General features: G+C 45.7%; 1 protein-coding gene across 7 annotated transcripts; it reads left to right on the forward strand.

The window, feature by feature from the left end:
- Positions 1–23,712: 23,712 nt before the first annotated feature.
- Positions 23,713–94,604, forward strand: CDH17 (cadherin 17). 7 transcript variants are annotated; one of them, XM_041769511.1, is made up of 20 exons: positions 23,713–24,021; positions 32,682–32,745; positions 36,336–36,444; positions 42,983–43,053; positions 47,582–47,680; positions 54,477–54,611; positions 55,508–55,646; positions 57,792–57,950; positions 58,059–58,258; positions 60,665–60,796; positions 61,102–61,252; positions 64,617–64,832; positions 68,174–68,250; positions 70,478–70,669; positions 78,653–78,897; positions 81,693–81,823; positions 85,929–86,168; positions 90,905–91,021; positions 91,158–91,271; positions 93,698–94,604. In XM_041769511.1, exons 4-20 carry the CDS (start codon positions 43,006–43,008, stop codon positions 93,796–93,798), a joined length of 2,496 nt encoding a protein of 831 aa, XP_041625445.1. In that variant the 5' UTR covers positions 23,713–24,021; positions 32,682–32,745; positions 36,336–36,444; positions 42,983–43,005; the 3' UTR covers positions 93,799–94,604. The 7 variants fall into 7 exon arrangements, with proteins under 7 accessions (XP_041625445.1, XP_041625446.1, XP_041625443.1 ...); XM_041769512.1 differs by having other exon boundaries at positions 32,685–32,745; XM_041769508.1 differs by lacking the exon at positions 23,713–24,021 and adding an exon at positions 32,300–32,438.
- The last annotated feature ends 49,575 nt before the right edge of the window (positions 94,605–144,179 follow it).

Consider the following 144,179-nt stretch of genomic DNA (forward strand, 5'->3'; position numbering starts at 1 on the left):
GCTCCTGCCGCTGAGATCGGTGTTTTCTAGAATGTGAACGGGGGATGGGGGCGGGAAACAGGAGACACAGGACCTGCCTCGGTTCTTCCACAAATGTCTGGTCACCTCTGTGCTTCAGGATCTTTCCTTTGGTGGAGCGAGGAGGTTGGGCTACATCCATTCATTCAAAAAGAGACGTTTCCTGAGCTTCAATTGGGCGCCGGGCTCCACGCTGGAGGGATGGACGTGAAGTAACGCAGGCATCACGCCTCGTGAAGGCGGTTTCCAAGGGCTCTCGTCTGATCCATAAAATAATGCCTCGCCCACGGCGGCCCCCACGCGCTGCTTCCACACGTGCGGGCGCGGCTGCCCTGGGACGTGTGTTGCCCTCCGCCCTCCCGTGGGGGTCAAGTGACCTGTCTGAGGTCACACCGCTGTTAAGCAGCCGAAGTGGATCTGAATCCAGATCTTCTGACTCTCAGTCCCGTGCTCTCGGCTCTGCAGCCTGCTGTCTATGACTTTCCCCACTGTCTGCGTCGCTCCCACCTCCCAGATTTTTCCACCCAGTGGAAACACAGCTCTCACCTGCCAAGCGCTTCCTTTAGGTCCTGCTATGCGCCTTCCCGCGGACATCTCACAGCAACCTCATTAGGTTCTATTATTATTATTGTCATCTTACAGAGGACGAAGCGGGGCTCAGACAGGCTGAGGGCCTTACGCAGTCATGCAGCTTGTCAGTGGCGTTTGAGCCCAGGTCTGTTCTGGGGCTGCTATGCTACCCCGCCTTCTGGAACCATTGAGAGAGATGACAGGGAGCCCAGTGGGCTGACAGGTGATGGGGTCCTTCCTGGGCTCCCCCCCCCCCGAGGATGGGGAGAGAGCCAGGAGACTCCAGAGAGCTGGCTGTGATGAGGCCTTGGCCAGGGCCTGCTCTTGGGGGCTTCATGGGGGAGACCTCAAAGACCTCAGACACATCCCGGGCCCCACAGACCCAGATGTCCTAATAGGACTCAGGACAGGCAGGAGCACCCTGGCCTTTTGCAGAAGAGATGCTATGCCCTGGCTGGGGAAGCCGCTCATCGGGGCGGAGACCATCCCTCGCCCGGGTTCCCTGCTTCCCCAGTCAGGCCAAGCACAAGGCCTTCCCTCCTCCTGAAGCCTGCCTGTGCACCCCCTGACCCAGTGCTTGGAAGTCTGAAAACAAGTTAACCTGTGGCTGGACGGTGCCATCCCCTCGGGGCCTCTGCTCAGCCTCTCGCCTCTGTGGAAAGGCCCAAACCGAGCAGGGTGCACCCCTAATGTGCACAGGGGAGCATAGGTTTAAAGGGGAAAGAGCCCGGACCCCTGACCCACCGCTGACGGAGGGAGCTGGGCCCGAGGCCCTGACCTTGCTGCTCCCCAGGGCAGCGCGGAGCTGGCCCAGCCACACGGGGAAGCACTGCTCGCACCCGCGGTTTGCTTTTCGCCCCTTTTTGTCTTCCCCACGGCAGCCCCGTGAGGCAGTAGTCGTGTCTCCACTGTACAAAGCAGAAGCCTCAAGCTTGGCGCGACTGAATAACTTGCCCAAGGCCCGTGGGTCAGAGGGCCACAGGGCAGGACTCGAACTCAAGCCCTCTTGCTCCCCCACCTGCATCTCGCTCCGCCTTCTCCCCCTCTTCCCACCTGTGCTCCTCTCGGCTTGTAGGGTTCAGAGTTCGGTTGAGTTCACTGGATGTGAGTGAGGCTCAGACAGATGGTCCTTTATGGTAGGTGGCTGGTCACCGGGGTCGCCGTTGCCCACCATAGCTGACCCTCCAGCCCTGGGTCTGAATTCTCTTGCAGGCTGCTCCGATCCGCTTACACTCAGTTGTTAGCAACAGGAGGTGCGGGGACGTGCAGAGGCCCCCGAGGACCTTTCGTAAGGTGGCCGGTTGCTTGGGAACAGCCTCGGGCAGCGGAAGCCCAGGTGAATCCACAGGCCGCAGGGCCCCGGGGGGGCTCCGAAGGCTGATGAGGTCACCCCCAGGTGACAGATGCTAACGGACCAAAGTCACGGGCTCTTAGAGAGGAGTGTGCGGCCTGCGAGTGACTGCAGGGGAGCCCCAGGCACGTCCTGAACCCCAAGGACCCCGAGCGGGCCCGCTCCATTGCTGCCCTCCCGTGACACACTCGGGTGATGATGGTGAAAGCTTCTTACCATCCATGTGGTGTGCAAACCGGGAAGATGGGGGTCCCGCAGGCTTAACGGCCCCCGTTCCCACCCCCTGGGCACCGGGGAGGTAAGAGCAAACCAATCCTTTCGGATTCTGAAAGAGAAATCAGGGGGCCCAGGTTTTTTTTTTCTTTTTCTCAAAAAGGCATAATTCTTAAAGGGGGGCAGCTTCAAGTGTATGCCGTGGGGTTGACCCTGCGCTGTGGGGGTTTCGAGCTGTGGGGGGGCTCTGTCTGGGAGCCGGGCCTGTGAGTGGGTGGTGCCACCTGCCTCGGTTTCTCCTCCTAGTAGCGCAGGCCCTGGGGCAGCAGACCACACCTCGGGATGGATCACTGGGGGGAGTGGAGCCTTCCAGCCCCGCCGGGTGGGGGTGGGCAGGGTGGTCACAGGGACCCTGAGCACTGGCCTTTGCTTTCTTATTATTATTTTTTAAAAGATTTTATTTATTTATTCATGAGAGACACACACACACAGAGAGAGAGAGAGAGACAGACAGACAGACAGACAGACAGACAGAGGCAGAGGGAGAAGCAGGCTCCATGTAGGGAGCCCGACGTGGGACTCAATCCCAGGACCCTGGGGTCATGACCTGAGCCAAAGGCAGATGCTCCACCACTGAGCCACCCGGGTGTCCCTGGCCCTTGCTTTACAAGGGGTGGGGGTGGGGGGAAGCCAATGGGGAACAATTCACTGGAGTAAAAAGTCCCAGGTGAGTGGCCGGGGTGGCATCTGGGTGGGTTGGGAGGATTGAATCTGGAGTTCAGAGTCGCTTTACCCCATCCTCAAATAAGGCCAGTGGGCCACGTCCCCGGTGGGCTGAGGCTTGGAGTTTCCGGAATGAGCGTTCAGGGTTCTTACCGCCTGATTACCCGGAGAGCTCTCCAGGCAGGCAGACCCGGTTCCCCCTCCCCTGAGTCATGTGGGGAGGTTATGTAACCTTGTAATCCTTGCCCTTAGGATACGAAGCTCAGAACCGTCCCCAGTTAGGGCTGATGGGACGGAATGGCACCTGCCACAGGTGTGCGCCGGAGCCCACCAGCTCAACAGACTCACCTTTCCTCCTCTATCCCTGAAGGCTCACCTGAGCCCGTTCCACACTGTCCCATCTTCCTCCTGCACGGCTCTGAGCTCTTAGTGGTGGCGGCCGGGGGTGTGTGTTCCTCCTAGGGTCCACCACTCAGATTTCCTGCTTCTGCAGGATTCTCAAGCCCCTCCGCCCCTCTCCTGCTGTCACTGTCCTCCTGTTACTCACCACCTGCCCCCCGGCCCTTTAACTGAGGAGGTCGTGTCTCCTTCAGATTTGGGCCTTGCTGGGGGTGGTGCAAGAGGGTTTACAGCACAGATCAGACAACAACGTGAAACTGGGGATGAGGCATCAACCGTCTCGTGGCCCTCCGCCCTTCCTAGTCCTCTGTGTTAGTTAGCTATTGCCACGTAACAAATCATCCCAAAGCATAGCGGTCACGACGCTGTCCACTAGCAGGCGAGGATTGACGATGTGGTTCTCCTGGTTCCAGCTGGATTCTCACGTGGAGCTTGAGTTAGCTGTGGGTCACGTGGCCAATCTCAGCTGAGCTCTCACGTGTCTGGGGGCTGGGCTGGGGACACGCAGGCCCCCTTTCATGTGGGCTAGTGCACATGGCGGCGAGCGGAAGGATGCAAGGTCTCTGAGATCTAGGCTCTCAACTGGCGTCACTCCTGCTGCAGGTCAGTGCAAACCACTGGACTAGCTCAGAATCAGGAGCACAGGAAAAAGACTCTACTTTGGGATAAAGGATGTTGCCAAGTCATATTGCAAAGGGGGAAGAGTGCATCCGGGGGAGAGTGAAATGTTGCATCCATGTTTTGTAACCCAGCCTGCCACCTCCCCCTCGGGGTCTTGCCTGTTGTCTTGTCGGTACTTTAGTCTTTCCTGTGGCCTGTCTAGGTCTCTTTCCAAATATTCTCTTCTTCTTGTTCAAGGGTTCCCAACTCTTCCCCCCACCTGAAGTAGACTCCAAAGTCTCCTAAGAATGTGTTTCTTCTCTGTTGACACCTTTTTCCTTCCCAGTCATGTTCACACCAAAAATGGTCCTAAGTGTATTGATGAAAGTAAACCAGTGGATGAAATAAGAGAGGGAGACAAACCGAAAGAGACTCTTCATCGTGGGGCACAAACCGAGGGTTGCCGTAGGGGAGGGGGGCTGGGGGCGGGGGTATAACTGAGTGATGGACTTGAAGGAGGGCACGTGATGGGATGAGCACTGGGTGTTATGTGAGACCGATGAATCACTGACCTCTACCTCTGAAGCCAACAAGACATCATATGTTAAAAATTGAACTTAAAAAAATAAAAATAAAAATAAATTAGTGGTTCTCAACCTGCCTGGGCATCAGACTCACTGGCAAAGCTCTTAAAAATTACTGATGCCTGGATGTGAGGGTGATCTGGCTATGACATCTGTCGCCCCATTGCCCGCCATCGTGGCTTTGGCTGATCTGGCTGGTGAGGTGAGTGTCCCCTTCCTCCCTCACAGCTCCTCGTGAAGCTGCACGCTTGGTCCGAAAGGATGACCTTTCCCAATAGAGGAGGATCATTATTTGGTCAGGTCAGTGGTATACCAGTAGCTCCACTCCCCTCCCACAAACTGGAAACAAGATCTCAGGGTCCATTTGTAGGAGAATGTAGGGTCGTCAAGCTTCCGAGACTCCAGAAATAAGGTGTTTCATGTGGCAGTCTACCTCTCTTAAAAAAAAAAAAAAAGAGTAATGCCTGAGTCCCATCCCCAGGACTGGGGATAGGTTTTGGATATTGTGAGGTTTCTTCCTTTTTAAATTTTAAGTAGGCTCCATGCCCATCGTGGTACTTGAACTCACAACCCTGAGGTCGATCGTCACGTGCTTTACCGACTGAGCCAGCCGGGTACCCTTGGATATTGGTATTTAAAAAAAACTTCCAGGTGGTTCTAACACATAACTAGGGTAGAAAAACCACTGGAATAAACAACAATACCATGTATCTCTGAGATGAATTTTGTTCCTTCCTTAAAATGTGGACATTTTAGAAGCTGTTTTTTTTTTTTCAAATAAGCGAATTCCCTCTTTGTGTTATATTTGTAAAGTGTCCAGTGCATTACACAGGTTCCATCCCGGGCAACGCAGTGTGGTGGTGAGGAATGTGGGCTCTAAGTCAGAGCCCTCCACCTATCTGCCTCAGTTTTCCTGTCTGTAAAATGAAGATAATTAAAATTCCTCTTCATAAATATCACCTACCTCGCAGTATGGTCGTGGGTATTATTTAATATGTCTTAATGATCGTACTTAGACACAAAGTAAGTGTTCAGTAAGTGGCAGATAGTATGTAGTCATCATTGGATTCATTCAGCGCCCCCGGAGTTTGCTAAGCTCACCCTCAATCTGCTTTCTCTTTGGCCCAGTTTCCAAATCAAACGTGATGACAATGGACCATGAGGACCGGTGACTGGGGGAGCTCAGACCTGGGGGATCCATGGGGATTTTAACTGTCACTGTGTCCCACCTTGTACGAGGCTGTGTTGGGTCTTTATCTTTCCTACTTAGTTGTATCTCATAACTCCAAGAAGGAGGGCTTTGGGCTCCTTTCTGCAGTTGAGAGAACAGAGTCTTCAAGGAGTTATGATGTCACAGCAACTAAGAAGTTAGGTCACAGCATGACCTGTGACATTGCAAGAATGGTTTAAGGCATTGGAATGACATAAAAAAAAAACCAAACCTCCTATAAAAGTCTTATTCACTTTGAAACAGATAACTCACCTGTCACCAGACACCAAATGAGATTATCCCCATGGTATGGTTTTAGGACGACCCTAAGTAACATAAATTAAAAAAAAAAATCTTTCCAGAAAATGAAAATCAGAAAACCCAAATTTCACTTCGGTTTCCTGTCATCTTACTCATGGATATGTGGAAAAGAAATTAGGGCTCAATGTAAGGTTTTAATTTCATAAAATGGAATCATTCTTGAAAGAACCTAAAATTTAATGTGACCTGAATGAAACAAGGTAGTATGGTGGCATGATCTCATATTTTAAATAACCATTTTGGCCTAAAACTTGGCCCACCCCCATATATGGAAAATGCTGGAGGAATGACACGGACAAGATATTATTTGGTGGGGGAGGTAAAAAAGTCCAATTTGTAAAATGCTTAGAAAATGCACAATTTCATTATGGTCTCTATTATAAACCAATGTATTTGATATTATTAGGCAAAAATGTGAGACTTAAAAAATGATAAATCTCAACAATCCTGATAACTGTCTCATAAGCACAAAACAATTACAAAGGTAGCCTGTGGCGTAATCGAACGGTCGGTTATGATTTTCAACTCGGGAGAGGCAAGCTTCCTGGTTCGAACCCTGGTGGGACCACTTCACTAGTTGTGTTACTTTGTGTGAGTTTACTCTGCGGCTCTGGGCCCATTTCCTTACCTAGAAAAATAGTTGGAACGACTATGGATGTACCTCCTAGTGTCATTTTGAGATCTGAATGTGTTAATGGATTGTTTTCATCTCTTTATAGGAATCCTCTCCATGTGTTACCTTATCGCTAGTAATATGTTTTTTGAATTAAGGCAAACACTTTCCTGGTTTCTGGTCGTTGTCTTTGCACAGGGCAGTCTCGCCTACTCTTATTTACTATTTGCACGTGGCTGCCCTGGCTTAGACTGACTGCTCTTGCATTGCTTTTTCAAACTAGCCATGATTTTCAGAGCTTTGGCTAACATGCACTCAGTGGCTCACCGTTTGCTGCAGGAGGCCCCGTGGAAGGAAAGGCAGGTTCTCCTGGTCACTCTCTCCAGAAGTCGGCCGTGGCAGATGTGGCTTGTCCCGGACGTGCCCGTTGGGTGATACCCTATGGACGGGTGTGTTGTTTTTCATCTCTGCACCTGGTGGGCATGTCTGCGGCTCTGCCAAGCACTCAGCCTCTTGCCCACTCCCCAGGCTCCTGGTCCTACTTGAGATCAGACAGTTAACTAAATAAGAGTAGGGTTATCTGGCGGGGGACTTGGGGGGAAGAAATAGATTTTTTTCCCCTAACCCAAGTACTAACATAAACTTTAAAAGCAAATGGCACAGGGATCCTATTAAAGTCTTCTTAGGTTCTTGTGTTTCTCTGGCCCAGCGTTTCCACTCCTGAGACACCCAGCCATAAACAAGGGTGGATCTGAGCATGAGCCAAAGACCTGGTTCCCTAAGGGGAGCCCTGGAGTAGGTCACTCAGGGTGCTAGAAGGGACCTGTTAGAGATCAAAGTGGAGCCTCCGTACTGGCTGCCTGCATCTCAGTGGCTCTCTCCCACAAACTGTGAGTTGCCACTAGTCTAAGTTTGGGGTTAGAAGAGATACCAAGTGATGACCATCAAGAGGGTGTGATGGATGGGGAAATATGGGTTTGTCTTGCTACCAAAAGCATCCCCATGCCTCTTTAGAAGAGGAGGTATGGTTTGCAGCATATCGGCTTGGATGTATATCTGCACGGGTAGTCCTCTCCGCAATTCCCCTGATAACAGATGAAACCACAGAAGAGCACGCAGTATTACAGACTTACTGTCAGAGGTTTCTTCTGTCATAGGCATGTTGTCTGGACTTTGTGTGTTCCCTCTTTCCGGCACAGCATAAAGAGAAGTTACGAGTAATATGGAATTTGAAGACCTGTGTCTCGTATTAGCTGATAGAGGTTAAGGCAAATCACTTAACTGAAAAGAAGGCCTCCATCTGTAGGTGGGAATATAACAGTAGTTTCAATATAACAATATTTAGCTCACAGATTTGACAAATAGCATCTTAGATAAATAATGCCTATTTTCTCAATCAATGGATTATTTTTCTCATTAGAGAAGAAGGGATAAAACTCATACCTTGGAATCAATGCAGCGATGCTCTCACCAGGCATGTGGCTTCTTTGAAGGGTTCTACAGTAACCCTGGTGCTTGGCATCACAACCTAGATGCGTCCTTCCTCACCTCATGATGGATCTTACTCAAGATGTAAGAGAAATGTATGTGTGTGTGTATGTGTGTGTGTGTGTGTGTGTGTGTGAGAGAGAGAGAGAGAGAGGTTGTGAGGGTTAATTTTATGAGTCACCTTGGCTGAGCATGATGCCCAGATATGTGGTCAAACAATTTTCTGGATATTTCTGTAACGGTGTTTTTGGGTGAAATGAACATTTAGATAGGTATATTTGAATAAAGCAGATTGCTCTCCCTAATGTGGGTGGGCCTCACTCAATCAGTTGAAGGCCTGGATAGAACAAAAGACTGATTCCCCCCACCCTCTACCCCCCAACAAGCAAGAGTAAATTGTGTCAACAGATGGTCTTTGGACTTGAACTGCAACATTGGCTCTTTCTGGCTCTCAGCCCTTTGGCTCACCCTGCAGATCTTGGACATGCTAACCACTATGACTGCATGAGCCAATTGTTTAAAAACAAATCTCTTTCTGTATAGATGCACATCCTGTTGGTTCTTCTTCTCTGGAGAACCCTGACTAATACAGGGGTAGAGAGACAGCAAAAACATCGGTGTTCTCTCCAACTTTCCGTCAGCCGAGGGACTTCACTTGACAACCCTGCTCACAGCATATTTCCAGGAAGAGTTTGCATTTTAGGGATAGTCTTTTTGTCTCGTGCTGGAGTTTTATGTATTTGCTTACCTGGGATACATTAAAAGCACTGAACAAGGAATAGCACAATGGTTACTAGATTGTGCTGTGTTCAAGTGAACCCGAGCTGAATCTGAGACCAAAGGCACACCCCCAACTCTTCTTCGGGGGACACAACCCAGTTTGCATCAACGTAGTTCTATTTTAAGGACCAACAAGGTGTGGGGTATGGGGATATGATGTTCATCATTATAACACGACAATAATGACAACAGGGGCCACCTAGGCGCCCTTACTGATTCCTGGCATACGTCGGACTTGGCGTTTATTAATGAGTTCCTTGCACATGATAGCAGCATGTCTCCCCCAATATACGGGGCAATCTTTTTCTACCATATTCTTTCCAATTCAGTTTTAAGCCTATTTGCTCCAGAGTCTTCATGTGATGGAGTAAATATTTTGGCAGAGTCCCATCCATCCGGATCCGGTGGTAGGAAAGCCAGCGTGCTCGGAGAGCTGTTATCCCGGGGTAAGCAAGCATTCTGGTGACAGCGATCTCGCGTGGCTCTCAGCCGCTGAACATTTATCAGGTACATTTAATTCAATAAGAGATATTTGAAGCTCTGCCTCTCTGGAATATAATTGCATTTTGATGAGTCACAAACCTCTTCAGGATATTTCGCTGCCTCTGGGTCCTTCTTTCAGGCCATCAATACTCATTGGGTTGCATCGCTTTCTAATCAATAGGATGCTAAATAAACGAGCTCTGATTGCATTAGTTGTCACAGGGGAAAAGGGACTGCGTTTGTCCATAAAAATATCATTCGTGATCTATTTTTTTTTTTTTTCGTGATCTATTTAAAAGTGATATGAGGTGATGGGATCCAGGAGCTGGAAATCCGCTTCCTTTGTACTCATTGACCACCAGCACCAGCACTGGATGACGTGCTGCCCAGAGAAATGAGGGAGGCCTGAGGCTTCCTGGGACCTCTCTCACCTCTCTAACGAGGCCTTCACCCAGTCCCAGAGCGGGCCGTTACCTTCAGCTCAAGGATCAGGATTTTTCCCTGGGAGATGCTCTGTGAAGGGCCCCAGACCCGGACAGCAGGGCAAGGCTTTTGCAGGCCGACTCCCCGGGTTGGAGGACAGCTGTGTGACCCTGGGAGAGTGACTCCAGCTCTCTGCACCCCCGGCCACCGGCTCCCGGGTCCCTGACCGCTGGGGACACAGAGCCCCAAATCACAGAGCCGCGGGAGGCCTACGACACACCCGCAGTGGTCTCCGGGGACAGGCTACCCCACCGCACAGCCCGAGCCCCAGGTCACCGGCCTGCCCGCGACAGCCTTTGAACTTTAGGTGCTAACAGGGGAGAAGGGTGGTTACTGTCAATATTAATATGTAGGACCTTGACCTCCTCCTCTACCTTCTGGCTCAGGAGGCTTCATTTAAATTTCCTGGAAGGCCAGGACCCGGGTTGAATAGTCCCTGCTCCGGCAGCTTTCCCGGCACAATGTACTCACAAGGGTCTTTAAGGAACTAAAGGTCTTGATTATTTAAACAAGCAAACCCGCCCACCCCATTATTGACGCAGATCCTCTGATCCAGAACCAGAAGTTGGGGAAGGTCAGGGTGTTCGGGTGTGACTTGAATTTTCTCATCGTAACATGTTCTTTCTTTCTTTTTTAAAATAAGATTTTATTTATTTATTGGAGAGAGAGAGAGTGCCCAAGAGAGAATGAGAGGGAGAGAGAGGGAAAGAGTGAGAAGGGGCAGGGGGAGAGGGAGAAGCAGAGCCCCTGCTGAGCAAGGAGCCTGTGGGGCTCAACCCCAGGACTGCGAGATCGTGACCTGAGCTGCAGGCAGATGCTTCACCGACTGAGCCACCCAGGCACTCCTCACCTTAATATTTTCTTTTCTTTCTTTTTTTTTTAAAATTTAATTTAAATTCAATTTGCCAACATATCGTATAACCCCCAGTGCCCATCCCATCACGTGCCCTCCTCAGTGTCCATCACCCAGTTACCCCATTCCCCCCCCACCTCCCCTTCCACAACCCCGTGTTTGTTTCCCAGAGTTAGGAGTCTCTCATAGTTTGTCTCCATCTCTAACTTTTCCCACTCAGTTCCCCTCCTTTCCCCTATAATCCCTTTCACTATTTCTTATATTGCCCGTATGAGTGAGACCATATGCTGATTGTCTCTCTCCGACTGACTCCTTCACTCAGCATCATACCCTCCAGTTCCATCCACGTTGAAGCAAATGGTGGGTATTTGTCGTTTCTAATGGCTGAGGAATATTCCATTGTATACATAGACCACATCTTCTTTATCCATTCATCTTTCGATGGACACCGAGGCTCCTTCCACAGTTTGGCTATTGTGGCCATTGCTGATAGAAACATCGGGGTGCAGGTGTCCCGGCATTTCACTGCATCTGTACCTTTGGGGTGAATCCCCAGAAGGGCAATTGCTGGGTCGTAGGGCAGGTCTATTTTTAACTCTTTGAGGAACCTCCACACAGTTTTCCAGAGTGGCTGCACCAGTTCACATTCCCACCAACAGTGTAAGACGGTTCCCTTTTCTCCGCATCCTCTCCAACATTTGTGGTTTCCTGCCTTGTTAATTTTCCCCATTCTCACTGGTGTGAGGTGGTATCTCATTGTGGTTTTGATTTGTATTTCCCTGATGGCAAGTGATGCAGAGCATTTTCTCATGTGCATGTTGGCCATGTCCATGTCTTCCTCTGTGAGATTTCTCTTCATGTCTTTTGCCCATTTCATGATTGGATTGTTTGTTTCTTTGCTGTTGAGTTTAATAAGCTCTTTATAGATCTTGGAAACTAGCCCTTTATCTGATAGGTCATTTGCAAATATCTTCTCCCATTCTGTAGGTTGTCTTTTGATTTTGTTGATTGTTTCCTTTGCTGTGCAGAAGCTTTTATCTTGGTGAAGTCCCAATAGTTCATTTTTGCTTTTGTTTCTCTTGCCTTCATAGATCTATCTTGTAAGAAGTTGCTATGGCCAAATTCAAAAAGGGTGTCACTATGTTCTCCTCTAGGATTTTGATGGATTTTTGTCTCACATCTATATCTTTCAACCCTTTTGAGTTTTTCTTTGTGTCTGGTGTAAGAGAATGGTCTAGTTTCATTCTTCTGCATGTGGATGTCCAATGTTCCCAGCACCATTGATTGAAGAGACTCTCCTTTTTCCAGTGGATACTCTTTCCTGCTTTGTTGAAGATTAGTTGACTATAGAGTTGAGGGCCCATTTCTGGTTTCTCTATTTTGTTCCATTGATCTAAGCGTCTGTTTTTGTGCCAGGACCCCACTGTCTTGATGATCACAGCTTTGTAACACAGCTTGAAGTCAGGCGTTGTGATGCCCTCAGCTTTGGTTTTCTTTTCCAACATTCCTCTGGCCATTGAGGGTCTTTTTTGGTTCCATATGAATCTTAGATTATTTGTTCCAACTCTGTGAAGAAAGTCCATGGTATTTTGATAGGTATTGCATTGAATGTGTAAATTGCCCTGGGTAGCATTGACATTTTCACAATATTTATTCTTCCAATCCACGAGCATGGAATGCTTTTCCAACTCTTTATGTCTTCCTCGATTTCTTTCATGAGTGTTACTGTAGTTTTCTGAGTACAGATCCTTTATCTCTTTGGCTAGGTTTATTCCTAGGTATCTTACAGTTTTGGGTGCAATTGTAAATGGGATTGACTCCTTAATTTCTCTTTCTTCAGTCTCATTGTTAGTGTATAGAAATGCCACGGATTTCTGGGCATTGATTTTGTATCCTGCCACATTGCTGAATTGCTATACGAGTTCTAGCAATCTTGGGGTGGAGTCTTTTGGGTTTTCCATGTGCAGTATCATGTCATCTGCGAAGAGGGAGAGTTTGACTACTTCTTTGCCAATTTGAATGAATTTTATTTCTTTCTGTTGTTTGATTGCTGGGGCTAGGACTTCTACTATTATGTTGAATAGCTGCGGTGAGAGTGGACATCCCTGTTGTGTTCCTGATCTTAGGGGAAAGGCTCTCAGTTTCCCACCCCTTGAGAATTATATTTGCTGTGGGCTTTTCATAAATGGCTTTTATGATATTGAGGAATGTTCCCTCTATTCCTACACTGTAAAGAGTTTTAATCAGGAATGGATTTTGTATTTTGTCAAATGCTTTCTCTGCATCTATTGAGAGGATCTTATGGTTCATGCTTTTTCTCTTGTTGATGTGATCTATCACATTGATTGTTTTATGAATGTTGAACCACCCTTGCATCTGGGGATAAATCCCACTTGGTCATGGTGAGTAATCTTCTTCTTTTTTTAAAATTTTTTTAATTTATTTATGATAGTCACAGAGAGAGAGAGAGAGAGGCAGAGACACAGGCAGAGGGAGAAGCAGGCTCCATGCACCGGGAGCCCGACGTGGGATTCGATCCCGGGTCTCCAGGATCACGCCCTGGGCCAAAGGCAGGCGCCAAACCGCTGCGCCACCCAGGGATCCCGTGAATAATCTTCTCAATGTATTGTTGGATCCTTTTGGCTAGTAACTTGGTGAGAATTTTTGCATCCACGTTCATCAAGAATATTGGTCTAGAATTCTCCTTTTTGGTGGGGTCTTTGGTTTTGGAATCAAGGTAATGTTGGCCTCATAGAACGAGTTTGGAAGTTTTCCTTCCATTTCTATTCTTTGAAACAGCTTTAGTAGAATAGGTTATTTCTTCCTTAAATGTTTGATAGAATTCCCCTGGGAAGCCATCTGGCCCTGGACTTATGTGTCTTGAGAGGTTTTTGATGACTGCTTCAATTTCCTCCCTGGTTATTGGCCTGTTCAGGTTTTCTATTTCTATCTGTTCCAGTTTTGGTAATTTGTGTGTTTCCAAAAATGCATCCACTTCTTCCAGATTGCCTAATTTGCTGGCATATAGCTGCTCATAATACTTTTTATTTTTTTTTATTTTTATTTTTTTAATTATTTTATTTTATTTTATTTTATTTATTTATGATAGGCACATAGTGAGAGAGAGAGAGAGAGAGAGAGAGAGAGAGAGGCAGAGACACAGGCAGAGGGAGAAGCAGGCTCCATGCACCGGGAGCCCGACGTGGGATTCGATCCCGGGTCTCCAGGATCGCGCCCTGGGCCAAAGGCAGGCGCTAAACTGCTGCGCCACCCAGGGATCCCCATCATAATACTTTTTAAAAATCGTTTGTATTCCCTTGGTTTTGGTTGTGGTCTCTCCCCTTTTATTCATGATTTTATTAATTTGAGTCTTTTTTCTTTTTAATAAGGCTGGCTAGGGGTTTATCTAGCTTATTGGTTCTTTCAAAGAACCAGCTCCTGGTTTCGTTGATCTGTTCTACAGTTCTTCTAGTCTCTATTTCATTGAGTTCTGCTCTAATTTTTATTATTCCTCTTCTTCTGTTTGGTTTAGGCTTTATTTGCTATTCTTTCTCCAGTTCCTTTAGGTGTGAGGTTAGTTTGTGAGTTTTTTCCAATTTTTTGAGGGATGCTTGTATTGCAATGTATTTCCCTCTTAGGACCACTTTTGCTGTATCCCAAAGATTTTGAGCAGTTGGAGTTTCATTTTCATCAATCTTTTTAGTTCTTCTGTAATTTCCTGGTTGACCCATTCATCTTTTAGCAGGATGCTCTTTAACCTCCATGTGTTTAATTTTCTTCCACATTCCTTTTTAATTTTCTTCCACATTCCTTCTTGTGAGTGAGTTCTAGTTTCAAAGCATTGGGTCTGAAAATATGCAGGGGACAATCTCAATCTTTTGGTATCTGTTGAGACCTGATTTGTAACCCAGTATGTGGTCTATTCTGGAGAAAGTTCTATATGCACTTGAGAATAATGTGTATTCAGTAGCATTAGGAGGGAAAGTTCTGTATAGATCTGTGAAATTCATTTGATCCAGTGTATCATTCAAGGCCCTTGTTTCTTTGGTGATGTTCTGCTTAGAAGATCTGTTTTTTGCTGAGAGTGCCATGTTGGAGTCTCCTATCATTAATGTATTATTATCTCTGTGTCTCTTTACTTCGATTATTAATTGATTGCTATACCTGGCTGCTCCAACATTAAGGGTATAAATATTCATAATTGTTAGGTATTTTTTAAAAAGATTTTATTTATTTATTCATGAGAGACACATACACACAGAGAGGCAGAGACACAGGCAGAGGGAGAAGCAGGCTCTGTGCAGGGAGCCCGATGTGGGACTCAATCCTGGGGCTCCAGGATCAGGCCCTCAGCCAAAGGCAGATGTTCAGCTGCTGAGCCACCCAGGCATCCCAATTGTTAGGTCTTCTTGTTGCATAGACCCTTTAAGTATGATATAGTGTCTCGCTTCATCTCTAACTACAGTCTTTGGTATAAAATCTAACTTATCTGATTTAAGAATTGCTACTCCACCTTTCTTTTGAGGACCATTTGGATGGTAAATGGTTCTCCACCCCTTCATTTTCAGGCTGGAGGTGTCCTTAGGTCTAAAATGAGTCTCTTGTAGACAACATATAGATGGGTCCTGCTTTTTTACCCAGTCACATACTCTGCATCTTTTGATGGGATCATTTAGCCCATTCACGTTCAGAGTAGCTATTAAAAGATATGAATTTAGTGTCACCATATTACCTCTACAGTCCCTTTTTCTGTGGATCAGTTCTTTGGGTTTCCTCCTCTTACAGGGTCCCCTATAGTATTTCTTGCAGAGCTGGTTTGGTGGTCACAGATTCTTTCAGTCTCTGTCTATCCTGGAAGCTCTTTATTTCTCCTTTTATTCTGAATGGGAGCCTTGCTGGATAAAGTATTCTTGGCTGCATATTCTTCTCATTTAGTATTTTGTATATATCCTGCCAGCCCTTTCTGCCTTCCAGGTCTCTGTAGATAGGTCTGTTAATCTGATATTTCTCCCCATATAGGTTAAGAATCTCTCGTCTCAAGCTGCTTTTAGAATTTTCTCTTTATCTTTGAAATTTGCAAGTTTCACTATTATATGTTGGGGTGTCAATTGGTTTTTGTTGATTTGGGTGGAGGCATCTTCTCTATCTCTTGGATATGAATGTCTATTTCCTTCCCCAGATTAAGGAAGTTCTCAGCTATGATTCTTTCAATTATACTTTGTGTTCCTCTCTCTCTACCTCTTCTGGAATTCGAATAAGACAAATATTCCTTCTCAAGCTATCATTTATTTCCTGAAGCCTTTCCTCATGGTTCTTAAATGTTTTTCTCTTTTCCTCAGCTTCCTTGCTTTCCATCGACTTGTCTTCTATGTCACTCACTCTCTCTTCCAACTCATTAACCCTAGCAGTTAGAGCATCCAGTTTAGATTGCATCTCAGTTAAAGTATTTTTAATATCTGCCTGATTAGGTCTCAAGTCTGCAGTGAGAGAGTCTCTCGAGTCTTTTATGCTTTTTCCAGAGCCACCAGTAATTTTATAATTGTACTTCTGAATTGTATCTCTGACATAGTACTTAAACCCATATCTAGCAGATCTGTGGCAGAGAGTATTACTTCCGGTTCTTTCTTTGTGGAATTCTTCCATCTAGTCATTTTATCCAGTTCAGAGTGGCTGTATGAGCAAGCAGAGTCAAAAATATCAACCACAACATAAGTAAAATATACCCTAGATGATCCCTAAGAGGTTGGAGACCAGAAAGTAAAAGAAAAAGAATAGAACAAAATAAAACAAAAGGACCATGAAAGTGAAAAACAAATTTAAAAAAAGTAAGAGTAAAAAAAAAGGGTAGGGAGGAAGTGGTGGTGGAGAGAGATAGGTTCACCAAGTGGACCTAGAGAGTGATCCTCTTGGTCCTGGGTGTTTTTTGTTCTGTGTGTTAGAAGATGCTAAATTTCAAATTTATATAAATCAGCAAAACCTATATAGAGACCCAACATTGACCACAAAAACAGAAAAAAGATAAAAGAGGGAGGCAGAATGGGAAGGAAGGGAGATTATAGTCTTGCAGAATGAACCAACACAGTGTTCTACTTGGTTCTGGGTGTGTTTTGGTCCGTGTGTTAGAAGGTACTAACTTCCACCAGTATAAAATGAAAGAAACAGCAAAACAAAAAACAAAAAGCAAAAACCTATAACTCATGTATCTACCAAAATTAAATTGAATACATTGAGAGGAATCAAAAAATGAAGAATATATCTAAGACATGTAATTGTAGAAATATGAAAGTCAAAAAGGAAAAAACTTAAAAACAAAGAATTGGTAAAATATCGAAGGTGGGAAAAGAGAAAAAATATTGGAAATATTTAACCTGAAAGATAAATGAATCATAAGGAAAAAAAAAATCCTCTTGTTCTATATACTATTTTCCCTTAGTCCTGGAACTTTCCAGCGCTACTTGGTCAGTGAAATTATTCTTCCCCAGTTTTTCTGGGGGCGGAGCCTGCTGTGGTGGTTCTCAGGTGTCGGTGCCTGAGCAATGATGCCCTGCCCCCTGCCGGGTGCCAGGCTCAGTGTGAGCTGTTTGTCCTGGGAGGCCTTTCTTCCCTAGAGGTCCTGTCTCTCCCAGATGCAAGGTGAAAAGAAGAAAAAAGTAAAACTGGTGGGGCCAGGTCTCCAGCTCTGGAGCCAAGAGCTCCCCTTGAGTACTGAACCACACAGTCTCCCCATCCACACTGACCCAGGTGCTCCCGGGGGCAGGCGTGGAGGCCCTGATCTGCACAAATTGAAGGGCACCCAGCGGCAGGAGAGTTCTTGCTGTCTCAGCCCTCTGGGGCATCTGGAAGCTGGCTGGTTACACAGGCCAACTCCGGAGCTCCCTTTACCTCCCTCCTTTTCAACGTATATATGGGAGAACCAGAGTCTTTTGTCCTGTGGTGTCTCACATTTCATATTTTGCAACCTGAGGTGTCATTTCATCTACAAACTGTTCCTCTGACCAGCATCTCCCATAAACGAGTTTTTGGGCTTACATTCTAGAATTAAAGATTTGATCTGATGCAGGTACAAATTTTCATCAAGAATTCTTCGTAAGTGGATTGTACAGCTTCTCTCAGGAGGCACATAGGGACCAGGTGTCTGTTCTAGTTCATCGTCTCTGTGGAGATCCATTACTTCAGTGTGGATTGCAAAATGATCACATTCCTTCATCCAATCACTGGAAGACTTCTCTAAAGAGAAACTTTTCCTTACAAATTATTTGGTTAACCTGAGATTCAGTTTGTATAGGAAGGGCAGGTTAAAGCCTCGATTCTTGCCCTCTATGTGTTTTCAGTATAATAGATTGGTTCTTTACATCCTCCAAAGGTGATGAGTGCATTTTGTCATAGAGTATAATTGTGACCTCATGGATCTCGCATATTTTGTGTGTTTCATACTGCGGTCATTATTCTTACTGGCTCTCAAAATTTTCCATCTTTTGCCTGTGAGAGCCTCTTCCTGTTGTCTTCTCAATCTTTGATACAAGTCCAGTAGTTTCTGATAGCTTCCTTGCTGTCTGGTATGACAAATGTTCTAGGCACATTTTGTAGATTTCCTCTGCAGACCTAGAATCAGCAATTTCTCCAAGGAAGCTTAATTCCTTTTGGGAAAAAACAATATTTAAAGATCACAAACTGGTTTTAGGGCTGCCCATTGCTTACAAGTTGGTCATTGTTTCCAGGCTGTTTTGGTGGACAGATTGATCAAAAAAAGTATTTAGGATAAAATACATCATGAGTTTCAGCTAATATTTTGAATTTGGATTTAGCAATGCAAGGTTTTTTATTTAACTTCTTTGATTTTGTATTTGTATATTTTCTATAGTCTGCCTAAAATCCTGGTTCCAAACAATATTAACATAATTACTTTCTGCTCTGCTATTTTTCAGAAAAATGACAATATCATTTCTAACAGTATGATATCTGAAACAGTTTAAGATTCTTTAAAGTTATTTTTGTCCTTAGGCTCTATCCCACCAGGGATATATAGTCAAATCACTGTTTTAAAATTAGTTGGATTAATTCCCCTCAGTTTTATGCAGCTACCTCAATACATAGTGAAGTTCATTTGTTTCTTTGGCTTTCAGTTTTTAGGAATTGCTTTCTTTTCATTTTGATCTAAGATTGTTTTTTAACTATGTAAAGAACTGATGTGGTTCTGAGGTCAAATCTATATACTAGGTTACATTGAGAAAAATTTTTAGCTCTTGTCCTCATCCTCTCTAATTTGACTTTCTCCTCCCCAGCGGTAACTACTTTTTTAAAGCTTTAAAATTTTTTTATAAGTAATCTCTACACCCCATGTAGGTCTTGAACTCATGACCTTGAGATCAAGAGACCCATGCTTTTCAGACTGAGCCAGCGGGGTGCACCCACACCCCCACCATGATAACTATTAAACAAATGTGGTTTATTCTTCTATTTCCTAAAGTACAGACGGTTCCAGACCTATGATGGTTCAACTTAATGACTTTTTAACTTTACAATGGTGCAAAAGTGATACACATTCAGTAGACACCATCTTTCACACTTTGAATTTGGAATTTTTACCCCGATATGTGGTTCTATCCTCTCATGTTGCTGAGTAGGGGAAGTCAACCGGGAGGTCGTGAGGGTAAATAACCAATATGCTCGCAACCATTCTGTACCCATACAACCTTCCTGTTTTTCATTTTTAGCATAATCTTCAATAAATTACATGAGATATTAACACTTTATTATAAACTAAGCTTCATGGGAGATGGTTTTGCCCAGCTGTAGGCTAATGTAAGTGTTCTGAGCGTGTCTAACGTCTGCTGGGCTAAGTTATGGTATTCAATGGGTTATGTGTATTACGTGCATTTTTCCACTTAACGATATTTGTAATTTATGATGGGTTTATCAGGTCGTAACCACATTATAAATCAAAGAAGATCTGTATAGCCAAATGCCACGTGTGTGTTTTTATATATGTACATAAGTTTACACACATAAATATATATATTTGTATCTTCTCCTTCTTAGACATTAGATGAATACTAGTGTACTATATACACTATTTAAAACTATTGCTGCTTTCACGTTATATATCTTAGAGCTTATTCCACATAGTTTCCAAAGGAATCATCCCCATTCCTTTTAACATTTACATTTTTCTCATTTTTAGTGAGGCACACTTTTTTTTCTTCATATGTTTCAGGGCCATTTGCATTCCTTTCTTAGGACCTATTGTTCATATTGCTCATCCATTTGTCTACTTCTTTTTGGTCTTTTTCATTTCTATTTTTAGCAGCTCTTATACATTAAACACATCGACCCTCTATTACAGTTATATGTTTTTTTCCTAGTTCATCATCTCTTTTTAATTTGCTCTTGGTGTTCGTGTCCACGCAAAAAAAATTTTAAATTAATATTATTAAGTTTCTCAATGCTTTAATTGTTGCTTCTGGTTTTGAGTTAGGAAAACTTTTCCATTCCCTGGCTGTAGAGGAATTCCTCTTTTTGTACTTGTATGGTTTCCCTAAAAAAATTGTTTTTAAAGAAAGTTCTGATCTACTTGAAATGTATTCTGGTGTGTGGTATGAGGAATGGATCTTTCTCACATTTATGCAGATTTTTGATCAGAAGTGGATAGTAGGCAAAGACTCAGCTATTTGGATAGGAATTGGAAGGTGATGATTCTGAGTTGTTGATTGAAAGAGGAAGTCCTAGATACAGTCTTTTCAGCTCAGGAACTGCTGTGGTTCAGAGTCAAAACTCCCAAGCTTCTGTGGTTAAGAGCCAGACTCACGAATGTTTGCAGTTAAGGGAGCAAAGATTCCTCAAAATTGTCTGCCACACATACTAGAGATATTAAAAGTAATTGATATGGTATTGAGCACAAATAGAGTTGGAAAAACTCTCCAAGCATCCAAATTGTCTGTAAGCAGAAGAGCTTCTATACCTCAGATGCTAATAGACAGAGAGCAAAGATGACATGATTTTATGAATTGACAAGCCTGGCCTAGGTTTGGAAGGATCCAGATAAGGAAGGATTGTCATACCTTCAGCAGAGTTGACCAGAGGGCTGCTTTCAGACCAAGACCACCATTTTCTTTTTCTACAAAGCCAATTTGGATGCTCTGGGGTGAGGCATCGTGGGGTCCAAGGGAGGCGTAGATGAAACAAGATTGGACATGAGCTGATAACTGCTGAAGCTGGGTGATGGTACATGGTATTCATTACATTATTCTCTCTACTTCTGTTTATGTTTGAGATTACAAAATGTTAAAGTGAGAAAACTCAAGTCACACACACACACACACACACACACACACACACACACACACACACATGGCCAGGGTAAAGCATTTGGTATCTCAGTACAGACTGCAGATACTCCTGTATTGGTATCACTAGCAGAAAGTTCTTAGATGGATTTCGTTAATTTAAACCCCTGTAGAAAAGCCTTTATTAAGTTACATTTTAATATTATATCCTTTACTTTTATCAATAGTGGTATAAAAATGTCATTACAGGCATGTTTCTGCAACTTCTGTACAATCAATGCAAAGAGATCTTACATTGTTGCATCTACATTCTAAAGTTGGAGGTTTGATCTGATTCAGGTATGTTTTTTTCCAACAGGAATCCTGCACAGACAGTGTTGCATACTTCTACCAGGGGCCCCACAGTGACCAGTTTGTCTACTTGTGATGCGGCTCCATTGATAGTCTTAGCCTACATGCGTTATTTCGGTAGGGTTGGAAAAATGGTCACATTCGAAATCTACCCTTCTCACTTCATCTACTGGTTGAAAGGTGTCTATAAGAGAAACTTTACCTTGTGACCCTAGAATTCTTCTCTGCACAGCATAGCAGACATGACTTAGGCTTGGAAAACGTGAAAGGAAGCAACCACCAGTTGCTACCACCTCAGGAGGATCTTACTGAGCCCAGGAGTCTTCCAAGCTGGAGAGCTCTGAAGTTGGACAGAAGGCTCTGGATGAACTTATATCAGTATGTCTTGGACAGAATATAGGAGCATATGAATAAATAGGACTGGCTTAACATCACCTACTTAAACATTAGAGAGTTGGCCAAAAGCAACAATTCTGGTTTTGGCATAATTTCCCAGAGCTGCTTTTTACATTGTTATAAAACAGAGGTGGTTGTATACTGAGGCCTCTTCTGGTTAGTGGCAGTAAAACCATTGCAAGGCCAGGTGTTAAGAGAAAGAGAGTGGTCGTGATATCCGATTAGAAGCTGTAGCTAGGCCATCCCTATAAATCAGGAGCAGTGTACGCAGTGGCAAAGATCCTGAGTTATCATGTCTGAGTTCAAATCCTAGCTTGGTCATCTACCAGCTGTGTGCCCTTGAGCAAGATATTTGACGTCTCTGAGCTTCCATTTCCTCATCTGTACATGGGGATTGGAGAGTGTGGTCTATTTTTCAGACTTGCACACATTCGAGAGATAACATAGGCCCAGCACTTTGCCCAGTGCCTGGCACGGAATAGGTAATTCACTAAATAGAGATAACTAAAATTAACTTTGTTTCTCAGAGTAAATAGTTGAACAAGAATCAGGACTCATCCTTAAATCCAGTAGATGAACACTTCATGTGGCAAAATAACTTTTGGACTAATCAGATGGGTTATGCTTGAAAATTGTGCAAAGCTCCTGATGGGGAGAATTGAAGGCTCCATGAAGATGAAGACATTGCTGCAGGGCCCTAGAGTCGGGGCAACTATCTAGTCAGCTACCAATAGAAGCCAGAGTTCTTGCCATACTTCCAGAAATCATTTGGTGAGAGATGCTATGTCCAAATTGTGTCCACTATGATGTCTAACGATACATCTCGAGCTTTCTCTATGATGTTTGCTGTAGGTTAGCTAGGTGCTTTTTTTGTAGTTTAGCTTTTAAAACAGAAACTTACATGAGGCTTTGAACCTAACTTTCTGTGGTTTCCTTTGTATTTGGTTTGATGTGGTAAAGACACCAGGTTTTAATTTTAGTTGTCTAGCAGCCTCTGTAATACTGTGAGATAAGGTGGCTAGGCTCCTAGTTACTTAGGTTTGTGACAGATGAGGCTGTTTGTTCTTGGTTTCTGGTCTGAGTGTGGTTGGGAGGGGCAGATGCTTAAGGCAGGTGGAGTAGAGTTGAAAGCCTTTTCAGAAAAGTAAATAATGGAAAATATTGGGAATCTCCCCTTTCTACTTTCAGTATATGCTTAAATATCATGGTACCATTTTTAGACAGAGTTCAGAGCTCTCTGCAAAGACCTGTCACGCACTTTAGCATTTCCCCCCACCCTCCCTTGACTGGGCCATTGCAGGGATGAGCATGGAGTAGGGGGTGTGGTCTCAAGGGTCTGGTGTAAGATTTCCAAATTCATGCTGGTGATACCTATAGAAGTCAAAGAATAGCATTGGAATTGGGATTCAGATCCCAATTTGCCAATCTCCAGATAGCCTTAAACACTCTGCTTTAAAGAATAATGCCCTAATTTATCATGGAGCTGGATACAAGGGGGAGAAGTACCTTCTCACTGCCTGTGTCAGGCTTGAGAAATGTGCCACCGGCACTGTGACCCCAGGACAGACTCCCTGCTAATTCTCCCCACATTCCTTTGTTTCATGACCAAAAAAAAAGAAAAATAAAGCAAAGGGTCAAAGAGCTTTATATTCTAAAGATAGAAGGAAATTAATTTTCGAAGTCCGAGGTCCCTGCAGACTAATGTTAAATTCTGGAACCAAGGACCACAGGTCAGCATGGTCGTAGTGGGAGCCACACGACAGCCCAGTGATGGAGGAAATGTTCAGTTATGGAAGGGAGGGTATATTTCAGGAAGCCCACCAAGTCAGGGAGAGCTCAGGTATTGCTGGGGGCAAGGTGTGCCTGGCATTACACGGAAGTCCTTGAGCAGTATTGGCCAGTAGGCCTTGCTCGTGGGCCGAGCTGCAGCAAAGCTAACCACTTCCTGTTTAGCTCTGGGAGACGGTGACCCTTCCCCTAGAGCAGCCGGAGAGGGAGCGACTGAGTCTCAGCCTGCGGGGTGATGCTGTGGCTCCCCATTGCTCCCTGACAAGGGGGGCCAGGAGGAACCAGAGAGGCCATCTGAGGGCAGAAGGTTTGGGGCAGCGCTCTGACCCCTGGGCAGGGTTGCTGGGCTGGGACAGGATTCCCTCTGAAGCCGCCCTCTGGAAGGGTCGTGTGGTGGGGCCGGCTGGTGGGAGCTGTGTTGGGGTGCAAGGGGTGCTATTCTGGCTGTGGACCTGTGAGCTGATCAGGTGCTGGGTGACCGTGAGCCGCCCCGTCTGACTGCTGTACCTTGTGGGTGAGTAGAGCCGTGTGGGGTGGGGCCTGCGGGCTGCACCGTAGGCCCAGGGCAGCTGTTAGTGCTTGGACAGATGCATATGCATATATATATATATTTTTTTTTTTTTTCTATTCTTATCTGGATTCAAACTGTGGAGAGTCTATTTTTATTTTCTCTGTTCCTCCATTTTTTTATTTGTAAAATAATACCAATAGCCATCTCAGGGTTGTTGTGAAGATTACGTAAGATTATATATATATATATATATATATATAGAGAGAGAGAGAGAGAGAGAGAGAGAACAATTAGGAAAGGAAGGTCTTGCAAGTGGCAGACCTGAGACCGTGGAGCTCCACCTTGGTTGTGCCCTGGCCCCACGGAGAACTCTAGAAACCATTGCTGGCAGGTTTCACCCAAGACCAACCAACCAGATTCCTCACAGTTCTATGCAGCCAGGTCTGAGAACCAACCCCTGCACTACAAGTTTATTATTGTCAACTTCTTTTTAAAGACTTTTTTATTTATTTGAGAGACAAAGAGTCAGGGGTGGGGGGGGGCAGGTGCAGAGGGAGAGGGAGAAGCAGACTCCCCACGGAGCCGGGGCCTGGTGTGGGGCGTGACCCCAGGACCCTGAGATCATGGCCTGAGCTGAAATCCAGAGTCGGCTGCTTCACCGACTGAGCCACCCAGGCGCCCCCCCCCCCCCAAATTCCTTTCTTGTGTTCAGCAATGTCGTTCAGGAAGTAAAAAAGAATGGAAGGTTTTGGCTGACTCTGTGTCCAGCCCTGGGTTTTTCACTGTTACTGGTTTTCTTTTGCCCCGGGCGGTGACCTTGGGGAGGTACAGCTGCAGCGGGCCTCTTTCTGCTCTGCTCAGGGCTGAGATAATCTTCAAGTAGTGAAATGCTTTTATTCACATTTTATTTTTTTTTAGAGATGTTATTTATCCATAAGAGACACAGAGATACAGGCGGAGGGAGAAGCAGGCTTCCTGATGCGGGACTTGAACCCAGGACCCCGGGGTCATGCCCTGAGCTGAAGGCAGACGGTCACCCACTGAGCCCCCCAGGCGTCCCTTATTCACATTTTGGAAAGTAAGACTTTATGTAAAAGAGGAGATAAAATAATAAGTAAAACAGATCTATTTAAAAGAAAATAAAATGATTAAAAAAAAAATCCCCCCCCCCCAAAATCCCAAAGTATCGGAGATAATAGAACACAAAGGATCTGCTTTAAAGGGATTGGATTGAAGTGAGGTAATGGTTAGCCTCTGTTTGAATATCCGGATCACGGTGGGATGGGTTGCAGAGGATACCTCCTTCTTGGGTAACGTGTGTATTGAGATAAAATTCATACGCCATAAAATTCACCATTTAAAGCATAGAATTCAGTAGTTTTTAGTATATTCACAAAGTTGTGAAGCCATCGTTGCAAAGAACTTTAGAACATTTTTATCACCAATAAGGAAACCCCAAACCCTTTAGTTATAACCCTCCAACCTCACGCCCTGCCTCCTGGCCCCGAGCAACCGTGCAACCATTAATGTACCCTCTACCTCTATGAATTTGCCTATTCTGGACATTTCTTATGAATAGATTCCTATAGTATGTGGCCTCATAGGTTTGGCTTCTTTTACCCAGAACAATGTTTGCAGTGTTGATCCACATCGTGGCCCATGTCACTACTCCATTCCTTTTTGTGGGTGATGATATCCTATTATTTGGATGTGCCATATGTTATTTAAGAGTCATCAGTTGACAGACATTTGGGTTGTTCTGGCTTTTGACTATTCTGAGAAATGGTGCTATGAACACTGGTGTACCTGATGCTGTGTGGGCATACGATTTCATCCCTCTTGGATGGATAACCTAGGAGTGAATATGCCAAATTTATGTTTAAATTTTGGAGGAAACGGTATTCCTGGGTGGCTCAGGGGTTGAGCCCCGCCTTTGGCCCAGGGCCTGATCCTAGGTCCCAGGATCAAGTCCCACCTTGGGCTCCTTGCATGGAGCCTGCTTCTCCCTCTGCCTGTGTCTCTGCCTCTCTCTCTCTCTCTCTCTGTGTCTCTGATGAATAAATAAATAAAATCTTAATAAAAAGGTTTTTGAGGAAACACTCGTTTTTGTTTTCCAAGGTTGCTGTACCATTTTACATCCCCCCGGGAGTGTATGAAGATTCTGAGTTCTCCATGGCCTTTCCCATACTTAGTGTCATCCGCCTTCCTCATTACAGCTATCCACATGGGTGTGAATTAGGATCTCATTGTGGTTTTGATTTACATTTTGCTTATGCGTAATGATGTTGAGCCTCAGTTCATGTGCATGCTGGCTATTTGATACCTTCTTTAAAAAAAAAGTCTGTTCAATTCCTTTGTCCTTTTTTTAAAAGATTTTATTTATTTACTCATGAGAGACAGAGACAGAGACAGAGAGAGAGGCAGAGACACAGGTGGAGGGAGAAGCAGGCTCCATGCAGGGAGCCCAATGCGGGACTCGATCCTGGGACTCTAGGATCATGCCCTGGGCCGAAGGCGGTGCTAAACTGCTGAGCCAACTGGGCTGCCCCCTTGTTCATTTTTTATTGGGTTTTTATTGTAGGATTTTTAAAAGTGTATTTTAGATACCATTCCCTTCTTAAGTAAGAGATTTGCTATATTTTCTCCCATTCTGTGAGTTCTTTTCACTTTAATACTGTTCTTTGAATCAAGAGTTCTTACTTTTGAATCCGCCCAATTTGTTTTTTTCTATTGTTGTTTGTGTGTTTGATGTCATATCTGAGAAACCATCGACAAATCCAATGTCATGAGGGTTTACCACTGTTTCCTTCTAAGACTTTTACAATTTTAGCTCTTACATTTAGTTCTTTGATCCATTCTGGGTTAATCTTTCTGACTTGTGTGAGGTAGGGGTCCAACTTCACTCTTTTGCATGTGGATATCCAGTTGTTTCATTACAGGGACAAAATTGTCTGAGGCAGCCCCAACATTTTGGTGTTTAATGAGAGACCTATAAGCAGAGAATGGACACTGATATTTACTGAGCCCCCAGTATCCTAGACACCGAGTCCTCTGGACAAGATTGGTGAGCCCCAGGTCTATCCATTGCCAGTCTCCCATTTGTACCTATGACAGAAATTACGGATCAACCACAACACTGTCTGGCTGAGCCTTGATGACTGCCAGGGTTGACACAAAGGAGTGGTGTCCCGGGAGGATCAGTTTGGGAGGGACTAATACAGTGAGTGTTGAGTTTGTTGTGTACATGGGTGGTAATAGGTGGTTGGATATGAAGGTCCAGGCCAAGGGCCAGAGAGGGAGAGACACTTGAGACTTCGGCATATAGAGGGGAACAGATCCAACCCCTTGGAGGGAGTGATAGGGCAGGATAACCTGGGACTGACCTGAGGACGTTCGATGAGCACCCAAGTGGGACTGGAAGGGACTGGCTTGAGAGAAAGAAGAAAAGCCAGGGGAGAGTCCTGGTGGGGAAACTGCAGAGAAAGGGTGATTCGGGGAAAACTGTTGAGAGTATCAAATGTTGGGAGAAATCTGGTAAGATGTGGATTGGAGAGTGTCCCTGATTATTAGGAAGGAGTTCTTGGCCACCTTGGCGAGTGCATTTCAGTGAGATAGGGGAGGTGGAAGCCGACCTCCGCCGTCTGAATAGTGAACTGAATGTGATTGAAGACTCACATCTGTGAAATCTGGTAAGAGAGATAGAGACAGGTCTTAGGAAACCAACAAAATTATTGCAATTTCTTGGAATTTATAGAAAATCTGAGATCAAATAGTAAGTTCTATAGACTGAGAAAAAGTATCTGAGGGAAGATGTGCTTATTCGGATCTGCTGGATCCAATCTGCGTGAACATCAAACCCATTGCACCGTTGTCTGAGACAGATCCTGCAGAAAGGGACCCTAAATAGTGAGGGAAATCTAATCTCAAGTATGAGCTCTGCTAAAGAATATTTACTGGTAGATAAAGCTCAGAATCCTAAGCTTGTGTTTCTCACAGAAGGATTCGTGTCATCTCTTGCATCAGAATTCGAGTGCTTTAAAAATGGTCATTCCTGGGATGCGTCCCAGACCTCCTGAGCTAGGATCTCATGGTGTGAGGCCCCATTTGAATAAACTCCCCATGTTTAGACATTTATCCACTGTATGGCCGATGACGGGGAATTTTACCAAGCGTTCCATTCACGGGCTCCGACAAGGATAACGAGGGCCAGGTTAGGGACCTCGCCTATTGGGCAGTCATCTGGAGCAACCACCTACAGCTGGAGTTAAGGTAACTGGGAAGAAGCAACTGCACACCCAGTCCACGTCTATCAAAGCAGCAAGGGGAAAACCCCCAACCTTTGTTAGCCTCCACTGTCTTCTCTGGAATATGCTGAGGATGAGCATATGTGGCTGTGAGCTAAGTGTTGCAACAGCCATTACGTACGGCTTAACGTTTCTTTCTGGGAATTTGTATTTATTTGAGTGGAGTCTTTTAACAGTTCCTTAAAGTATCCTGCTTTGGAAAATTGCCCCCCACTGGGCGCCACTGTCAACAGCAACAACACAAAAACCCGGACTCCAAAACGAACCCAGAGCCAAGCGTAAGAGCTCTACATCGAAGAGAGCTTGTGTGGCTTAAATTTATCAGAAAAGGGTTGCTGCCTGGCCGGTGACAGTAACCAGGGAAAATCTGGCTCCAACCTAAAACATTCACTAACAGAATATCAATTTCTCCCAGTTCCACTCAATAAATTAGAAACAAAGGTGTAAAATATTGGTTTAAGGGGTTGCAAAATCACTTACTTGTTTGGGTTCCCGTAAGCCTTGGCGCAGCCTGCATGTAATCCTGACTATTTGGAATTATTGAATTAAGCAACTGAAATGAGTTTGATTCTAAACAGTGTTCACCGGGTGCCCGTGGAAGACAACGTTTGTGCCATCATTAACAAGAGCAAGACAGATGGCAAATAAGTAATTCAGAAAACTTTTGTACACTTCTGTTCGGTGAGGCTCATGTGTTGATAAACTCATGATAAAATGTTCTCAAAATACATGCTGCATAACGCACAAAGTAGATGTAAAAATGCCACTGCGTGAAAAATGGAAAACCTTAGCATTCATAGATTTCATTTACTTTGAGGTTTGAGGAGAAAAAATATAGAAATGTAACATACTTCGAATTTTAAGAATAATTCCAAGTTTTCATGGAGCTTTTATCTGGGGGGGGGGGCGATCCTAACTTTACCCTTGGTTAACTAGCATTGTTGATAAGTTACACCATTACTTGTACATTTTCTAGGGCTAATGTTGGAGGAATGGTGAAGACATTATGATAGACAGAAGTGCTAAGGTGTTTTAAACACTATGAATCTGTTAGTTAGATGTATCTGCCCAAATATTTTCTTTCTTTTTTTCAAGATTTTATTGATTTCTTCATGAGAGACACAGAGAGAGGCAGAGACACAGGCAGAGGGAGAAGCAGGCTCCATGCAGGGAGCCCGACGTGGGACTTGATCCCGGGACTCCAGGATCAGGCCCTGGGCTGAAGGCAGGCGCTAAACCACTGAGCCACCCAGGCGTCCCTGCCCAAATATTTTCAATTCTTTATTTGTTTCCATCATATAAATCATTCGTATCTCCTTTGCTCTGATAAAAGGAATCAGTAATTTATCAATTAAATTTTCTTTATTCCCGTTATTACTGAGTCAGTATTAAACCATGGAACTAACAATGCTTCATTTTTGCATGAGAACGAATTCTTAAGACACAGTGGTGTTCATCCTGAAACACAGGACAGAACACATGGAATGATAAAATCCAGACCCTTGTATAAATTATAAGTAGATGATTTATTAATGATAAAACATGTAGCTCTCAGAACCTGTCATCCTGGAGAGCACAGGGAAAGCTAATTATATTATAATTTATATTATATTTATATATAATTTATATTATAATTATAATTTATAATATAAAAATTTTATACTAAGATGCAATCACCTGTTGATTTTCCTGACGGGTGGTTTTGCCTTTTTAGAGTTTAATCAATCTGATTCTCTGACTTGAAAGCTAGAGGCTGGAAGTAGCATAAAATGTACAGGGAAACCCAATCTAGGAACTTGGCTACCTTCCATCAGGAAAGGTGTCACACCTCTCTTCCTATGGATTCTATTACCCACATGAAGCTAGAAGGAAAATAATTTGGCAGATTCTAGAGGCGTGGTGAATAGTTTGGACTTTGAATCAGACAGGCCGGGGCTGGAGCCCTAATTCTGTAATCACAGGCTGTGTGTGACTTGGGCAAAAGGTAAAACTTTGGTTTTCTATCAGATGGAATCTACTTTGCGAACGGGTAAAGATAAGGTGAGAAAACATATTTTCAAACTGAAAACTAATATGCCGTGAACATAGTTGTATAATGTTGCTAAGAAGGAATGACTAAAAGTGTTTTAGAAAACACTTTATAAAGGGTCGCCTGGGTGGCTCAGCTAGATAAGCACCTGCCTTCAGCTCAGGTCAGGATCCCTGGGTCCTGGGATCAAGCCCCCTGTCCCCATGGTGCCCCTTGCTCCTCCCCTCCACCCCACCCCAACCCCACCCCTGCCCCTGCCCCTGCTCCTGCCTGTGTGAGTGTGTGCAATCACTTTCTCTCAGATAAATAAATAAAATCTAAAAAAAAAGAAAAAAGAAAAAAGAAAACCCACATGTTATAGATTTAAAGGTTCTTTTCACATACATTATTTAAAAATTCCTAAAGAAGCAAAATCCTGTTAGAGCAACGCCGGTGAGAGCTGGTCTTTGATTTCAGGAAATGAAATGCACAATGGAAGCTATTTGATTTTGTAGAACGAGGGCATTTTATTTGACTAATGGGAGGGCAGAGGCATTAGGGCTTGGAGGGTTGCTTGGCCCCGCTGACCCCCTCCCCTTAGACAGCTGTCGGCTGGGGACTGGCAGCAGCTCCCCTAGACCTGCCGATGCACGGACTAGGCAGACTGCCGCGTGTGGCCAGGGCCTGGAGGGTGGCCGAGGCCGAGGCCGGCGGGGAGGAGGGGGCCACCAAGGCCGTGGCCTGGCTCTGGCCTCTCACCACGACACGCACACCCGGGGACAGACGGAAAGCACAGCACAGCCCAGAAAGGAATAAATATCAGAAGGTTCAAGGGAAACAGGACCAAGTGGGCCCCGCTTTGACACCAGTGACACGGATGCCCCTGTGGATGTCCGGAGGATGTGAGCGGGGAACCCGAGTCAGTCCCACACACCTTGGCTCAGGACGTCTGGGCCTCTTGGCTTTGAGGTTTAGCTGGAGGCCTGTTTTCGAGGGCAGGGAGTGACTTGCTTCTTTGGAAATGGACTCTGGGGATCTTGAAGGGCGTGTTCGTGTTTGGGGGGAGGCAACCTCCCGTTGCTTCGTGGGGGGTGCAGGGAGGACCCTTGAGCTTCGAGGGCGGGCGCCGCCGGGGTGCACTGCGGGCTGTGCTTTCTGAGTTGTTCCTTAGGGGTCTCCAGGCGGCTAATGGGTCATGGGTAGCGCCCCTGGCCCCGTGCGTGAGATGGAATGACAAAAGCCAGGTCAGTGGGGCCCTCTTAGCAGATGCTGGGCTGAGCGGCAGGTGTGCAGGGCACGGACTGGGAGCCCCATTGAGGTCCAAGAGCCCCATCGAGGTCCAGGAACCCCATCCAGATCCAGGAACCCCATCCAGGTCTGGGAGTCCCATCCAGGTCCAGGAGCCCCATCCAGGTCCGGGAGCCCCATCCAGGTCCAGGAGCCCCATCCAGTTCCTGGAGCCCTATCCAGGTCTGAGAGCCTCATCCAGGTCTTGGGAGCCCCATCCAGGTCCAGGAGCCCCATCCAGGTCCAGGAGCATCATCTAGGTCCAGGAGTCCCATCCAGTTCCTGGAGCCCTATCCAGGTCTGAGAGCCCCATCCAGATCCAGGAGCCCCATCCAGATCCACGAGCCCCAGCCAGGTCCAGGAGCCCCATCCGGGTCCAGGAGCCCCATCCAGGTCCAGGGGCCCCATCCGGGTCCAGGGGCCCCAGCCGGGTCCAGGAGCCCCATCCAGGTCCAGGAGCCCCAGCCAGGACCCCAGCGCCGAGGTTGTCCACTTGAACTCCTTCCCGTCTCCTTACTTCTCCGCATTAGAAGTTCAGCACCTGCCTGGAGACGGGTTGGGTGAGAGCGAACTTCTGGTGCAAAGCCACTGCCTTTCTGGAGTGCACGTCACGGTGCCTTTCATGACATCCGATGGGTCCCGGGGACAATAAAACCAGTCGATGGTTAATGTTTGACTGGAGGCGAAGGGAGAGGCTGGGGAAGCGGAGCGGGGCGCAGGGAGTGTGCTCCGGGGAGATTCTCGAGCCCCAGCAACAGTCTGGCAGCTGAATGGAAGAAGATAACTTTTGAAAGCCTTTTTTGTTATTTACTTACGGAAAGGTAAGGGTTGACCTGTCTCAACTGTGTCGTGCGCTTCTTCAAGGTTGACAAAGTAGGTGGCGGGCAGGGAGCACTTGAGAGGCTGCGGGACAGACTTCCCCCGTGACGGGAGCTGCGGGGCTGAGAAGGGAAGGGAAGTTTGTTCTTGGTGGGACAGGTTTTGCTTACAGAGCAGAGTTTCTTTTTCGGTTTCTTTTCACCCGTCCCCATTTTATAAATTTTTTTTTTTTTTTTTTAATAAAGCAGCTCCGGTTGAATCAAGGTTGACAGTGGAGTTAAAGGGAAGATGCAGGTGTGGGGTGTTTAAGTGAGTATGACACCTGTTCTCTGTGATTAAAATATGCGAGTGCCTCATCCTGAGATGCTCTGGGGCTCTTGTATTCTAGAAATCAGAGTTAGAATCTTATAACGCGTCACCTCTCAGATGGGGGCTTCAACAAGTGAGCATTTTATCTGCTTCTCGGAGAATGAGATTCGATTTAGGATCGTTAGGACGGTCTGGGATACAGCAGGGGAGGGGAAATGCATAGGAGAAAAGAAACCCTTTTCTTAAAAGTGTTGGAGAATAGAATCTGAAAAGAGAGACAGAGCTGCCTGCACTATGGGGAGAGCAAGACTTGCCGGGTGTGTTGGTTGGTGTTGGGTGCTTCTCTCCTGCTCGTTGGGGGATGTCATCTGCTGGCCATGCCCATTTTGAGACGTCAAGTCATGTACAGCTTTTTGTGTCTTCAGAGGTCCCATGTCTGCCTCGGCCTTGGCTTGTTTCTGTACCATGGGTGACTATTTGGGGACAGGGGCCCCTCCGTTGATGGGGGATGCTCAACAGGAGATTGGAAGGGCCATCCATTCTCTGATATGTTCTTGTTTTAATTTTTCTTCAAAAACTTAGGGAGTGAAAAGTAGTTTAAAAGAAAAAGACACATGTTTAGGTGGCAAGGAAAATGGATGACATTCAGCTCTCACCAGGAAACGGAGTGAGTCTTTTGCTGAGTGAGGGTTTATTGCGAATTGCAGGGTGTAGAGTTTATGAGTCTTCAGGGTTGGGCAGATGGGTTAGGCCAGTTGCATCATCGACCAGCCAGCGGGCACCGAACAGATTGCTTAAGCTCCCTGAATCTTAATTTTCTCATCTATAAAATGGAGATACTCGCCTAACCAAGCCCTTGTGAGAATAAATTAGATATGCTTATAAAGCCTTCTATTGCTTGCCATGCAGTAGATGTTCAGTGAATGTTAGCTCTCCTCTCTGTTAGAAAGTTCAAGGGTCGGGGGCACCTGGTGGCTCAACTGGTCAAGCTTCCGACTCTTGATTTCAGCTCAGGTCATGATCTCAGGGATGCCAGGCGGATGGAGCCCCGCGTTGGTTCCAGGGTCAGCAGGCTGTCTGCTTCTCTCTCCCTCTGCCCCAGCCCCTGCTCACACACTCATGAGCGTACCTTCTCTTCCTCTCCATTAATAAATAGACAAATCTTAAAAAAAAAAGAGGAAGAAAGTTGAAATAGGTCACTTAGGTCAGACTGAGAAGTTGTTTCATTTTCTAGGGAGAAAGAACAGTAACGTTACAATAATCGCATCTTCCGTTGTGCAAGAGAGCAACAGACTCTGTGCTACAGACATGGAATCCAACAATGTAAGAGAATGATAAAACAGTTCGGCTTTTTTTTTTTTTTCTTAAGAGGCACTTAAAAGGCTCTCTGATGTTTCACATACAGTTGACCCTTGTACAACATGGGTTTGAACTGCCCGGGTCTTCTAAGTAAATACTTACAATAAATGCAACACAGTTGGATCAATGTATTTTCCCTTCCTTATGATTTTCTTAACATTTTCTTTTCTCCAGCTTTGTTGTAAGAATACAATATATAATACGTATAACATAGGAAATATGTGTTAAATGACTGGTTATGTTATCAGGTAAGGTTTCCCATCAACTGTAAGCTATTAGTCATTAAGGTTTTGGAGAGCCTGAAATCGTATGCAGGTTAGGTGCCCTAACCCTCCAGAGTTGTTTAAGGGTCAACTGTGTAAGTCTTCTGGTGAAGCCTGGGTGTGGTGTCCTTTGAAACTTGCCTAGATGACTCCCAGGAAAAGTCATTGTTGTTCAAGGTGAAGGTTGCATTTTCTGTGCCTCCTTCCTCCTCCTCCTCCTCCTCCTCCTCCTTCTCCTCCTTCTACTTCTTCTTCTTCTTCTTCTTAAGATTTATTCATTTACTTTAGAGAGACAGAGAGAGAGAGCATGTAAGGGGGAGGAGGGGCAGAGGGAGAGGTTGAGAATCCTCAAGCAGACTCCCCACTGAACGTGGAGCCTGACTAATCCCGGGACCCCGAGATCATGACCTGAGCCGAAATCAAGAGTGGGACGACTGAGACGCCCAGGTGCCCCCTCCTCCGTTCTTTTATAAAAAAGCAAAATACATGCTGGCAGAAACTCAACTTCCTGTTCTATTGTCAAAAGAACTCTCTGGAAAGGACAATGTGCCCCCACTTACCTTCCAGGTGAAGAGGGATGACTCTGAGAAGTAAAGCTGAGCCTGAATCATCATCCTCCTTTCTCCGAAGGCCCACAATTAAGTGCTTTAACGGGTCTTAGGTTTACATGGAGAGACATATGCAGATTTAATTGTTGGCATAATATTGCATTCAGTAAGAAACCCCTGGTCTCAAAGCTAGACTGGGGCTCATTCTGTGGTCTTCTCATTGATTCAACAAAAGAAAAGTCTCAGCTCATTACAGGAATATCTGTCCACTTATTTGTTACTTGCAAGAACAAACAGTAGTGTTTACTGAGGTACAACAAATATGAATGTAATAAAAACATGTTTAGTTAGTGGTTGAAGTATATAAAAGGTTATTTTTCACTTAAGCATATATAACAGCCCAAGCTATATCTGGTTGTTGTGTCGAAGGCACAAAGAAAACTTAATTTCTTTTAGAAGATTTTGTAAGCCTGACATACTGAATTCTCTCATCCATGATATTCTGAATCAATAATTTCTTACCAAATTTTAATTATCTTTGAACAGTAAGACTTGTGGTCTTGAGAAAGAGACAAGGAGAAGCTAAACTGGTAGATTTGTGCTCATAAAGAATGTTTAAACTAAGGATGAATGTGTCTTCCTGAGGGAGGGCTCTGTGCTTGGTCTCTGCAGTCGGATTGGCATCCCTTCCTCAACATCTCTGAGCTCAGTTTCCTTCCCTGTAGATGACAACAGGCCCTACCTTCCAGGATTGCTGTGCTATTTAAATGAAATAAGTTGTCCAAAGTGCTTAACTTAGTAAATGCTCATAAAATGCTAGCTAACTAAAAAAAACAAAACAAAACAAAAAACAACAATAAAAAGACCCCTCCCAACTATCCAAAACTAACTCATGAGGGAGATATCACAGTGGCATGGTATTCTTTACTTAGAATTAAATTCATTTTTCCTTTACTCTCTTGCCCATCCCAGTTGTCAATTATAATCTAATTACAGGGCTCAGAACGTGAACCTGCCACACTGTATGACTGTACGATTTTGTCATGAGTGCTTCCGGGCACTTTGTAAATGCGCTGGCGTGACAGCAGGTGTTTTGGGGATTTTTGTCTTGTTTTTATTTTTTTTATTTATTTTTTTATCTCCATGTCTAAACCTGATGGGATAAATCTAATTTAGATCTACCTCCTACTGGATTCCTAAGGCCAAGATGTGTGATTTTAATTTCTTGACAAAGTGCTCCTCCGGATGCTTTATAATACACAAACAACTGTTAGACATGAGGAAACACTTTGTCAAAAATAATGAAGCCATCTTTTATGAGAAATGGTGATTCTTACCCTCCTTTTCAGGCCAAGGAAGGCCCTTATGATGTCCTGACAGATATGAGGGAAAGCAAACAAATTCTTGTCTTGCCTCCTAGGGTTTTGAGCTGGAAGCCTGCATACCCCGGGGAAATCAGCACCGACGTCCTACTGCCAACCTGCTTGAGACGTGGGGGAAGCACCCTGGCTAGACATCCATCTGCTCCGGTGAGGCTGCCTCTTTTCCTTTTGATCGACCCTGACTACCCTTTCATCCAGAGCTGGGCGTTGTGCGAGGCTCTGAGGGGAGCTTCCCCTCCCCTTACTCACTTCTGGGGAGTGTGGGGTGGAAGGAGAGCTAGCCGGGAATAGGCATCAGCACATGTCTCCAAACATTCCTCAGAGCTCATTTTTTCTTTAATAAGAATAATTATGGTAGTAATTTGTATTTTAATTGATCATATAAATTTAAGCCATTTCAAGTCCTCGGGGGAGGGGATGTGTCTTTCACGAACCCACTTATCTGACCATGAACCTATTGATACAACAGATAACCACCCTCAATTTTGTATATGTGTAAATCCAGGTTTTCATATACTGAGAGATTGGCATATCTATATTATGAAGCTTAATGAGAAATAAACGTGCTTTTATTTGTGTGTTGGGATGGGGGACGTCCATCCCGCCTTTTCTTCCTTCCTTCCTCCTGAATCAGTCTGAAGTGTGAGGCAGCAGCCCTGCTTTTATGCCTACGTGTTTGTTTCTGGCTTATTAATGACCACATTAATTGGGTCCTTAATTTGTAAAGAGGGCAAATCGGTCAGATCGTCTTGTGATTTTTCTAAACCCCTAAGAGATGTAATTGGTGCCAGAGGTTTGTGAGTGAGGCCAAAAAGATGGGCATGATTGATTTAACCATTACTTGATGAACAACGGTGCAAGCAGGCTTTTAATCTGATCTTTATTCATTTTTGGCCTTGCTTCATGATTTATGCCGCTCTTAGCAGTGTACAGTACAGAGGTGCAATAAATGGCGTGCAGGGCGTGTGGTGCTGTCTGGTCCTGGTGGTATTATGCATTCTAGTCACATCCTTTCCTGTCCACATCACCCATGATATCTGAAAACAAATTTCCTAGTCCTCTCCTCTTGCACCTTCTTTGTTCTTTGGAAATGCATAGTTCAACCTCTGAGCAGGGTAAATTAATTGAATTCAAAGCTCTTAATGCTTCTTCTTCTTCTTTTTTTAATGGATGAGAGATGACTGACTCCATATAGGATCTGCCTATCCCTGAGCTTTTTTTGCAAGGGGGAGAAAAATCAATGCTTATGTGTTGAGTTATTGAAGATTTGGAGACCTGGAGATAGAAATTTTTTACTCAGACAGATGGGGAAATGACAAGTGTCTAAAGATGCCTCTGGGAGGAATTGGAACCCAGCAGGAGAATTAATCAAGCTGCGAGTGGGCCCCTGAGATGCCATGGGCACTGCATGTTTAATAACTGAACATAACCCACCTCTCTCGTGGAATGGCAGTGCCTTCCTCAGCCAAAACCAGAGTTCCTTGGTGTATTGGTTTGCAAGGCTGGTGTAGCAAAGCACCACAGACGGGGTGGCTTACGCAACAGAAATTTATTGACTCATAGTTCTGGAAGCTGGGCATCCGAAGTCAAGGTATCAGTAGGTTGATTCCTTCCGAGGACCGTGAGGATCTGTTTGTGGCTCCTCCTTCCTGCTTGTAGATGGCCAGCTGGCCCCACATCGTCTTCCCCACTGGTGTGTCTCTATGTCCAAATTTCCCCTCCTCAGCGGGGAGTCTGCTTATCCTTCTCCCTCTGCCCCACTGCTCATTCTATCTCTCTCTTTCTCTCTCTCATAAATAAATAAAATCTTAAAAAAGAATGACTGGGTGGTTCAGTCAGTTAAACACCCGGCTCTTTTTTTTTTTTAATTTTTATTTATTTATGATAGTCACAGAAAGAGAGAGAGAGAGGCAGAGACACAGGCAGAGGGAGAAGCAGGCTCCATGCACCGGGAGCCCGACGTGGGATTCAATCCCGGGTCTCCAGGATCGCGCCCTGGGCCAAAGGCAGGCGCCAAACCGCTGCACCACCCAGGGATCCCTAAACACCCAGCTCTTGATTTCTGCTCAGGTCATGATCTCAGGGGCATGAGATTGAGCCCTGTGTTGGGCTCTGCGCTGAAAGGAGTCTCCTTAAAATTCTCTCCCTCCCTCTGTCCCTCTCCTACTTGCATTATTTGCCTCTCTCTCTCTCTCTCTCAAAAAAAAAAAAAAAGGGAGAAAGGAAAAAAAAGAAAAGCTTGTTTGAATTTTGGGAAGATGCGTAGTGGGTGAAGTGATACTAGGTGTCTTGTTATGTTTCTGAATGAAAGCATAGGTGTAGAATCAGCCAGACGGTGCGATCTTAGGCAAGTCTCTTAACCTCTCTGCCCCTCACCCTCTGATTTTTGATCTTTAAGAGGTAGATTTTAATAGTAACTGCTTCATAGGGTCCTTATGAGAAATCAGTAAGGTCATGCGTGCAGATGTTTTGACACGTGCACGGCAAATTTGTTTTTAGTAAGCGTTAGCTGCCCTTGTGTTGTTCTTCTGGCTGGATACAGATTCAAGGTGTGGAAGGATTTTGCTCTGTGGGCTGTGCTAAATCAAGGCATCAGCCCTCAGCCACAAGGCCAGCCGCCCCATTCTAGATTTGTCAGTGGTCCATGGTTAAAGCAAGTGATGGTGGCTTTTTGAAATTCCTCCCCCATCCCCCCAAAACCCTTTGACCTATGTTGCTAAGGATGTGCTTGGCGTCTCAGATAGTTGCCATGGAAACTGTCTGAATTTAGTCTTTGTGCTTGAGGGAAACCCCAACAAATAGCAAAAGTTCCAGGCAGATGGTTGGATCAACCATTGCAGGTAGTTCATGTAAAATGTCACGGGATTATCTAGACACGTAAGCCAGTCCTTTCCCCACTGGTGCCCGTGAGGAAGCCTGGCAAGTGGGTGCGGCCTGGGGTCTTGGTGGCCTCGGTCGTAGGCTGCGCTCCCCTGCGGCCTGGTCGTGACCGAGGACGGGATGCTCGTTAGTAGCGTTGCGTCCATGCAAAGAGGACATATGGGCAGGACCGGTCTGCGGGGCTGACGTCCCTTCTGTCATCATCCTGGCAGCCATGCGGCCTGCCCGGCCATGTTGCGATGAAGGCTTCGCCTGGTCGAGGGTGCTGCTGTGAAGGCGGCTTCCTGAGCAGCCTCCTGCCAGGGGCAGGAAGGCACGTGGCACCGTGAGGCTTCATTTAACAAGCACCATTCAAAATATTAACTCGTTGGAGCCCTTACATCTCAAAGGCAGGTGCTGTGATCATCCCTGCTTCCAGGTGGGTAGGCGCAAACCCAGAGGAGCCAGCGGGCGACTCTGGTCTGTGCTCCCAACACCTGCACCGCGGTGTAGACTGGTCTGCGAACGAATCACAGAGCCCTAGGTGGGGCAGCGGAAAGCCACTACACCTCTGTCCCCCTGGAAACCTTTGTGACAGGGACAGGACTAACTAAACGACAAAATTAAGGATAAGCACTTTGCTGCTTTGAACTTTTCCGACTCTTTAAAACATCCCAGGTGGCGGTCTGAGCATCGGACTTAAATAAGTCATTTATTTCAATTTCTTTTGCTTTTCTATCATTTACCTTATATGCCTTCAGAAGACGAAAAGCACTAAAAGTTCCAGGAGAGATGGTGTGCATCAGCCGGTTCCTGACCTATTTACTGAGCAGAAATCTGTTAGTGTATTTAAAAGAGAAACAGCTCTTTTCATTGACAATAAAAACGTGTTACTTTGCATCAAAACAGATCTTGAAATCTCAAATCCATTTCCTCTACCATTTTGTGTTTTCTCTGGAAGCTCTGACAGATTGGACAAATTCATGGGGTATTGCTGTGAGACAATTAGAATGTTTTCGAATTTAACAACCATCGGTTGGGAGCATAATATATGCAAGGCATCACGTGACAAGCTGTGAGACGTGAAACACATTTAAAAAAAAAATAAGGCCTCTGCCTGGAGAGATTTTGTTTCCTAGTATAGGCGATAACACAGGTGTGTAAATAAACTAAAATGCAGGCAGGAGGGGTTTCGAGAGGAAGGCACTTCCAGCTGGAAATCAGGAAAGGATTCATGAAGGAAGTGGGGTTTTGGTTCTCGCTCCAGGAAGGCAGACTCCGTACCCCTTATTTGGTCATCCCACTTCTTAGCGCAGGATCTGGCACAGAGGAGAAGCTTCTTGTGATAACTCAGTGCTTTAAAAATAAGTGAAAAAGCTGGACCTGGATGGTAAGGTATGACAAGGGGGACAAGCAGAGATGAGGAAGGACACTCTCAGTCTAATTTCCTGATGCAAATATTGACCATCCATTTAGGCCAACCGGCCTTGTGCTGGGTGGAGTGGGCAGCAAGTGCACGGAGGCAGGAAGGCTCAGGGTACAGAGTCCATCCCGGTATCCAGCGTCACCGAGTGTGGGAAGGGAGTGGGAGATAAGGCTGGAAGAGTAAATTGGGGATCAGTATGTGAAAGCTGAATGCCAGGGAGCTTGAGGAGAATGATCCCCAAATGTGTCATTACCGTCTGTATTTCTACTGCTCTTACAAGCTGATCATGTGCATTTTGCTAGGTTAAAAACAAAAACAACAACAAAAAGCTAGTTAGACTTGATAATTTATTCATTTATATATTTCATGTTGCAATAGGCTAAGCCTGGCATGGTTATTTATTTCCACGTCTGCAAACCACATAAGCAGTCTAAGGCAGTAGAAAAATGCCTTGTTTGCATTTAAGATAATGAGTCAATTCTAAAATGATGTTTGAACACAAAGACCAAATTAATTCTGTTGCAATAGCTAATTTCTACACATTCTCAGAATTTATGAATCTGATTGTCCTGAAGGTTTTTTAAAAAAGATTTTATTTATTTATCTGAGAAGAGAGAGTGAATGTGAGGAGGAGGGGCGGAGGCAGAGGGAGAGGGAGAAGCAGACTCCCCACTGAGCAGGGAGCCCAATGCAGGGCTTCATCCCAGGACCCTGAGATCATGACCTGAGCCACCCAGGGACCCTTGTCCTGAAGGGTGTTAATTCTAGCTTTTCCTTAAGATAGCTAGAGAACCTTGAAAGCTTGCTTCATTGATTCAGCGAGTAGAAACCATATATGCACCTTACCTATCTCTGTGCCCACATCCGTATCTCTGCAGTTCCCACACTATGTATTAGGCAAATGGCTTGACTTAGAACCTCCACACCTCCCCACACCCTTATATATTTTAATATATAAAATAACATTTCCTAACTCATTATGTCGGTGAGAAACTCCTAAGAGCACGTGTTTATTATTGAGCAGTTGCTGTGTATTTTCTGTTTGAGGAAACTGAGGCACAGGGAAAGTACGTAATATACCTATGGCAGCCCAACTAGTAAAAGGTAGAGCTGGGTTTCCGGTCCAGGCTATCTGACTCAGAGTCTGCCGTCTACGTCACTGTTACACTGTTTGTAAAGGCCCCTCCCCAAATCTACCTCCCAGATGTTACTTAATAAATGCTCGTTTCTATCTTTATCTCGCGGGGCCTTTGTGGCATTTGTGAGGCTAAAATGGGACCATGCTTTTACCTTTTTTTTTTTTTTTGTATATTTTTTTTTATTGGAGTTTGGTTTGCCAACATATAGCATAACACCCAGTGCTCATCCTGCGCTTTTTTACCTGTTTTAAAGTTCAAATACAAGCTATCTAAATGTAAGAAATTTCAGGGACTACCTCTTTAGAGTGGTTAGAATTTCAATAACCATTTTTTCATGCATGCTGATTCTATTTGTGCTATGAATTCAACGTAGAAAAATGTGAAAAAAGGAAAAGATGAAACAGCAAACCAGGATCGCCCTTAATCCCCAGCGATTATGAAGTGATTGGAATATTTTAGTGAAATGAATGCATTTTTCATTTCGTCAGTCTTTTGGTATTGTTTTAGCAGTCCAGCATTGTGACAGGCAACAACCCTGCTTTACAGACCACGCGGAAACTTTATATCACATCTTAAAATCAGTTAGTCATGATGTGTCTCAGGGTGAAAGTCATAATTTCTAAAAAAAAAAAAAAAAAGTGAAGGCACAAGAAAGAAAGGAAAAATAATACTGAACAGGAGAGAATAAGGAAAGACTTCGGATTCTTATTTGGTTGCTTTTGGGATAGTAAGAAGTACACTTTTCCCCTAGGCATACTGCCCCTTTGGCAACAATGCTTAGAAAACCAAAGGGGGCTCGTGAGGTCTCTGAATGAAGGACTGTGAGCATTCTTGGGTTCTTTCTGCTTGAGGAATCTCGTGTCTTTGCAGCTTTGAGTCAGAACCATTGAAATTTTAGTGTCTAGTGATCCCGGCATATGCCAAGACCTAGCTTTCCCATGCAGGTAATACAAGTGAAAACTATACTTATTTTCTATAATTTAAGACCGTGAGTGGAGAAGATGAAAATAAAGAGAAGCAGTTAAAGACATGGAATTACCACGAGCCTCTTTTTGAGATGTTGACTTGTATGTTGCTATGGATGAGGTACCCTGAAGCTTCTGGAAGACTGGGCTGTTCCCTACAGAGAACAAGTTGTCCTTCAGTGATTCCGTTCTACTAGGTTTATGGCTGGATATTGTCCAATGATCCTTTCTGGTTGGAAAGACATGATCTTAACAGACTGCTAACTGATCACTTTTATTCTCTGGTTTATTTACAGGAGTTTCAATATAGAAAACCACAATGATGCAAGCCCAACTGAGTTGCTTGTGTCTCCTTACACTTCATTTGGTAAGAGGATGTTCTTTATTTATTTGCTAGACTATTTTCTGCCATTTTCTACCTCATACCAGGGAAACAATGATTATTATGACTTGAAAAAAAAAGTCTATCAGAATTAAATTGTATACGAAGGACACATAGTTTGCCCTAAGGTGATATTCTCAATGAAACGGCTACAAGTCAGATGTCTACCCTTCAACCAAGGAGGTACTTTCTCCCCAGCTGTTAAAAGCCAATACCACTTAGTGGGCAAGGGTTAAAACAATTCCGTGTGTTCATGTTTAGGCCTTCATGCATAGCTCGGGGAATCTGGAAAGAAAAGTATCCTGAGGCATATATTACTATGTGCATATAGTCTATATGTATATATAGTCTATGTGTGTATGTATATATTAGTCTACGTCCCTTAATCATTACTTTCTTTTTACTTTGACCACGAAAAATTACCACTGAAATATTAAGAAAACCATTTTCTCTATTTTCAACTCTCCTCTGTACTTTTTTTTCCCCCAGTATAAGATTTGGGCTTTTCTGGTCAAAGTTGTCTTAGGTATTTGGTGAGCCAACCCTCTCCAACTGACAGGCTTCTAGAGGATGTTGCCGGGTGGCATCTGGAGAGGCCCAGTCCTCGATCTTGGGTACATAGTGGGGGGCCGACTTTTGTTTTATTAGTGAGGCTCATATACTTGCCTAACAATCTGTTGTATTATGAAGGAAGATTATGGGGAAGCATTGGCTTTCTCCTTGGAAGGAAGTCACTAGGTCCTCACACCTCAAAATCTTGTTTCTTTTCTTCTGGGACCCAAAAATGACATCGAATTCTAACCTCCTGAGAGCCCCCCGAGAGCCATCACAGTTCAGAATATTTACTGAATGAAATAGAGCCACACTTGTAAACACACTAGAGCCTTCCTCCTGGGGGAAGGAAGGAAGCCACAGGTCAAATTTTATGAGCAAGGTGCCTCTGCACAGACCAGAGGCCTCAAAGCTTGTCACTAGGACAAGTCAAACGTCTCCTCTTGACTTGTCTCCTCTTCTTATCCTGTCAAATGTCTTTTGCTATCTATATTATCTCAGGGTTGTACGTGAAGTCAGACCGAGGTACAAACCTGGCACTCCCACTTACTAGTGATAGGAACTTGGGTGGGCTACTTAAGCTCTGAACCTCAGTTCTCTGCCCTGTGAAATGGGTCTAATAAAAGGGCTTGCCTTATTGGTTGTTGTGGCAATTGAATGAGATAATGCATTTATCTTGAGGATAAAGTGACTTGGATCAGTGACAGGCACAGTCTAAGCACTGGATAAATATTGGCTATTATTATTATTGTTGTTGGTTATTATAATTATTCCTACGGCATTTCATTTTATTTTTACCTTAAAAAAAAGTAGGCTTCACACCCAACATGGAGCCCAGTGTGGGACTTGAACTCACAACCCTGAGATCAAGACCTGAGCTGAGGTCAAGAGTCAGACACTTATCTGACTTGCCACCCAGACACCCCTTTACTATAGCGTCTTAAATATTCAGTGTCTACACTCACGTGGACCTTTGAGTCACCTTTGTAGCCTCAGCACATAGCGCCACGCCGGGCAGGCGGATCTGGCTGCCACATGTGTCCTTGCTGGAAGGCACAGGAGCAGTGTGGCTCAGAGTTGGGGCTTGGTGGCCTAGCCGAGCTGGCTTCACCCCACATTATCCACATCGCTACCGTGGGACTTCTCTGGAGATACTTTTCTGATCTTGTTGAGGATCAGAAGAATTCATGTGTGTGGGGGGTCTGGTCCCACAGCTGTTGCATAGGAAGCATTAAAAGTGTCAGTTCCCTCCCCTTCCTTTTATTTTTTGTGCAAGATGGCGGGTGTTATCCCTCCAACTCCTGCAGGGACCCTATTTTTCTTTTTTTTTTTTTTTAAGATTTTTATTTATTTATTCATAAGAGACATAGAGAGAGAGAGAGAGAGAGGCAGAGACACAGGCAGAAGGAGAAGTAGGCTCCATGCAGGGAGCCTAATGTGGGGCTCGATCCGGGACGAAGGCAGGTGCCCAACTGCTAAGCCACCCAGGCGTCCCTGGACCCTCTTTTCCTTTCACAAGCTCCCCCCATCACCTTCCCAGTCCTGGGAGTATGGCTGGATGAGTCAGAACACACATGTGCATTTGAGATCTTTGTAGCCCACAGAGCCATGATAGTGGGCCCAAAGCGAGAGTTGCTGACCTGTTATGAGAACCCAACTTTGAACCTTGGCACTGAGATACACTGACTAACGGGGGTGTCGTCTGGGTGCCGTCGCCCGTGTGAGCAGCTCAAAGGCTGGCTGCTGGCTGAAGGGAGCAGAAGATGGACAGTGGTTTGCTGTTACGCAGAAGGCACTGCCCGTGTCTGTACCAACCGTGGCGATGCCTGGGCATCTGCGCCCTGTCCTTGTGTCCGGCTCCTTGGAGGAGAAGATGTGCAAAAGGGGTGCAGGGAGACAGAGCCCCCAGAGGAAGATACTCCTAAGGAAAGGAGGTGATGAGCTAGGAGAAGCCTGTAAGTTTATTCCGTGGGTGAAGGATGCTTGCGGGACGGGCGGTAGCAAGTGCAGCTCTGGGGTGGCTCCAGTAGGCCCAGCTTCGCTTTCCTCAGGTACCAAGGGGCCTCAGGTACACGGGCAGCCTGAGGCCCCTCGGGGCTCTGTGGTGGGCACAAGCAGGGAGCTGGGCGGCCCTGCCAGCGCCTCTGGCCTTTCTCACCAGGAAGAAGGAAAGCTTGAGCAGACCCCACCCCAGCAGCCCCCCCATTAGTCTCATGCAGCGAAGCCGGGGCACTTGGCTCCCTGATAGCTGCAAGGGAGTCCGGGAAAGAGACCCCATGGCTTCTGGCCGAGGAGGGAGGCTGGCGGTGGCTGGGGGCAGTGGGGCCCTGAGGCAGGTGGGGCCAAATCCCAAAGCCCTCTGGGTTTTCACTCGCCAGACAACCAGCATCAAGTTAGTCCAGACTCAGTGAACCAAGGGGGTTGGTGGAAGCCCATCCCCTACACTTTTACATGGTTGGCTTTTGGGGTTTTCTCAGTTCGTCCATCCCCAGAGTGTACTTGCTTCTCCCACTTCCTGAGGGAGTGGAAAACAAGTCCTCTGCCCCCCAGTTCTCTTACTTTCTCGGATGGGCCTCCCCAGCCCCCCAAACCATCTACTGCTCGTACTTACCAGACATCGATCCTACTGTAGCGCACCTCTGATTTCTACACAAGGAGGAGACCCAAAGGACCACGTGACAAGGAGGGGACACCAGCCTCATGTGTGGGTGCTGCGTCCCTCGTTCTAGAGGGCACCCTCCCTGGGTGGGCTGGTGGCTGGCTGTCACCCTGTGTGCCACCTCGGTGCCCTGCCTGGCTTTGGAAGGACAGAGGGTCGGCAGGGGTTGCTGTGACCTCCCAGGTTGGGAATGGTGGGACTCACGCCCTCCTGCACATCCTTGGTGCCCCTGTTTCCTGCCAGGTTGCCTCGGCCAGTTTTGGTCCCTGTGGTGGGTAGTGGGGCATAGTGCTGAGAATACCCATTGCAGAGTTGTGGGTTCAAGTCCTGCTTCTTGTCACTACCTGGCCAAATGGCTCAATTGGAGTGCAGCATCGTAGTCTCATTGCCTGTGAAACTGAGCTGCGGGTAAGACTTTGCCCCCAGGATGTCGTCGGGATTGACCGTGCTTAGGACAGAGCTCAGCACGTGGCAGTTTCTGGTCCTCACTGTCCCGGCCACCGTGCTTCTCTTCCAGCCTGGGTTTGGGCGTCTGCAGAGCCTGCTCGCCTGCCAGGTTCAGGGCCTTTGGGTTTTAGAAGCATCGCAGGACTCCTGCTCGAAGGAAACGTTTTGTTCTCTTCTGTCCCCCACGAGTACAGATGCTAATCAAATGTCAAAATAGTGAGCGTTTCTGGAAGTCACAGTCGAAATGGAGGTTCGGAGAGCTAAAGTCAAATCTTAGTCATGTACCTGGGTGCCAGGTAGGCACCGTACTCAACACAGCCACGTATTTTTCTTCCTTATGAATTCAGTTGTCCTTGAAGTGACCGTGAACTGTAGGGCACTGGGAACCTTCTGTAGACCTTACAAACCCTGGGAGTAGAGGACAGGTGTTTTGAGAAGCTGGTGTAAACCCGTGTGGTCCCTGGAAGGGTCAATGGCATTGCGGGAAGGTAGAAGCTTTCGTTCAGTTGGATCCCAGCGTGTGTGCCCTGCTCTGGGCCAGCAGCCTCCCCTCAGTGAGCCTCATCTGCGATACGGGAGTGTTCATGTTCTCCCCACGGGGTGGTTGCTTGAATGGTCAAGTGAGAAAACCTGTGTGAGGCTCACGGTGAGCCACCTTGACATAGTCGAGGCTCAAAACTATCAAAAATGCCTTCCTCCCTGCTTTGACTCTGTTTAGCCTTGCTCTGAGCTAGGTTAGAATCCTGTGTTTCACGCGTCAGTCCTGGAAAAGCCATAAGAAACCCAGCAAGAGGCACGTGCAGGTTCGTGATGAGGGGTGTGCCAATTTTCTCTTTTTCTTTCCCTTTTCGACAGGCAACTGGATATAGCCACGAGGGGAAGTTTAGTGGACCCCTGCAGCCTATGACATTTTCTGTTTTCGAAGGCCAACAAGGGAGTCAAGTCATATTCCAGGTAAGGGCTCCTCTTGATCACTGTTATCTTGATTTTACGGGCTCTCTCGGTGGACTTTACTCCTTCATCTACCAGATAGCAGGAAATGAAATAGAGGCACAGCAGATCTCACTGTCGAGAATGATTTCAGAAGCTAAGTCAGAAACAGAGAGATGGGTGGCTTTGGCATTGCGAGGGGGTGTGCAGGACATTCTCAGCCAGACTTCTTTATCTGTGTTTGGAGGCGGGGGCGGGGGGTAGTACTCCCGTCCCTGGGGTGGGGCGTGTGGTGCCCAGAGCTCAGTCCCTCCCACAGGGGAGGGAGGGGACCAGCCTCTGGAGCAGAAGGCCCTCTGACTGCCTGTCTCCAATGAGCATGCTGCTTGAAACCCATGAAGGAGCGGGTTCTCTGGGGTGGCGCTGGAATGTGGGCTTTTCCTGGCTGCCTCCTCCCAAGCCACCCCCGGACTCTTGCCTATGGGCGGGCCATGCTGCAAGGTGGCCATCTCCTATGGGGGGTCCTTGAGAAGAGCATTGGATTGAGGGGAGGCCTGTAGATGGGAGTAGGAGACTCCAGCAATAAAGGACACTGAAAACATTCTGGAAATACCATGTGGAGGGAGAAAATATTCCTGAATTTACCAGAAATCTGCTGGGGAAGCCCATTGACCTTGGAGTGGTTGAGGATGGTCCCCTTTGGGGTACGCCCGTGACCCCCCCTCCACGTGCTGGGGGAGCAGAGGAGGGTTGCTGCACTCCTTCCTCGGGGGTGGGGGAATGCTTCTGTCAGCTGCCAAGCATTTGTTTCATGGGACAGACCTGTGTACAGAGCAGAGACAGGAGGCTGCAGAGCGTGGGCCGCAGCGGGGCCATGGATCTCTATCCCCACCCCCGGCTGGGTGGGGGGCAATAGAGGCCCTGAGCCCCCCGCTCACAGAGGTCATGCACGCGGGGACAGCAAATGCTCTGAGAGCTCTGCAGACGGAGGAGGTCACGCCGGGAGAGGACAAGAGGCTTCAGCGGAGGCACAGCATGGACACCTGCCTGAGCTGCCAGAGGGAAGCGTGTAGTGAGGACGGAGAGTGCAGAGGTGTCCGGAGAGCCCAGGTCCCGAGCTAGTGAACCAAGTTGGGACCATAGAGACGCAGCCCCCGAGTTACCAACCCCATTGACCTAAAAACTGCCTGGGTGGCGTGAGCTAAGTCTCTGAGGATCCCATTCCTTGGGGTGCTTTCCTTCTTCTGTTCTTCGTCTGGCAGCCACCCTACAGGGCCTATCTTTCTGGCCAACTCTGTTGCCGCAGCTGAACATTTCTTATTTATGGGATTATTGTTTCTTATTTCTTATTTATGGGGAGCAGAGGAGTTGGGGATGAAGGGGATGTCCTTCCTGAGATCCCAGAATCTCTGCGTTAGAAAAGCCCTAGAACTTTTGGTACCCTTGGCTTGCTTTACAGATAAGGAAACTGAGGCTTCAATAAATTAATGGCAGAGCAGAGATTAGAAAACAGGTCTCTATCTTTGTACGGGGAGAAGAGGGAGCAAACCCCATCATGGGAAGGTGCACTGGGGGCTCTGTGCTGCAGTGGCAGGAGGAGTTGTGCAGATCCCTTCGCTGAGCGCCCCTTGGAGTGTTTGGAGCCAGGGTTTGGGAGCCGCAAAACAAGTTCACTGCCCCATGAGGCTGGTCCGTGGCCTAATAATAGATCTTAAAAACAAACAAGCAAACAACAAACAAAAAGACCTAAAGAACTAAACAGCCGTAAACTTGTTTCGTTGAGGATTTGCAACCAGCTCCAGCTCAGCAGTCTAGGGGTTTCCAGGTCATAAGACAGTAGAAGGCAAATCTGAGACAGGTCATTTTTTTTTTCTTCTTTGTCATGAGATTTAGCTCACACATAAAATCCATCCTTTTAAAATATACAAAAATTTTTTGCGTTCTTTTATTTTTATAATAAATTTATTTTTTATTGGTGTTCAATTTGCCAACATGCAGAATAACACCCAGTGCTCATCCCGTCAAGTGTCCCCCTCAGTGCCTGTCACCCACTCACCCCCACCCCGCGCCCTCCTCCCCTTCCACCACCCCTAGTTCATTTCCCAGAGTTAGGAGTCTTTATGTTCTGTCTCCCTTTCTGATATTTCCCACAATTTGTTGATTTTTAATATGTCACAAAGATGTGCAAGTGTCACCACTATCTAGTTCTAGAACTTTTTCATCAGCCTCAAAGAAAAACTGTATCTATTAGCCATCCCTGTTCTCCTCCCTTCCTCGCCCCTGGCAAACCCAAATCTACATTCAGTATCTGTAGACTTGCCTATCTGGACATTTAACGTAGATCAAGTCAGGCATGTGACCTTTCGTGTGTGGTTTCTTTTACTAAGCCTGTTTTTCAAAGTCTGTGCATATTGTAGAAGATGTTAACACTTCATTCCCTTTATGTAGCTGAATAATATTCCACTGTATGGGTATATGCCACGTTTTGAATAGCCATTTATCAATTGTTGGACATTTACGGCTACTATGAATCATGGCATCAGGGACAATCATGTATAACTTTTTGTGACGACATGTATGTTTTCAATTCCCTTGGATGTGTACCTCAGAGTGGGATTGCTGGATCGTAGTTCATTCAGAGTCTAACTTTTGGAAGAACTGTAAAACTTCTTCAGAGCAACTGAACTATTTACATTCTTACCAGCATCGTATACAGGTTTCTCTCCATGACTTCTCTACATATCATGATTTCTCTACACCTTTGCCAATACTTGTTATTATCTGTGTTTTTTATTACAGCTATCCTTGTGGGGGTGAAATAGTACTTTGGGGGTATGTGGTTTGGATTTGCATTTCCCTAATGATGAATGATGTTGAGTAGCTTCTCAAGTGCTTATTGGCTAATTGTGTATCTTCTTTGGAGAAACCTCTTGCCTATTTTTTAATTGGGTCATTTGTCTTTTATTGTTGTAAGAGCTCCTTATATTCTGTATACAAGCCCTTTATCAGATATATGATTTGCAAATATTTTCTCACATTCTATGGATTATTGGCTCACTTTCTTGATAGTGCCATTTGCAGCGCAAAAGCTTTTAATTTTAATGGGTTGTTTTTCTATGTATATAGATCTTCTTTAATTTCTTTTAGCGATGTTTTATGGTTTTCACTTTACAAATATTATGTTTCTTTGGTTAAATTTATCCTGCAGCGTTTTTTTTTTTAATTTTTTTTTTTTAATTTATGATAGTCACAGAGAGAGAGAGAGAGAGAGAGAGAGAGAGGCAGAGACACAGGCAGAGGGAGAAGCAGGCTCCATGCACCGGGAGCCCGACGTGGGATTCCATCCAGGGTCTCCCGGATCGCGCCCTGGGCCAAAGGCAGGCGCCAAACCGCTGCGCCACCCAGGGATCCCTTTTTTTTTTTTTTTTTTAATTTTTTTTTTAATCCCACAGTGTTATTTTCTTTTTGATCCTATTTTAAATGGAATTGTTTTCTTAATATCATTTTTATTTTATTTTTAATATCTTTTTTAGATTGTTCTTTGCTAACATATAGAAATACAATTGGTTTTTCATATTAATATTTTATTATGCAAACTTATTGGACTTCTGTATTAGTTATACTAAATTTTTTAGATTCTTTAGGATTTTCCATATATGAGATCATGTCATCTATGAATAGAGATAGTTTTACTTCTTTCTTTCTAATCTAGATCCTTTTTATTTTTCTTGCCTAGGATCTTGAGTGTGGTGTTACATAGAAGTGGCAAGATTGGGCATTCTTTTCTTATTTCTGATCATTTGGGGAAAGCTTTTAGTCTTTAATTATAAGGTTAGCTGTGGGGTTTTTCTTAGATGTCTTTATCAGGTTGAAGAAATGAACTTCTATTCTTAGTTTGTTGAGTATTTTATTTTTAATCAAGAAAGAATGTTGATTTTGTCAAATGATTTTCTGCCTCTATTGAGATATTCATTTGGTTTTTGTCCTTTATTCTATTAACATAGAGTATTAAATTAATTTATTTTCATATGTTGAATCAGCCTCATATTCTGGTGTAAATTCCACTTGGTCATGGTATATAATTGTTTTTCTATGTGGCTAAATTTAGTTTGCTAGTATTTTGTTGAAGATTTTTGCATCTATATTCATAAGAAAATTGTCGGCAGCGTTATTGGGTTGTCTCTTCTGATTTGCATGTCAGGATGATACTGTCCTCCTAGAATGAATTGGGAAGTATTCCTTACTCTACTTTTTGGTAGCATCTGTGAAGATCTGGTGTTATTTTTTTTCTTTATGTGTTAAGTAGAATTTACCAATAAAAGCCAACTGGTACTGGACCTTCCTTTGTATAAAAGTTTTTTGATCACTAATTCAATCTCTTTACTTGTTATAGTTTTACTCAGATTTCCTATTTATTTTTTAGTCAGTTTTGATAATTTCTGCCTGTCTAAGAATTCATCCATTTCACTGAGGTTGTTTAATTTGTGGGGGAAATAATTACTTATCGTGTACTCATTAACCCTTTTTTATCTCTGTGGTGTTGGTAGTGATATCCCATTTACATTCCTGATTTCAGTTACTTGGATCTTGTTCTTTTCTTATTTTTTAATTATTGTTAAAGATTTATTTATTTATTTTATACATAGAACAGGAGAGAGAGTGCAAACAGGGGGGATAAGCAGGAGAGGGAGAGAGAGAGAATCTCAAGCGGACTCCTTGCCGAGTGTGGAAATGGATGTAGGGTTCAATCTCACAGCCCGGACATCATGGCTTGAGCTGAAATCAAAAGTTGGATGCTTCACCAACAAGGCCACCCAAGAGCTCCTATATTGGACATTTTCAATGCCCCCTAGGGTCATCTTACTCCCTAGGTTAACTCTTTTAAGTATTTTGGTCAGTGGTCAGTTTCTTGTTTGCAGCAATTGTTACCACTGCCTCAGGTAGCTGCAATGTTAAACAATTGCTGAGATTATTTTTGACAAATTCCCCAAGAGAAAAATTGCTTGTAATGCGTAAACTCTGAGGTCAAATAGAGACAAGCCCTTTGAATAGGTGTTTCCAGGGAACTTCCAAATAAGTTGGATAATAGCAGTTGTCTGGGAATGGAGGTTTGGGGGAACTCCAAACCCTTTCTTCCCCCTCCATATACTCTGGCTGTGAGGCTGTTGGGTTTCAAGGCTACTGCATATCTTAAGAGAAGACTATGGAATTAGGGCAAGTCAATGTAATCACACAGCTTGGTTCTTATTGCTAGTAATTTTCTTAAATAAACACTCCTTGGATTTTGCAAGCATTTGGTTACTTTCCAAGGTTCTGAAAAAGTTGATATTTATTTACAATTTTTTCCAGTTTCTCATTGCTTATATGGAGGGAAAGTTTTTTTTTTTTTTCAGATCCTCATTCCAACTTTCCCACTGATATCCTTAAAACACAAAATAGTAATACTTTCATTTGTTATATAAACAACATAATATCAACAAGCAAACACAAAAAAGTATTCACCCACAGTTCTACCCACTTAACATACTAATTATTTTTTTCCATATCTTGCCCACTGACATGAAACCTTTTGGTACTTTACAATCATAGTTTAGGTTTGCTGTTACAGTCTCCTTTTGTTACTTTCCATAATATCATTTTTTTCTCATGCTGCTTCATAATTTATAGAATGAACATTTTAGTGATTAATGTTCTGTCAACTTTATGTGCTGTAATCATTTTATCATCTTTAATTTTTGATCATTTACAAGTTTTCTACTCTCCAGCATTGTAAAGAAGGCTACTTAGTACTACATACATGAAGTTTACTGTTTGAAAAATATTTCCTTCGGATAAATTCTGTTTAGTGATGTTTGCTATCAAAGGATACATTCTATGCCTCAAGTTATTTCCAAAGGGAAATTTGTGTTAATTTCCATCATTAATACATGTGTTTCTTTACATCCTTTACAATATTGGCTGTTACTGATTTTTAATCCATCAATAAAGATATAAAAATATATATTAAAATTATTAATGAAGTTGAACAAACTTTTATATATGCTTTTTTTTATATCTGCTTTTTATATATGACTTTTCTGTTCTTGTGGTCTTAAAAGTGCTATAACTATTCCATGAATAATTATTGATATTTTCTTCACTTCTGAAAATGTAATTAAGAGATTGTAATATAGAATTTTATCAAGTTAAAGCTACTTTTAAATTCTTTTCCTTAATATTAAAATAGCTCTTAATCTTTGTCACAATGTTTAGAAATACTGGAAGACATCTTTTTTTATCCTAGCAATAAAGTTATCTCTTTTAATGTTCCTTAGAAGCTAGCAACGTTAAAGCTCTCAGATATTCTCAGAAAAATCTCAGCTAACTCCAGCTACAATTTAAAGATCGGTTGGCTTTTGTCAATGTGTTAAATTATATCATACATTGTTTCTTGAGGGGAATGTATTTTAAAGGTTAAATAGTTAATGTTTGAGCAAACTTTTAGAATGTACCACTTTATTTTTTTAAAGATTTTAGTTATTTGAGAGAGAGAGAGGATGAGCATGGGGGTGGGGAGGGGCAGAGGGAGAGGGAGAAGCAGACTCCCCCCCTGAGCAGGGAGCCCAACATGAGGCTCAACCCCAGGACCCTGAGATCATGACCCAAGCAGAAGGCAGATGCTTAACCGACTGAGCCACTCAGGCGACCCTAGAATGTATCACTTTAAAACTCGGATCTTATTTAGTGATTATACAAATGAAAATGTTACCTGAAATTGGTGACTTTCTACAAACAACATTGTTTGTCCTTACAATCTAATCTGATTTTTGCTTTTTCCCAGTTTAAGGCCAGTCCTCCTGCTATGACTTTCAAACTAACTGGAGAGACAGATGGCATATTTCAGATACAACCAGATGGACTTCTGTATCATAACGGAGCCCTGGATAGAGAAACAAGAGCTGTTCACAAACTCCAGGTGAACCTAACTCCAATCTCTCTGAGCATCCTTTAGCTTCGTCCTGGAAGTGTCACTGGCACCTTCATCTCTGTCACAGAATCCTGTTACGGCTCTCTTGATGTTAATGACATGCTTTGCAAACCTCATTTGTCCATTTTTTTACCAACTCCAAACGGATGCCCCTTTGGGTGTGGCAAAGATACCCTCTTCCTAAGGCTTTTTAAACAGCATAACCCAATTTAAATTGCCCAGGCCCTCAGCTGGCATTACTTGTTTAAGTACGGCCATGCGTAAGCACCTGGATCAAACCAAGCCAATGCTTCTCTGATATTTCGGTGGTATCTGCCTGTGGCTCTTGCGTGGACTTTGGACCCACAGAGAAGGCAGCATCAGTGCTGGGATGGGCCTTTCAAGAAGCAGAAGTGATCAACAATCAGAGGCTCTGACTAAAGAGACCTCTCTCTTTGCCCTCCTTAGGTTTTCATGGTTGGTATCTGAACACACAGCAATAGTAGAGAGCTAATTGTAGGACAGAAAAGCAAGCAAAAGCTTCCCACCTGGTAACTTCTATTGGCTTTGCAAGTTGGCCACTAAACTGCTCGGTATGAGGACATGGCACGTCCATACCCGTAAGGGTCGAAGTGTTCTTATTTCACTAACTCTATTTAGAAAAGAAGCATGTCCAGTGTCAGGCATTACCCTACTACTGGGAAAATGCGGCCATAATTAGTGGGGTTTAACTGATTGGGTCCCTATTTTAGTAGCTCCCAATATGAGGCTTTTATAGGTGTCTTTCTCCCCTACAGTCACCAGGTTTTTGGATCTTGGAGCTCTCGTTTCCTTCAACTGACTTTCGGGCGTAGGATATGAAGTTCAGACTTCTCAAGGTGGTTTCCTTTTCCTTTCTACGTCAGGTCTCAGCCTTGAACGCTCAAGGAGCTACGGTGCAGGGCCCAGTTCCCATCACCATAGAAGTGAAAGACATCAATGACAATCGACCCACATTTCTCCAGCTAAAGTATGAAGGCTCAGTAAGACAGAACTCTCGGCCAGGTAAGCGGCAGGAGTCCAGAGATACTTGTGGAAAGGTGCAGGAGTGTGAGGCAGAAGGGGCAGATTTGTGGCGCTGAGGGCGGCAGCATCATTCATTAAGTACTTCCTGTCATGCTTAAATTTCACAGCAGTCCTCCAGGAGTTAGTTTATTATCCTCATTGGTCTAAGACAAGGCTTCTCAGCTTTGGCACTATTGACATCTTGGACCCAATAATTCTCTTTTTGTCGCGAGCTGTTCTGTGCACGGTAGGGTGTTTAGTAGGATCCTTGACATCTACTCACCAGATCCAGTGGCCACCCCTACCCCCTAGCTGTGACAACAAAGATGCCTCCAGACATTGCCAAATGTCACTTTTTGGAGGGGAAGTGGGGGCAAAGTCACCCCAGTTGAGAACTATGATTCTAGAAAGAGCTTTAGAACACCTTACAGCTTTAGGACACTGAAGAATACTCTGGAAAGGTGAGCACATTCTCCTAAATTCTCTCAGAAATCTTCATGCTCATGGTCACTGTTGGCTCCCAGTACCTTTTCTTCTCTTATTTGCAACTTCTGCTTACAGCTCATCCCCTACACTTTGCTTCTATCCTTCATTTCCATAAGAGTCCCTCATCAAGGCATAGGTATACGTATGGCTTTATTGAAGATCTGGGGAGACGAAGGAGCATTATGTCATAATATGAATATGATATATGTGAATATTAGATTTCTGAGTTCTCAGAAAGACTCTCGGCCATTTCTACCAACTCACTGTCAAACTTCCCTCTATGTTACTTAATCTTCTCTCTTTCTTTCTCTTCAATGCCCACTTCCAATAACTCAGGAAGATTATTCCTTCCACTTTATTACCTGGAGCATCTCTGTCCCTGAGATTACAACTAGAGACTCACTTATGAATTCTGCGAAGTAAAAAATCTTCCAAGTCTTACACTTTCTTTCTCTACTAGATCTCTTCTAGATCAGTGGTTCCCAAACTTTTTGGTCTCAGGGCTCCTGCGTTCTTTTAAAAATATGAGTTTTACAAAATGATGTGCTGGTAAATGTTTAATAGCTATCTCCCTGAGGGGAAAAACTCTGATTTGTAGGATTTTTCCAATTTCTGTAGTATAAATGCTCCCCCATGGCTTATTTTAAGCTACCAATAGTGTTAATGATTAGCTGAAAAAGTTTTAGAAATGCAACCATTGGCTCTCATGAGCTGGCTCCAGTACATCATTGATTATATCTATCAATATTTATTTTATTAGAGTTTTAAAAATTTAATTCATCGTAAGTAATAATAAACATATTTTAATGAAAACTGGCTATTTTCCAAAGACAAAAGGAATAATTAAGAATGAGTTTGTTTTAATCTTTGCACATCTCTTTAATAATTGGGTCAATTAGTTGAAAATAATTGAGTTCTTGTGTCTTTTTCTGCATCCATTGTGTTGCCATGTGCCATTTTGGTTGAAGCATATAAAGAAAAACTGGCCTCACACAGAAATGCAGTTGGAAAAGGGAAGAGTATTGTAATAGAATTTTCAGATAATTGTGGATATTCTTTGGTACTACACCAGAACTTCACAAGTGGTGGTTTCCTTTTTTTTTTTAATTTTTTTAATTTTTATTTTACTTATGATAGTCACAGAGAGAGAGAGATTGAGAGAGAGAGGCAGAGACACAGGCAGAGGGAGAAGCAGGCTCCATGCACCGGGAGCCCGATGTGGGATTCGATCCCGGGTCTCCAGGATCGCGCCCTGGGCCAAAGGTAGGCGCCAAACCGCTGCGCCACCCAGGGATCCCCCAAGTGGTGGTTTCCTAAAGGCTGGTGGCAATATGAAACCTGAAACTATATCAATATCTTTTTTGATACTCCTTTATGCTAAAATCAATTGAATTATCTTGTGCTTTGGTGGATCTTTTATACACGCATGAGTTTTGACTCTATCAACCTGAAAATAATCTCTAAGACCCCTACAAGTCCCTGGACCATACTTTGAGAAACACCATCTTAGCTTAAGGAAGTAGAATAAAGATTTATTTCTCCAGTGGTATAAATTCCTCCATTCTTTCTCTGCCTTGTAGAAGATAAAAGTGGCTATGGTTGGTTTGGACTTCAATTAATATCCATTTTTCCCCCCTCTGGGTATATTTTGTTAAACAGGAAAGCCCTTCATGTATGTCAATGCTACAGACCTGGATGATCCAGCCACACCCAATGGTCAGCTTGTTTATGAAATTGTCATCCAGCTCCCCAAGATCAACAACGTCATGTACTTTCAGATCAACAACAAAACGGGGGGAATTTCACTTACCCGTGATGGTAAGTCAAGCGATGCCCTCACAGGACTGTCTGAGTCAGAAAAAAGGGACCTAGATCTGTGTCAACTTTGAAGACATTTCCTTTTCTCTTCTCTCCTATTTCCCATAGGAGCTCTGGAATTGGATCCCACTAAGAATTCTAACTACAATCTGGTGGTCTCAGTGAAGGACATGGGAGGCCAGAATGAGAATTCTTTCAGTGACAGCACATCTGTGGATATTATGGTGAAGGAGAATATTTGGAAAGCACCAGAACTATTGGAGATTGTAGAAAACTCAACTGATCCTCACCCCCTCAAAATCACTCAGGTAGTACCCAAAGCATGTCTTGAGACTACTAGATAAATGGCCTCATTTTGTAGAGGCCCACCCTTCTGGTCTTCACTAATATATTTATTTGGTACATTTTTACACAGTATAATTATAAGACAAACTAAGTAGATAAAGTTTCTGGCCTCAAGTGTTGGAGTTTATTAGTTTATTATCATGGGCAGGCTCTGGATTTTACCAGCTGGGATTCAGATACATACATGCACACAAGCTTTAAAAGAGAACTTTGTTAGCCTTCCCTTTCCCAGTATATATCACTAATGTTTGTTACTGTCAGTAGAACAGGATATGGCTGTACTGGAGAGGGTTGTATATGATGCACAGATCATGTGTAAGTACGTGCTTTGAATAGGAATAGTAAATATTTTTGAAAAGCTGCTTCTTTTTCTTGTGAGAGAATCTTTATCCAGCACACTCATCCCATCACAGACTGAGGGACAGACATAGGACTGGCTAAGAGTAGGAGTCAAGCAGGCAACCTGTACCCTTGGAGATCACCCTCCAGCAACTCTATGTCCTATATGTGCCTCTCTTCTTCATTCACATATCCCCCTCTTTCCACCCACAGCTGAAGCTTTTACCCTAGGATCTCCTCCTACCTTAGATCCTGAAAATCTGCCCTTGGCTCCACTCAGCTCTACCTTTTCTGGAAGATCAGGAGGTTGCTTGACACAAAAGCTGTGGGTTTAGTGCAAGAGCACTGGATTTGGAAGCAGATAACCAAACCCATGTGCCTGCTCCATTATTTTAATGATCGATCATGAGTAAGCTATTTAATTCTTCTGAGCCCCAACTTCTCATCAATAAAATGGGGATAATAACACCTCTCTGGTTGTTGTAGAGATTAACTCAGAGGTAGTATCTGTGAAAGTGGATAAAAGGTATTAATGTTACGAGTCTCAGTTTGTAGTTTCCATAAGGTTTTTCTGAATGAGTGTTGTTGTTAAGAGGCATTGGAATGGCCCATCCCATTGTATCTATTGTCTATCTTAAAAGGATGTTTAATTGTTGAAATGCTGAATTAATGAACTTCACCTTCAGGGAGGACAAAAAAAGAATGAAAGCAAGATGTATCCTGTTTTTCCAGCTAAGAAAATGTGTCAGGACCAACAACCAGGAGAATTTCAGACTTAGGCCTTTAGCAAAGTCTTATTTATTATTTAGGTTATCCCCATAAGGACTTATAAATGCTAAAAAAGAATATACATACTTATTTGCTCTCAGGGCTGTTGAAGTAGAGAAATTTTAGCCTGCTGCACCTAATACCCAGGCCCGGGAAAAGTGCTTTGGGTGTCTTGAAGCCCAGGAAGAAAAATGAAGGGGTCACCTCAAGAGAAAAGAAGTCAGACTGAATTTTTTAGGACACAGGGGAGCTCCTTTAGAACTAAGAACATGGTCTTTACCTTGGACAAGAGGGTGGTACTTAAATAACTAACAAGGGACCAGAGTGGCTCCTTGATACCCTTCCTGAGCTGGTCTAAGAGAATAGCTCAGTCTGGAAATGTCAGATAGCCATAGGACCTTGGGCAAGTCCCTTAAACATTGTGCCCTAGTTTCTTCATTCATAAATGGGTTTAACAATAGTCTCCACTGCTTTACCTCATTGAAATCTTTGAGAATTTAATGAAATAACACTTGAAAGTGTTTCGAATTGCACCTGGCATGTGGCAACTCCCCAGTAGGTGTTATTAATAGTATTAGAATATCAGAGAGGCCGCGCTCTGTCTCTAGCAAGTGGACTGGTCTTACTATTGAGTTTATTTCTTTTTTGCTAGGTTGTTTACAAACAACAGTAGGAGTTGGCAATTATTCTTATCTCTGAAGTCTTTAAGACTAAATATTCTATATGTTGGCAAATTGAACACCAATAAAAAATAAATTAAAAAAGTATTTAAGAGAGGAATGTGCTTTATCTATGTACTATTTGTCTTACTTAAATGCAGAGTGGAGAAGAGGTTACAGTGTCTCCTCTTACTCTTACCATCTTCACTGGTGAGTTTTAGAAGCCTGTCATCCATCATGGCTTTGTCCTCAGATACTACCGGCTGCAAAGTACATTTTGTTACTCAAATTGATGTTTCATGGATATGAAGGCTCCACAGTCAGACTCCAAAAGAACAACCCACAGCCTCCTTAGAGGGTTCACAAAGAATTGCTTTAGAGGAGAAAAATACCCATGTGTGCTTTTTCTGAGCAATGTAACTTGGTGGAAAAAAGAAGAAAAAAGGCTTATTTTTGGTTGAATATGAAGTGGTCATAAAAAAACACAGACATACAAACAAGATTGTCAGAAATTTCAAACTGAGAACTAGAAAATTGTTTATGCCTTTCCAGTTCTCTTGGTCCTGACCTATCTTTCCTGACAATTCACTCTGGGCCTTGTAGGTGCAGTGGAATGAGCCAGGTGCGAAATACTCCTTGGTTGACAAGGAGAAGCTGCCAAGATTCCCATTTACAATTGACCAGGAAGGAAGTATTTATGTGACTCAGCCCTTGGACCGAGAAGAAAAGGATTCGGTGAGTAAATCTGGGCAGAGTTTCACAGGCAACAAAGACAGAGTCCTGTGCCTACGGACAACCAAGCACAGATTCGATTTTACTTAAAAACAATGCCCCCAAATGCCAAACTGCGTCTGAACCCCAGTACATTATTGCTTTTGGAGACAGGAGAGCACCCCCACAGACCAGACCTGTTTCATTTTGTCTCGTTTCCCTGTTTTAAGTAAATTGGAAATAAAGGGGTAAATTAAATAGCTGATTTCTCCGCTTTTAAATGGGGATGATGGAGGAGTCTTATCTTAACACTGATCTTTCTGTTGTAGTATGTTTTTTATGCTGTGGCAAAGGATGAGAATGGAGAACTGCTTTCAATCCCACTGCAAATTCGTGTGAAAGTTAAAGACATTAATGATAATCCACCTACGTGTCCCTCTGCCGTGACTGTATTTGAGGTCCAGGAGAATGAAATCATAGGTAAGAAATGAGAGGTGTTCAAAGCCGGGTAACTGCCCTCCTTATGCTACCTTTGCAATCCCTTTCTCCTCTCTACCAGGTAAGAGGTGGGCAGGTAAGCATGGGCGGGGATCACTTACGCGTGTCTAGCACAGCGTAGAGATTTGAATACACTTTGGGAATCACACCGTACAGTATTTCAACTCAAACAAGGTCTGTATAATGTTCTTAAACTGGAGCTTTTATAACTACTACCACCACTTATTACTGTTACTACTACTACTACTACTGCTACTATTAACTACTATTACTTCTCCGCCCTTACCACCACCACTGGCACCATAACCACTTATGCCAGTATCCTATATACATACATAAGGTTATCTCATTTGCAAGGTTTTTCCATAGATTCTTATTTGCCTTCTAAAAATCTCAGTAACAGGTAAAATCTCATCAAATTTGCTAAAGAATTTAGATAAACGTTTACATCCAGTATCAGATACCCTGCCATAAGTAAGCACTACAAATGGAAGTTGACTTTTGACCTTTGATCCTCCCTCTCTAGGAATCAAATAATAGTTCATGAAGCTGGTTGATAAAGTTCAAGTCCTAACTTTTTTGTCCTTTTGTTCTTGACTTGCTTTATTTCCCTTTACTGTGTTGAATGATAGCTTCAGTTTTGTACAGGGGCAACTACTACGAGAACATTAGGATTTCTGGGAGTTTTATGACTTCCCTGGATTCGGAACAAGTCTTGGCTATTACTCTGTGGTGATGAGCCCATTGGTCGAATAGGCTGGCATTTCTTGAAATATGTTTGTTGTTTTGTTCAAGTTTCAGAGGCTTACAAGGTCAGCAGTCTCTTACGACTGCTGCTCCTAGGGCTTTGCTGTCCTTGTAGGCAGATCCTCCCATACATTGTGGACATTCTCATCATTTTCTTTTGATCTCTCTACTCTTCTTGCTACACATTTTTGACACAGTGGGTGCCATTCTGGCAGCATGATGAGCACTGCTCCTGTGGCTTGTTTGCTCAATGTGCATGTTTTGTTTGTTTTTCTTGCTGCCAGAAATTCTGTATAGGTGGCCTTTCGTCCGTGTGTTCTGTGTAGGGCCTGTCGTTTTCATTTATTCTAATGCTTGCTGCAGCAGGAAGGGTTAAAAGACAGCATGAAGGATTTTAGTTAATTACAAGGAAGAATCTTCTAACAGTGACCTTGTGTAACAATGGAATGAGTGACAATAGCCAAGGAATACTTGTGGCATCATCCTTTTTGAAAACCTCACAGAGTTCTGGTCTGTGATGCTGAATGAAGGCAGAGGATCTTTGAAGAACCTTCCAGATGGTCCCTCAGTCTCTTTGTATATGGCCTAACATTTGGTGTACTTGATATCTATTGTTGCATAACAACCCCCCCCTCCCAGACTTTGCAGCTTCAAACAAACACTTATTATATCACAGTTTCTATGAGTCAGGAATTAGGGTGCAGCTCAGTTGGATATGACCTATGATTCAGAGAGAAAACTGGGTGGGGGGGGGTTGGAGGAGCACGGAGAGCTTGAAAAATGGTGAGTAAGATGAAAGGCAGTATTTTTATGACCTAATCTCTGAAGCGGCATCCATCACTCTCATCATATTCCATTGATTGGAAGTGAGTCACTGGACCCAGCCCACACTCAAATGGAGGGGGTTACACCAAGGCATCAGTATGGTGGGGATTATTAGGAACCCTTTTAGAAGCTGCCTACCTTTGGAAAGAGGATAGTACTAGGGTTCTGAAACTGGCCAGGGGTCATTGTTGGTAGAATAAATTGTTCAGGGGCCCAGGGAGCTATTTGCCTCTCTAAAGTTGAGAATCTGTTTTGTGACAGTGTTTCACAAGGTGCCAAGTAGTAGACTTAATGGACCAGGAATTCTTATAACAGAGATTGAGTCTATTCTTTATATTTAGCCTAAAAGAGGTACAAAACAATGTCCCTGCCCTTTGGGGGCTTACCGTCTAACTCCATAAAATGCCTTCAAATTTCCACATAAGTCAATGGATGCAAATTGCAAATTGATTGGGGAAGGGGTGAAACCTAACTCCACAACTGGGATGTAGTCGAGTTTTAGCTCCAAGGGGGGATTTTTGCTGCCTGTTGGAAAGCCATAATTCTCATTTCGCAGAGCAAGATGATCCAGAACCTATTACAACTCACCCAGAACTGGAGGGAGTAGTGAGTCATAGCCTCTGTCTTCTGGAACTCCCTGGACTGAAACACTCACAGTAATAAAATACATGGGGTCATAAACCACAGCAAGGCAGGGGATGTGTGCCTGTTCTTTGCCCTGTGTTATCTTTGGGGTGGAGTCAGCCTCTGTGGTTGGTGGTGCATAAAGTTGCTTAGAAGCCAGCTGTGGTGGGCTTGTCCTTGTCTAGTTACATTTGTCTTGTCCTTTAGTGTCCAAGGATGGCTGTAACAAATTACCAGACTTGGCTTGAAACAACAGATATGTCTTTTCCTACCATTCTGGAGGCTAGAAGTCTAAAATCAAAGTGATAGCTAGGAGGAATTCTTCATGTCTTCTCTAGCTTCTGGTTGCTCCTGGCATTCCTTGGCAGCTTATGGCCTAACTGTGGTCTCTGCCTCCCCTTTCATGTGGCCACTTCCTCCGTGTGTATCTTGTGTCTTCTCTCCTTCTAATAGGGATACCCATCACAAGATATAGGCCTACCCTAAATCCAAGATGATTTCATCTCAAGATCCTTAAATAATTGCATCTGCAAAGACTTTATTTCCAAATAAGGCCACATTTAAGGTTGCAGGTGGACATGAATTTTTGTAGGACACTATTTGTTATGGGCTGAATTGTGTCTCCCCTCCCAAGAGTATATGGTGAAATCCTAACCTTCAGTACTTCAAAGGGGGACTATTATAGAGCTAGGGTATTTAAAGAGGTATTCAAGTTAAAATACTGTCATTAGTGTTGGCCTTAATCTGATATGACTAAAAAGAGAAAATCTGGACTCGGACATGTACAGAGGAATGACCGTGTGAAGACACGTGAAGATAGGCAACGACAAGCCAAGGAGAGAAGTCTCAGAAGAAACCAACACCTTGATCTCAGATGTTTAGCTTTTAGAAACTGTGAGAAAATGCATTTCTGTTGTTAAATCTACCCAGTCTGTGGTACTTTGTTATACTGGCCCTATCAGACTAATATACTGCTCAACACACTGCATTATGGGAAGAGAAGAACCAAATAAATGAAAGAACTTTAGTCTGCTACTCAAAGTTATTCACAGTACTTTCTAGGAACCTGGGTATCCAGTAAAGCCATTTTGAATACAGTAGATTAAATAGAACCTGTAATGGATGGATTCCCTTTATTCCTTCTCTACAGGGAGCAACATTGGGACTCTTATTGCCCATGACAGGGATGAAGAAAACACTGCCAGCACGGTTTTAGCATACAAAATTGTGGATCAAATCCCTGCATTTCCCAAGGAAGGACTCTTCCTGGTCCAAACCTACACAGGAGTGTTCCAGTTGGCTAAGCAGTCCTTGAAGAAGCAAGACACTCCACAATACAACCTGACAGTACAGGTGTCTGACAAAGGTTAGTATCACACTCATTGTCAAAAGGGAAAACACCCATTTTCCTTGGAGATGTGCTTTGTTAGGCTGCTCTGATGCCTGGGTGTATTACAGGATGCCGTCTGAGAGTTCTTGCTTCCTTTGTAAGACTCACACAGAAAACAGAGGCAGTTGGGCCAACATGGCCGAGGCCAGAGTTATAGCTTGGGCAACATTATCATATTGGTTCCAGTCCTCTGAGAAGCAGATGCCAAGAGGAGATTAAATGTATGAGGATTTTTTAGGGGAAAGGCCTATGAGAAAAAAAATGTTGGGGGTGGGCTAGTGTCCAGGGAAGCCTGGGAGAGCCATCAGACCAGAGTGAAGAAAGGCTGGTGGGAGTACCATAGACCACTAAGAGTCAAGAAAAAAGTTGGCAAGTCGGCCAAGGTCACGGCGGTCCAAAGTAGTTCATCGGAGGAGTCTATGCTCTCCTAGAACATGCCTGTCTTGGCATGCCTGCCCTGCTCAGTCACTGGCTGAGCATGAGAAGCAAGGCCTCAGTGCAAACAGGCTGATGGATGTCAGAGCACGACAGTGGGGCCATCATCAATTGAGTTCCTTGTTGTTTCAATTCCCTCTTCTGGACTCTAAGGACTCTATTGTATGAAAGTGGAGGAGAAATGCATCTTTGGGAAAGTTCTGTCTTCTATCAGCTTCCAGCTGGCCGTTTGACCTCAGGAGATATTGCTCCTTACACCTATACAATTTCAAAACAGTGATTCTTAATCCTTGTTGGATCACAAGACCCTTTGAAAATCTGAGGAACACTGGGCATTCTCTAACAAGTGCACACGTTTTTGGGCAGTTGTGCACAGACACCCTAAAACACATTCAGAACATATTCAGAATCAGACTGATTTTAGGGGCACACACACTCCTAGGTTAAGAATCTTTCTTTGAGTTAACTAGCATCCAATCTCAGATGACCAAAGACTTCAGTAATCATTACACTAGGAGTCCTAGATTCTATAGGTACAAAGAAGAAAAGAGCATTGTTTCACACCGCCTCTCACATTTTCCTTTGTAAAGATGTTGATATACTGAAGAGGATTGGAGTTTAACGGGCCCCCAAAACAGACCTTTAAGAGGTTAGTCATTTGGCAAATATTGAGGGGCTAATATATGTCTAGCATTTTGTTACGAGGTACAATGGAAGTGAGTGTAACAAATCATGATGAATTAGCAATTTCCCACCATTAGCCATCCATTCTTTGAGCCAACAGTTACTGAGCACTTACCTTGCATCAGATGCCATTCAAGGTACTGAGGCTACTCGGGTGAATGAGAGCTAGTGTCCGTCCTCAAGGAGCGTTCATGATGAAGGAGATGGACGCATGAATAAAGAAATTACAAGAACCGTGTGCAAGGTGGCCCATGAAGGAAATGAGTGACTGGGCGGAGGGAGAGAGAACAGGCTTTCTGGAAGCGCTGTCATTGAGCTGAATTTGGAAGGATGAAAACGACCCGTCACAAAATAGCGCAGGGCTTAGAAAGGAGAAGGGATTCCATCTGCAAATGCACGGAGACCTGAAGCAATCGAAGGCTGTAAGAGCATCAGGTGGAAATCAGGTTAGAAACTGGTCTATGCTCATGACACATCTACAGAAAACACGGAGCAGATCGTAGAGCAGATTTACACACAGATATATGTGTGTATATGTGTGCGAGTGGAATTCAACCTTCAGCTGTGCTCTATGGCAGCCTAGAGATTAAGCTTAACATAGTTTTACACAAAAGCAGAGAGGGCTCGCTCCCCGGGAGGCCACAACTGGCCCAGGTGAGGTGTGCAGAGCAGGGAGCCAGTGAGTTCAGGCCCTGGGACCCCTTCTCCCCCATAGTTGGCCATTCTTGTTGTCTGCAAATGCTCTGGGGATCGACGGAGGCTTTAATAAGTGCCCACTGTTTTAATTCAGTTGTTGGTAGATCAGAAGCCCGCCTCACATCTGGTGCGCTGATGCCTTCTGTGGGGTTAGACTGCCTGGGGGTGCTGTCAGGACCCCGGAGGGCTCAGCTCCTCAAGGAGAATGACCCAGAAGGTTGTGGGCAAGGGCTGGGGGGTCAATGGACTGTGTGGGGTGCGGTGGACTGACCGATCCCCAGGAGACCCTGAAGAGCAAGGCCTGCACATTGCTCTGTAGGCGAGGCTGCCGCCAGGGGACCTGCCCCGCCTCTGTCATCCCTCTGGTCCCCCTGCTCCTGGCTGCCCCCTGGGATGGGCAGGGGAAGGGTGGGATAGGCCGTGAGCCCTCGGGCCCCCTGGGGTGGAGGCCTGGCCGCACCCGCCCTGCCTGTGACCTTGGCCGGGTTGCTGGACTGCTTTCCCCGGTGGCTTCCTCGTTGGCGAACTAGATGGAGTCAATGAGGATGAGGTGAGGCCCTTCACTTGGAGCCTGGCACACGGGTGGCGGGAGGGATCCCGACAGGAACCGTGGCTCTGCTTGGCCAGGCTTTGTATATAAACTAGCTGAGGCGACGAGGCCTTGAGTGACCTGCTGAGCTCTGACACACCCGATGAGTGGCAGAGGCAGACCTCAAGAGTGGGACTCCGGAGCCCTGAGGCCCAGCCGTTCTACGCCTCGGCGCAGAGGGCCCGGCGCCTCAGTTCTCCTCTGGGGCTCCCCGGCGCCCCCTCCCCACTGTAGGCTGTGCCCCTCTTGGACCCAGCGTGCACCTGCAACCTAGAGCACGTCTTGGAATTGTTAAACACACCCCTCAAAGCCTGTGTCACTTCCCCCCGGGTTCCGTGCACCACTTCTGACCTGCTCTTGCCTCCTACGGTCTGGGTAGCCAGGCCTCCAGAAGGGGGCTAACTGTCCCACTTCCTCCCTGATTTGGGGGAAAGGGGATGCGCACCCGACCTTCCCACCACAGAGGACAGAGGACATGCAGGACGGTAAGTGTGGAAGCGCTCGGAGAAGGAAAGACAGCCGGCTGCGCTACTCTGGGGAGGCTTTCTGGAAGTAGTTTTGTGCTAGGCTTGGAAGGCTACGTAAGTTTTGCTAGTTGGGAAAGAGAGTTTGCTTCACAGGGGCAAAAATAAAAAGATCCAGTCTTGAGCAGGAACAAGCCTTATCTGGGAGGGGGCAGTTGGGGGACAGGGGGCGCCCAGGGGCTCCTTTCAGGGCTCTCTGCAGCCTCCTTTTGGGGCCGCCTGTGGGTGCAGGTGGGGAGCAGAGAGCTCTATCCCCACAAAAACTGCACGTCGTCAGCAGAATCGTAGCTGTGACTGTCGCTTCACTTGCCAAAGGTGTTTCTTGCAGGCTTCTGCTCTTCATGCCCGCCGTTTAACGAAAATGTTTGTGATGTGACTTTGATTTTCAGACTTCAACACCCTGTGTCAGGTGGAGATCCACGTTATTGATATCAATGATCAGATCCCCATATTTGAAAAATCAGACGTGAGTAGTTTCCATCTGTTGTTTTCCCTTCATTCGTATTACTTGGCCCTGACCCTTGCTTCTGGGATAAAGGTGCAACGAGTGGTTAGGAAACATCCCAGACTTGAAAGGCAGCTTTAATCAGAACACTGGTGACAAAGCCAGACACCACCTTCAGTGGAAATCCTCAGGGAACAATCGATTCACTGCTATCGTGTCTGGGAACATCCGTAACAAACTACTGCCAATGGCTCGTTTCTTCCAAGGGCTTGCTTAAAAGCTGCAACCACAATCTTTGTCAAATTGGAAGGAGTTGAGTGGCTACTTGCATTTTGCCATCACGTGTTTTGTGACAATAAATGGATTACTGCTAGGTTTCAAACAAACCTTTTCTTTTAAAGATTTTATTTATTCGTGAGAGACACACAGAGAGAGGCAGAGACACAGGCAGGGGGACAAGCAGGCTCCCTGCAGGGAGCCCGACGTGGGACTCGATCCCAGGTTTCCAGGATCACGCCCTGGGCCGAAGGCAGATGATCAACTACTGAGCCACTCAGGTGTCCCTACCCATCTGCATTTAAATGCATTACCTTTTTAAAAGATTTTATTTATTTATTTATTTATTTATTTATTTATTTATTTATTTATTTCATACACAGAGAGAGGGACAGAAGCAGAGACACAGGTAGAGGGAGAAGCAGGCTCCCTATGGGGAGCCCAATGTGGGACTCGACCCCGGGGCCCGGGGTCACGACCTGAGCCAAAGGCAGGCCACTGAGCCACCCAGGCATCCCTCAAGCAAGCATTTTTAGTCAAAGATTTAATATGGGGGTGATTTAAACTCCTTTTGCAATAACTGGATAAGAGGAAGGAAAGGAGCAGCTGACCTCTCGGCTAAGCCAGACAAGAATGTGCTTAAGACATTTGCAAGAATTAGGAAAACTGGGCAGAAAGAGCAGGAGAAAGGAGAAAGAAGATCAGCTGAGAACATCAAGAAAAGCATCCACCTGTTTCGATGTGGGCTTGGCACCTGGGAGTGGCTTGACCACTGCTTCCCTTAGAGAGGGGAATCCATCTGTATGGATTCTGGGACACAGAGAAGCCCTTCTGACTAGATTGTTATGTGACGTTTAAAGCCAGTTGTGGGACAACCCAGAGCCCTGTGGTGGTGATCGTGAATCAAAATTGGAATGAGGCCGTGGTGAAGAAAGGGGAGTGGTTTATGAGGGGGTTTGGATGGCAAGAGGTGGGCTGAACGCAATGAGAGGAAGAGCCCACTACCCCAACAGAGCGGGAGGAGAGCCCACTCCCTCTCAGTCTCCACAAAGCCTTCCTTGGGTTGTGGTTGCTTGTGTCCCATCTAGATGGTGGTTTTACACTGAGGGTAAGAACATCAATCTTTGGGAGTTGGAAATGTGAACGGCACCCCAGAGAGAGCGTGTGGGCGTCTGTCCTTGCCCCAGGCCTTGCCCAGGCCCTGCCTGCTACCATTTTTAAGGTCATGGTGCCCGCAGAGATGATCTGGTGGGGGGCTTCAGCGGAGGGGTGGGAGGTGGTCTGGGCCAATGATTATAGACATGGGCTTTGGAGTTGGACAAGCGTGGGCGTGAGGCCCAATTCTGTGACTCACTGGCCATGTGCCCATGGGTGGGGCTTACCTCAATCCTCTGCTTTTCTGCCAAATGGAGGTGACAGTAGAGCTGCTTGATAGGGTGCTTTGTTGCTTATCTTTCCTGAGGCCTTATCCTGGGTCGGGCATTCAGGGGGTTTACATGCTTTATCTCTCTTAAACCCCACAGCAAACAGGACATGGGTTGTATTGCTATCGTTTCCATTAGACAGATGAGGAAACCAAGAGTTGAGGAAATGAGGTGACTGACCTCCAGTCACCCAGCTCTTCAGTGGCAAGCCGAGGATTCATCCCCAGGCTGTTTGACTCCAAAGTTCAGGCTCTTACCCTCTCTTCCTTGGTGGATTATAGATTAAGGAAAATAATATATGTAAAGTGCCTGCCATCATGAGGTTCATCATGGTTTCTTGGTGCCATGGATATCAGTCTATGAGGATGACTGATGTCAAAATCAACTGCCACATATTTATCGGTGGGAAAGATGCATGGTCAGTATTGGCGCAAATTATGACCTGTGTTCATCGTGAACCCACACTGACAAATTCGTCCTTTGGCAATTATGCTTGATGACAATGGATATTCTCATTTCCTTCCCGTTTTTTTTTTTCTTCTTCTTAGTATGGAAACCTAACTCTTGCTGAAGACACAGCGGTTGGGTCCACCATCTTAACCATCCAGGCCACAGATGCTGATGAGCCACTCACCGGGAGTTCTAAAATCCTGTATCGTATCACACAGGGAGACAGTGAGGGACGGCTGGGGATTGACACGGATCCCCAAACCAACGCTGGATATGTCATAATTAAAAAGGTAAATAGCCCCTCGAATGGGATTTTTCTGTTTTAAAAACCCAGTTTCTTATGATGGTGCAAGGATCTATGTAAGTGGAGGCGCTAGGTTAGCAGTGGCCTCTCGGTGTAGTGAGGGACTTCTAGAGCCCTCGTTCGTTTGTTCTCACTGTGATAACAGTATTCTAGTGAGAGGCTTTGTCTGACGGTCCGAAGAGAAGCAATGGTAGATAGAGACAGAACAGACCTGGAATTCTAGATGCTTCTGGAATGTGGATCTCTGAGTAAGATCTCTTAAATAACTAACCCTAAGGTGTAGATTCTTGTTGAAGGTACACCAAACGTTAACCAACTGCCCTTAGATGTCTGTATTTACTATGACGCATGTATGCATTTGTACTGTTGCTAGTGTTTTCAATCAATTAGGCTCTATCCTGTGGTTACTTGTGTATGACTTGGGCTTCTAATTCCCTCCCCAGTAAGCTGCTAGGGGACTACCATTGCTTTTGAACGATTGTGTTAATCATTTTTTAAAGCTTAAAACTAGTTCTTAAAAAGCACGCGTAACATGAAATCTATCCTCTTCTGTTTCCTAGTGTACCTTAGCTGTATGCACACTGTCGTTTAGCCTCCCTAGATCTCCTTCTGCTTGAATGTGTGAAACTCTACATTCCTTGAACAGCAGCTCCCCGTTTCCCCCATCCTGCAGCTCCTAGCGACCACCATTCTACTTTCCATTCCTGTCAATTTGACTGTTCCGGGTAGCTCAAAGAAGTGAAATCATGCATTATCGGTCCGTCTGTGACTTGCTTATTTCACATAGCTTGATGTCCTCAAGTTTCTTCCATGCTGCAGCATATGACAGGATTTTCTTCTCTTTTAAAAGGCTACATAATTTTCCATTGTGTGTGTCTATACCACGTTTTCCTTGCTCATTCGTCAATTGACGCCGTGGTTGTATCCCCTCTTGGCTGTCGTGAATGATGCTGCATCATCATGGGAGTGCAAATATCCTGTGTTCAGTTCTCTGGGGTAAATATCCAGGGGTGGATTGCTGGTTTATATAGTTGCTCTAGTTTTAAGTTTTTGAGGAACCTCCAGGCTGTTGTCCATAGGCGTTGTACCATTTTACGTTCCCCCCAGCAGTGCGTGAGCGTTCCAGTTTCTCCACTTCCTCGCCAACACTTATTTCTTTTCTTAAATTTTATAACGGCCGTCCTGACAGGTGTGGTTTTGATTTGCATTTCCTTGTTGATTAGTGATGTTGAGCATCTTTTCCTACACCTGTTGGCTAGTCGTGTGTCTTCTTTGGAGAAATGTCTATTTGAATACTTTGCCTGGTTCTAAATCAGGTTGTTATTATTATTTTTAAGATTTTATTTATTTGAGAGAGTGAGAGAGACCAGGGTCAGGAAGAAGGGAAAGGGAGAAGGAGGCTCACTGCTGAGCAGGGAGCCTGATACAGAGGGCCTATGTCAGGACCCCAGGATCATGACCTGAGCCAAGGCATATGCCTAACTGACTGAGTCACTGTGGCGCCATGGGTGATTTTTTTTTTTTTATGCTAGTGAATTGCGGGAGTTTCTTCTTATCAGATGCATATCACCTCTCATCAGATATATGGTTTGTAAAATAGCTTCCCCCATTCTTGCCTTTTCTTTTTTTTTTTTTAATTAATTTTTATTGGTGTTCAATTTACCAACATACAGAAAAACACCCAGTGCTCATCCCGTCAAGTGTCCACCTCAGTGCCCGTCACCCCTTCCCCTCCAACACCCGCCCTCCTCCCCTTCCACCACCCCTAGTTCGTTTCCCCGAGTTAGGAGTCTTTATGTTCTGTCTCCCTTCCTGATATTTCCCAACATTTCTTCTCCCTTCCTTTATATTCCCTTTCACCATTATTCATATTCCCCAAATGAATGAGAACATACACTGTTTGTCCCTCTCCGATTGACTTACTTCACTCAGCATCATACCCTCCAGTTCCATCCACGTTGAAGCAAATGGTGGGTATTTGTTGTTTCTAATGGCTGAGGAATATTCCATTGTATACATAAACCACATCTTCTTTATCCATTCATCTTTCGATGGACACCGAGGCTCCTTCCACAGTTTGGCTATTGTGGCCATTGCTGATAGAAACATCGGGGTGCAGGTGTCCCGACGTTTCATTGCATCTGAATCTTTGGGGTAAATCCCCAACAGTGCAATTGCTGGGTCGTAGGGCAGGTCTATTTTTAACTCTTTGAGGAACCTCCACACAGTTTTCCAGAGTGGCTGCACCAGTTCACATTCCCACCAACAGTGTAAGACGGTTCCCTTTTCTCCGCATCCTCTCCAACATTTGTGGTTTCCTGCCTTGTTAATTTTCCCCATTCTCACTGGTGTGAGGTGGTATCTCATTGTGGTTTTGATTTGTATTTCCCTGATGGCAAGTGATGCAGAGCATTTTCTCATGTGCATGTTGGCCATGTCCATGTCTTCCTCTGTGAGATTTCTCTTCATGTCTTTTGCCCATTTCATGATTGGATTGTTTGTTTCTTTGGTGTTGAGTTTAATAAGTTCTTTATAGATTTTGGAAACTAGCCCTTTATCTGATATGTCGTTTGCAAATATCTTCTCCCATTCTGTAGGTTGTCTTTTAGTTTTGTTGACTGTATCCTTTGCTGTGCAAAAGCTTCTTATCTTGATGAAGTCCCAATAGTTCATTTTTGCTTTTGTTTCTTTTGCCTTTGTGGATGTATTTTGCAAGAAGTTACTGTGGCCGAGTTCAAAAAGGGTGTTGCCTGTGTTCTCCTCTAGGATTTTGATGGACTCTTGTCTCACATTTAGATCTCTCATCCATTTTGAGTTTATCTTTGTGTATGGTGAAAGAGAGTGGTCCAGTTTCATTCTTCTGCATGTGGATGCCCAATTTTCCCAGCACCATTTATTGAAGAGACTGTCTTTCTTCCAATGGATAGGATAGAAGGAAAACCTCACCTCAAAAAGAATCAGAAACAGCCCACTCTCCCACAGAGTTACATTCTTGCCTTTTCATGCTGCTGCTGGTTTTCCCTGCTCTGCCAAGCCTACCAGTGTGATGTAGTCCCACTGATGTACTCTTGCTTTTACAGCCTGTGCTTTGGGTGTCATATCCAGAAACTAAGTTTCTTAGTGACATCTCCATCAGCAGCTGTTTGTCTGAATTACAAACATGCTAACCGCAGGCACAGTTGGCCTCGGAGGCCCTCCCGCCCCATGCAGTCAGTTCCGCCTTACAGAGCGTGGCTGCACCCCTTCTCCTTAGGTGCTCACCTCAACCCCAGCCGAGCAGAACTAGGGGACTAGGATGGCAGAGCTGGGGACTTGACCCCAGGGGCCCCTGGCTCCTCTCGGGTTCTGGTGTTGCCACCAAGTGGGGTCACCTCCCAAAGGCCCAGTTCTCTCATCTGGAAAAATTGATGAATTGGTGGCACCATCTTGATAACGATGTTGGGGGATTAAACGCGAAGACACACATACAGCTCTTAGCACAGTACCCAGCACGTAGCAAACTTCGAACATGCCCAGCACTATTTTAATTCTGATTAAATGGAGCCAGGACAGAAGCCAGGATTCTGTGTGTGGGCAGATGTGCTTTCCCCTCTTGCTGAGGGCGCCACACCTGCCAGATACAAGGGTCCAGGGGTGCAGACCAGGCACTGCTGACTCAGCCGCTCCAGGGGAGGGCCTGGAAATCTCCCATTTCAACATGTGCTGGGCCAAGTGGAGAAGGCCTCCTGTTTCTCTCCTCCCCTCTCCTACTCCCACCACACTGCGCTTCAGACCCTACCGGTGTGCATTTTCCACACTGAGCGACTCTTTGATGCCAGCCTGAAGTCCTAGGATTTAGCTCAGTTCTGGCCTGCCCTGACTTCAGAAGCCAATTGCAGACCGCAGGTTGTCACCTGTACTCTGGAGTGGCGGGCCATACACTGGCTCCATGGGACTCCCTCCTTGGGTGCCACCACTTGCTAACACAGCTCACGGAACTCAGAGAAACGTTCATTTACTAGTTTATTGTATCATGGATATGATGAAGAATATAGGTGGACAGCCGGACGAAAAGAGCCACAGCTCTGGAAGTGTTGCCCAGTACAGGAGCTCCTGCCCCATTGAGTTGGGGTGCCTCACTCTCCCAGACTTCAGATCTGTTCACTGACCTGGAAGCTCTCTGAACTTGTGGGATTTTTATGGAGGCTTGATCATCTAGACCCAATCATTAACCCAATCTGTAGCTCTCTCTCCTCTTCCTGGGAGGGTTGGGGGGGGTGGTGGGGGTGGGGCTGGAAGTGCTGAACTTCTAATTATGGCTTGATCTTTCTGGGGAGCAGCCTCCCTCTTGAAACCACCCAGGAGCCCATCAAGAATTGCTTCATTAGAACAAAAGGCTCTCCTCTCACCCAGGAAATTCCAAAGGATTTAGGGGCTCAGTGTCAGGAATCAGGAACCAGGGGTGGAGAGCAACACATATATTTTCTATTATTTCACACGCCAATGTGATGCTGAGGATGAAGCAAGTTTTGGAAATGCTATCCTCCTCTATATTCACTGCCACCCAAAGCTCTGGCCTGTCTCGTGGTAAAACATGAGAGTCTTTGGGCCAAGAGAGTGTTCGGAGCAGGAAGTCTCTTCCTTTGGGTCCTGCCTGGCTTATCAATAATTCTCCTGGGATCCCCTTTTAGAAATCCAGGGTTTCATTTCAGCTTTAATTTTCTTTTTAAATGCAAAAGTGGTCACTTCTCTATCATGCTGGTCTTTTTGAATTCTCAGTGCCTCACCTATTTTTAACTAGCTCAAGCGTCATTTGGAAAAGTAACACACAGACTTCTTTCTCTCGTCACCGATCACCGGTGAAAATGTTACAGGTCCCACGTCTCAACTCCTCTCCCTCAGCACTTTTATCTCTGCTTCCAGGTTGAATCTAACTCACCGAGTTTGACCTTTCAAGCAGTGTGTGAAAAGGAACTGCGGCCTGAGCATGTTTTTTCAGCTCATTTGATGAATCTGCTTCATCAGACAGGACCCACGACCATCCCAAGAGCCTAGGATAGGTCTCTTGACTTGGCTCTGCAGGCACAGCCCCATGTTAGGGAGGACGATACACAGGGTTTGATAAGGCTTGTCCTCGATTAAGGTTTGCTGATTATCATTTGCTAATTTAGCATCTTTTGTTTCTGATTTTTTTCCCCCTGGAAGATCTGGGTCAGTGCTTTTTCTGGTGTGAAAGTTAAGCACTCTGGTCAATGGCAGGCTGCTCCTTTCTCGTTTGCTCTTCCATTCAGTCAGTACGTGTTTAAGGGCCACGACACCCTCTCCTAACTCGTCTCCCTGTCCAGTGCGTGCACCCTCACATGGCTGCTCCCAGAGTTATTTTCCTAAAACTCAAATCTTCCCTTGTCAGTCTTGTGCCTAATGCCTCCCTCTGCTCCTCAAGGATGAAGTTCCAGCTCCTTAGCTGGATGCACAGTCATCTATCTCTACTCTCAGCCTCGTGCATTCTATCTTGATAACACCGGCTGCTTCCCATCTGTAGACATAGTATCCTGTTTCTTTACCTCCACCCACCCGCCCCAACCTCTGGGGCTGCAGTGATGAGATGGGAAAGCCAGGGAGGCCACTGAGGGCCTCTTTGGTGTGAGGATGGGTGAGCACACAGAGAGGTGCTGCCTGCCTGAACCTGTGCTTGGCTGGACCAGCAAGAAACAAAGAGTGCGTCCTTGGTCCACTTTGCAGGCTTGCTCTGGGGGCTGTTGCTTTTCTGTTCCAACCACTAGGCTTTCTCAGTTTGATGTCCCTGCCTTCACCCCCTGAAATTAGGAGTGGGTCTCTGAGTGTCAGAAGTTCCAGCTTGCATCCCATCCCCAGGCAGGGAGACTGATCAGACTGCTTGGTGGTCATCAAATGTCATCATGGGGCCATGGCCTGCAGACAGTGGGTGTTTATGTCTGTGAACAACCTCTTCTTTACATCTCATCTGGCTTAAAATTTTTCTTTATCCTTTATATTATATCCTGTTGCTTCTTATTTTCAATCTTGAATGACCTTAAGTCTTCATACATAATTCTTTCTCTTTCATATGAACAACCTTTCTATCGTACTTTCTATTGAACTAGAAATTGGCTTGTGATGTTGTGTGTGTTTGTGTGTGCAAGGAAGAGAGGGGTTTCTGGAGAGTGGGAATTTTCTCTAGAAACTCTTTTGTACTGGGGCTTTCACAGGCCCAGGAAGGACCAAGTCCTTCTCATCTTTCTATGTCTTGACTGACCCACGATCGATACTGTGTGCCAAGGAAGAGAGGGGAAGCAAAGATGAGTACAACATAATTTCTCCGCTCAGAGAGCTTATGCTCAGACTGGGTGATGGGCACTGGCGGTGGGGGGACTTGATGGGTGAGCGCTGGGTGTTATTCTATATATTGGCAAATTGAACACCAATAAAAAATAAATTTATTAAAAAAATAAAAAATAAATAAAATAGGTAACCAAACAATGAGAATCCTGCGTCAGATACTGAGAGATTATAGAGGACGTCGAGCTTGTCCATTTGGGGATAGAAGGTAGGGACTGGATGTAGAGAGGAGAGCATTGAGCCCACTCCTGACTGAGGGGAAGAACTTTTTCAGATGTTAGGAGATGGCAGGGAAGCTAATGCAATCATGTATCAAGCCCTCCATGAGTTTTTCTCTCTGTGAATGGATGTTACCATTTTTATTTAACTGATGAGAAACTGATATAAACTAAAGTTAAAAGACTGATAGCTTCCCACGAGGTCCTGGGTCTTCCAGGCCTGGGAGAGTGAATCAAATAGGATAGTTTCCATTACCCATAGTGTACCTTTTGGGCTTTGCTTTGGTTCCTCTCTTTTTGAAGTCCTGGGTACCATCAGGACTGTGACTGTATGTTCTCCTTAGGAAAGAACTCACATGTGTACATAATATAAATATTTAGATTTTGGTTTCTAGGGCTTTACGGATTCCCAGAAGCCTCTTAATCCCAGATGAGAAGCTCAACTGTAGGGGCTAGTCTTCTTCAGCAGGCCTTTCGGATTAGAGTTTCTCTCCCCTTGTAGAATCATGGACTCAGTGCTTTGAGAGAGAGCTTAAAAGTCACGTAAGAGCAGTTGCTGAAATGCTGTGTAAGTCCTTTCTGTCACATGTTGGCTAAGCCTGTTCTTGAAAGCTACCAGAGTTGGGAATTTACTATTTTTTTTTGAAACCACCCCTTCTGTCTTGGAGAACCCTGTTAGATTCTTCCTCATATTACACTCAAATCGGTTTCTTGGTTCTTGATTCCTGCTTCTGTCTAGAATGGTCTGGAACAAGAGCAGTTCCTCTATCTTTCAATTTTCTCTGCTAACCTCTCTGTGAGGGTAAGTCCTTTATTTTGGGATTTGGATCCTGAGGTCCCTGGGAAATCATTCTCCATACAGTGTGGACATCTCTTTACCATCCTTTCCCCAGCTGTCTTCTGAGAATTTTCTTGAGAGAATCAGTAAGTTTCTACTGAATGAATGAAGTGTCCCAGGGTTACATAAATTTAAGGGATGCTGCATTGATTTCCTCTTCTAGGAGAGGATATATAATGCATATAGCATATTAAAAGCTCTGTTGAGTCCTGCAGCAAAGACTTTGGCTCCGTTACCCTGAGAAGTAGATTTTTGCTGACACCAAATTGGGAACTGCTCCTCTATAAGAAAGTATTTATTTATTTATCTATTTCTAGAGAGGGAGAGAGAGTAGAGGCAAGGGGTAGAGGGAGAAGGAGAGAAAGAATCTTAGGCAGGCTCCACACCCAACATGGGGCTCTACCTCACAACCCTGAGATCATGATCTGGGCTGAAATCAAGAGTCAAACGCTTAACTGACTGAGCCACCCAGGCGCCCCTGTAAGAACGTTTTAAAGAGACTATTGGGAATGAATCTTTTGAGGGAACTAATCATTCCCCAAATTAATTTTTCCTCTTTTTCCCCACCCCTACACAGCCTCTTGATTTCGAAACAGTAGCCGTTCATAATCTTGTGTTCCAAGCGGAAAATCCTGAGCCTCTGGTGCATGGTGTAAATTATAACAGCAGCTCTTCTGCTACATTCAAGCTTATTGTGACCAATGTTAATGAAGCACCCCAATTTACCCAGAACATATACCAAGCAAAAGTCCGAGAAGATGTGGCTATAGGCACTAAAGTGGGCAACGTGACTGCCAAGGATCCGGAAAATCTGGATATAAGGTAAAGGAGAGCAGTGCTGGGCAGGCCCCACTGTGCTGGGACCATGGCCAGTGGGGAGGGAGAGTGGCTGGGAGGGATAAAGAAGCTGGTCTGACTCCAGGGCTCTCCCTTAAGAAAGCAGCCCAGGGTTGAAGCTGTATCCGGGGTACACGGTGAACTTGACCTTGGTTCCAACTGTTGTCAGTACCCTGGGGACATCAATGAGAATCCAGGCTCAGCTAAGTGGGAAGCAGGTCAGCTTCCATTCCAGCCCACTCACCACCAGTCCCAACTGAGAGCCGGTGAGTTCAGGAGTTGGGGTCCGGAGGTGGACTGAAGTTCTTTCCAGACAAAAAGAATGAAGCGAAAGGCCAACTGGACAGGCTCACCTACCTGATAGGGTTAAGGGAATCTTCTGAATGTAGAGTGCCTACATTCCCTGGCTCTCCAGACAGCAGGTCTGGGGCGACAAAACTCCTTCTAGAGCCCACCTGTGGAGAGGCTGGTGCTCAGGCTGAAGAAATTAAACAAAATGTGCAAATCTTTCCGTCTTTGCAATTCTCAATCACTTTTATTCCCCAGTGCAGTAAGACCTACACAGGTCTGCCTTAAACATGCACAATGATTATTTGCCCAAGATATGTAAGTATGTGTATATAGCCATATCTGTATCAATATCTATAATCTCCTTAAGGTTATGTATAGTCATAAACACATAGATGGGCCTTGAGTCCGGATCTCTTGCTTTTATCACATTAGCACTGTTGTCTGAGGCATAGCAAATATTTCAGCATGGCTTAAACCATTGCATGTGGTTTCGTATGACAATTCCTTCAATTTCTCCAAACATTGGAAAGGAGACTTGCGCCCCAGTGAGCCATCCTTCAGGCGCTTGGAATCACCTCTGGGACCTTTTCCTTTATCAAGTTGCCACCTACTGATTTCACTCTCTGTGTCCCATAAAGACAAACGTTAAGAGAGAAAGAACAGCAGGGGCTACCCTGTGTGGTTGAGCATAGATGCTACTGTATACATCAGTCACAAGTTATGATAGGGCACAGAATGTTGATCATTTACAACCATTTGCTGTTTAACAAATGCTTCTGCCTTCTTCATGAGAATGCTATGAAGATCATCAGTCAAAGGTGAGTGAATAAAAATTTGAGTTTATGGGTGGGGAAAACAAAATCATGTAAGAAAACTCCATGGGGAAAAAAAAGAAAACTCCATGGATCAAGTAAAATGTGTAATGTAAATACTACTAAATTGGAATCAGGGAGATGAGGAGGAAGACAGAGAAGGAGAGCGTCCTATAAGAAGACAAGTAAAAAGAGCGCTTCAAGAATAAGAAATAATAAATCAATAGTTCTGGTGCTAGTAGTATGTCGGGTAAGAAGTAAGGAGGAATGGAAAGTTTTTGGTCTGAGTTCATTCTTTTTCTTTCAGCTCTGCAAGCTCATAATCTGTTGGCACTCAGTGGTCTTTTAAAAAAGTAGATCAGATCACGGGACTCCTCTTAAAACCCTCCAAAGAGTTCCCATCTTACTCAGAATGAGATCCCAAGGACAGGATCTCTTCTTCATCACCCATACAGCCAGCCTAGCAGGGCTTGGCATATGAGAACATACTACTATCATGAAAAAATTTAATTTGATGAACACATTCTGACTGTTTTAATCATTCTCTTGCTTCTAGACATGTAGGTTGTTTCCAGTATATATATATTTTTTATTATATAAGATACTTTGAATATATGTATGAATGTCATGCTTTTCTAACTTCAATTTAATTGTTTTTATCCGAGGAAGATTTCCAGAGGTGGTATTCTTTGGTCTGAAGATGTGGACATCCTTATGGCCACGTTGTGCTGCTTCCCAAAGAGCTGCACCTGTTGTGGTTCTAGGCTTATCTCAGATTCATTGCTCACACACCTAGCAATGAGTTCCGTTGAAAACACACATGTGGCTGGATCACCTTCCTGCTTAGCAGCATTGTCCCGCTGCCCATTGCTTCCGGCGCTCTGACTCTTTCCACCTCCCTGGCTTCATCTTTTGCCATCCACTGCTTCCCACGTTGATCCCACAGGGCTGGCGTGCCCGACTGCTCCACACCCCCGGGCTCTTCCCGGGCCTTTCTGCACCAGCTCATGCAACTGCTTCTGCTTGAAGCATCCTTTTTCTTGCCTTAGTTAACATCTCCTGCTTCACAAAGGCTTCTCTTGGACACCCCAGGGCCCCTCTCATGGTATTTACCACAGTTTATTGGCATGATCTCTTTCAGTGTCCATCTCCATCACAGAGAGCCCCGTCTTTTTTTTTTTTTCTTTCCTGTAATCTCCTCTCTTGTTCTACTGCTTAATATTTGCTAAGCACTCAATAGATATTTGTAGAATGAGCAATTCATGGTGCCACCAGTGGGTCGGAGTATCCACCCCCTCACCTAACATCCCCACCCCTGGGGGTTCAAGTTTTCTTAGAGGGAGTGGTCCGCTTATCAGTTTTAAAAGATGCTTCCAGGTGGTGTTAATGGGAATCCTTTGATTTCCAAAAAGTCTAACCTTTTTCCTCTGGAGTTTGCGACTATACCTTTCCTAATGAAACGAATCTAACTCCAACTCTGTAAGGGTGAGCAAATCCTTTTGAAGACAGATGGTATGCAAATAAAGCATTACTAATATTAAATAATGATCCCTTAAATATATGGCGAGCGATATGCAAGGGATAAGGCTGATGCCAACAGTACAACGATCTTAAACTGTCTCCACGCTTTCACACAGAGTAATGTGAGTTTTCTTTTGCTCTTTTCACTTTCTGAAGTTATTCCCTGAAAAACAACAAGAGAGGTTGGCTTAGAATTGACCCCGTCACTGGCGAGATCTTTACTATGGCTCCGATGGACAGGGAAGCCGAAAGTGTGTATCGGGTACAAGTGGTGGCAACTGAAGTAGGTGAGGAAAAAAAAGGAACATATTATTAGGGGATGCATCGGTGGAGACGGGAGGGAAGGTGAGGTGGGTGGGAAACTTTACGGGGTCCAAATGTCAGAATACCTAATAGCAGGAGGATGATAAGAGTATGACAGTGGAGGGAGGTGCTCATACCTCCTTGGTTTTGTGCAGGGTGGGACCCACTGGCGCCTCTCAGGTGGGGGCACACCTGCAGGCCGGCTGGGCTGGGGGGTGCTGCTGCTGCTCACTCTTGTTTCCCCGTAGGCGCTACGGCTTCTGGGAAGGTTCCTTGTGCCCACTGAACTACCTCCCCTTCCTCCAAAGTGGATGTGGGTTTCTCCTGAGAGCAGGGCCAAACCACGACCCTGCTGACCCAGACCCTTACTTGCTCCTTCAGCCTTAAATTGCAATGGCTCGGGTCTGATCCAGAAAACATTTTATACCATGTTCTCAACTTATGCCAGAATCACTTGGGAGCTTGTTCAGTAAGATACGAGGAGTTCATCTCTGGAGATTCTGATTCACTAGGTTTGGGTGCCCCCCCCCCCCGCCCCAGCCTGGGTGTCTCAGTTTTGCTGAAACTGGGTGAGCTTTTGAAAGGAAAGATTTCTTTTATAGACAAGCCAAGATGTTTGAATCATCCTGTATAATCTTTGCATCCCATTTAATCTGGTTGTGATGATATATATCCCCCCACCGACTTTGAAGGTGGAGTTCCAGGGAACTTAAAAAATTAAAATAAACGTACACCGATAGGAATAGTATGCTTACCAGTGATAAAGCTGGCGTTTCCAACATTACGTTTCTTTGCGTTTAAATGAAAATTTCCAACTTAGCGTAGAAATTCTGTTGCTCTTATGCCAGTTGAAGCCTCTAATTAAACAGTAAATATATCTGCCTGGTTTACCAAAAAATGAGAATGGAACAAATTAGGACTACATGAATACGTTCTCGACCAAAAAAATGAACTTCCAAATGTGAGGCCCAAGATTGGGAGGACTGGGGACCATTCCAATGCATGGGAATCATCAAAATGGTCCCTGCATGTGAAAGGATTAAGAACAACAAAAGTGCCCCAGTCGAGTTAAGCCAATGAGGGTAGAAATGCCGAGGTGTGTCCCCAATTTGGAACAGTTGTGCCCAAGTGGATACGCCTCGTCTCCCTTGCTTGTCTCCAGAGGAGCACATTCCACTATCACTCTGTATACATTGAACTCTTGACTTAAAAGCTCAGGATAATCAGTAGGCAGTTCCTGGCTGAGCCTTCGTGCCACATGGGATGTGTCCCAGGGACCTCTCACGTTTTTGAAGTTCCATGAAGTTCCATGAATCAAAACCAGGATTCGAAGTACTGTGCCCTTTGTCAGCTCTGAAATGATGCAGATGGATGGAACAACTTTGAGAGCACATGCCTGTTCCTCCTCTGGTTGTGTGGGGTCAGGGCCCTAGCAGACAGTTGAAAAGCAAAGCGAGAAGACCAGGTTCACTGGAATTGAAGCAAGATGGGATGGGACACTGTGGAACTGGTACCTGTGACTGATGTCGGGGAGGGTGAGAGGAGTCAGTTGCGTTGGCAGCCCCGATTTTAGCACCTAGTGTAATAACTCATACAACACTGTGGGTAGGTGCTCTTATTGACCATATTTTAGGGACGAGGAAATCAAGGCACTGAGAAGGTAAGCAACTTGCTCAGAATCACACGGCTTCCGAATATGAAGGGTACAGACTCCACATCTTTCACTGCTCCACCGGAGTAAATGATGCTTGTGAAGCCCTTTGCTATTTTCAATGAACACCACATGTGGGAGCCTCACAGAGTCACGTGTTTCACAGTGGAAGAAATGAGGTGTAGGACACTTAACCAACATGCCTAGGTCAGTGTTGAGGAGAAGTTGTGGGTTCTAGAGTCAGACTTTCTGGGGTGGAAGCCTCTACTGCTGCGTGACCTTGAACAAGCCACCCAGCTTCTCTGAACATCAGTCTTGTCACCAGTAGACACAGATCAGAGTTGTTTTGAGGTAATGGACACCCAAAGCAATTTGCACATTCAGTGCAATCCCGATCAAAATAACACCAGCATTTTTCACAGAACTGGAACAAACAATCCCAAAATCTGTATGGAACCAGAATAGACTGTAAATGGCCAAAGGAATGTTGAGAAGGAAAAACAAACCTGCAGGCATCACAATCCCAGATTTCAAGCTGTACTATAAAGCTGTGATCAGACAGTATGGTCCTGGCACAAAAACACACATATAGGTCAATGCAACAGAACAGAGAACCCAGAAATGGGACCTCAACTCTATGATCAACTCATCTTCGACAAAGCAGGAAAGACTATCCACTGGAAAAAACACAGTCTCTTTAATAAATAGTGTTGGGAAAATTGGACAGCCACGTGCAGAAGAATGAATCTTCTCACCAGCAATTCTTACCAGACACATCATTGGAGGCGAGGAAAACAAAAGCAAAAATGAACTCGTGGGACTTCATCAAGATAAAAGCTTCGGCACAGCAAAGGAAACAATAAACAAAACTAAAAGGCAATGTACGGAAAGGGAGAAGATAGTTGCAAATGACATATCAGATAAAGGGCTAGGATCCAGAATCTTTGAGGAACTCATCAAAATCAATTGCAATTGCCCTACTAGGTATTTTTTTTTTAAGATTTTATTTATTTATTCATGAGAGAGACACACACACACACACACAGAGAGAGAGAGAGAGAGAGAGGGAGAAGCAGGCTCCATGCAGGGAGCCCAATGTGGGACTCAATCCCAGGACTCCAGGATCACACCCTGAGCAGCAGGCAGGTGCTAAACCGCTGAGCCACCCAGGGATCCCCGCCCTACTAGGTGTTTATCCAAAGGATACACAAGCGCTGATTCAAAGGAACCCATGCACCCAAAAAATAAATAACCCAATTAAGAAATGGGCAGAAAACATGAACAGACATTCTTCCAAAGAAGACATACACTGGCCAACAGACACATGAGAAGATGCTCCACGTCACTCATCATCAGGGAAATACAGCTCAAAACCACAATGAGATATCACCTCACACCTGTCAGAATGGCTACACTTAACAACACAGGAGACAGGTGTTGGCAAAGATGCTGAGAAAGGGGAATCTTTCTGCAGGGTCGGTGGGGTTGCAAACTGGTGCAGCCACTCTGGAAAACAGTATGGAAGGTCCTCAAAAAGTTAAGAATAGAACTTTTCTACAACCCAGCAATTGTACTACTGGGTCTTTACCAAAAGGACATGAAAATGCTGATTCAGAAGGACACATGCACCCTGATGTTTATAGCAGCGCTATCAACAGTAGCCAAATTATGGAAAGGGCCCGGATGTCCACCACAGAGGAATGAATAAAGAAGATGAGGTGTGTACATATATATACAATGGAATATTCCTCAGCCATCAGAAGGAGCGAAATCTTGCCATTTGCAACGAGGTGGATGGAACTAGAGAGTATTATGCTAAATGAAATAAGTCAATCACAGACACATGAGACTTCACTCATATGTGGAATTTTAGAAGCAAAACACGTGAACATAGAGGAAGGGAGGGAAAAACAGAATAAGATAAAAACAGAGAGGGAGGTAAACCATCAGAGACTCTTAACTATAGGAAGCAAACTGAGGGTTGCTGGAGGAGACGTGGTGGGGATGGGCTAGATGGGTGATGGGTATGAAGAAGGGCCCTTGTTGGGATGAGCACTGGGTGTTAGACGTAAGTGATAGATCACTAGATTCTACTCCTGAAACCAATACTACACCATATGTTAACTAACTTGAATTTAAAGTTAAAAAAACTAGTGTGTAAATCTTAATTATTATTGTTATCACTAAGACTTTTTAACCAGGAAGAGAAAACGAGTCTGATTCTAAAAGCTTATTATCTTTCTACTACCTCAGCATACCCAACTGCTTGAAGTATGTGTGTCTGTGTATATATATAAATATTTATTTTGTGTGTGTTTGTGTATATATATATATATATATATATATATATTTTTTTTTTAAAGACAAGGAAGTATCTATTTCACGTTAAGAGGAAAATGAGAACGCTGATACCATGTTTCAATCCCTCACTTCCTTAGGTGGCTCCTCCCTGAGCTCCGTAGCCACTTTCCACCTGGCCCTGTCCGATGTGAACGATAACCCCCCTCGGCTAGCCACGGACCACCCACACTTGTTTCTATGCCACCCCCTCCAAGCACCTGGAAGTGTCATTTTCGAGGCCACTGATGACGATCAGCAGTCTTTTCGGGGTCCACGGTTTACATTTTCTCTTGGCAGCAAAGTCTTAGAAAACGACTGGGAAGTTAAGCGAATCAATGGTGAGTTGTCAAAAAACAAAAACAGAAACAGAAACAAAAACAAAAACTAAAACAAAAAACGGTGAGTTGTCCAAGGACATAGAACAAGCCCTGGCCGATGAGAGGTTACAGTGAGATTTTATGGGCCGTGGTGTGCTCGCAGCATCAACGCAGGGCTCCCGGGCTTCAGGCAGGAAGTTCGTGCTTTGAAAACTTGTAGAGAAGAGCTCTTTAGAGGGGAGAAAGCCCTGGGATTTGGAGGGAGGAAAGATGACCACACGGCATTATCCTTAGTACATGTCGGACGATTGGATAATCGAACAATGTAGACAGCATTTGCAAAATTTCCAATGGTAGCTGAGAAATGGATTTCATAATGTTTTTTTTTTTTAAAAAATAGCCCCATTGAAATACAACTGTCATACAATAGACAGCAGATATTTAAAGTGTACAATTTTATAAAGATTGATAAATGTAGGCATCATTGAAGCCATCAGCACAAGAGGGACAAGAACAGTTTCAGTGGCCTCCAAGATTTCTCACACTCCAGTTGCAAATCCCGTTTGCCACCCCACCCTGCCCATCCTCCGTCCCCCATCCCCAGGTAACCACCAATCTGCCTCCTGTCCCTATATATCAGTTTGCATTTTCAAGAGTCCTATCTAAATACAGTAATACAGTGTGTACCCTTCTTTGTCTGGCTACTTTCACCTAGCATATTTATTTTGGGGTTTATCCACGTTATTGTGCGTCTCAATACCTCATTCCTGGTTATTACCGAGGAGTATTCCGTGATCAGCCGCTCTGATGATCTGTTAGCTTTTCACATACTGATTGTCATGTAGTTCGCTTCCAGTTTTTGCTCTTACAAGTAAGGCTGCTATGAGCATTTGTGAGCAAGACTTTTGCTTTCATTTTTCTTGGTTGAATACCTAGCAGTGGAATGGCTGGATTCAATGGTAGCCACATGGTTAACTTTTTAAGAAAACGGCAAACTGTCTTCCAGGTCGTGACATTTTACATTCCCACTGGCGCATGAGAGGACTAGTTGCTCAACATGCTCCCCATCTCTTGTTACACTTAGTCTTTTTTGTTTTTATTTTAGCCATTCTAGTGGGAGTGCAGTGGCATTTCATTATGGTTTTGATTTATGTTTCCCTAAAGACTACCGGTGTCGAGCATCTTTCCATGTGCTTATTTGCCATCCGTGTATCTTCAATGGTGAAGTGTCTGATCAACTTCTGTGCCCATCTGAAAAATCTGGCTACTGGCTTTCACTGTTGACTCCTAGCATTCTTTCTATAGTCTGGGTACAAATTATTTGTCAGGTATGTTTACAGAAATTTTGTCATAGACCATGGCTTCTATTTTCATTTTATAACATTGTGTTTTGAAGAACAAATTGAAAGGTTTTTGATGGCATCTGGTTTATCAATTTTTAGAATTTTTGTAATTTGTGACTTTTTTTTGTTGTGATATTTAAGAAATTTTTGCCAAACCCAAGGTTGCTAAAATTTTCTAATTCCCCCACACACAAAGGTTTTATGGTTTTAGCTTTTACATTTAGCTCCATGATCCATTCTCAAGTTAATTTAAAAAAAATGTTTTACTTATTTATTGTTTTTAGAAAGAGAGAGAGAGAGAGAGAGAGAGAGAGCATGCAGTGGGAGGGGCAGAGAGAGAGGGAGAGAGGGAATCTCAAGCAGACTCCCCTCTGAGTGTGGAGCCTGCTGTGGGGTTGGATCTCACGACCCTGAGATGGTGACTTGAATGGAAATCAAGAGCTGATGCTTAACCGACTGAGCCACCCATGTGCCCCTCAAGTTAAGTTTTGCATGTAGTATGTGGTTAAGGTCAAGTTTCATCATATTTAATAAGATCATTTAATTGTTCTGACACTATACAGTGGAAATATCCTTTTCACATTGAATTGTCTTGGCAGCTTTGTCAAAGATCAAGTGACCACATGTATATGGATCCAATTCTTGACCTTTCCGTTTCATTCATCCGTTTGCCTACCTTTTAGACTATTACACTGTTTTGATGACTGTTGCACTAGAATAAAACTTAAAATCAGGTAAAGTAATTTTCCCAACTGTGTTCTTTTTCAATATTTTTTTTCATCTATTCTAGGTCTTTTGCATTCCATCTAAATTTTAGACTGTAGCTTATCCTTTTGTACCAAAAAAGTCTATGGGGATTGTGATTTGGGATCATATGAATCTCTACCTGCATTTGGGAAAGAATTGACGTCTTAACCAAAAAATGGAATCTTGTAAACCATGAAGATGATATATATCCATTTATTTAGGTTTTCCTTAATTTCTCTGAGCAAAGTGTTTTAATTTTCAGGGTGTAGTTCTTGTGGATTTTCCTCTAAGCATCTCATATATTTGATGCTATTTTAAGTGGTATTTAAAAATTTAATCTTTAAGTAATTCCAGGATAAGGGAATATAATTGATGGTTTTTGTTTTTGTTTTTTTTAAATTTTTATTTATTTATGATAGTCACACAGAGAGAGAGAGAGAGAGGCAGAGACACAGGCAGCGGGAGAAGCAGGCTCCATGCACTGGGAGCCCGACGTGGGACTCGATCCCGGGTCTCCAGGATCATACCCTGGGCCAAAGGCAGGCACCAAACTGCTGCGCCACCCAGGGATCCCCTAATTGATGGTTTTTGTGTATTGATCTTATATCCTATGACACTGCTGACCTCACTTTGCTGTGTTCTCTCTTCCTTTTTTAATGACTCCATAGATTTTCTCCATGGGCAATCCTGTTGTCTGTGAATAGTATCACTTTAATATCTTTTCCAAACTGGATGCCTTTTATTTCTTTATCTTGTTTTATTACTGGCTGAAACTATCAGTGGAGTGTTGAATGAAAGTAGTGTCCCTAATATGGGGAGAAAGCATTCAGTCTTCGACCATTAAGTATGAAGTTTGCTCTAGGTTTTTGTACATGTCCTTTATCAGATCGAGGAATTTATCTTCTATTGCTAACTCGCAGAGAGGCGTTTGTTTCTTTTTGCTAACTAGGGATGGATACTAAAATTCTCAGATGCCTTTTTTGCATCTGTTGAAATGATTGTATGGTTGATTTTTTTTCCTAGTCTGTTGACTGATAAATTCTATCAAATCAACTTTTGGATCTTAAACCACCCCCTTCCTGGTATAATGCCTAGTTGGTGGTGAATTATTAATATTCTTATATATTGTTGAATTTGCTTTGCTAAAATTTTAAGGTTTCTCCATCTATATTCTTGAGCCTATTTGTTTATATTTTTCTTTTCCTTTTAATGCCTTTGTCTGGTTTTGGTATCAGAGTAATGCTGGCCTCATAATCTGAGTTAGGAAGTATTCTATTTCTTCAATTATCTGAAAAGCTTTGTGTAAAATTGTTTTTTATTTCTCTCTTAAAGTTTGGTAGAATTCACCAGTGAAGCTGTCTGGACCCAGAGCTGTCTTTATAGGAAGTTTTAATTAAAAATTTAATTTCTTTAGTAGATACAGGGCTATTTAAGTTATAGATTTCTTGTTGATTGAACTTGTTAGTTTGTATCTTTTAAATAATTTGTCCATTTCATTTGATTTGTCTAATTTATTGGCACAAAGTTATGTACCTTATTATTTTATTATTCTCTTAATACTTACAGAATATGTAGTGATATCATCACCTCATTCTGTTATTGAAAAATTATCTCTTTCTTCCCTGATCAGCCTGGCTAGAGGTTATTAATTTTGATATTCTCAAAGAACCAGCTTTTATTTCATAGACTTTTCTCTATTTTTTGGTTTTGTATTTCAAAGCTCAGATCTTTATTATTTCCTTCATTCTTCTTATGTTGTATTTAATTTGTTCTTCTTGTTCCATTTTTATTAAGGTGGAAGTTGAGGCAATTAATTTGGAAATTTTTGGTTTGTTAACACAGACATTTGGTGCAATAAATTTCTCTCTCGGTGTCATGTTGGTTTGATGTATGTTTTCATTTTCATTCAGTTCCAAATACGTTCTAATTTCCCTTTACATTTCTCCTGTGACCCATGGGTTATTTAGAAGTGTATTATATAGTGCCCAAGTATATGGGGATTTCCCACCGCTTTCTGATTATTGATTTCTAACTTAATTTCATAGTGACCAGAGAGCATTTGACTGGAATACTTTTAAATTTGTGGGGACTTTGGTCTCTCAGTACTTTAAAGATATTTTTTCTACTGTGTTCCGGATTGCGTTGTTCTTTGTTCCCTTAAATGTAACATATTTTTCCCCTTTTGGATGCTTTTAAGATATTTTTTTCCAATAGTTTTAAGCATTTTGATTATTATGTGCCTTAATGTAGTTTTGTTTGCTTTTCTTTTTCCTGGGCTTTACTAATCTTCTGGGATCTGAGGATTTAGAGTTTTCATCAAATTTGGAAAAACAATTAGCAATTATTTCTTCAAATAGTTTTTCTCTTTCTGATTCGGTATTAATTCAGTTTAACTTTATAGGACATAGCTATAGGGAATAATGATTACCAGCTATATTCAGTAGTGTTCATTCTACAGAGAAATCACCATCGGGAAATCTCAGGATGCTTTGGCATCCTCTTTGACACTATGGAAGGTACACGAAGAGTGGTGATGCTTTGGAAAGTTTAACTCATAATCATTTCTTGGTCAACCTTAGTATATACTAAGATGAGCCTTATTCTTACTGATATATGGTTCTGAGGTTGTGTTTTCCTGTCATTCATTTCTTTTCCCTATCCTGACAGGATCTCATGCCAAACTCTCCACCAAGCACACGAACTTTGAGGAGAGAGTTTACAGCGTCCCAATCCACATCAGTGATGGCGGTGAACCAGAATTGAAGGGAACAGTCTCGTTACCAGGTAGGTATTTTCCCACAGGCAACTTGGAATAATGTCTGTCACCATAGGTAGTTTGAGAAAATTCTTGTCTTTGATAAGGAATTCTGCAACGGTTTTCTTGAAAATGCATTTTACCAAATACGGTTCTGCTTTTCAGTTACTTTCTGCAAGTGTGTGGAAGGAAGTTGTTTCCGGCCAGCCGGTCACCAGTCTGGGATGCCCACTGTGGGCATGGCAGTTGGTATACTTTTGACCACCTTTTTGGTTATTGGTGAGTATAATTTCTCAGATTCGAGGGTTCCCGCTCTGGACCTTTGAAACCCTTACCTTAGGATCTCTCTTCAGGGCTGGGCTGGTGGCTGCTCGCGGGCAATCTCCGCAATAGCCAGGAAGATAGATCACTAGCAAACCATCTCTCCTAGTTGAGAACTGCTGCCTTCGTACCAGCCTTTACTTATCGTTGCCTTGTTGGTTAGTTGGGAAATATAACACAAGAGGCTTTAAAGCATACATTGTTATACGTTGGGCCTAGTTACCAAGGTTTTGTGATGAAGGAGAAAGAAGTGCAGTAGCTGTGCCCTGCTACGTGCCGGGCACTATGCTCGATATGGGGACACAGTGATGGGCAAGACACACAGATCCCGCACTCACGGAGCTTACAGGGTAGTCTGCCATCGTTGGAACAGGGACAATCAGTCTTCCAGTGGAGATGCTCATACACCTGGAACGTTGCTGAACTTTCCTTTGCATATTTTCATGACTCTAGACTCTGATTCTTTATTACCCCAGAACAATTTGATCTTATCACAGGCCTTATAGTGCCTTCACCCCTGACCAGGCTACGCAGCAGAGTCCCCACGTGTAGCCATCTTCTTTTTTGTGGAAAGCTCTGTGCTTGCTGTGGTAATTGTCTTCTTTCAACTGCTGTCCTCACCATAAGTTAAATATTAGAGATAGATCCTTCATAAAGTCAGATCCACCTGACTAAAGGGGTTTACACCACCTCACGTCCTTTCTCTTTGACAAGGAGGGCTGGGATTCTTCTAAGAATTCTTAATTGTTCTCTTGGCATTTGGTCTTTTCGGCCATGACTCAATCTGTCACACTGGACTCTGATTCACAGGTCTAAAAGGGATCTCATTTCCTTATACCACTCCTTCCAAATTCCTCATTATCACAACAGAAAAGGACGTTTGTCACATAGCCATTACCCATCTTCACATGTGCACAGAGATCTCTTTTCTCCCTGACCACTTGCTGGTACACACCTTTTATACTAATTGAGCTGGCCTTTTGAGTTTTCACTCACTTACCAACCTCCCTTCTGCCTCTTTGCCTTTTCTAACTCTATTCGCCCTCCCATCTTGAAAGGATTTTTGAGTTTATGCACCAAATAGCAGTTTTCTTCCATGGCCATTTAATCCCACAATTTTGCCACATGATAAAAATTGGGTAAATTTGGGGATATCTAGATAGAAGTAACAGAATCTTATAGTTTTATACCCTTACTTTTTTCAAAATAGGGTTGAGATTCATGCAAGATTCTTTATATATATATATATTTTTAAAAAAAATTTTATTTATTCATTTGAGAGAGAGAGAAAGAGAGAGAGACAGAGAAAGAGCAAGATCGGGGGGAGGGGCAGACAAAGAGGAAGAAGCAGACTCCTTGCTGAGCCAGGAGCCTGATGTGGAACTCAATGTGTAGCTTGATGTTGGACTCGATCCCAGGACCTGGAGATTATGACCTGAGCCAAAAACAGATGCTTAACCATTTGAGCCATCCAGGCACCCATTGGGGCAAGATTCTTTTTCTTTTTTTTAAGATTTTTATTTATTCATGAGAGAGAGAGAGAGAGAGAGAGAGAGAGAGGCAGAGACACAGGCAGAGGGAGAAGCAGGCTCCATGCCAGGAGCCCTATGTGGGACTCGATTCCCGATGTGGGTCTCCAGGATGACGCCCTGGGCTGAAGGTGGCGCTAAACCACTGGGCCACCCGGGCTGCTTAATCAGTCTTTGAGCATCCAATCTTTTTTGCCAGGAGTCCTCCCATAAATTTACAGCCAGATTGATTTCCTTAAAACAACTCCCTTTTTCCACATCGGTCTTTGGTTTATAGTACACAATTAGAGCTAAAACGCACAAGGTAATTTTGCAGGAGTTCAGAGATAAGAGAAACCAGAAAGGTTAGGGAGTCTACTAGAGCTGGAGCCATGAGGAAGGCACCAAAGGAAATGTGGTATCTGGTGTGGACACATCTAAACTTTAGGTAGGTGAACGGGTCAGAGGACAGCTTTCTAGTTGTTCTGATCGGGCTATTTCCTCTAGAGAAGAGGAAGGACTGGAATAGACATTTATTGAATACGTCCAAATGTCAGGAACTCTATCAGATGCTTACACACTTAGTCTTCAGCATGCATTATGTCCTATATTCCTTGGTAAAGACCCAGCCACCAGCTTAGATATGGTTTGGGACTTGACACACACTTACCAACAACAAGATAAATGATAAGCTTACGAATCCAAGAAAGCCAATGCCTAGAATCCCTTATTCACCAGGACAACAAAACTTTGTTGAACCACAAAAAGAAATGAAGTCACATGAGTCATTTTTTCCTACCAGAATACTGCTTTATAAACGAATGTGATAATACATTATAAGATTCCATCTCCCTGACCCTGAGTTTTCTCTTTTAGGTATAATTTTAGCAGTTGTGTTTATCCGAATAAAGAAGAATGAAGGCAAAGATAATGTCGAAATTGCTCAGGCATGTGAAGCCCAGCCTCTGAGAAACTGAATTTGAAAAGGAATGCTTGAGTTTATGTACCAAGTGCTATTTCAGTAACGCAACCATTTAATCCCATAATTTTACTTTTTTTATCCAACATGTACCATGATTTTTTACAGATATACCCTCTTGCCCTTTAATATTTTATTACTTTGATATTTTGTGTGTTATAGACATAAGAGACATTTTCGTTTTCCCATGACTCTTTCCCCTCTGCAAAAGCTTTAGCTATTTATCCAAAACAAAAAATGTGTGTGTTTTTTCCCTCTAGGGAAAGATGGGCTTATGAAATATTCTGTTCATTTTCTCCTTATCAAGATATATCAGTCATCTACCACAGAGCTTCCTGGATGCCATTTATAATAACTCTGATTCCATCCTGTGTCTCCTTCCTCATGTCTCATTTGGTATTGCACTAATTTTAAAATATGTGTTGGAGAAAAGAACACAATGAAGTCTCAGGAAAAAAATACAATAGAAGCCTGTCCCTTAGTGTGAACAGAAACTCTTTTGTGCTATTCGCCTTCTTCAGTTCATGGTGGCTCATATTGCTCTTCATTTGAGAGTCTTCCACTTGGGAATGGCACAAGCCTACTGCAGGCCACACAGGCCCACTTTCATCAATCTTGGTGCAGAAACCACCCACTGAGCAGGTTCTACCTACCATGAGTATGTTCTGCACATGTTTTCCTTATGTGTATTTTTTTAATTTAAATTCAACTAGCCAACATATCATCAGTTTCAGATGTAGTGTTCAATAATTCATCAGTTGCTAATACTACCCAGTGCTCATCACCCCAGTGCCCTCCTTAATGTCCATCACTCAATTACCACCCCCCCACCTACCTCCCCTTCAGCAAACCTTCATTTTGTCTCCCAGAGTTAAGAGTCTCTCATGGTTTGTCTCCCGCTCTGATTTCTTCCCATTCAGTTTTCCCTCCCTTCCCTTATGGTCCTCTGTACTATTATGTTCCACATATGAGTAAAACTATATGACCATTGTCTTTCTCCGATTGACTTATTTCACTTACTGTATATTTAACAGTGAAAGAAAATAATGCATGAAAGAAGTAGTGACAAAAATCAAGAATAAGTGTTGCCTGTGGTTTAAGGTTTCTTGGGCTCTTCGACTCTGCTTCCTGGTTCTTTGCATTTGTTGACCAAAGATATGGGTAACAATAGTTACTTACCATTGGTCAGAATTACATCCCATGTAGAACTGGTCTGTAAGGAGGAGTTTGCAATGAAATAAAAATTCACTGCTTTCAGGACCATGGGTTGGGCTCAAGACAGATATTTTAAATAAGAGAACCTTAGACATTTGGAAGCATTTTTAAATCTGGAGCTATTGTCTGGCTCATGCTTTGGGCTTTAAAAACATTTGGCATCACAAAACTTCCCAGAATTTTCAAGAATTTTATAGAAAAGAACTTGTATCTGAGTGCCATGGTACTCTTACCATGGCAGCTGAAGCAGGCCATCGTATTCTGTTTTTCTTTTTTTCTTTTTTTTGGTATTCTGTTTTTCATAAATAATCCTTTTTGTGGACTTCCATTATATTTTTTACAGGCAAAAAAGTAAAACAAAAGAAAATGTACAAACTCCAAGACCTCAGTATTGCTTTCTTGTCTAATATCTTGTGCTCCAAACTCTTTTTCCTATTTTTTTACATGAGGCTCATTGAGAGTCTCATAATGGGTAAGGTTCTCCCTGTCTCACTGTACATTAAAAGACAAAATAAAACAAAATCCAAGAGCACCAAAAGCAAATTTATTTCACAAATTATACCTAAACCCAAAGCAGTCTTTTTCAGTATCTTCTATAGATATTTTACTTGTGTGGTTCTTTTTTTAAGATTTTTAAAAGATTTTATTTATTTGAGAGAGAGAGAGAGATAGAGAGAGAGAGCATGAGCAGAGGGGAGGAGCAGAGGGAGAGGGAGAAACAGACTTTCTGCTGAACAGGGAGTCCAGTGCAGGGCTTGATCAATCCCAGGACCCTGAGATCATGACCTGAGCCAAAGGAAGATGCCCAACCGACTGAGCCACCCAGATTCCCCAAGATTTATTTATTTTAGAGAGAGAGAGAGAGAGAGAGAGCACATGCATGGGGGAGGAGGCAGGAGAAGAGGGAGAGAGAGAATCCCAAGTTGAGTCCCTCTGAGCATGGAGCCCAACACAGGGCTTGATCTCATGACCTTGAGTTCATGACCTGAACCGAAGCCAGGAGTTGACTGAGCCATCCTCCACACCCCTACTTGTGTGTTTTTGAGCAAGAGTGACTATGATGTGACATTTAGGTCACATAAAACTGTATCACTGCTTACCCTGCTTAGTTTTAAGAAATCCTATTATCATTATTGAAAGATGAAAGCAGTTCCAAGGCAAAGCTGCTGAGGTGGGTTCAAGGGTCTATCCTGCCTCAATTCAGTATTGTTCTCTCTGGACCAACTTATACCACCCAGTAATAAATAGACTGATCACACAGAACCTCTCATCTAAAATCCTTGATTAATTAGTATCCTACTTTTCTTGCTGTTTTTTTGTTTGTTGTTTCCCCCTGGGGTGGACCCCTGCTCTCAACTTTCTCTTCCTTCCACATCTGGAACCTAACCATTCTTAAGATCTTAAAGACCACTTTAAATATTGGTCCGTCTGAGAAACCATCTCTGATTTCCTACAGAAGAGCAGGCCATTACCTCATCTAATCTGCCATGCTGTGGTGAAAAAAAATTGGCCAGAATCCATTTCCTTTTCTGGTTAGAGTAGTTCTATTTCCACTGGGAAACATTTCCTCCACCCCTCACCTACCTGTATAGTTTGGGTATAGCCAATCCCCTGGGTTTCCTTCCCAGCTTTAGAGATAGGCACTTTATCTCACTAAGACTTCTAGAATTCTAGTTGAAACTCTCAAAAAATAGCTCTCTTTAAATGGAATTTGCTAACCCAGTAGGAAGTAAGCTTAGAGCATTCTGAGCACCACAAAAGGTGAGCCTGCCCCTGAATGAGGACCGCAGAGAGTCAAGAGATAAGAGGAGAAAATTTGAAAGATGTTGAATACCAGTATTCAACTGTGTTTGAAGGCAGTCTTGCCCAGAACTTTTCTATCCTGTGAGCCAGTACGTTCCTTTTTTTTTTTTTTTTTTTTTTTAAATACCTAAACCTCAATGGATTTCTGGCCCTTGCAAGAAGAAGAGTGGTATTTGAACTTTGCATATGGTCCCCCTCACGTTCTGCAATTAGAGCCCATATGAGCTCTGCAACTAGTCTGGGACTTCTCAGAATCCTTTCAACACCACTATGACAAGTCTTGGCTCATAGTGTCTCCTCCATAGTTTTTTGAAAAATGCATAAGTAAAATAGTTGATTCATTTTGGTCGCTTATGCTATTGTCACTCAAGTGCCACCTATTTGACAAAATTGGAATGAATTCATTCTTTGTGTTCACTTATTGTATCCTCAAAGACACCACTGTTGTTCCCCTATATACAAACCCCGATGCTCCATGCAGATGTCCTCAGAGCTGGCTGGTCTGTGAATTAAAAAACCCCTGAGAATCTCTGCATGGTTAAGAAATAGCTGTGAGACTGAGGGTCTCAGCGGTGGAGATGGGAGGAATGGGTAGCAACTTTTGTAAGCAGCTCTGTAGAATGTCTCAGAGATTTCTGGGAAGCAGTAAATTAAAAGCAGAGATCTCTGGGTATTGCTTCACGGTCTAAACAACCCACAGGCAGGAAGCTGAGATGACCTCTGATGTATCTAATGCAAGAAGGAACCGATGCACTTCAAGGATTCTGTGCAATACTATATGCATCATGGGAGCTTGTTAAATTCGGAATCTTAAAAGTTATCCAAAAAGATACAATATCTTACAATTCAACTTTTTAAAAAATCGGCTGAATTATGTTTAGGTATACAATTCACTTGCACTAAGTAAATCCACATGGTTGTGCCACCATCACCAACATCCATCTCCAGGACATTTTCATCCTCCCAAATGAAATTCTATCCATGGAACAATAACTCCCCACTCCCTTCCTCCCCGCGAGCTGTTGGTAGCCACTATTCTAACTTTCTGTCTCTGAATTTGATTATTCTAGGGGCCTCATATAAATGGAATCCTACCATGTTTGTCCATAATATCAATGTTTTAAAATAGTAACTGGGAAAAAAAAAGAAAATAGAATTCGAACCTAGAAGTTATCTCAGGAGGAGGCTATCTCAAAACTAATGCTATTTTTTATTTTGCTTGTATTCATATGTGTCACATACATTGTATGCACTTAAATATACATTTTACACACATGTGAAGATATCCATACAATTGATTATGGATATGTTTGCTCCCCAAACACCACACTCCCTGGCATCACTCCTAAATTTCTCCTCGGAAAAGCCTGTCTTATTCTGGCTGAGTCCCGAGGAGTATGGCCAGGTGTTGGATGACCAGCTGTCTACTAGAGGGGTTCTCAGTGGGTGCAGGTTAAAATCACCTGGGGCAGTTTTACAAAAATACTCACTCTGTGGCTAAAATTAGTAAGTTACGAAACGACAGATGTTGGTGAGGATGCGGAGAAAGGGGAGCCCTTGTACACTGTTGGTGGGAATGCAAGCTGGGGCAGCCACGCTGGAAAACAGTATGGAGGTTCCTTGAAAAGCTAAAATAGAACTGCCCTACGACCCAGCAATTGCACTACTAGGTATTCACCCAACGGTTACAAACATAGTAACCCGAAGGGGCACCTGCACCCCAATGTTTATAGTAGCAAAGTCCACAGTAGCCAAACTATGGAAAGAGCCCAGAGGTCCATCAACAGATGAATGGGTGAAGAAGATGTGTGTATACGATGGAATATTACTCAGTCATCAAAATGTGAAATATTGCCATTTGCAACGACATGGATGGAACTGGAGGATATTATACTAAGTGAAATCAGTCAGTCAAAGACAATTATCATATGATCTGACTCATATGTGGAATTTAAGAAACAAAGCAGAGGATCATGGGGGAAGGGAGGAAAAAATATAGTAAGATGAAAACTGAGTGACTCTTAACTATAGAAAACAGACTGAGGGTTGCTAGAGGAGACGAGGTGGGAGGATGGGGTAAGTGGGTGATGGGGATGAAGGAGGCCATGTGAGATGAGCACTGGGTGCTCTATGCAACACATGGATCACTGAACTCTACCTCTGAAGCTAGTAATACACTATATATATTGATTAATTGAATTTAAATTAAAAAATATCATTCCAGGGCCCCGTTCCCAAATTAGTTAGCATTAATGGGCAGAGAGGACTGGGCAGAGAGGACTCTAACTTTTGCATTAAAAAAAAAAAAAATCTCTCTGAGTGAATCTTAACGTGTGATGCCAGCTGAGAGCCCTTATTCCAGACAATCCCCAGGGGGCACAGTCAGTACCAGGGTCCTCCTTCAGAACCTTGGCTCCCCATAGCTTTCAACATTCTGGGCACCTTGAATCCTAACCGGCTCTGCTGAGACCCCTCCCCAAGTGCAAACACAGACCCTGACCCAGAGCTCAGGGAGGAGGGGGTCCTGGTGCTGGCGGGAGAGCCGGTCCTTGGCCCACAGGACCTTCAACTAAGAACAGCCCGGTGGGTCCAGACCCGGGCCACTCGGCCATCACACGGGGCCCGAGGGGAGGAGCGGGTTCAGGGCCGAGAGCGGCGCTGCCTGCAGGCCGGAGCTGGGCAAGGAGCGCCAATGCCGCGCTTTCACCACGGATTCATCTCTCAGGAGTTACTCTAAAAAGGCACGTCTGCATGAAGTGACCCTCTTGCGTCTGTGCTTGGGAAGTCGGCTACTTAGAGAGTATATCGACCATGTGAGAAAACAAAGAACATTTCTCATAATACAAACAACTGCTTTCCATTTTCCTGGTTTTCTGTTTTTACCCACGCGTGGTGCAGGCTCCATTTGACATTTGACCACGGTGTCCTGAGTGCCCACTAGTCCTCTGTACGCCACTGGGCTCTGAAGGAGGCTCGGAGGCCTCTGTAGACCCCTGTGACGGGGAAGGGCCACCCTGTCCCTGGGGCCTCGTGAGCTACCCGTGGACGCGCCCTCGGCCTCTCTGGGCAGGAACTGAAGCCTCCTGGTCACCGTGTTCCTTGTCCTGAGGGAGGCGGCGGGGAGACAGACAGACGCACAAGGGAAGGAGGCGCAGGCCGTGGGGGCAATGTTCACCTCATTGAGAGAAAGCGTGTTCAGGTTTCCCATCACAACCGCGGGGCTGACGTGGGATGGAGGGTGGGAAGAGCTCCACTGGGAAGTGGGGGGTGCACCTGGGAGGTGGGGTGAAAATGGGCGGTTGTTTACCTGGTGTGTTAGGGGCTCCTGAATCAAGCAGAGGGAGGAGACAAGATCCATTCCCGGGAATAGCGTCTAAGACTAGGCCTGTCAGGCTTGTGGCCGAGGACAGATCCCAAGGACAGGATTTCTGGTGGCCCTGCTCAGACACCACCCAGGGGAGGCGTGGCCTGGCTGGTGGAGGACACAAAGAGCCAGGGAGATACTCTCCAGGGTCCCAGGCCCACTGCAGGCCCCGAGGAGCGAGGGTTGGCAGAGGCTCCCCGCTCAGTTTTGCCTTGGACGGTGGGGTCCCAGCCTTCCTGGGGCCTCCAAGCGGGGATGGGCTCTCAGTGAGCAGATGCGGCCTGTGCGTGCTCCTGGAAGCAAGGGCGGGGGTGGGGCAGGGGAGCCCCAAGGGGTGCAGGTTGGAGAGCTATTGAGTAAGGGAAGGAAGGAGGGAAGGTGGGCGGAATGTCAGGGTCCTGCTCTGGGAGGCCTGAGAGTCTGGGGCCTATGTCGAGCCCCAGAGCGACCCTGTCCGTCTGTCGGAGCCCAGGCTGGCCCGGGAAGCCCTGCTGTCCCAGCCGCTGCGGGGGGTGTGATCTCGAGGGGGGGGGTCCAGGTTGGGGCCCCGGAGCCTCTCAATGGCAGAGTGGAACCCATCAAGGTTGGTTTGCTCTTTGGCTAGTTCACGTATTGGTCACATATTTACGGGGCCCCCCAGTCTGGCCGATTACGGAGCCGAGCATGAGGAACACCAAGGGCAGTAGCTAACCTTCCTCCAGCGTTAGAATGGGCCAGGCACCCTTCTAGATGCCTTAGCCAAGTGTTACGGCACCGAGTCCTTGCAGCTACCGGGTGGGGGAGGCCACTGTTGCGCCTCTTGCGAGGATCAGAAACTGTGCCAGAGAAAGGCCCCGCGACTCGGGCTGGGCCACATACCAAACACGAGATGCCTGCCCTCTTCCTCCAGGCCCAAAGCCGGCCTAGCTACCCAATGTGAGGTGCCATCCATTGGAAGACACGCTACTGTCTTATGTGACGCTAAGAAAGAAAAGCACCGTCAGTTAACTGGGCCACGACACGACTAGTAAGATGCATCCTCGAGTCCAGAGATGTGAAAATGTGAAAAAATATGTGAACTTTAAATCAACAGTTATTACACAAAGCCATGGCCTCCGTGCTCATGACTCCACAGTCACAAGGCGGAGACAGACGATTGCCACGCCCTGTGGTAATAGTATCGTGTCACCAAAGCGGGGCACACAAATCACTGCAGCAGCAGGGAGAGGAGTGAGTCAATGTGCTTCTGCCCGAGGCGTCTGAGAAGCCATCACAGGGGCAGTGGCACCCAGCTGTGTCCCCGGGTTTCTCCAAATAGAAAACAGAAGGATGGAATTGGGGAATCTTGGGGGTATTTTAAGGACCGTGGTTGATAACGCTAAGGCTAATAATAAAATAACAAGAGCTAATCACTTATTAGGTGCCCATCATGTGCCAGGCTCCGTGCCAAGGGCTTTTCATGCATCGTGCCATTCAACCCTCACAGAAACCCCAGGAGAAAGCACTCTCCATAGGCCCATTTTACAGGAAAGGAGGCTGAGGCTCAGGAGGTGACCTGATTCCCCCCGGCACACAGCTTGTGGATAACAAGCTAGGGTAAGACTTTGCGGCAGCCTGGCTCCCAGGTCGGAGGCCGTAACCGTGCTGCTGGACCACCTCGGAGAAGCCAATGAGTTTGAGAAGACTGTATTGCATAATTGAAATTTGCTAAGAGAGTAGGACCTCAATGTCCCTGGAGAGTACACTAGCGCCTGCCTGGGCCCAGTGGTCAACTGTCGAGTATTTGCTGAACCTCCAGGTCTGTGCTGGATGTAAGGGGATCACCGAAGGCAGTCCTAAACTGAGCACGAAACGTTGAATGAATGGAATATAACATCGGGTCCATCTGTAGGCCTGTGGGATCTGGCCTCCGCCGGCCTCCAGCCTCACCTCCTGCCTCACCTCCTACCTCCTCCCTCTTGCTCACCATGCTTTGGTCACACTGACCATCTGCACTTTCCTCGAGGAGGCCACACTCCTTCCACTTTGGTTCCTTTACCTGTGCCTCTGTCTGGAATGTTCTCCCCCACCCCCCGGCCCCTTTTGTGTGGCTGCCCTTTGCTCTTGCTCTAGGCTCGGAGCGTAAAAATGGCCTCCTCTGAGCTGTCCTCCCGGTTACTTTCTATCCTGACGCCTGTTTGTTTCCTTCCTGGCACTTTTCATAGTGTAATAATTGTGTCCTTTATTGGCCTGCTCCTTTAGGGCAGAGACCTTGTTGGCTGCTGTGTCCCAGCGTGTCATCAGCATGATGCCTGGCACTGAGGAGAAGCTCCACTGCTGAATGGACGAATGGCTTAGCCTAGAATCTGATTGTGGAACCAAGATCTATGTCTAGGACACAGAAGAGAGTTGGCTGCTCAGCTGCCCAGGGAATGGAGGGACTGCTGTATGCACTGAACAAGATGGACGGGAACTTGGACACCAAGGGATGGCCTCGGAGGAAATACCCGTGGGCGGAGGGAAGAAAATCCAGTCTGTGGGAGAACAAAAAATAGTTTTCTCTTTCCTGCAGGTTTGCAACACCTTCATTTTCAGTATCTGGAATCATCCTAGCTTTCCTTACCCCTTGGGCTTTCTTCTACTTATTGGAACACAGGCTAAGGCCCCAATGGCCAGTTGTCCAGGCTTCATTCCTTGGGGTTTTGTGGGATCCCTTGGGAGACTGAACACAATATTGGGACTGAACTCTCATATGGCTTCTCAGCCTAGGATTGGGGATGTTTTAGGGAAACCATCATCAATGCAGTCCTCATTTTTATTGTACGTCATGGACCAAATGATTCCCAGTATCCAGAAAAGACCTCAAATGCCCATATCTTAGAATTCTTTTGAGAATTTTAGAAGTAGAGCTAGATCCCACCAACTGCAGTGTCTTCAGTCGGCTATTCCTGGTTGTTTTTTTCCCCACACGTAGATATAATAGAGTACATAATTTGATTCACTCACTGAATTATGTACTTGCAGAACTTTGAATTTCATTGATTTCCATACCATACATTTTATTCATTTATTTTATTTTTTATACCATACATTTTAAAGCCAAGATTCGTTACCGTCTTATGGATTAAAGACCTACATTTGATACCTGAAACCGTAAAAATCCTAGAGAAGAACACATGCAGTAGCCTCTTTGACATTGGCTGTAGCAACTGCTTTCTAGATATTAGCTCCTGAGGCAGGGGAAACAAAAGCAAAAATGAACTCTTGGGACCTCATCAAAATAAAAAGCTTTTGCACAGTGAAGGATACAGTCAACAAAACTAAAAGGCAACCTATAGAATGGGAGAGACATTTGCAAATGACATATCAGGTAAAGGGCTAGTATCCAAAATATATAAAGAACTTATAAAACTCAGCACCCAAAAATCCAATTTTAAAAATGGGCAGAAGACATTTTTCCAAAGAAGACATCAAGGTGGCCACCAGACACATGAAAAGATGCTCATCATCACTCATCATCGGAGAAATACAAATCAAACTACAATGAGACGTCCCCTCATATCCATCAGGATGGCTAAAATCAGTAAGACAGAATGAACAGGCGTTGGCAAGGATGCGGAAAAAGAGGGGAGCCCTCGTACACTGCTGGTGGGAATGCAAGTGGGGCAGCCACTCTGGAAAACAGCGTGGAGTTTCCTTAGAAAGTTAAAATAGAGCTACCCTGTGACCCGGCAAGTGCACTACTAGGTATTTTACCCAAAGAATACAAAAATATCAATTCAAAGGGATGCGTGCACCCTAACGTTTATAGCAGCATTACACCTACAATAACCAAACTGAGGAAACAGCCCAGGTGTCCACTGACTGATGAATGGATAAAGAAAAAATATATATATTTACCAGCCATGAAAAAGAATGAAATCTTGCCATTTGCAAAGATGTGGATGAAGTAGAGTGTATGATGCTAAGCAAAATAAGTCAGTCAGAGAAAGATAAATACCATATGACTTCACTCATCTGTGGAATTTAAGAAGCAAAACAAATGAGCAAAGGAGGAAAAAAAGATAAAGAAAAGGAAACTGAGAAACAGACTCTTAACTACAGAAAACCAACTGATGGTCACCAGGGCGGAGGTGGGTGGGGGATGGATGGGACAGGCGATGGGGCCTGAGGGGGGCACTTGTGATGAGCGCCAGGTGATGGACGGAAGTGCTGAGTCACTACACTGTTCGCCTGGGATTAATACAACACTGTACGTAAACTAACTAGAATTAAAATTTAAAAACTTAAAAAAAAAAGACTATAGATAGAATTCATGGAAGCTAGAAGGGAAAATAGAAAAAGTAAGGTGGAAATAAGATTATGATATTATGTGTGAAAATAAAGGGAAAAATAAAGAGAAAGTATAATTTAAAAAAAAAGACTTAAAAAATAAAAATAAATAAAAATTAAAAAAAAAGACTTGCTACCATTTTATGCACGCTGTGCCTGATGCTCAGCAGACGCCCATTTATCTTACTTGCCCAGAAGGATGTCTCTGGAGTATCAAGTCTTGTTTTTATTATCGCCTCATGTGTTTGCCTCCCCCCACCCCACCCCACCCAGCACACACTCTCAGATCCTTTAGAGCAACAGACCGTGTCTTATTATTGTTGTATTTGTGCTGACAGCAAAGAATCTTCAATCAAATAACTTCTTGGGAAAAGTGGAATTAAACTGAGGAGTTCCAAGACCTTCTGGAAGTTTAGTTCTCTGCTCTTTTCAGCAGAGCCATTTGCCTCAATTCACCCGAGCCCAAGGTTGTCACGGGTTAACCATACAAACCAAGGTCCATGTCCTCCTTGTCAAAGACTATTAAAGGGCCTAGAAATCTCATTTTGGCCTTAACCAACTTGTGACTTCCTTTGGGGGAGCCTCTCCTTGCTCAGCGTTAGACGTTCTTGAACAAGAATACAGAAGAATGAGCTAAAAATAACTTTCTGCCATAATGGAACAACAACTTAAAAATCTAAGCAAAACTCTTCGCCGCAACCTCAACCCTTTGAGAAGCTTCTAGCTATTTCGGAATTCGAGGGGAATATTAATCGCCACGTTTCGGCCAAGGACAACACCATGTGACGGAGCTAGGAATGAAATCACTTGGGTATGTATTTTCTGGAACCCTTCCCCCGAATAGTTTTCTTCTTGACATACGTCCAGCTCTTTAAAACAACTTAACGTTAGTACTGCTCATAGCTTTGAAGATAAAATCCTGTGCAGTGTGTGAAAGAAGCACGGCAAATGCTCAGGGGGAGGGGGAGAGAAGTAGGAGGAAGGCGTTTGTTGAGGGCGAGGGGGCGCCCACCCTGGGCCTACCTGGGAAAGCCTGCTGTGTTAACGAGACACTCATAGGAGGCGTCAGCTTGGTGGCCGACGTGACGTTTACTCCAGAATCGAGACGCTCTGACCTTAGCCAAGAACCGTCTTCTTCAGGTTCATGAATCATTCACAAAGGACTACCTATCATTTCTTGATTCCTTTTTGTTGTTGTTGTTTTTTGTTTTTGTTTTTTTTTCATTTCTTGATTTCTAAGGAGCGGGTGGAAGGTAGCGGTAACGTCCACCACTGCCGTCGCTCCCGTGGCTTCCTCTCCATGAATCCTCTTCTCCACAGAACCCCGTCAGGTCTCCAGAAGGAATGTTGGACGTTGCCCCGACTCCAGGCCCAGGCTCTCCCCCCAGGTGATCACTCAGCAGATGTTGGCGGGACTGTCTCCCCACCCGGGATCACGTCCGTCTCTGTGACGTTACCATGACCAGGCCCGATCCTAAGAGCAGGTGGAAAATGTCTGAAAAGAACAAAAGGCCTGTGAACCCCTTGGCGATGTGTGGAGTTTTCCAGAGAGACTCGGTCCGGGCTCCGGCCCGGGGGACCGGCCAGCGTGCGCGGGAGCCACAGGGGGGACAAGCGTCGTGCCCTGGAAGAAGCTCCGACATGTTCCAGGCCCGCGATCACTGACTGGAATCGTGCTCCGGCAGCAGATTTAGGACGAACGTCGCCAACTTGTAAACTCCCTCGTATGTTCCAAAAGCCAAGGGGGACAAGAGGAGAGCGAGCCGAGCAGCGGTTCTTCCCCGGCTGCTCCCCCAGGCCGCGGCCCACCGCCGGGAAGTGGAGCCCCGGGAGCCGGGGCCGGGGGCGCCTGGGCCACCCTGTGAACCCCGGGCCCGCCAGAGCCGGAGCCCTTTAGTCTGCAAACCGCCTGCCAGCGAGGACGTGAACACCCGGGGGTGCTCGGACCCCGTCCCCTGGGCGACACGCAGGCCCCGGTGACCGGTGAGGAGAACAGGCGGTGCCCGACGTGTGTCCGCGGAGTGGGGACCCGTGAGGGGGGTGTCTGAGGGGCCGCCCCACGCAGCGCGACCACGGCCTGCCAACGGCAGTGCTGATGAGACCTAGAGGGGCGGCGTGATGGGGAGTGGGCCGGGGACAAGGTGTCGCCAGGTCCTTGGAGGCCAGGCCGGTTGGGTCGCGGGCATCTGGAGGGTGGTCGTCAGCGTCTGTGGAGGAGCGGCACCGGGTGGGGAGGGTGCCCCCAGCTCCTGGCACTCAGGGGCTGTGTGGCCCGCACCCCGAGCATCCTGGGGACCTTGGCCGGCCGCAGCATGGACGTCTCCGCTGATGCCGAGTGACTGGAACTTGGTGGCCTCCTCTCGGGCTGCCCCCTCCTTCTCACTCACCCGCGTACCTGGGCCTGGCGGCGCCCTGGGCCCCGGGCCTTGGCCTCCCGTCGGGGCTGCCGTCCACAGACACGCCTGAGCGCCTGGCCGCCTGGCTGCCCCCGCGCTGGCCCGCTGGCGTCACACAGCGACACCACCTACCAGCTGGCCCCGTGGACGCCCAGGCAAGGAAGTGCAACAGGCCATGCCTCGGGTTCCTCACGGCGCAGTGAGGGCTGATAATGGCCCCTCCTCAGGAGTGACAACACCGAACACTTCCTGGCAGCTTCCTGCACACCAAACAGTATTAAAAAAAAAAAAAAATAAAGTTTATCCGTTGAAGAGAGAGAGAGAGTGAGCAAGGGGCGAGAGACGGCAACATGAGCCACTGCCAGCCCGGCGTGCAGCCCGTGACCTGGAGACCCCGACCCGGGCCACCACACGGGTCAGGCGCTCCACTGGCCCCCCTGCGCCCCGCGCGCCACACGCTGTGCCCAGCCCGCTGGAGACGCGCGCTCCCTGCAGCCTCACGCGGCCCTCGTGGACTCTTGTTCCTCTTGCACTTGATGAGAAAGAAGCTGAAGAGGGGGCCGGGCCCTTCCCACGGTGCCACCGCTACCAGGGGCAGGGAGGCTGAGGGCCGGGCCCGCCGGGGGCAGGGGAGGCCTGTGCCCGCCACCCCGCTCGCCAGGCCACCCTCGCCCGGGCATCAGGTCGCAAACAGCGCCGGGACCTGCGGGGGCTCCGGGGCCGGGAAGGTGGCCCAGCGCCCAGGGCCAGGCAGGGGCCTCAGGGGACGGCAAGGGGCAGCCGCGCATCTTTCGAAAGCAACCTAAGGCCCTGGGCCTTCTGTTTGCCTGGCCGAACCCCGAGAGCCGCCACCGGCCTCCGCGCCCTGCCCCTCTGTTCACAGGCCGGAGCAGGGCCTCCGTCCGCAGGGCCTGCCCGACGCTCCGCACCTGTCCTGCGGCCCAGCCCAAGTTTTTGCGTCTCTACTTGTGTTGCCTCCGACTCTGCTTAAAACTGGTCACTGAGTTTCCATTTTCTCAAGGATGTTTCCTGCAATCAAAAAGATGTAGTCTTTCACCGAACCCCGTGGAGATAATTTCAAGCCCCCCCCCCCCCCCATTTCTTCTCTACAACTCTTCTGCACGGATTTCTGTTCTGATGGTTTTCAGAAACGGGACGTTTGGGGACTGTCTTGCCTTCTGTGATGTCTCCGGAGCAAAGCCTCCTTCCTTTCTCAGACACTTTCTTCCTCGGACCAAGGTTAACCCCCTTCCCACGCCCTTGGCTCCATCCTCTCCTTCGTCCCCCTCGAGTCTGCTCTTTGTCTTCCGTTCATCCCCACCCGTGACTCCCTCTCCAGTGTCCCCTCCCGCAATTTCACTGACTTCCTGTCTCTTCTGGTCTTGCTGCTCCTGAGCTGCCTTCCTCTTTCCTTCCTGCAGCCGTCGAGTCACTCCAACAAGTGGTGTCGCTGGTAGTGCCACTGCCTCGGTCCTATTACCCTCTAAAAACGCCTGCTTTTGGGGACCTGCGGTCTCCTGATTGTCAAAGTCAATACACTTCCTTGATTTGTCCTCCTTAATCTCTGGGCCGCATTTGGTATTGCTGACCCCCCTCACCCTTTCAGAATGCCTTCCTTCTTCTGCCTTCCCTTCCTGGAAGTGGAGCTTCCTCCGGGCAGCTCTCTCTGATTTCCCAAAATGCCATGTGACTTCCTCCTCCCCACAATTCCATGGGTCTGTGTCACATCTTCACGTCTGTCCTGATAGATGATAAATGACCATCTAGAGAGCATAAATTCCTTGAGACCAGAGACCTTGTTTTTATACCTCTCCCCACACGCATAGATACACATGCAACCTGGAGCTGACACAGTGTCCTGCTCAAGACAATATTTAGCAAACATTAAATGCAGATATAAACATGGTCTCAGCTCAGAATGCAGGCTGATTACAGCCCGAGGATGAATTTAATTTAGCCCACTTAGTGACTTAAAAAGATTTGAGTTAATGATCAGCATTTCTTTTTTTCTTTTTTTTTAATGATCGGCATTTAAAAACTGGGATATTTCAAACAATTTTTAAAAATTGGAATATTTCACATGAAAAACTAAGATTTCTTGGTCATTTTCTTTGATAACTCTGATTTAATCTGGTCTGCTTCCCCGTTCCTACATGGTAATAACAGAATTTGAGCATCCAGTGTCCCCTTGGGTGGGACACATGTGTCCCAGTTTTATGTTTTACTCATTGACATTTTCTTTATGGTGCCTCTAGACACTTTTATTTTATGAACTCGTGACAAATGAACCAAAACAACTGGATTAAGGAAACACAGACTCTTCAGTTTGTTCATCAACTTACCTACTGGCTCTGTTACCTGGATACCTGTTAAGAATTGGGAGAGGATCGGGCTCCTGGGGGGCTCAGTCAGTTAAGTATCTGCCTTTGGCTCGGGTCATGGTCCAAGGGTCCTGGGATCAAGCCCCACATTGGCCTCCCTGCTTAGCAAGGAGCCTGTTTCTCCCTCTCTGTCCTACTCATGCTCTTTCTCACTCTCTTCCTCTTTCAAATAAATAAATAAAATCTAAAAAAAAAAGTTTAGAGAGGATGGAAATTGGAAGTTTCCCTGAGGCCCCTTTACTGGCCTGAATCAGAAATGATGCTTCCTTCATGAAACCTTCCATGATTACTCCTGTTGATAGAAAATCCCCAACCCCAACACACACACACACACACACACACACACACACACACATCTTGGCTTTATATATGGTTTCACTTCAGCTGCCTATTGTCAGTGTTTCTCCTACACACACCCTCAATGCAGCTTGGGGTCTATTTGCCTTTATTCATATGGTTGTGAGCTTTTGGCTGGTGAGCTATGGAGGAGGAAGAGCCTTGCTGGGGGCAGGGAGAAGAGGAGGAGAAGTTTGGAAAGGATACTGTGGTATCTGTTCCTCTAGGGCTGGCCCTGTGGACTGAGGGTGCACTATGGGGAAGAGGGAGGATCCAAAGCTAATATGAGTGTGTGGAGGGGGTTCTGGGTGGAGCTTCCCAGGAGACACAGAGTGGCCAGAATTATAAGAGTCCCTTCTGGCCTCTGCAAAGAACTTCTGGACTTCTCTTCACGCAGAGGCCTGAAGGGTTTGGAAGTGGATGAGATACTACTCTTGACCTGGGTGGTGGCCTTCTTGTGATGGGCTGTGACTGTGGCAAGGCTTGCCCCCCAGAAGGCAGAGTGGATGACAGGGAGCAGAAAGGGAAGAGCAGACCACGGATGCATATCAACAAATTGATTGTAGGTCCCCTGTGAAGCCCTTCTGAGGGCTCCCAGGAGTAAATGGAGAGCATCTTGCTGAGGTCCTACTATTACACAGACGGGGCTACTGTCTTATTAGACACTGGCTTACATGTATTTGTGTTCATACCTATAGTCACTGGGAAATAAAATTGGCCTCTTCCACAAAGAGACATAAATAACAGCGATGTAAATGAAAAGTTGATTTCTCTTATGGGTAAAAGTTCAGGGAGATGGTCCAAGGCTGGTATGGCAGCTCAGTAATCATCAGGGTCTTAAGTCCTCCTACGCTGTTTCTCTCCCATACTTTTTTTCGCCCAAAGATTTTATTTTTAAGTGATCTCTACACCCAATGTGGAACTCAAATCCAGAAAAGTGAGATCCAGAGATGTAGGCTCCACCAACTGAGCCAGCCAGGCACCCCTGCCCTGCCATCCTTACTATGTGGCTTTCACCTCATGGTTCTGGATGGCACCTCCCACTCCTGCCATCATGTCTGCATTCCAAGCAGTGGGAGGGAAGAGAAGGGGAAAGGGTGAGGACATTGATTCTTTTTAAAGGCCCAACAGGGTAGTTGCACAGATCATTTCTTATATCCTGTTGGCCAGAACCTTGTTACAGGGCCATGTCTAGCTGCGGGGGAGACTGAGAAATAGTGTTTACCTTGGTAGTTATGTACCAACTTACAACTTCTCTCTCTCTACAAAGAGGGAAGAATGAATACTGGACTTCAACCAGAAGTCTCTGCCATAATGGCTGTCTCTGCTGGATTGGAAGCTCCCTGACAACCTGGTCTTCGACAATCAGGTCTTTGACAACTCTGGTTCTGCTGAGTGCTAACATAATATGGATGCATAGCTGGTGGCTCATAAACAAGATCTGCCATGAAATCGGCTCTTGCTACCCTTGTCACATAGGCTGGTGACAGAGTTAGCGCCATCCCACGGCAACGTCAGGGAGGGGCTCTACACAGAATCCCCCAATGCACATAGCTGCTAGTGAAGACAACAGAATGGTTCTGGGTAGGTGGGTACTTACTTGAGGAAACCCAATTTATAATCATCTTTATAAACAAGCAAAGAGAACCCTCAGCCAGGGATATTAGAGGACCAACAGTTTGAATTTCTCCACTGGTTAATGACACAGGGTTTCTCAGCATGGGTCCTTTGCCAGTTACCCAGAGAGGTAGACACGGAATATCTTCTTCAGTGGCCTAAGGGTACTAGTGGAGAGCAAAGAGCTTTGCTCATTTTTTCGTTAAGTGTGGTTCCCTCCCTACCCCATACCAAGCAAGTCTCTAATTCTTAGTGGACACCCCCTGGGTGTCCTACAAATTTAACTCAGTTCCAGTCTGTTGGCACTATCTACCTGGAGACAGCGTCAGATCTCACAGGTGAAGGGCTCAGTCCCACAAGACTGCCCTTAGCCTCCACTTGGAATGCCAATCACCAGCACAGGTTATCATCTGTGCCTTTGGGCTATGAATCTGAGAGTCCTATGATGGCCTTCTTGGATTTGATAATTTGTTAGTGAACTCAGAAAAACTAGATTATTGGCTTATTATAGAAGCATATAACTCAGGCAGATGGAAGGGATGCACAGGGTAAGGTATGAGGGAAGGGTGGTGGAGTTTCCATGCACTCAGGGCTCACCACCCTCCCAGCACCTCCATGGTTGGCAAACTGGAAGCTCTCTGAACCCTGTACTTTAGGGATTTTAACAAAGGCTTCATTACACAGGCAGGCTTGATGAAATCGCCGGCCATTGGTGATTAAGCTCAATCTCCAGCTCCTCTCCCCTTCTAGGAAGTGGGGGGATCATGTGGGGCTCAAAGTTCCAACCCTCTAATCACAAGGTTGGTTTCCTTGGCAACCGGCCCCCTTCTCTTGGGCTTTCCAAGAATCACTTGATTAACATAAACTCAGATGTGGTTGAAAGGGGCTTGTTATGTATAACAAAAAGTTCCCCTGTAGCCTTTATAGCACTTACCACTTAGGAAATTTCGAGAGTTTTTAGGAGCTCTTTTCCAGAAATACATATTTCTTATTGTATCACAAGAGCACAGGTATTGAGTGCTTAAGTAATGGCACCCGTTAGTATTACTGCTCTCTTATTGTCTTTTCCCATCAAACTCTTTATTCTGAATCTAGTAGCCTCAAGAGTCAGATGTGTGATCATGTGGACATTCTAAAAATGTGTGATCATGTGGACATTCTAAAAATGTGGCAATTTCTGGTATCGGGCAGCACTGTGGGACAAGAGGGGGCAAAAACCCTTCACCATAACCACCCTGAATTCTCCTCAGGACCTTCATGAGGCACAGGTGTCCTTGAAGCAGCCCAGGGGCCTCTCACTGTCCTTGCTGTGTTTGGGAAGCAGAAGGTCTGGCACCAGCCCTCAGAGGTCGTTCTCTAGCTGCAAGAGCTTGGCCCAGCAGCTGGCGAGCTCTCTCTACCTTCATCACCACCCCCAAGGCCCTTGCTCCTCTTTCTTTGCTAAATCCAGCAAATGAAATCGTGTGCTTATGATTCACAATGTCCTTTTTGGCAAGGTCATCCCGAGCAGAACTTCGAATGCAATAGGAACAATATTTTGGAAATATTAATCTGATACAGTTTTCATTTGCCTGTGGTTCTTGACTCATAAGTCTGAGCATTAGGCTTATTACTCAGAGAAAGAGGGCGTTAGCCTCTAAAAATAGTAAAATACTGTTTTTCATAATCCATTCTTGGGTATGGGTTTCCACTTTAGAACATTCCAAAGCACAGAATGGGTTATTTTTTACAAGGCCATCTGGCCCAAATGCCTGCTCTTAAGACACATTCCTCATGTTTCCCAGTTGGGGGTAAAGGAAAACAGCATCCCATAATAAGTCCCTGATGCAGCTCCTCTTACCCACCCCCAGTAGATTCCTTCACTCTTTTCTCGGTCTTTGTTTCTTCATTCTCTTCACCTGCCTTGCTTTCTCTTTGTCTACCATTTTTTTTCACCCTTCCTTCAAGATGCAGCTCAAAATGCATCTTAGGGAAATCTTTCTTGAGCAGTCTTGAGTTATACAGCATCTTTTTTTCCCAGGTGAATTGGGGAGACCCTGGGCCCTGAGACCTCCACCCCACCCTAGATCCTAGGGATGTCACTGGAGGCTCCTGGTCTCATTGCAAGAGAGAATTTGAGGACAGACCAGACACTGTGGAGGAACACTGCAAGCAGGGAAGCTCATTAAAATAAAAGTATATTCTCGAGATGTGAGAGCTGGTGAGCTCAAGGGAAGTCTGAAAGACGTTAGTTGTGCAGTTGTTTAGTTCTGCCGTATGTATCTATTCCCAAGACAACAATATAGTGATTGTACACGCAATAGAAAAGAATGTAGGTGCAACCAATCTTATTAATTGGACATTTCATTCTAATTATGTAGATGGTATGCTAGTGAGTACAGAAGTATCAGGTGAGAGAGAAGAGGTATTCAAAAATTTATGGCTTCCTTTTGAAATGTAACAGAACCTACCAACCAACTAACTGACATTCCAGCAAGATACACTACTTCCAGGGGGTCCCTTGTGGGCAGGTCTCTGCGGCCTTTGATGTTGATCACTATGGTGATACACATCCTCATCAGTGTTCTGACCTTGCATAATACTAGCCAGGAGTATTGGTTGCAGAGGCAAGGATCCTCTTTCTTACCTACCTCTATGGTTAAGGACAAGCCCTCATACCTGTAGGAGAAAAAAACCAGTATCTTATAGGCAAGACAGCACCCAGAATGCATCTTTCTTGGCCCCAAAAGTCCCTGTGACGGACTCGGTAGCTTCCCTTTGGGGTGTCCACTTAGATGTAGCTAATGAACATTTTTAACTCAATAAATATAATCAGACATATATGTACATACATGTGCATTCTAATTACCCAATCTTTTCAATCTTTGCGAAAATTCCACCAAATTACGGATTCCACAAAATTAAAACAAGCCACCACCCATTTCCAAAGCAAGTAGTGAAGATATGTTATATTGAATTGGTTAATTCACAGGATTTACTCACCAAATCCAAGAGGCGGAGGGGCGCCTTGGAACAGCTGAGATTACAGAGATGCTGAATTAGCAGATAATAGGCCTTTGTTTGAGTTTCAACACTGCTTCCACCGCAGACATTAGTAATCAGACTAGCATTTTTGGATTGGGTCCTTTCTCCTAGACAGACTTCATCTGTCCTGCCTACAGGATTTTCCAAAACTTCTCCCATCTGCTGGGACTTTTTATCTGATATTTTAAGTTTCCTTTTCTTTTAACCAAACCCTTTACAAGGATATGACTTTCTCAAGTTTTAGCATTTTAGTTTCATATACCTTTTATGAGGAGGTATTTTTTTAAATTTATTTATCTCAGAGAAAGAAAGGGAGAGAAGCAGACTCCCTGCTGAGTGGGAGCCCTACCCAGGCTGATACCATCACCCCGAGATTATGACCAGAGCTGAAATCAAGAGTAGGAGGCTCAAACCCACTGAGCCAGCCAGGTCCTCTGAGGAAGTATTTTTTAAAAATTTCAATTCTGTAATGCTTTTCATTTCTTTAAGCACTTAATGTAATTAATAATCAATAACTTCCTATTAGGTAAGTCAGTGACCCCTTTATCCCCTCCACTATAAATTCTTGTTAAGTAGTTATATCTTAAAGGATTGTTCTGTGAATAATTCCATGAAAATTAATCCTTTTGTTGAGCAAAGATGAGCATGTTTAATAAGAGAAAAATGCACATCATTTCATCCAGTTCTCTCTAGAATTCTACATAGCAACCCTCAGGCAAGTGACCTTTCCCTCTTGTCTCATCTTGGCTCAAGGAAAGGAGAGGTGCCAGTGACAATTGGTATATTTTTATTTGCGAGTTTCTTAAACTTTCTAGAATGAAATGCTGACTGACTGTGGGGAGTGATCATGTGTTTCGATCCAGGGTCCCTGGGGTCCAATAAAGAGGCAGGGGTCAGTTGGATTTCAACAACTACCTGGTATACTGGCAGGGAATATCTGAGATCTCTATCTGAGATCGCAAGAGAGCCCTGAGGAAGACATAGCGGCATGTGGAGCTATTTGGAAAATAATTCCCCAATCCAAATTGTATTCTGTTACTCTTTTTCAAAGTACACCATCTTTTCTATCATAGCATTTATAATAATTTTAATAACACGCTTGAATCTCTAATTTGCTATTGTTCATCTCCCCTGCCCACCAGGAAGCTCCAAAAGGGCAGGAACCATATCCTTCACCATTGGTGTTGTTATTTGTGAAGTATTACTTACCCATATAAATATACACAAGCCTTAAGTAGGTCGATAGAAATTTTTATGTGATATACACCCACATATCTACTACCAAAGTTAAGATATAGGCCATTTTCACCGCTCCAGGAAGCTTTTTTATGTCACTTCCCAGGCAATATTTCTATTTCGTATCACTATGGATTAACTTTGCCTGTTCTTGAATTTTATATAAATGGAAAAATACAGTATGTATACTTTCTCATGTCTGGCTTTTTTAATTTACTCACTATAAATGTTTTTGAGCTTCATTTATATCTTTTTTGTGTCTTTAGCTTTTTTTTTCCTTACTAGTATTTAATATTCCATTATGCTAATATATCACAATATATGTACCATTCTCCTGTTGATAAACTTTGGAGTCATTTCTAGTTCTAGCTACAATGAATAAAGCTGCTATGAAAAGTCTTGGAGAAGTCTTTTTGTGATGTACACATTCATTCCTCTGTGGTATATGCCTAGGGTAGACATGCTGGGTCATAGGGTCGGCATGTGTATGACTCTGTACATACTGCTCAGCAGTTTCCCAAGGTAACTATGCATTACACACTTCCCCCAGTAGCATCTGAGGGCTCTAGTTGCTCCACATCCTTGTCAGCACTTGGTGTTGTCATTCTTTTTCGGTTTTAGCCATTCTGTTTGGTGTACAGTGGTATCTCATTGGGGTTCCAGTTTGTATTCCATGATGAGTAATTATGTTGAATGAAAATCGCTCTCCGGGTTATCCTTTCCACAATCTGCAAACCGAACTATTTATTCATTGAGCAGAAACTAGTTTGACCAAATATAAGTACATATCTAATAGAGTTTATATTTCTTGAGTTCTGCTGGCCCAGTTTGTGGGAGTTCTTCGTTCACTCTAAGAGCACAGCATTTCTATTAGAAGCTTTACCTTTAATTTCTGTGACGTGTAAACAAATAATCTCACCAGAAGGGATTTTCCTTGTGCCATTATATCAGAAAGAATGGTTCCACAGAGAGCTTTTGTAGGACGGTAACCTGGGTTGTATAGTTCCCCCTTAAAGTCCTTGACTCTCTAGAACCTCAGAATGTGACCTAATTTGGAAATAGAGTCTTTGAGAATATAATTAGTTAAGATGAGGATATACCAATTTAAGGTGGACTCTAAATCCAATGCTGGGTATGTCTATAAGAAGGCCATGTGAAGACCCAGAAGCACACAGAGGGGAAAGAAGACCACGTGAAGATGCGGCTGCAGGCCAAGGAACACCAAGGATTCCTGGGAGCCACCAGAAGCTAGGAAGAGGCAAGGAAGGATACTTCCCTAGAGCCTTCAGAGGAAACGTGGCCTTGCAGACACCTTCATTTCAGACTTCTAGCCTTCAGAACTGTGAGAGATGAAATTTCTGTTGTCTCAAGTCACCCAGTTTGTGCTGCTTTGTTATGGCAGCCCTAGGAAGCTAATACAGATGGTTTCCTGGAGAACTCCACATCAAGGCGACGGAGCAGGTTCAGCTGAGAATTCTAAAAGGTACCACACTAGCTGCACTGATGTAGAAGCTCTGCAGTGGAAGTAGCAATGCTTCAGATGCGACTTTCTTTTTTTGGTTAAGCCGAATAATATGATAGTGTGTCATGGAAAAGTACGTCCTTGATATTTCAAGATTCACTGAATATCCGGGGATTAGGTCAAGCTGTATTTCTGTGTTCCATGAACTCTTGGAAGCTGACTCATTACTGTTGAAAACTTTCTGTTTCATTTGCCTCTGAGCGGAATGGAGGTTTCTCAAGATAGAGCCCGACACAATGCCTGGCACAGAGATGGCTTTCAATAAATATTACTCAATAAACTTGGTAGTAATTAGGTATCTTTCAGTTGCCAAGCAACAGAAACTCAGACTTACTTCCATGGACTCATATAACTGTGAAGATTGGGCCAGAGGTTGTTTCTGTAGGGCCAGACCTGGGGGCTCATAAGTTTCTCTGAGGGGACTGTCTTACCATTTCTCAGTTCTGTGTTAGCTTCATTCTGGGATAGGTCTCCCCCCATCTCTCCTTGTAAAGGCCAAGAGAGCCACCTGCGGTTCTAGGCTTACATAATTCTCACAGTTAGTGATCCTAATGAAAAAAGAAAGGAGCGCTTCTTTTGTTACTAGTTCCAGAAAAAGCCTAGTGTGCTCTGATTTATCCTGCCTGGGTAACGATTACTGTGACCAGGGGAGTGGAGAACTCTGGACAGGTCCAAGTCATGGGTCGCTGAACCACAAGAATTGAGAATGGGGAGGGTTGTTTCTCCCAAGAGACCTCCGCAAACAAAAAAAACCCATATCCGTCACTTGCCCAAGCTATCATTTGGAGTCATCTTTGGAATGGGATGCCACTGCTGGTAATTGCCCAGCCTTCTTGTTTATAGACTTCCCTGGTTGTCGCTAGAAGTTTCATTCCTCTATCATTCAGCAGGTAGGAGAAAGTAGACCGTCGACAACGGTCTTTTTCTGGAGCAAACTGCCCTGAGCTAACCTATCCAAAATCGAAGCAGGTTACAACTACAGGATCTCAAAAGGAAGAGAGACACTAATGACACTAATGAAAGGAATAAAGCAGTAAGATTGAATCTCGTGAGTTCTGAGCCCACAAAGACCCACTTTAAGATTAGCAGAGCCAGGTAGCATTGCAGGGACTCTCCAAACTTCTGAGCCCTGGATGAAATCAGATAGGGTGATAGTTTGAAACAGAAAGGGATCTATGCCTGGGCAATCAAATTAAGCACAAATGAGATGCTCAGTCATCATCTCTTTGATGACTGAGAATTTTCTTTCTGTCTCCGTAGGACAAGAGTCCATGAAACTAAGATTTTAACTCTTCAAAATAAGCACGATTTAGAATCTAAGAAAATGTATTTTGTGTTCAAAAAACAAAAAGAAAAAGATTGAGTTATAGACACTATTAGAGCATTGAAATAAATTTCTAGGCTCAGGATGGAGCCATGCCTGCCCCGGGGTACCGCATCAACAATCCAAAACTCAGATAATTTCTGTGTCCTTGTCCATACTCTGTTTGACCAGAAACTCAGCTTATACATCCGGTCAGCCAATCCCTGAATGCCAAGCCAGCTCGGGGCTCTATCCTGAGTTCCTTGTTCCTCATTTTCTATTTTTCTCTTTCTTGTTTCTTATTCTTTATCCTATAAAAGTGTCCTGCTTCCCACCCCATTTTGCAGTTCTCTGAACCCTTAGGAAATGAGACTGACCACTTCATGAGGTGTTCGGTAGAATGCGTTTGTAACACCTAAGTCGTCTTTTAAACAAAGTTTAACAGCAGCTAGCATCTACGATAATATGGCTTCTATGCCAGGCACTATGCTAAATGCTTTATTTTACGTAGTTAATATTCTCAACATCCCTGCAAGGCAGGTACTCATACCCTCTCTGAGATACTTCTAGGATTGTCCATTCAGCGGTTTACAAGGTATGCTTTTTTTAACACAACAATTTTAAAATTCCATCTCTAGCATTCTTGGAGTATAGAATGGGGAAGCAAAAGCCAGTTGGCTCCACACGACCCATAAAAGGATCATAAAAGGATGGACCTCAATAATGTGTATATGGAAAGGAGCCCCATCCAGGGCCTAACCTAGCATGGAGAGGTGCTTGGTCCACCTTAGGCCCTTTTGCTGCCTCCCCACCTATTGCATTACCACTTTTGTCTGCACTTCCAGTGCCCTGGTCTTGGAAAATTCTCATAAGAACAACATAGTGAACTGCCACCGTGAATCAGGAACAGACTGAAAATAAAAACGCTCTCCGAGGGCATGTCCTGGGAACCCAGTCCCTGTTGGCTCCAGAGAGTGACAGGACACAAGCAGGGCTGGTGGCTTTCAGGTGTCCTTCTGTGGGTTCCAGAAGGTATTTCTCAGGACGCATGCTTCCTGTCTGACTTCTTTCGAAACATATGCTCTCTCTCAAAGGCTTCTCAGGGATCCTTGAGCTTCTGGCTTAGTACAAGAAGCATTCCTGCTATTCCAGAAATAATTCTTTATATCTAAGTGTCTGCTAGTGGTTGAGACTTGGTCTGTGAAGCAATGTTGGACTATGTCACAACTGGAAAATTCTGTAACAGTGGCCCTTTCCCTGATACTGTGACTATTTAAAAAATGATTATTACTTTTTTAACTTTACAAAAGGATATGCAGTCATTTTATTAAAATTAGAAGTCCGCAAGTGGAAGGAAGAAAACAAGAAGAGCAGTCCCATCTGCCTAATGAATAGACGAGTTCAGATCCTCCTAAATCTTTTTGTGTTTTCCTACAAAGGGTCCATACGATGCAAACTACTTTGTGATTTTTCTCTTTGCATTTAGTAATATTCAGCTAGGTGTTTTCCCATGTCTGCAAATACACTACTAGAACTCGTGGATATAACAGCTTGGAATTCCACTTGTGGCTACAGCTACTTTCAGATTTACATAAAACGAGGGGAATTTGGTAGGTGCCGTATGTTCTGATAACTTCATACCAAAACAGACATTCAAACATTTGGTTGGAAAAACTAAAATAAATGAATGAATGAATAAATAAATAAATAAATAAATAAATAAATAAATGTTGTTGGTTTGGTTACTTTGCCCCTGAGACCAATGTTTTTTTTTTCCCCCGGCATTAACTTCATTGGTTAGGAGCTCTGAGGTTCTGTGTATAGATCCGAAATGTCCCGGAAAAGCTAAACAAAAACGTTAGATAAACATTTGGTGTAGATCTCCCTGCCTGCACCCCTCCCCTCTGGTGTGGCTGGTACTGACGGGGCCCTGGGGCCCTCTTCCCAGTTCCAGCCTCAGCGTGATGTCATTGGATGGGGGAGGGAGGTGAGCTGGAGTGGAGCTGCACGCACAGCCTGCTGCTCTTCAGAGGGCTCTCTCCTTGAACAGCCTTGATCTTGTCACTGAAATAACTTCTTGTCATTTGTAAGGAGACTTCCTGGCAGGAATATTTAGCGGTGACGGCTTCCTGGGTTCTCTCTCTGTGTTATTACGCAGCATGTAAGATAACGTTCCCTTGCTTGCCACAATATTCTTAGGCTGTTGAAGGGGGGGTGGGAAAGAAAGCAGGAGATGGGGTTTGCTAGAGCTTTTGGCACAAGAACGATCACCTTCCTTTTAAGGAGATGGAGAAAGCCGGTGCTCACAGCCCTGGGACAGACAGCTTTAGAACCCATAGCTGCAGCAACGCAGCTATGCAGAGGATGCACTTTGTGAGTCTTCGCCCTGGCCTTGCGAGTGTGTCCTGTAGGCCCTGGGCCACCTTCCCGGAGGGTGCCTCTCAAATGGCAGAGCTACAGCTTCCCTGGGCGTCTCTCCTCTAATCCCTAAGACAGCCCCCATGTTGGTACCTCTGCCTGCTGCTGGCGGGTGCAGAACAGCCTCCGTCCAATGTGGAACCTCCACTTCACACCTGCTGAGGGGCCGCACTCGTCTTTAGCCTTCCTGTGGTGCAGTAGACCAGTTGGCAGTGGGCACACAGCTGACTGTCAGGGGCAAAACTGGTGGATAAACTCAGAGACAGAGGCCAGGTGAGGAAGTGGACATGCTCTTACAGCTAGGTTTCCCCAAGTCCCTCCCCTAGCACTCGCTGCCGAGCACCAGGGATCAGAATTAATTTGCTCTTTGTTTTGTTTTTTACTTTTATTTTTTTGTTTAACTTTAATTTGCCAACATATAATATAACACCCAGTGCTCATCCCATCAAGTGCCTCCTCCGTGCCCATCACCAAGTCACCCCGTCCCCGCCCACCTCCCCTTCTGCAACCCTTGTTTGTTTCCCAGAGTTAGGGGTCTCTTACAGTTTGTCTCCTCTAACTTTTCTCTTGTTATTTCAGGCCTGGCCTCCCTCCTGCTGATGAGTCTCATCTTCTCTCTGTGTGTCTAACCTCCTTTGCTTAACTCAGAGGCTTTTCCTCTGGACTCTAAAATTTCCTCCGAGAAATATTTCAGCAACAGTCCTTGACTCATTCTTGTGTGTTTATTGTGTCATATTTGGCGAGTTTGTCATTGTCACCTTTCTTGACCTTGCCACCTTGTCCTGTGACTCCCTGCTTGCTGGGTGGTCCTTCACCTCCTAGCATCTGTGGGACATCCGACTCTCTTCTGCCCTCTAGTTATCCCAAATGGAATTGCAGCAGCCGGATGCAGAACTAACTTCTGGTGGGTGGGGTGGGACACCGCCCCCGCCCCGCCCCCGCCCCTTTGAAAGGCCTACCAGGATCCAGGTAAAAGCCCACTAGGTTTGCTTAAAAGCAGCACCCTGGTCTGAGACAGCTGCACCGCTCGGCCTGGGGCTTTTCTTTACACACACTCCGTAAGCACTGGGTAAGGCCTGATGACGCCGAACCCCTGTCCCTCTCCCACCCGGGATTCTGTAGGACAGAAACAGAAGGGTAGGAGGGCAAATGAATAACCATGGGAGCATAATCTGCTCTCTGAAAACTGAAATCCCCTGGATTATGTCTGACCTCCTTTTCCTGTATCAACTTTTATCCTGAGGGAAACCATTACCCAGAAGGGAGAGAAAGATCCTTTGTTTATTGCCTGCGCCATGTGAAATCAATTATCGGTACAGCTCTTGAATGGACAGTCGCTAACAAGCAGCACTGTAGTGATCTGCATCGCAAACGATCCAGAATTTTCCATGAGAAGAGCACGAGATTCTTTAAGGCACCAAACTGAAATGAGGCTCCATGTATAATCTCAATGAAAATGAACAAATCCCCGGTTCCACTGATAATAAGGAAATAATCCACTTAATTACATCAGCCAGAGAGAAGTAGCCCTTCCTGGACAAATTTGCATTTCATTTTGTTCTCTATTACTGTGGGTGAAGGACACGGAAAGTCTAAGAGGTGTTCCGTTCTCCCTGTGCTATGGCAGATGTTATGATGAACTCACTTTCAGTTATTCACAAAATTATCTTTAAAGTAATTTAAAAATATATATATAAGCTTGCCACCCCCAAAAAGCATTTATTTTAGCAAACGAGTGATATATAAATGGTCTTGGGCTCAGATTCTGGGTCCGACTACACGATTAGTGGTTGACTTGGGCAGCTATGACATCTTGTTAAGAATGAAAAGGAATAATGTGTGTGAAGCGAGCACAGAGAGACACTGGGGGCACAGTCGGCCCTCAACCAAGAATGAGTTGAGGCAACTATATTAGTTTCCTATCGTTGCTCCAAACGATGGCTTCAACCAACACAAATGCATTATCTCGTAGTTCTGGAGGCCAGAAGGCTTAAAATCAAGATGTTCTTCTGGAAGTTCTAAGGGACAATTGATTTCCATGCCGCTTGCAGCTTCCAGAGGCTTCCCGTGTTCCTCCTCCGGGCCCGACGTTGTACTGACTCTACTTCCATCCTCTCCTCTCCTCTGACTCTTTCTCCCTCCTTCATCGAGAACCCTGGTGACTACATTGGGTCCACCTGGATAATCCCGGATAATCTCCCATCTCAAAATCCTTGATTCAGTCAGACCTGCAGAGTCTCTTTTGCATGGAAGGTAACAAAGCCTAGGTTCCAGAGACTGGGATGGGACGTCTTGGGGCGGCGGGGGGTGGGGGGCACTCTTCTGTCATCTAGCACCTATTTCATTCTCAGGTCTCTGAGGATCTTTTGGCAGCACAGAGCTTGGCGTGGCTTGGGTAAACCATAGGTCGGCAATGTGTAAAGTTTTAAAGACTTTCGAGCTCCGGAGCGGAGATGAGCACCCCTTACTGGCATGGAATTCAAGACGGTTATTTCCCCAACTCCAACCGTGAAAGACCAAGAAGGGTAAGCAGGCGGATACAGAATAAAGCTTTTTTGGGGGTCTTGTATCAGAGTCGCTGGATTGAAAATGCTGACATTTGGTGGTTGGACTTGACTCCTGAATGTTACAGCCCTTGGTCAGGCTCAGCGCTCTGGCCAACTGTTCCATGGCCAACGGCGGGGGCGGCTGTCCTGACTCCACTCTTGCGACACCAACCTCTCAGGCTCTCCTGAATTGTCAAGAGGTACCGACCAGAAGGGAAGTCAGTCAACAACTTCAGCCTCATATGTTTGCCATCAGCCCTGAAAATGAACAGTCACGTTTGGAGAGCTCTCACATCTCCTCCAAATGCTGGTTTTCTAGGTGCGAAAACAGGATTTGGAAAGGTCATGCCACTTGCCCAAGACACACAGAGTGGCAACCGGAGGGCCCAGGGTTTGGGGGACCTGGATTTCTGGGGAGAAGCTCCTTCCATTAAGTGGAAGAGGCCGGGAAGTTGTGGAATAACTATGAGCAGTGGTGGCTCTCCGCCACAAGAGTGGCCAGCCTCTCCTGATTTGCATGATTAATGCATTTTTTCTCATTTGCATTTTTGAGTATAGTACAAGCCCTAGTGTTTCTCCAACTTTAGTGGGCATCAAAATCTCCCCAAAGAATTGTTAAAACACAGATGCCTGGGCCCCATCCCCAAAGATTCTTACTCAGTAGGTTTTTACAAGTTTGTAGGCAACCCAGATGGCGCTGGACCTCGCTTAGGGAAGCGCTCCTCCAGCCCCCGTCTGTCTCCCAGGAGGAAGGTAGTAGAGATTAAACTAGAGGAAGATTACAGTCAGCTCCCACCACGCAAAGTACAAGTATGCGATAAGACAGCAAGCAGTCCTACGAGCCATACTGCGGGCTTAAGAAATAATCTTCCAGGGCCTCCTGGGTGGCTCAGTGGTTGAGCGTCTGCTTTCAGCTCTGGGCGTGATCCCGGTTTAGGGATCAAGTCCCACATCGGGCTCCCTGCATGGAGCCTGCTTCTCCCTCTGCTTGTGTCTCTGCCTCTCTCTGTGTGTCTCACGAATAAATAAATGAAATCTTAAAAAAAAAAAAAAAGAAAGAAAGAAAGAAAGAAAGAAAGAAAGAAAGAAAGAAAGAAAGAAAGAATCTTCCACATCTGGAAATTTGTCTCTTCTTTTAGCACATAAAAGGCACTTAGCAGAGCTGCCTGTTGACAGGGTAGAGGGAATTGCCCTGCCTGCCACTGAGACTCAGATGGAACACAGGGCAATGATGATAGGATAGAGGGAAGCCTTGCCTGTTTCCAGGCCCAGGGGTTGTAGGAAGAAGATGGAAGATGAGAGAAACTTGTGTCCCTGATTGTGCCTTGATGAGAGCTCCAGCCTCAGGTGTAGGATAAAGGGAGAGAAGGGGCCAAGGTAAGGAATCTTGCTTTTAAGGGATCCTGAGAAGAATCTACCTGTAGGGCCCTGCCCTGAATAGTCAGAGGAGCAGCTGCATCGACTTGGGGGCGTGTACTCACATCTGTGGCTCTGCTAGGGTGTAGACAGGACCCAGAGATATATGAGGGACTGGCCCTGTAGCGGGTCAAGATGGCTTGTCCAAGAATACTACCCAGAATTACTTCCTTGAGCAGCTGCCCGGGCAGATTTAATTGGGGATTACAGCCAGGCCTCCGTGAGGTCTCCAGTGATGTAGGAGGTGAGGGGGACTGGTCGGCCTGGCACATGCCGTTGCTTCCCAGCAAGCTGTGGGAGGCCTTGTCATGACCACATGGGCTCTCTGGTGAGGGCTTCCATAAGAGCCAAGCGGGCAGGATGCCACCCAAGGGACTAGAGGAGATAGAGAACACCCTGGGCCTCGTTAGCGTACGTGGCGACCTCATGCACAGTAGAAGAAGGTGTCTTCTTGGGCAGAGGGAAGACTAAGGGTAGCCCTGGGATGATTGATTGGAAAGAGGTGCCTCCTCTGATGCGGCTCCAGCCAAGTCATGGCTTGGCAAGAAGGGCATGGGCTGGAATGAGACCCCTGCTCCAGCCGCGCTGAGGCACCCTGTTCAAGACCCAAGCGGACCAACCGCGGCAGCCACCCTGTGCCTCTTCTGTGCCGCATCCCTCTCCTCAGATACCATCTTAGAATTAGGAAGAGTTGGGCTATCTATAAGCATTATGATTGCAGAGAGCCTCCATCTCCCTCCCTGGACTATTTCAGCGACCAGAATGCACCCAGCTTTAAGCTGGGGTAACCGTATGGTTACGTTTTTTATTGCTTCTGCTTAAAGAGTAGGAACTTCGGGGGAAAACCAGGCTGGTGATAGACTAAAATCTTTGGTAGAGAGTTTGCAAAGACTCCCCCCCACACACACATACCCGGCATGGATGCCCCTCTGCCTTGTGACTTTGCTTCTCCTCCCATTAGAGAAGGAACCTATTTCTTCACCCCTTGAATCTGGGTTTGGCCGCCTGGCTTACTTTGGCCCAGTGACGTCAGCAGACACGAAGCAAGCAGAAGCTTAAACTGTTGGACTTGCCAGAGGCTTGCCTTCGCGCTCACCTGGGGACCTCTGATACCACGTGAGCAAGCCAGCTGAGCCCGTTGGAGGATGGGATGCTAGGTGGAGTCACCTGACCGCTGCAGAAACTCTCCGCACAACCCACCCAGTCCCACCCCTGGTACCAGGGGCGGAGATCAAGCAGCAGCAGGGCTTCCAGCGGCGCCCTGTCCTCTGGAGTTCCTGCCTGGAAAAGCTCAAGGCCGCCAAGAGAAGGGACACTTTGCTCCAGCCAACACCTGGGGATGGGTCCCTGACCGCCCTCTCTCAGAGCATTCATTTAAGACAGCTGGTGACTGTGAGTCACCCTCCCTTTCGGATGGGCAGGCACCTCATCCACTGGAGTGCAGCTTTCTCAAGGACCTGAAAGTCATTCCTCTCTCATGAAGTCCCCAGGAAGGAGGGGACCTCTGTCTCCGTTAGGTCAACAGACACCCGGGTGTATCGCGTTTATGCCAACCACCCTTCCTACCCACCTGTGGTGATCTTTCATGCCCCTGGCTCTGGGTTAGGCCCTGCTTGCTTCCCGTCCCGACTCCCTCATTTTCCCTCTTACATGCCCTGTCACCCCTGTGCAAACCTAAGCTGAAAGCTCTGCTCTTTTCCAAGCCGCCGGAGTTACTGAATGGAATCTGTTTCAGCGCTTTTAACCATGTCTGGCTTTGTTTCCTTCTGGTAGACCCCATGCTGTCCCGCAACCCTCGGCCTCCCAGCTGAGATCCCAGACGTGAGTCAAGCTGTCTTGGACCATCAAGTCCAGTGGAGCCAGCCCCCACGACCAGAACCACTCAACCGGTGATAAATATTTGAGGAATAATAAATATTTGCTCTTCGAATCCACCAAATTTGGGGGTGGTCCGTTACATAACAAGAGCTAACTCAAAGGATTTAAAGATTTTTGGGGCGCGGGGGCGTGCAAACTCACGTTATAGAGTAGGTTCAGTTTCTTGACTCCCTCCCGCTTATGATAATATCTTGTGATGATCCTGAAAAACCAAGTAAAAGGATGCACACCGAGGTCACTAGTGCGGATAGGTTGCAAAACAAAATGCAAGGCGGATGGATTTTCAAAACCACTAATTTAAACTACACGCTGGGTTAAAACAGACAAACAAGTTCCCTAGAGGAAATGAATATCCACCCTCCAGGTGACATGGCCTGGCTGCAGGCTGAGCGCCCCAGGCGCCTGTCAACTCTATTCCATTATCTCAACATTTCTGTAAGATTCTTACAGAGTTAGGACACCTTGGTGGGTTGCGACTGAGGGCAGGATGGATGGTGAGTGATGAGCTCCTAGCGGCTTGTCGCTAGTGCGCACTAATACAGCTGGGGCCTGCTTGTCAACCACAGTGGTCTCCAGGTTCTCCCAGCAGAATGGCTATTCTCACCCATTGCATTTGGAAGTACCTTAGGGAGTGGTGGTGGGGTGGGGGGTGGTGGTGTTGGGGAACAGTGGAGCTGCAGAGATTGCAACTGGAATCGCATGCTGTTTCGTGTCACCTAGAAAATACAGAAATTCAGAGCTTTGGTCTGGTCGGACTGATTGACACCTACCAATCAATTGATTGATCTACCAGCAATGAGGTGGGAAGCTCGGCCTCAGTCTCCTGGACCCTGAGCTGATCCATGCCAGAGCATGCCCATCATTTTCTGTAGGTCTGGTAAAGTCTTATTCCTTTATTTTTTGTTTAAGATTTTATTTATTTATGAGAGAGAGAGAGAGAGAGAGAAGGGGGGGGGGCAATGCAGAGGGAGAGGGAGAAGCGGGCTCTCTCCTGAGCAGGGAGCCCGAGGCGGGGCTGGATCATCCCAGCACGGGGAGCCCATGACCTGAACCGAAGGCAGACCCTTAACCGACTGAGCCACCCAGGCGCCCCACTCTCAGTCCTTAAAATGTCTACCTTTTATTGTCAGTGGCAGAACCTTAACTGTTACACTTTTTGGCAAAATTTACGAAGGCTCTGAGTGAGCAGTATCTTGTTCCAGACGGATTCTTGGAATGTTTGCTCCTAAAACTGGTTCAGCTAAAAAAGTGATGGGACCTGACGACCAGTTGGAGGAGGGCAGGTGAGGGCGATGGGCGGCTGTGTCTTAACTGCCTCAAGCTGCTCAGTAGGTGCCAGCGAGGGAAACCACTTCACGTATGGCCTGGAAGGCCAGCGCGCTGAGTTAGGAAGTTAACCCCCTTTGGAGATGGTGGTGACAAAGGTGAAATAATTCAAATAATATCAGAGAAGGAAGAATGTTGGATAAAAACCAAAAATTATTTTCAACTTCAGGAGAGATATGAACCAATATCTGGAAGGCACACGGATCTAGGATGCTGACTCCGTAGGCGGGGAAAAACCCCAGAAATTGGCAGGGACAGGAGAATGCTAATAAATGTGCGCATTGGCATAAAATAGGTAATTTGCAAGCCGCTTGCTTTCTGCTTATAAAGCTTCTTCACAGCATTACCGGAATGTGCAGTACATTGGAAATTGGAAGCTATTTTTCGGGATTATGAGGTTCTCGATTGCAGAAATGATCAAACTCGCTTGCATTTATTAAGCACCTACTATTTTCCAGTTCCCGTGCTGAGAAAGCAACTGGCCATGGGTGATTGTCGTATAGCTGCTGTGAGAGAGACTCTGCTCCTGCATTCCTTCCTCCCTCAATCCTTCCTAAACTTGTGATCCATCAAACAAGTAGTATTATTCCATTTTGGAGTCAAGGCCATGGAGGCAGGAGGAAGGCTGACTCACATCACTGTCGTCACTCCCGCCGTCATCTCCGTGCTCCTGTTGAAGCTGGCGAAGGGCTTAGCCTTGACATTCACCACCTCATTTCGTGTCCACGGGAGCTCTGAGGCTCAAAACGACTCGTCCATTCGGGGTTGAGCATGAGTCGTTCTCTAGGTGCCAGGAACACGAGGATGCAGGACTCTTTTTCAAAGAATTTTTAGCCTAGTAGGAAGCCACTTGGAGAAGGTGCCGGAAGCAGAGGCAGGGTGGGGACCTAAATGCGGAGCTCTCCGGCTCCAGATCCCCACTCATCTTGCTGAACCCAACACGCACCCATGACTGATGTGCTCGGGGTCAGGTTCTGGGTCAGAAAGTGGACAGGGGGTAGGCTTGCCAGGACCCCAGGTCGCCCACACCAGCTTGATGCTCTTCCTCCCAGCCCGGCTGCCCAGGTGACCCCAAACCCAGCAAACCCCATGGGAAACTCTGAGTAGGGCTGTGGTCCCAGCTGGTTCAGAGGCACCACCCCAACACGGGCGACACTTTCCAGGTTGGCCTGGCCATGTCCCCTGCCCAGGGCCGGCAAGGAGCACTTGCTTCATCCCTCAGCCTTGGCATCTTTTTTCCCGGGCTGCCTGCAAGACACCCATGCCTTGGTCTAGGTTTTATTTATTCTTGTCTCCTTGAGGTTTTGCTTATGTGTACTTTGCAGTTTTTAAAATGCTGAGAGATACATTGTCTTTTTTTTTTTTCCCCAAACCGGGCAGCTTTTCGCAGAGCTACTCACGGAATAACACATCTTATGAAGAGATTGCTGCAGATGTAGCGTGCACTTTAATTTAGGGGTGTCCTTGTTGCGCCGTTAGAGCCATCTGTCTGGACCTCCAGGATTTGTCTTACCTGATGAAGGCTGCCGCAAATGGGATTTTTGCCTGAAATTTTACATTTTTAGAAGGAGGTTTAAGATTGCTTAAATAGAGATTAAATCTGTCTCATTGAGCGAGCATTTTAAGGTCTGCTGAAGTATAACCGTCGATAATGGAATCTCCCAGGTTGGAGGCGGAGGGGCCGCCCGGAAGGAACGAGGCGGCCTGTGGCCTCTGGGAGGCTTTGATTTGATTGGAAGGTAGGTTGTTTAGCACAGGGATCAAGAGCAGCAAACTTTGAAGGGTCAGAAAGTAAACATTTTAGGCCTTTGGGTCTCTGTCCCAGCTACTCAGCTCCGCCTCTGCAGCACGAGGACAGCGATACGCAATAGTCCAAGCAGCAAACAGACTTATGGCTTCATTTCAATGAACAAGCAGGGGCTGCGAGTGGCCCAGCAGCAGAGTTGGCAGCCCCTCGGGCTAGAGCCGGCCTCTGCTCTGGGCCTCTGCTCTGGGCCTCCCACTCGGCAGTGGGCGTCCTCCTTAGCCCCCCCCCCCCCCCCCCCCAGTCTGTGGGATTTCATACCCACAGGTGGGGTTGGACGTAAGCGCTGTCCCCCGGGCTCGTTCTACGATGAGTGATGCAGGCCTCACTGGCTCCTGGTTGGCTCGGGGAGCTGGGGCCCAGGCAGAAACGGCGATGACAGCTCCCGAGGTCGAGGAGGGAACCCCAAATCATAACGAGTGGTAAAGCAAGCCTCCCCGAGGTGGGAAGCCCGAAGGGGAGCCTCGGAGGAGGGGGTAAGGACTGCATGGCCACGCGCTGGGGCCGGCTCCCACCTCTCCAGGCAACGGGCTGGCTTTGGGCCTGCGTCCCCCTGCTTTGTGCCATCCCCCAGGGGCGTCTTTGCAGGTACTCTGAGGTCACCGTCACCCTCGGTTCTCACTGCCTCAGGAGCCCATCCTTCTGGGATCCCAGGACCCACTGCTCTCGCCTCCGTTTTGGGGTCTGGGGTCCCCGCAGGTGAGGAAGAGCTCTGCCGTTGACATCCCTGAGCTCCGGCTCCCAGGGGATGTGGGATGGCCCCTTGGACAGCCCGCTTTTCCCTGCGGCCCCCAAGCTGGAGCGTCACCCTCTCGTCCCCGGGGCAGGGGGCTGCGCCGGGAACCTGCGGGACGTGCCTGCATAAGTGTGGCCCTCTGGTTGCCAAGGGGCAGCACCTGCTCCTGAAGGCAGGAAATGTGCCCCGACGGCCAGGCACAGCCCGAGGCCACCAGGGGGACGGTGGAGGCGGCAGCTCCGTCGCCCTCCTGGGCCCGTCTCAGGAAGGGCCCAGCGGGGACACAGCCACCCCCTCCTCGTCAAGCAGATGCTGGCTGGTGCCCTGGCCCCTGGCCCCCCTCTTCCTGGAGCTGCTCTGGAAAGCTCGGCCTGGGGAAGCCCACGGCATCTGGCACAGGGCGCTCCTGCTCTTCGCCGGGTGCACTTCAGCTGTCGCCTGTCCACGCTGCTGAGTCACCTTCCTCCCACCTGGAGTCACTGCACCCCGGATCTCTGTGCAAACCGGCTGCTGCTGTCAGAGCCTCAGAGCCAGGATGGAGCTGAAGGGAGGACTGGGCCCGAGCGAGGGCGGATGGAGCTCCTGGATGAGAGCCCGGGCAAGCAGGGTGCCTGACACCGACCCACACCATCACGGTCACCTCCCACGGAAAGCCTGGGTTCTTTGTGCCAGGGCTCTTCTCAACCTCAAGCCCCAGGTGGGAAGGCGATGGCCAGGTTTCAATCAATCTCCACAAACCTACAGGATCTGCTGTCACCACCTCACGCTGTCCCCACGACTGGTCAGCACTTGTTAGGTTGGCTGTCCTCAAGGTCGGCGCTCTTCCCTCTTGCCACAGGACCTTTGCACACGCTGTTTGCATTACCTGGAACTCTCTCCTGCTGACTCCTCACCCTCCAGCCTTTTAAGTCACTCAGTATTTAGATCTGTGCTCATGTCATCCGCACCAGAAGAGCCTTATGTAACTCTGAGGCATAGGTCACATCTTTTAGTTTCGGGTGGCGTTTCTTCTCTTCACACCACAGTTTGTGATCACATGTTCATTGGTAGTAAGTAGGTAGTTAATGTAGTGTTTTATCCCTAACATTAGCCTAGTTCCTGGCTCAGAGCTGAACTGCTAGGATTGATTATTTTTTTAAAGGTTTTATTTATTTATTCATGGGAGATGCAGAGACACAGGCAGAGACACAGCAGGCTCCATGTGGGGAGCCCCATGTGGGGCTCGATCCCAGGACTCCGGGGTCACAACCTGGGCCAAAGGCAGAAACTCAACTGCTGAGCCAGCCAGGGGTCCCTGAACTACTAGGATTTAAGTCCTACCTGGAGCACCTACCACCGCATGACCCGGTGAATCACCGCATCCCTGTAAGCCTGTGTCTGCAAAGCGAGGGTTGGGCTGGTACCAGTGCCAGAGCTGTCGGGGTGATTAAAGAACCCTTCGGAGGGGTTCATGCCATTGCTTCTCCTTACTGCCAGCCCTTGCATGGATTCCTGCATCCCCAGTGGGGCCAGGGCCTCGGCTTTAACTGCTGCTGACTTCCTGTTGTGAGCAACTGACTTGCCGCCAGTTGCTGCACGGTGGCCTGGTCAGCCCACGATGTTTTTCTTTTCCACCCCTGACCCTGTTTCCAGTCCCAAAGCTCAAGTGAGCTAGCCCTGGCCCGAGTCCAGATTGTGAACACTGCTCCGGAGGAAAGGGGGGGAGGGAGGTGATGGCCAGGCCGCCTGGACTGACTCAAGCTGTGACCTGAGACTCGCCCACCGTGGGCTGCAGTCAGTGCAGGCCAGACAGCTGAGAGGCAGGTCACCACATGGAGGCCCCCCAACCCTGCCCTCCTGGCATCGCCCACCTTTTCTCTCACTGCCCTCCCGCCCCCCACCAGGCAGTGTTCCTCGCTGCTCTTGGTCGATGGCCTGAGCCCTTTGGGCCTGAAAACAGCACCCACAAGAATTATGCTAGTGGAGGGTTTTCTGCTAGGATCATTCTTCTATTACCATGTGATGGTTACATATTTACATGAGATGATTATTTCACTTTAAATTGGTTTTTGATTATAAGAGCGACATAAACATACATGATCTAAAGTTCACACTGATCAGATGCACAGAAAAGTTATTGAAAAACTCTCCTCCATCTTACATATACATGCATAGCCTGTCCTTCCGGGGAGCTGACCATATTCTATTGTGTGTCCTTTTAGAAAAATGTTTGCTGAACATGCAATTTATGCAAAAATATGTATTATACATCCCTTTTTACACATATTACCCTGCATAAGGGCAATTCTTTCCTTTCTTTCTTTTTTCTTTCTTTCTTTCTTTCTTTCTTTCTTTCTTTCTTTCTTTCTTCTTTCTTTCTTCTTTCTTTCTTTCTTTCTTTCTTCTTTCTTTCTCCCTTTCTTTCTTTCTTTCTTTCTTTCTTTCTTTCTTTCTTTCTTTCTCTTTCTTCTTTCTCTTCTTAGAGCAATTGAGGAAGCGAGAGCATGGGGCAGGCGGTGGGAGGCGAGGAGGGAGAGGGAGAACCCCAAGCAGACTCCACACCTAGCTCAGAGCCTGCCACGGGGCTTGATCTCACGACCCTGAGCCAAAATTAAGAGTCAGATGCCTAATAGACTGAGCTACCCAGGTCCCCCTGGTACCTTTTTAAAATGAGGCTGTAACTTTGTTTCATTTTATTTTTATTTTATTTTATTTTGTTTCATTTTAGAAGATGAATACAGATTGAAGGAGAAACAGACATTGAAAATACCACTTGTCAACCTGTGCTGATTCCTGAAATATTATTGATATATGACTCACCCTTCACAAGGTGATAAAATTCTGTCCAGCAAATTCAGAAGAAGTCATCACTTTAAAACCAAAGGAAGTTTTGGTCTTCAATAGATATTCGGTGGAACCTGTACAAGGGTAGGCATTTACCAAATGTTAGGCATTGCCACTGTTGTTATCATTGTTAGTGTATTTGAGAAGGGAAAGCTGCCTGAGACAGGCGGAATACTCCTTCCTTTGTGCAACTACTAACCCTTGTATATATACTGTAATCACATCAGCAGTTCTCGATTTATCATTGTGTGTTTGTATTTATTTCCTTTTGGGGTTTTATTGCCCTTTCAAGCCCCACAGGCTCCATAGCTCCTGGGATAAGATACATGATCAGTCTTTTCACTGTCAATCCTTTTGTAAACATTCGGCTTCTACTCTTGAATATAAATAGGCAGCCAAGGATCATCAGACTTGAGGAGAGCTAAGTCATGGGCTCCAGGCTTTCCTCCAACACAGGAAAGAAATGAAGGAAATAGCCAGCATGATGGTAGCAGTTAGTTCCAGGACAACAGCTCTGCCTAAAAGAAACTGGAGGAGATGCGGCAAAAGAACAGGGCTCAACTCCAAAGGAAAAGTGTAATTAATAGGTCAAGATGTGTTTCACCATATCGAGGGGATTTTACAGTTTTGTTAGTGAATCTGGTTATAAATGAATGATAAGTACTTTTTTTTTTAAAAGATTTTATTTATTTATTCATGAGCGACACAGAGAGAGAGGCAGAGACACAAGCAGAGGGAGAAGCAGGCTCCATGCAGGGAGCTTGATGTGGGACTTGATCCTAGATCCCAGGATCACGACCTGAACCGAAGGCAGGCGCCCAACGGCTGAGCCAAGCAGGCATCCCTGATAAGTACTTTTAAAAAAAGCCCTAAGGGAATAAAAAAATAGCACGATTGTCAACTCCAGGAAAAACAAGAAGTTCTATAAGAAATTAAATAAACAACGCTTGCATAGTCATAAAAAGTATAAACACAAAATAATAACTTAACCAAAACGTAGGATATAAATATACTTGGAAGACAGTAGTTAAGGGAAATTGAGATGGGAGAGAAGTATAATAAAGTTTATTTTCCAGAGTATGAAGTCAGTAGATAAGGTCTATAAAATTGGAAGAAGAAAAAATAAGAAATATTTGTAAAAGCAAGTTATTCAAGATTATGAAGGTTCCTCAAAAATAAAAATAGAGGTAGCATATGACCCAGCAATTCCACTTCTGGGTATATATTCAAAAGAATTGAAAGCAGGATCTCGAAAAGATATTTGCACACCCACGTTCACTGCAGCGTTATTCACAATAGCCAAGACATGGAAACAAGCCGAATGTCTCTCAATGAATGGATGGATAAAGGAAAGGTGGCATGTACATACAGCGGAATGTGACGTGGCCTTAAAAAAGGAAGGAAATTGCCATTTGCATCAACACGGATGAGCCTGGAGGACATTATGCTAAGTGAGGTAATCCAGTTACAAAAAGACAAATCTTTATGATTCTACTTTTTAAGATATTAGTCAAAGTCATAGAAGCAGAAGTAGAATTGTGGTTGCCAGGGGCTGATGGGGGAGAGGGAGAGATGGAGGCTTGTTCAATGGGTACACAGTTAAAGTTTTGCAAGATGAAAAAGTTCTAGAGATCCGTTGCACAGCATATAAATATAGTTAACACCACTGAACTGTACTTAAAAATGGTTAAGAAGGTGATGCCTGGGGGGGCTCAGCAGTTGAGCGTCTGCATTTGGCTCAGGGCGTGACCCCGGGGTCCTGGGATCGAGTCCCCCCGCATCCGGCTCCCTGCATGGAGCCTGCTTCTCCCTCTGCCTGTGTCTCTGCCTCTCTCTGTGTGTATCTCATGAATAAATAAATAACATCTTTTTAAAAAAATGGTTAAGAAGGTAAATTTTATATATTTTTTTGCTCCAGTAAAAAAACCTCATTGAACAGTTAAAATTTAACGGTACAGTTAAAATATATGCATTTTACTGTGTATAAATTATAGCTTTATGAATTTGAAAGAGGCAGAAAAAAAGCATGGTACTTAGAGAAAACTAGAAGAAATGGCTCTTTAAAGAAATCTCTTAAAGAGACATTCTGTGGTTATGATGGGGGGGTGGGCAGGAAGTAGGAGTTCATATTATAATCAACTATTAAATGTTAATTTATGGTTATATATTACCCAGAAAAAATAAACTAAATTTAAAATATTCATTCAAAAATAAAATAAAATAAAATAAAATATTCATTCAAGAACATGAGTCAACATTAAGCTTTCTTTTTTTTTTTTTAACATTAAGCTTTCAATGGAAAAAGAGGTCAAGGTTATGATTCAAGAAAGAACTACAAAAAGCTAACTCACCAAAGAAATCCAACGAGATGCTGTTTTTTTCCTATGAAAATAGTAGATGTTAATAAAAATTCATATAATTTGAGGATGGCATGAATAGTTTCACGCATTGTTGGTGCAACCCTCCAAGATGGTGGCTTGAGAATGTGTCGTGGGTCCTTAAAGATATTTACGACTTTGGATCCAATGGCTTGATTTAAAAAATTCATTGGAAACACAAAAATCAAAGGATTAGATCAGAGAAATGCTCACAAAGAAAATCACATATGAGAGTTTTCATCACCGCACTATTGTTGACAATGTTTTCTTATGAAAAATTCCAAACACAGAAAAGTTGAAAGAAAAGTACAACGCACTCCTATTCGCCGTCTACCTGGACTCAACTACTGGTAGCATTTTGCCCTGTTTGGAAGTGAGTTGCCGACATCCTGACACATCACCCTCCATATCTTATGCCAGCGATATGTGTAATAGCAAAGTTTTAGAAAGAACCAAAAGTACAGCAGCAAAGGATTGCTGTAGAGGTCATAGGATATTATTAGACATGAAAATGATTTTCACTACGCATTTGCAATTACCCTGAAAATGGTTATGGTGTGTTGCTACACAAGTAAAGCAAAAGTCAGATCGTATGACCTCAATGATAAAACAGCAACAGGTAGCGGTAGGTATGTCTGGGTATTGGGATCATAGGTCATTTTGACTTTTTCGATTATCTTTTTTTTTTTTTTTTTTTAGTTTTTAGCAAAAATGAACAACAAAAATTCCCAAATGACATTTTAGCAAAAAAAAAAAAAAAAAAAAAAAGGAATTCTGGAGAAGTGATTTGTCTGTTCAATGAACATTACATGGTGAGATCTTCCCTACAGGTAGTGCTATGTGAACTGCGCGGCCATCCCCACCACGGACCCCGTTTCTGAAATCAGAACGTCAGTCTGCAGAAGCTGGAGTTCCGTCTGCGGTGAGTTCCTCTAGCCTTTGGTGGTCGGCTCACCACTGAGAGAAGCGTGTAGGCTTGCACACCCTGTATCAGAAGCTAAGAGCAGGTTCCTATCTGGGCCAATCCAAGACTGTGTTTATTACTCTTTCTCCAATTTCCGATGACCTTGGAAATTGTCCGGAATTCCAACTGGTTGCGTGTCTTTGCTGGTCCGAATTGCTCTCCCCTCCTCCTGCCTGTCCAGCTCACACAGGCCCCTTGGAAGCTGTTGCCTGAATCCAGAGCACATGATGCCCTTGGGAAATAAGAAAGGTGCCTTTCCCCCAGGGGCCCCGAAGTGCTGCGCGCACTCTCCCAGGCAGAGTGTCACCGTCCCCTTTCTTGCCTCCCACACTAGACTCAGCTCTTTCATTTTTTTTTAATGAGTTTATTTATTTATTTGAGAGTGACAGCAAGAGAGAGAGAGAGAGAGAGAGAAAGAGCAAGAGGAGGGGCAAAGGGAGAGGGAGAAGCAGACTCCCTGCCAAGCAGGGAACTGGAAGGCAGGGGTCTCGATCCCAGGACCCTGGATCATGACCTGAGCCGAAGGCAGACACCTAACCGACTGAGCCACCCAGACACCCCTAGACTAGACTCTTTGCTCTTAAGAATAGGGCCTGCTTGACCTCGCCTTCCCCAGGACTTAGAAGGGAGTGGGTTCACCAGGACATCGAATTCCTACTCTGTGGCTTACAAGGTCATTCCTTTTTCCTGGAAACTAAGTGACTCCGGAACATCCCCTGGCCTCTTGGGGTCTCTTAGCCTCACTGAGAGAAATTTGGGGAAAAGTTGTGGATTCCTATCTGACCGTCAAGTGAGTGCTGGGGACTTTTGTCCTGGTCACGTGCCTCAGTAGAAGCAACTTTATCTCTTCCAGAGGGAAACAGGCTGAGATGACATGAAAGGTCTTCTGGGGGAGGGACGCAGCAGGAGAGACATCTGAGCTAGAAGTTCCTTCTGAGCCAACAGTCACCTGAATCCGCTGTCAGCAGGTTCTCCTCCTCTCTGGGCTTGTCTTCATCTGTGAAATGTTCAGTCTGCACTTGGTGACCTCTCAGGTCCCTTCATAGTGAGTCAGAACTGGCGACTGTCACCGGAGCCCAGCCGGAGGATGCCTCTGCCCAAATACCGAGGGAACTCAAGCCTATCCAGAATGCCTGTGTGGGACAGCTCAGGCCTAGGCCTCTGTTAGCGGGACTTCCTGCTCTCTGGCCTTTGTCCCCAGAGCCCGTGGCACCTGCCAGGGGCCTTCATCACTGGTGAGACTGGTGTGGGAGTTGGTGCTTTGGATTCCTTTCTAAAAACAGAAAATGGGGGCACCTGGGTGGCTCTGTGGGTGCAGTGTCTGCCTCAGGCCCAGGTCATGATCTCGGGGTCCTGGGATCAAGTCCTGCCTCCAGGCTCCCTGCTCAGCGCGGAGCCTGCTTCTCCCTCTGCCTCTGCTGCTCCCCCTGTGCGCTCAATCTCTCTCTCTCTCTCTCTCTGCTAAATAAATAAATAAATAAATAAATAAATAAATAAATAAATAAAATCTTAAAAAAAAAAAGGCCCCAAACCAGAAGGCAGACACCGCCCCGCCCCGCTCCAGCCCGGCACGTTCCTGGGGCTCAGCCCCCCTCACCGAGCCACCACGAGCCAGTGGGCATCAAATCCAGCAGGAAGATGGGGCATGATTTAGAAGAAAGCACATGTTCATAAAGGTCCCTCAAAATGCAGCTAGTTTGCAGCACTCGGGCTGCCACGGGGCTGGAGGACGTCGTGTAGGAATGGGCACATCCTGTGACAAAACAGGGGGGCTCCCGGCTGGCGGTTCCCTGGTCCAGGGCCCTGCGTGGCCTCTCACTGATGCCACCTGCATTTTAAAGGGCAGAGTTTTGCTCCCCTCGCCCCTCCAAAACAACACGAATAATATTCAACGCTCTCTTAGACGACGCAGGAGGCTTTCGGCTCGTGCGCTCACGATGGCTTTGCATGCAGAGGTGCAGGACGCAGGGCCTCTGGCCACTGGGGAGACAGAGCTAAATATCCCAAACCTGGGATATTCCCGGTTTGTGAAAGAAACTGAGGGCCGGGGAGAGAACATGAGACAGGGAGGGTCCTTACTGGCGGATTTTCCTAAAATCTGGGGGTGCAGGCCCCCAGCTCGGCCTGTACCACTGCTGGAGGCCCGGGCGCCAGGCCAGCCCCGACCTGCCTGTGCTGCTGCCTCTGAACTGTCCTCCACCCAGTTTCCTCCGACCTCTAGAGTAATCTGAAAACAGATGATGCTTTGCTCTGGAAAGTTCTGCTCTTGGAAATGCACCCAAGGGGCGCCTGGGGGGCTCAGCAGTTGAGCATCTGCCTTTAGCCCAGGGTGTGACCCCGGGGTCCTGGGATCGAGTTCTGCATCAGGTCCCCCCAAGGAGCCTGCTCCTCCCTCTGCCTGTGTCTCTGTGTTTCTCATGAATAAAGAAATAAAATCTCTAAAAAAAAAAAAAAATACAAAAATACACCCAAGTTTTGATATGGAAAAATGTTTACATCTATGGGTCAGGAGTTCCCAGCACACATCATACCCCCCCCCCCACAACTTAGGGTACTTCAGTTCACCCTACCAAAAATAAATAAACTAATTAAAAACAACCAAGGGACTTGGTAAAGTGACAGGGGGAGAAAGCAGCGAGTGCTGGTTGCCCAGAAGGGCAGGGCCGGGTGGCGCGTCCTGTCCCGTTGGGGAAGCCCTTCCGTTGGCTCCCCTTCCCTCGCTCCCTGGGAGGTGCTCCTCGGGCTGCTCAGGTCCCAGGACACGGACCACGGGGTCACCCAGAGACGAGGGTGCAGGGAGTCAGTGGTTGTCTCCCCCCCACCGCCCCGCCCCATGTGAAGCAGTCGGCTTGCCCATCCGTCCTCCGGGCGGAGAGCCCTGGGGTCGTGGCCAGCTCAGGGGGGACTGGGCACCTCTCTCCCCCGACCTCCCCTAGGGGCCGTGGGGGTGTGCAGCCAGCTAGGAGAAGGGGAGACATGAGATGTGGGTTTGCATTTCTGAGGAAACGAAGGGACTCCCCCAGGACTCGGGTGTTGGCCACTCTCTCCAAGCCTTTCTCTGTCACCTTGCACATGGTGCTTCCCTCCTTCCAACGGCATCAGAATCGCCAGGGGACTTGTTGAAACACAGACTGCATGCTTGGGACGGGGGGGGGGGGGGGGGGGGGGGGGGCGGGGACAGAGTGATTCAATGGGTCAGGAGGAGGGGGACCTGAGAATCTGCATTTCTGGGCCCCTGGGGACTAAGCAGTTGAGCACGTGCCTTTGGCTCAAGGCGTGACCCTGAGGTCCCGGGATTGAGTCCCGCATGGGGCTCCCTGCATGGGGCCTGCTTCTCCCTCTGCCTGGGTGTCTGTCCCTCTCACTGTGTCCCTCATGGATAAATAAATAAAACGTTAAAAAAAAAAAAAAGAATCTGCATTTCTAATGAGTTCCCAGGGGATGCTGACACTGCTGGGCCTGCAACCCTGTATCAGTGGAAATCACTGGCCTAGCGTTTCACAGACAGAAGCCCAGCTTGTGATGCAGCCATATTCTGCTTTCTTTTACAAATTGCGTGTTTCAGGGACGCCTGGGGGGCTCAGTCGGTGAAGTGTCTGCCTTCGACTCAGGTCATGATCCCGGGGTCCTGGGGTGGAGCCTCCCCGGGGCCCCTGCTCAGCGGGGAGCCTGCTTCTCCCTTTGCTGCTCCCCCCCACTTGTGCTAGTGCTCTCCCTCCCTCTCTCCCTCTCTCTCTCTCAAATGAATACATAAAATCCTAAAAAACAAACGAAAGAACCAAATTGTGTGTTTCCGAGCACCCAGCTGAGTACCTTCGAAGCCTTACTGTGACTCCTCAAAAGAGAAATTACTAAATAATCACAGAAATAGATGAGGGGTCTTACGGTATAACCATAAGGAGCTCGAAGCTTCTTACCTACAGAGGACGAGGTCAAAGAATCACCAATATGAAGCCGACCACGTGTCCTCACGGCTGATGCACGAGGCCCGGCGGCCCCCGGAGCAGGCTCAGCGGGCAGAAGGAAACATGTGCAAGCTCACAGCATGGGAGCCCGTGGAAATCGCATCCCTGCAGGTCTCAAAAAGAAGGATCCACGACCAGCTCCCCCGGACGGCTTGCACCTGGATGAAAATACAGCTTTCTGGAAGCAATGCCAGTGATTTGACCTTCACTCTCCTCCAGGAACTGTGCTAAATGCTATGTTCTATCTTGTTTTATTGTTTGATTTATTTATTTATTTATGATTTTATTTATTCATGAGAGATGCACAGAGAGAGAGGCAGACCCAGGCAGAGGGAGAGCAGGCCCTGCAGGGAGCCTGAGGCAGGACTCGATCCCGGGACCTGGCGTCACGCCCTGGGCTGATGGCAGCTGCTCCACCGCTGAGCCCCCGGGCGCCCCTATCTTATTTTATGCTTACAAGCATCCTGGGAAAGCCAGAGCGAGGTCTGTTGCCATCTGATGAATGGAGTTGAGGCCAGGAGGTTGCGCCCGAGCAAGTCCGCTGCAGGAGTCAGGGGGGCCGGGCCGCTTGATGGCCCTCGCCACCACCCGTGCCAAGCCCGAGCTGAGGGCCGCGTCCCCGGTGGAGCTGTCCCACCCAGGCCCTGCCCCGGGCCCTGCCCGCTGTTGCTCTTGGGACCAGCCCTGGAGTGGCACCTGTCGCTTGCACCTGTCGCTCGCACCTACACACCTCTGGCTGGAACCTGCTCAAGGGGGCACAGCCGGCGTCCAGGCGAGTCTGGACCCTCCCGAGTGTCCTCTGCTGCTTCTCGGGGCAGCAGTGCCAGCTGAAGGGCAGAGGGCCTGCTCTTCTGGGAGAATGGGGAATCGGGCCCCCGGAGGCCCTCCCAAGGTAGCTCGAGAGCCTTCCCTTTAGTAAAAGCACAACACTGTCCTTAAAAATGTGTTTCACAAATGTATTTCCTCTTCCTTTGTTCCCCACAATGACAAGACGTCACTGCCGGCCACCCGGGCACCTGGCTGGGGAAGCGGGGTGCCACCTTTGCTGCCCCCCCACCTGCCCCCTCTCCAATAGAAGGCGAGCTCCATGGGAGTGAAAGTGCTCTGGGTGCTTGGTCGTCCTGCCAGGGCCTAGCAGGTTGCTGGGGTGTCGCCCTCTGCTTACACCTGCTCAGGTCCCCGTGGTTCTCAGAAGGAAGCCAGGGCTCCTCTGGCAGCACCCAGGTCCTCTGTGGCTGCCTGCCTGCTCTCTGCAGCCTCCCGTTGGGCTCCCCGAAGCCACGCCTGCTGCTCTGAGTGCTCCCATCGAGGGGCTCCCCCACCTGCAGCCTGCATCTGCCTGTGCCCGCCTCACCCAAGCCCTCTCCTCAACCGGCCCTTGTCTCAGGACTCAGCTTTGATGTTGCATCCTCTGGGAAGTGCTTTGGAGCCTCATCTGGTTGTGAACCTCGAGAGTCTTGGAGCCTTGTCTAGTTGTGAACCTTGAGGGTCTTGGGGCCTCATCTCGTTGTGAACCTCGAGGGTCTTGGGGCCTTGTCTAGTTGTGAACCTTGAGGGTCTTGGGGCCTCATCTCGTTGTGAACCTCGAGGGTCTTGGGGCCTTGTCTAGTTGTGAACCTCGAGGGTCTTGGATCCTTGTCTAGTTGTGAACCTCTAGGGCTCTAGGCCCCCTTTCTGTCCTCCTCTATCTCCTCAGCTGTCCTCCCTTACGACACTCACCATTTCTCTTGTTTGCCTGAAGCCAGAGACTATACTCATACTGACTCTACCTCTAGGCCTGGACCATAACACAGCGCCTAAGATGTAGATGTTGCATCCACTTAAAACCCCCAGAATTCAATTGTACTTGACATTTCTATTGTGATGCACCTCACAGACTAGGACCAAACAGACTATAGTCAGGTCAAGGCCAGAGTCAATCCCCAAGTGTTTATGGAGCACCTGCTTTGAGACTGGGGATGACTCAGGTACGGAAGAGCAGGCCACACGGCAAGCTAAGACCACTCCTCCCCCCTGCAGGGAGTCCTTCCCCTGCTGAGGCCCTGGAAGGAGAGCTTGTGCAAACCTAATGCCCTCATTTCTCCGTGCTCCCTCCTAGGTCCGTGTGGAAGACGGAAGGTGGACCGGGGAGCTGGCTTTGGAGAACACTCAGGTCTCTGCACTTCTCACCCCTGGTCCAGATTTTCACCCCCATCTCCTGGGAACAGCATTTGGGTTCTGCTTCCGGGCCCCGTGCCTTTACTTCTCTTGAGTCCTTCATGAGGGCATTAAAGGGCAGCCAAGCCCATCCCCACCCCGCCATCCACAGGCAAAGACGATGTCCTGAGCCATTTAGATTGAAGTCTGAGGACAACAGAGGTGATATCTATGCATGTATGTATGTATGTATGTATGTATTTACCCCTTAGTATTTTTCAGGCACACAATGAAAAGGAATCTCCGTTCTGGTGGGAGATCTGAATCTGAGTCCCTGCACATCTGGGTTCCAAAAAAAGGGTCACATTATTAGCTCTATGTCATGTGTCTAATCCAAGAACCAGGCATCCTTGGTTGGGAAAGATCCCTGGAGAGAAGACCCCCCCCACCCCCCACCAGAGGGGACAAAGGGCAGGCTGTGGCTCATCCAGAGGGGCAGCGGTCCCCGAGCACTGGTTCCAGCGGGGTCCCTGGGGGGGCGGGCCACAGCCCGGGCGTGACTCGGACACTGGGAGGTGGGCTGCGGCACAGCTCCCGTAGGAAAGGCAGTAGACAACTTAGGTGTGCATCGCCGTTGAGCCCCTTGGGTAAATCCTGGTCTCCCCACCGTGGAGCGTCAGGCAGCTATTGAAGAGAATTTGCCAACACAGAGCGGTCTCCGTGTTCTGGGGAGAGCAGAGGGGACAGCCCAGTGTCCATGGCTTCGATCAGCTCAGAGATGAGGACGGATCTCTGGGCCTACCTGTGTCCCCGTGCATGCCGGGGACCAGTGAGCCTTCGTCTTAGATCTTCCTACAGAGGGATGGATCTTAATAGGACAATAGGTTGACTCACTATTACTATCATCATCACCATTATTAGTGCTGCTGCTCCCAGTCTCCTGCACCCTGGCCCCTCAGCAGCTTGTCACCATAGACAGGATCCATACGTTGGTGCTACCACGTTCCTAGGGACCACCAGGCAGGAAAGTTGCCACTTGGGTATTTCCTAACAACTAGAGAGGGAAGGCTGTTGATAAGTGCAAGAATTGGCCCCAAGCTCCCGAACGGTCTCTGGGTCTCCGATAAGCCAACAGACAGGCCTAGAGCGAGGCTCTGAAGCCAGCTCAAAAAGGGACAGAAAAATGGCTTTTAATTAGCTATCCAGGAGGCCAGTGATAGATAGCACAGTGGTAGAAGGCTTGGGTTTAGGGGGCCAGGAAGATTGGATATGAATTTTCGCTCCTCTACTTGCTAGCTATGTAACCGTGGGTATGTTATCTTTTTTCTTTCCATTTTTTGGGGGGAAGGGGGGTTCAAAATGAGGATAATAATAAATCCTTCTCCTTTCCACATAATGTTGAGAGGATTAAATAAGACAAATACGGAAACTGTGTGGCTCATGGTCAGGCACCAAGTAGTCTGAAGACGGGCATTTATTCTCACAGCCATTTTCTTTATATG

The sequence above is a fragment of the Vulpes lagopus genome, chromosome 9, assembly GCF_018345385.1.
Source record: "Vulpes lagopus strain Blue_001 chromosome 9, ASM1834538v1, whole genome shotgun sequence".
NCBI classification, from domain to species: domain Eukaryota; kingdom Metazoa; phylum Chordata; class Mammalia; order Carnivora; family Canidae; genus Vulpes; species Vulpes lagopus.

Bases quoted from the DNA above. Each gene is read 5' to 3' on its own strand.
- CDH17 (XM_041769511.1), top strand. From the start codon at position 43,006: ATGATGCAAGCCCAACTGAGTTGCTTGTGTCTCCTTACACTTCATTTG. The intron at 55,647-57,791 runs GTAAGCGGCAGG...TTTGTTAAACAG, and splicing joins AAGACAGAACTCTCGGCCAG to GAAAGCCCTTCATGTATGTC. The intron at 86,169-90,904 runs GTGAGTTGTCAA...CTATCCTGACAG, and splicing joins GGAAGTTAAGCGAATCAATG to GATCTCATGCCAAACTCTCC.